The 125,892-nt window shown below is 39.1% G+C and overlaps 2 protein-coding genes across 17 annotated transcripts; one reads left to right on the forward strand and one right to left on the reverse strand.

Moving 5' to 3' along the window:
• The first annotated feature begins 11,214 nt into the window (after positions 1 to 11,214).
• JAK2 (Janus kinase 2) lies at positions 11,215 to 102,951 on the forward strand. 16 transcript variants are annotated; one of them, XR_008730254.1, is made up of 28 exons: positions 11,216 to 11,375; positions 12,099 to 12,165; positions 23,664 to 23,746; positions 46,626 to 46,770; positions 51,484 to 51,734; positions 60,930 to 61,053; positions 61,829 to 61,946; positions 62,516 to 62,661; positions 64,007 to 64,328; positions 66,647 to 66,766; positions 70,189 to 70,346; positions 71,727 to 71,838; positions 73,543 to 73,729; positions 75,178 to 75,305; positions 75,851 to 75,985; positions 77,486 to 77,573; positions 79,638 to 79,765; positions 80,577 to 80,715; positions 82,001 to 82,152; positions 83,202 to 83,352; positions 84,037 to 84,173; positions 85,349 to 85,538; positions 86,466 to 86,590; positions 90,980 to 91,152; positions 92,339 to 92,456; positions 94,245 to 94,358; positions 98,800 to 99,015; positions 102,225 to 102,951. XR_008730254.1 is itself a non-coding variant. In XM_055699216.1 (28 exons), the coding sequence occupies exons 6-28, from the start codon at positions 51,515 to 51,517 to the stop codon at positions 98,905 to 98,907; spliced, it is 3,393 nt and encodes a 1,130-aa protein (XP_055555191.1). In that variant the 5' UTR covers positions 11,216 to 11,375; positions 12,099 to 12,165; positions 17,257 to 19,303; positions 23,664 to 23,746; positions 46,626 to 46,770; positions 51,484 to 51,514; the 3' UTR covers positions 98,908 to 102,951. The 16 variants fall into 16 exon arrangements, 15 of the variants coding, with proteins under 15 accessions (XP_055555201.1, XP_055555202.1, XP_055555191.1 ...); XM_055699216.1 differs by adding an exon at positions 17,257 to 19,303 and having other exon boundaries at positions 98,800 to 102,951; XM_055699226.1 differs by having other exon boundaries at positions 11,215 to 11,375; positions 46,626 to 46,674; positions 98,800 to 102,951.
• A 14,540-nt stretch (positions 102,952 to 117,491) lies between these two features.
• LOC129734724 (relaxin-3-like) lies at positions 117,492 to 120,465 on the reverse strand. The gene is made up of 2 exons (XM_055699242.1): positions 120,199 to 120,465; positions 117,492 to 118,031 (listed from the first exon to the last, which is right to left on the reverse strand). The coding sequence occupies exons 1-2, from the start codon at positions 120,428 to 120,430 to the stop codon at positions 117,664 to 117,666; spliced, it is 600 nt and encodes a 199-aa protein (XP_055555217.1). The 5' UTR covers positions 120,431 to 120,465; the 3' UTR covers positions 117,492 to 117,663.
• Positions 120,466 to 125,892: the final 5,427 nt, after the last annotated feature.

Here is a 125,892-nt window from a genome sequence, read left to right on the forward strand (position 1 = left end):
CATTTCTCCACAGATGAAGGGCTGAGCCTTGAGGCAGAGGAAAATTAGCCCAGGTGTTGTCCTCAGCTTTCTGTGGTGGTCCCTCTTGTACCACAGACTTGGGAGACTGAGTTCTGAGAAGCGTCCTGCTCAGAAGGAGATGCTGCTTGCACTCTGCTGTGGTCCAGGAGAGCTCAAAAGGCCTCACTGAGGGCCTCTTTATAGGGTTGGAGATGATTTGCTTTAGTCATCAGTAAACTTCTATCCTGACCATGATCTGACGTAATTAATGGCGTTTTCCCCAAAATTCCATTGACTGTGGTATCATACCACTTGGAGTCATAATAAAGAGTGTTCCCAGGCTTGTTAGGGATGTTATAGTCCAGATAAGGAATGCTCTAAGGATGTCAGGTGGTGGTGGTGTTCAGATAAGGGATGTTTCTAGTACAGCCAGTGCTGTTTCCCACTTCGGTCCTGCAAGAGTTGCCAGTACGGTCAAGGGACTCTTAAACAACTGCCGAGCTCATGACACAGAGGCTAAGGCCTAATGGATTCCAGAGTTTGTGGAGCAGCCCAGGGGAGGGAGGGAGATGTACCACCACAAAGCCTAAATCTCCCTGGCTTATTTCTGCTCTTTTTTTCTGTTTTTGTTTGTTTGTTTGTCTGTTTTGTTCATAGGAGTTGTTTGGGTTATTTTGTCTACAGTCAGTTCTTGCAAAGACCAGATCCTGCCATTTTTACTTAATAAAGATTTCTTTTGTGATACGTCCCTTTCTCTGCTGATCTGTTCTCCAGCCTCCTGTTAGCTCCATAGCTTTTCCTATGTTGTACAAGCTGCTGTGGGGTTCTGAGTTGCTGGATCATTTCCCTGCTCTGTCCCCTGGTATGTACATGGATTTCTCTGCGAGCGAGCTCTCTGGCCACTCACCCGGACAGCTTCCCTCTCTTTTGTCCAGCTGTCACTCCTGTGACTCACTGCAGGGACTTTCATCCAGGGTTTATAAAACAGAGAAGTGAATAGATAACGTTGGAGTTCTTCTAATGTGCCCTAGTAGTCCCTAGCTGTGGAAACAAAGCATTGCCCTTGTCTCTTCCATCTCAGATGTCCCCTTGAAGGCTTGCCATCTTGAAGTCGGAGAGTTTAGGACCAAGAGGGGTTGCTAATTACACCAAGTCTGACCTGTGTGTTAGTACAGTCTTCCTCCTTCGAGGGAAATGACAGTTTTCAGAAGGGCCTCCACTCTTCACCAGGAAAACTGAGGCATGGTATTTCCATTACACAGTTCTGTGAATTTGTTCTAGCATTTAATCACTTGCTGTTTAAAAACAAGTACTTATTTTACCTGGTCAGCTTTCAGGTCCTGGTTCTTAGAGTACTCAAGAGCCTTGTGTGATCCAATATGTTTTCACCCCATGAAAGACCTCAAAGGACAAAAATTTTTGCTTTGGGATCAGAAAGCCTTATCTGACACACAGACAAAAGGTCTTCTGGCTGAATCCCCTGAGTTTTGAGGTGAAGCAAGAAAGCAAACTACTTACTAACACTCCAAGTTTCTTGCTGATTAGCATTAAAAGATATGGGCTGCTTTAAAACCAGTGGCACATCATGTTACTAGACAACAGGCTCATTCTTACAAAGTCCTGGGCCTAAGGGTTGCACAAGAGAAAATCTTGACATTCAGCTCCACTCTTATGAAGCTAAAAGACTGTACTCTTTCAGGACCCTCTGTTAAGTAAGCAGACCTAGAGTTGCATTTACTTAGCAATATTGTGGGGGTTTCTCCCTTTAACTTCCACTGGTGAAAGTCCTGACTGTATTTCACTATATAAGGTGTCTACCACTGCTACTACAAAGACTATTTCTGACACAAAGACAGCATTGGCTGAAGAGTTGGAGATCTGGGGACTTGATACTACTTTTTATCTCCTTGCTTTTCACAGAAGCAGGGCAGGGAATACAAATTACCTCCTTACATTTAAAATATTATAAAATATTGTTCTTTATGCCACTAACATTTTATAGGGAATAAAAAAATATATTCACAACCCTTGTGTACATGCCAGAATATTTTTGCAGCACTAGCTCACATAACAAATCAAGAAATGCAGATGCTAAGGATTTCAGTAACTGTGTGTCAGCTACCACTCTCATGACAATCCACTCCTGCCGGTGTTCCTGCAGCTGCCAGCCAAATATTAAACTCTGCAAGCTGTGTGTGGCATGATATGTTAGTTTCACTTTTGGGGGGAAGCAGAAAAGTGGCGATTCCAAGTAAAATTAGCCTCCTTTGCAATCTTTTCAGCTTGCTTCCTCTACCATTTACTGAATGGTAGCCCATTCATAGATCAGTAGAGTATTTATTTAAGTTGCCTGCTGCAGCATCTCTTCTACACAAACTAGCTGCCATTTTCACAATTTCTGCTGACCAAAAATATCTCCAGCTGCGTTTGCTGGTAGTTGTAGGCTTTTCACCTATGGCTGACTCAATTGCATAGCAGCAGAGCAGGCAGAAGAGAAGACATTAAAAAAAAAAACTGGAGGGATGGATTCAGGTGGCTCACCTCAGGGGACCAGGTTTGCCCCCCTGGTCTAGTTGTGCCAAAGGTGGTTCCAGGGCTGCAGGGCATTTTTGTGGCTTCTCTGGCCCCAGGAATGCCAGGTTCAACTGTGCTCGACACTGGATATGGCATTTAGCAAAAATAATGAAAAACAGCTTTCCTTCATTTCTGTGGATGAGAACTAGTTGTACTCATTCAAGCAGTTAGGTAAACACTTCTAATTTTTTTTTTTGGTCCTCCACATGAAATTTAGCTTGGAAATTACATATTTTGAAGCTACTCTCTGTGAGGGCCAAACTGAGTTAATTACTGTTTCTGCCTCACATACAACTACCTCAGCAACATCTGTTATATCAACACAGAAGGCAGGCTAGGAAGCTTGATAGCTAGCGATGTATTTCCCTTTAATTAAGGGAGAACTTTCAGGCCTTGTTTTTCATGTTTGCCTACGTGTGAGGAACACTTGCTGGAACTGCTTATCGAAAAATCTTCCTCCTCCAAGAAGAGGAGTTTGTGGAAGCTATTTCTGGGTCCTATGATGTTCTCTCTGAAAGCTCAAACATTTCCATTACGCTACAAAGAGTGGAATGGGGAACCAATGTTTTTAAACATAATAGTTGCTGGGTGCATTTTTTTTTAAATAGGAAATGAAAACAGTTGAATTTAATTTACTGTTTTAATTACAAAGAAAAGACCTAATCAACGTGACTGGAGTTCAAAAGCAAAGGAGAAAAATAAGAGCGACTGACACAGGTTTGATGTTATTTGTGCCGATGTAATTCCAGAGCAGCACTGACAGTTACTAGTTAATTAAAATTATGTACAGTCTGACCCCACAATTAACTAATTAAAGCAGTGTTACCAAAGTGGTGTCCTGTGGGACAGACCTCTCTCTTTACAAGTGCTTCTTAGCTGGTTTGCACAGATATTTAGCAGGGTACCTTTCTGAATCCAGACAGGGAAATTTACTTCTCTGTGAAAACCCTGTGCTTCTGCTAGTTTTAACTGGAATTGGTCAAAAGGTTCAAAAGCAAAACAGCTATGCTGAAGATACTTAATAATTTATTTTTAACCTAAAATGTTTTGATGTTACAGTTTTGCCAGTGTGCATATTTGATATCAACATTGATATCTAGATGCTTCCTGGAGTAAATTACTTTTTCAGAAATACTGATAAAGCAAAGCATCTCATACTGACTCTCACTTCAGCAATAATTACTTAGGACTTCTGAAAAATCAGCACAATGCATATTTTTATAATTTCATTTCAAACTGAAATGTGTTTCTGATTTTAAATTAAACTCTGCTCATTCTTTTTGAGGACTGACTGTGAACGGTAACACAACTTGTTACTACTTTGTACTATCAACCCAACCAGAAATAAAACTGAGTAGAAGCAAAAGTGAAACTCAGTGTCTTTGCTTCACTCTCTAGTACTAAGATGAGAATACCAAAGTGGAAAAAATTACTACAAACAACTGAAATGTTTCACTTTGAATTTACAGTATGCAATTTAAAGAGTTTTAGAATCTTCATAAAAGGTTCTTGCTTGTATATTTATGTGTGTACCAAAGATCTTGCTCTTCAAGGTCTCTGGTGATAGATGTGAATATAGTAGGCAGTTTGGAAAATGTCCAAGATAAACTTGGTTCAGTGTTACAACATTAAATTCCATACTGCATTAAAGTAGCCTTGTAATTGTATCTTAATCATACACAAAAATGCAAAAAAAATTTTCAGAAATATCATTACGGTTGAGATCTCTAGAGGAAGATCCCAGAATTTCAACAGCAGACCTTGAAGGGATTTAGTTCTCTGTTCTGTTGTCTTCTGTTCTTTTAGTTTCTAGCTGTATCACACTCACATCCTGTCACACTGGCTAAAGTGGATTAAATTACATTAACAGATTAAATAATAATTAAAAAAACCAACAGGATAAGAAATTACTGACCAAAATGAATTTATATAAACATTAACTTTTGAAGCTTCCTGACTTTCACAGATAGTTGGTGCTGCTAAACAAGTTCAGGAAGGGTAACTTTCTGTAACAATGCAAAGCAAAAGCACCTTGACAGAGCTGCAGTCCCTTGCACTTAAAATCAGATATCAATAATTAGTACATCTTTAACTTCTAGAAACCTTAATTTGAAAAATCCTTAAGAGAGGGTTCCACCTCAATGTCCACAGTTATCTTGAAACATAAAAAATTCCAATATATGTGCACATGTGAAAATATCTGTTTCAAATAACAAACGTACTTTCCACAGACAGATGCCCGGTCATTATACAGTCCTGAACACTGCACAGGGTGAAGCTATTTACATGAACCTGGGCTGGAAACTTTTAATCTTGCATTTCTCAGATTAATCTCAATTTCTGAGTCCTCTAAGGGTTTGGAAACTCCAAGGCTGAAAGAAGAAATACTAGTTTGTTTAGTATGAGGGAATTGGGCTGCTTCCCATGTTTGACTAATGTAAGAAAGGCTGAGGTGATTCTGCTTAGATTTTTCAAAAGAAAAAAAAAAATAAGCCCGGTCCCTTCAAAATATGTTACAAGAGGTTTTCAATTTAGTAGACTTCCTGACTCCCAAGGGATTTTCAAATACATTTTTTGTGTGAGTTATGAACTATTTTCCTGGTGTTAGACAGACTCAGGAAGGCACAACTTTAGCTCCTTTTTATTATTGAATATAAATACATTTGATTTGCATAACAGTGTAACCAAAACCCATATGAAATCACATATCATTGTGTTTAGGAGCCATTTAAACATAGAGGATATACTGCTCTAAAGATGAAATAGTCTTGGGGGAAAACACAACAAAATGAAACAAAATTGAAGGAGAACCTTGAAGTGGAGACAATCCAGATTTGGTTAGGAAATAAAGCGCAACTCAGTGGAGACTTATACTGATAGCCTCCAGAAGCATCTGTATTGCAATCACTTAGTTTTGACTGCAGAGCTGCAAACAAAGACTGCAAGACTAGCAAACACTGGAAGCAGAGGCTTGCTTTGTCTACACTTCCAGGTTCTCCTTCAACTGAGATTGCAGTTTTATTAATTTTGATTTGTTTCATACTGTTAGCAGGTTTTGTTGAGGAAGGACAACCTCAGCCAAACTTTTCTTACTGGCTCTTTTCCTCACTGGATGGTGCTAGCATATGTATGTATCTGTTTACTCCAACACTAAGCAAAAATCTCTGAAAGTCACAAAGTGACAATAAATTTGTGGTTCCCTGTAATGCCATTCATACCTAGACATTTCCCATCAGTGGACTGCATTTCAAACTTCGTTTTCAAGAAGTTCTACAGTTAAGACAATCACTTCCACTTACTTGCCTGCCTGCTTTTTCCAGCTACATAACTTGGCTGCACACTGGTTTTTAGCCTATAATAGGAGGAAGGCACATGTTCCTTAAAAGGAAATCCCATGCCGCTGCTGCTCAGTTGTGACCCAGCTAACTTGGCAAGAAATTAATGTCTCCATCTCCAAATCAGATCCACACCAACACATGGATGAGCGTTCAAAGGCTTGGAACACTCAATAGAACCATGGGCAGTGTGGAGACCAGTGCAGGCATTGCTGTTCACATGAGACAACTGTCTTCATTAAAGAGCAAATTAAAAAATTACTTGCTCTTTCTCTATTTGCAGAAACCATACCAGAAACTAGTGAAACCAACAAAACAAGAATAACTCAATTTGAAAGACACAGATTAAAATCTTATTCGCTACATGTGGTTGATCTGTGTATATGCTACCAGTATAGGTAAGAAATATAGCAATACCATCTTTTTTTCATCCAAGTTTTATTGCCCCTGCACATCCAGCGCACACACACACACACATCACACAAACCAAGAATCTGTAACATAGAGCACTATTCCTGTTCACTGCAGGCTGTAAAGTGGACTTCTTCACTGTCTTCTCCTTGGACCGCTTGGAGGGAATGCCAGAGAGCTGTTGGAAAGGGGCAGCTCCTGGAGGATGTTAGGGAAGGGAGACAGGGCAGTTACAGACACAGAGGAGGGGGGAGCATTACCTGATTTTATTCCTGTTTTCTAGAAGTCCTTATACAGCAGTTAGTCACTGTAGCATCTGAGTGCTTTTCAGTTGCTTAGCAATTGAACTGATGCCTGTTCTTCGGGTGGGTGTGGGTGTGGGGGTGTGGGGGTGTGTCTGTGTTGGTTTGTTTGGTTGTTTGGGTTTTTTTTCCCTCAAAGACTGTTGTATGATACAGCATTTTGTACCTCATCAAGAACACAGGAGGCTGTTAGAGAAGGTAGTGGCAAAGAAATGCATCTTCCACAGGAGCAGTGTTCCAGGGTAGAATTAGTGTCTGGGGAAGTACCTTCTGCATTCTTTGGTATATGCTCCAAAAATCAGTCTCTGCAGAAATATATTGCAATGTTTTTTCAGGTGCTCTCTACTGTCTCTCAGAGGAACAGTTATCACATGAATGCCTAGAGTAGGACAAACCATAGGAAACCTCAATGCCAAGAGATGGCTTTTTTTCCCTAGGTTTTTTTTCCCCCAAATGGATGAATTAGAAGTGTGTCCTTTCAGGAGCTGAATCATATGCAAACCTATATTTACAGGTATTGGTTCCTCTTTTCTCCTCCAGGAAGAAGGTATTCACTCCTATTGCTCAAGGAAGTAGGTTTCAGAGAATGACTCTAAATAGTGACAAAGTTTCCTTCAAGGGTGTTCCTTATTACATGTATTCAACGAAAAAGCATGGGTTTTCAACCAAAATACATTTTCCTCTAAGGCTGGGTGTACACAGAGAAGGAGAAAACCCACCACAACATATGTACTTAAGCATTAAGTATTTTACGCCCAAAAGTAGAAAGGAAAGTGAAATACATGCAGACAGTCAGATTTCACTGATTTTACTTAAAATAAGTAACTTCCTTAGCCTAATTTATGAAGGTTTTACAGATAACTCCCCCATCCTGAATACAGAATGTGCTTTGATTTTAATTTCAGCTGAAAATGATAGATCTAAATCCAACTATGAGAATTCTTCAAGCAACTACAACAAAACTGCTTCTATCTTTTTAGCTGTTTGAATATGGAAATAAAACAAAATCTATTTCCTGGTTTGTAAGCAAATCTCAAAGTTGGAACACAGGAGTACTCAAGAAACAAAACTAAGCCTTTTGCACATGTGGCAAGTTTTAAAATTTGCCTTGAAAAGCAAACCAACTCTGAAAGGAAGTTATTTCAACAGTTGTAAAAATCACATTTTGTGTATAATTAGTAGTATTTCTGTCCATTATTTGGGGATATGTTTACTAAATTTAGTGTTTTACACTATGTTTACAATGTTGTTTAATTTAGGATTCTGTGGGTATGCCTGTGTTAACTACATTGTTCACATATCTGTGTTTCACCTGACATGAATATGTGAAATGAAATGTGCAAACAGGATGACATTTCAATCCCTTTAATTTCCCACCTCACAGGCTGACAGTTCTACATAAGTGCATTGACATTCAAACGTATGGAGACTGTGTATGGTCATTTAGCAAAGAAAAAGGAAAGTGGGATGCTTAAATGGTAATAAAATGCAAATCTGAGACACTGACAGTTTTTGGGTGCAAGCTGCCTTTGAAAGGACTTGTCAAAAAAATAACAGAGTAGCAGGAACACTGCTGAAAGTAATGAACAACCCTGAACAGACTAAGGGTATTTCGTAGGACGATAATGTTCCTTGCTATACTATGCTAAAATGTGTTTAATTATTACAGAAGACAAACAAAAGTAAAAATGCCTGGTATCAGTAGATAAGCTGTAATGTTTGGAGTCCCAACACAGATAGGTCTTTTACAGCCTTGCCAACTGATAGCGTCCTTTACCAGTTAAGATTTTAGGAAGTTTTGTGAGTACAAGTAAACCTGAACCTATCAAAACATTGAAACTTAATCATATAAGGATTTCCCATCAATTTCAGCAGAATTCTTTGCATTTGCAGGGTTCTGTCCACAGAGATCTTTATGAGCAGAGTCTTAGATATGCAGTGAGCACAACCAACCTAGTACACTGCTCTTCTAGTCTTTTAAGTGGTCTGGATAGTGGTGGTATAGTAAGTGATCCTATTTCGGAAGATTCAGGACACTTTTATTTTGCAGTTTATTTCCTTTCCCTGTTTGCAAGTTTTCAGTGTCACTGCAGTACATGCTTGTGTAAGTTTTCCACATTGCAGCCTGGAGAGACATTAGAAACTAAAATCAAATCATTAGAGGATGTAATACTATGGAAAATGTTCAGTGAGATCAGGGTCTAGATATCCTAGAAGAAAACATGCTGTAATTGACTTTATTTCAAAATCACCAGGTGTCCTTTTGTAGTGGGTTTTCATGGCAGGGCTTCGGTAGCAGCAGGGCTTTCCAGGTGGCTTCTGTGAGAAGCTGTCAGGAGCGTCCCCTATGACCGATAAAGCCAACGCCAGCCAGCTCCAAGATGGACCCACCGCTGGCCAAGGCCAAGTCCATCAGCGACAGTGGTGGTGCCTCCGGGATAATGTATTTAAGAAGGGGGAAAAAAACCTGCTGCGCAACAGCAGCCAGAACAGAGAAGTGAGGCTGTATAACAGAGAAGTGAGGCTGTATGAGAGCAACAGCTCTGCAGACCCCAAGGTCAGTGAAGAAGGAGGGGGAGGAGGTGCTCCAGGCACCCGAGCAGAGATTCCCCTGCAGCCTGTGGTGAAGACCATGGTGAGGCAGGCTGTGCCCTGCAGCCCATGGAGGAATTCACACAGGACCAGGTGGATGCCTGAAGGAGGCTGTGACCCTGTGTAGAGTCTGCTTCTGGCAGGATCTGTGACCCTGCTGGGGACCCACGCTGGCGCAGTCTGTTCCTGAAGGACTGCATCCCATGGAAGGGACCCCATACTGGAACAAGGCCAGAGCATGAGGAAGGAAGTGCAGTAAAAACAATGTGTTATAAACCAACTGTTAACTCCCCTTCCCTGTCCCCCTGCTCCACTTAGGGGGAGGAGACAGAGAAGTTGGGACTGAAGTTGAGCCCTGGAAGAAGGGAGGGGTGGCGGGAAGGGAAGGTATTTTAAGTTTTTGGTTCTCATTATCCTACTCTGATTAGAATGGTAATAAATTAAACTGATTTCCCTAAGTGGAGTCTGTTTTGCCCATGACAGTAATTGCTGAGTGATCTCCCTGTCCTCATCTCGACCCAAGAGCTGTTTGTTAGATTTTTCTCTCCCCTGTTCAGGAGTTCAGGAGGGGAGTGATAAGAGCAGCTTGGTGGGCAGCTGACATCCAGCTGGGGTCGAAAACCACCACACCTTTAAACTGCATGTTCAAGAAAACCAAATATGCAAAGCAGTGTATGCACTGCATTAAATTCTAGTTTTGAATTGGCATAGATTTTGTTTTCTGTAAGATGATGTTATGGAACACAGATATACTCTTTTTGTGTGTAAAAAACCCGCATGTTAAGACTGCAGAGATGACAGTGATTAGCTTGTCCTTGAAGAATGATATGACAGCACCAATTTGTTAGCTGACAGCAGCTTGCTTTTGCATGACTTAAAGTTACAAGCCTGAGTCTGTTGGTAGTTTTGAGACTCATCTATCAAACTTTTACATGACCTTTTAGTTCTTCCCTGTCCCACCTTCTGTTCTTCCTTTGTCTCTGGATAAAGACTTCACAGTATGTATTTGTAGCTCAAGTCCTCTGACTCTGGCGTTCTTTCCTTAACCCTCATTTCTTCACGTCAGCAGTCAAGCTGTTTTCTCTTTTTGTTTGTAACAGACAGCCTAGGTCCAGAGCCTTCAGATGAAGCATGTTTATTTGGCATGGACAAGAAGATAAGGAACAAACTCATCCCGTAGGAAGTTACCAGAAAAGTGGGTATCTGCAAGGTTAATACTGTGCAATACATCCTAGGAGCTGGGTCAGAACTAGCACACATATGCGTTGTTTCAAAAGAAAAAAACAAAACCAGAACAAAACAAAAAACCCCCCAAACCCTGTGCATTTTTCCTTTGGCCCAGATAACACACGCACTACTGTAAACGCAGACCACAGCAAAGATGCGCTGCTTTTGTTTAGCACAGCTGAACAAGGCAAGGTCTGTCCCTCAAACTTGCGCTTGCTGGTCCAAGGCCCTCTGCCTCACTGCAGCTCGGGTTTTACCTCACAGCGGCTCCTACCGGTGAGGACAGACCGCAACTCGGGAGAGAGAGGGCGCCCTTGCTCCCCACAGGGCGGGGGGGCGGCAGGCAGCAACCGCCCGCGGGGAGATCCCCCCTCCCGCACCGCCCAGCCCCGCTGCCCCTCCAGCGCCCGCGAGGGAGGCCGCCGCCTGCGCGGGCCAGCTGCTCTCGGCTTGACCTGTGGTGGCGGCGCTGCCGGCAGCCGGCGGGGCTGACAACCGGCCCCAGGTCGGTTTTCCCCGGGGCGAGTGACACCGCGCCGATGGCCGGCGGGGCGCGGCGGCCGCAGTAGGCGAGACTCGTCGTGCCCCCCCCCCCCCCCCGGCGCCGCCGCGCCTTTCCGGCAGGGGCGGGCAGCGCCGCCCCCAGCCCCGCCCCGCCCAGGCCCCGCGCCGCGCCGCGCGCCGCCCTGCCCCTGCGTGCTGACGGAGCGGCGGGAGCGCGGCGCCCCGCCCAGCGGGAGGGCGGATGCCCCGCCCATCCCTCCCCGTCCGCTCCCCGGCGCGGCAGGGCGGGGCGGGGGGGCCGCGCGGAGGCAGCGGGCAGAGCGCGGCGCGGTTCGGCTGGGCTGGGCGCCGCCGCCGCCGCGCATGGAGAGCGAGCGGGCGCCGACGGGGGAGCTGCCTGCGCGCGCCGGTCTGCCCAGCCGCCGCCGGGGTGAGTGGGGCCAGCGCCGCCCGGCGGCCGTTGCCCGCTACCCGCGGGCGGCCGGCGAGGGGGGCGAGTAGGCGGGGGGCCGGGGCGGCGGTTACGGCTCGTCGCCCTCCGCGCCCCGTCCCGCTGCTGGGCGGCCCCGGCGCCGCGTGTGGCGGCTGCCGCTGCCCGTACTGCGCGGCGCCCGGGGGCGGGGGCCCGGGGGGGCGGGGGCGCGCGGCGGGGCCGGCGCTAGGCAACGCGGCGGCGGGGCCCCGCGGGGGGCGGCACCTGGGGAGGCGGCGGGGCGGGGGGTCGCGGCCGGCGCGGAAGGCCCTGCGTGCCTGGCGGCGCGGGCGCGGGGCGCCGCCGCGTGCCCCCTGCCCCACGTCAGCACGGCCGCTCCCGGCTGACCCGGCCCGTGTGCGGGACCTGGAAGCCGCCCCCTCGCCGCTGGGCGCCGCACCTCCGCCAAGGTGCCGTGCTTGGCTGGCGAGCCTCCTCCGGAACCCGTACCGGTGCCGTTGGTGGGGGGTGGTCGTCCTTGCAAACAGTCACAGAAGCATCTGTGGTTTGTCTTTATATGTCTGTATTGAATTTGCTTCTGGGTGGGGAGGTGTTCTGTTAGCTGTGGGTTATGAATTAATGAATTTCACTTATTTTTGCAAGAGATTTTTTCTTTTTTTTTTTTTTTTAGAAGAGAATTGCAGATAAAACTTCTTCAGTTTAGTGTTTTTTGTTCTGCAGCTGAAGTCTAATTAGAACCTGATTGGCTCTGTCTTGAAGTTTTCCCTTCTAACCTCTGCTGTGACAGGTGAGAAAGTAACACTTTGCTTCAGTTATTCGTAGATTATTTGTCACCAGAGGGACACAGACTGTATTCTTTTTCATTGTTGGGCAGAGGGAAATATAACTAGGATGACTGTGATGGCTACTTACAGTTTCAAGTGTGATTTTTGCACTTGAGATTTGCTTAATGATCAATGTTTCTGACATCTTAGCCCTGTACAGCTTTCCAGTTTATCATGTACTAATCCATTGGTTATATTGTTAGTCAAATTTAATATATATGTAGTTTAGGTTAGAGAGAAATATTTCTAAATTTTGTGTTTTGTGAAAAATCAATACTGACTGGAGATTGTGGAGAGGTTATGTGCACTGTTGAAAAGGGTAGTTTGGATCAGTTGCATGGATTGACTTTTTTTGTCTCCTCCCTGCCCAATCTTCTTAGTAATTGCTATGGGAGTAACATTGTAGTGATGTTCCTTGGGCATGCACATTTATCGTGCCTTCTTAGGGTTGGTGCCTGAGGATTCAGTAGGAACACAGTAGCTTCACTGTCTTCTGCTTGATGACAATAAGTCCCAAGTGACTTAAGTGGTGTAAATGGAGAATTTTGTAGTAAACAGCTTCACTATTATAGTGTGAAACGATAGAGATCTTAAGCAGTGGTGCACTTTCCAGAGAAGCCTTATAACTGAGCTATTTACAGAGTCTTTCATTTTCATAAGTGCCTACAACAGCAACATAAGGAAGTAGTATTTGCTGCTGGGAGGGGAAGTTTAATGAGCAAGGAGTTCACAGAATGCAAAAAATGGTTTGACATTCTTGTTGATCAAATCAGATTGACTGGAACTGCAGAATGGAAAACGAAAGGAGGCTGCTGCTGCTTCTCACATGTAGCTGTTAAGAGTGGTGATTGGGCTAATAAAACCCAAAGTTCCTATCTCTTTAGAATAACCATTTCTAGACTATGTTGAGTTAATGTTGTGCATGACCACATAGTACTACTAAAGCGAATGTCACTGTCATCTTGTACTAGCAGTAGCGTGTTCTTCCTGAAGTTGTAAGAAAAGCAGTTGCTGAACAACAGGGTTGTCATTTTTGCTATTGGTCTTTTATCTCAGCCCTGGGGCACTTTTACAATATGACCTTAGGTGAACAAAAGCTAAGTGATGATGTTTGCAGTTACAGGAAATAACCTAGCATCTTGGCTGAAAGAACCTTTAGAGGGAAATAAACAAGATTCGGAAATACAGTAATATTAAACAGATACATGAATTAAATGCTGTTAGTTATGTATAAAAGGAAACTACTATCAAAAGTCACAAAACTTTCATTAAAAAGCAGATTAACATAATTAAACATGCAATATGTTTTTATATATAACATGCAATATAAAAAATATTTGTTTTAATACGGTGTTTTGAAAAAACAACCAATGTGGAAGAAGGCAGCCAAAACCTCGTGGCTTTTTAATAAAAATTAACTGGAGCTTTGAGTAGGAGGTTGAAGTAGATGACCTCCTGAGGTGCCTTTCATCCCAAATTATGCTATCCTAGTGCTACTATGCTATTATAGGCTAACATTTCTGTTGCAACACACACGCCACACACCAGACCCCCCTTCTTTTTACCTAGGCTTATATGCAAAACAACATTTTTAGGCAATGCACAGTTACATGTTTTCCATTTAACTTCATAGAGCTGCTTTTTGAAAGCCTCTGACCCTGTCTGTGCACTGATTTCAGTAGGTTCCCTATGAATTCATATGTCCACCCACAGGGTTCTCAGCATGAGCACAGCAGGATGACTGATATGAGTAAGAGTAGCATGATCTGAGTCAACATTTGAGCTCATGCTTGCATTTGTGTTTCTCTTAACTTGTTTCAGATGTGATTTCTTTATCAGAAGGTAAATGAGGAACTTTATGAATTTCTGGATAGAAGGTTTTGGAGATTATTCCATAAGGTAGATACGTTTTTATGGAGGCTTGAAAAAGAAAACCAAAAATGTGTATATACAATGAATTTTTTTCACAGCAGTTCCCCTGGAAGAACTGTAATCAGTTCTATTTGACACATACAAGTAGGTGCTTTTTGCTGCATGCTGTATTGGTTAGGGTGTACATTGTATCTCTCACTTGAATGGGCTGTAGGCCTTGCAATAATATAAATAAAGTGAGAGCTACAAGGTGCAAGTATAAGGTGTCTTGTGTAAGAAACCTGTGAGATGCTGGGAGAAAAAAAGTGATGCTTCAGTCCAGTATTAAGCTCTCTGGGTTATGCATTACTGAATGCAGAGAGGTCTGATGCATGTTGACAATGATAGAATCCCCTTGAGTTTTTGTGGGTATTGAGGTACAGCTGATTTGATCTTTTAAAAGTAATTCCTAGCTTTTGTTCTGCCCTGTTGGCCTGTACTAGAAAGCAGTTTTCTATGGAGGAAAATCTTAAGTACTTCCTGAGTAGACAAGGAGAATGACTTGCCTGGAAGATAATTGTCAATATTAGTTATGCAGTCACTGTATCACTCAGTCAAACATGAATATTTAAATCTGATTTGTAAAAAAAAATATTCTAATGTAATGCAGCCAGCTATTGTTAAATCAATACAAGCATTGTCCTTTTGTGGTGTCAGTTGTCTCTGCATCTGTGTCTTTGACAGTCACTTCCAGATTAGTATTATGCAGTTCCTTTTGTTGTTAGTAGGTTGCTTTTTAGTCATGGTCAAACATTTCCTTGTATTGGGAGGAGAGGCATCAGCTGTTGATATTTCAATTTTCTGTACCTCTGTCCTTTCTTCTGGGCTTTCTTCTGGTTTTTGTTGGTTTGCTGGTTTGTTTTTGTGTTTTTTTCCCCACTAGTATCTTTAGTATTTGTCCATGGTTTTCAGTTTTTTCCTGTGATGTCACAAAAGACAATATTCCAGCTGAAATGAGACTGGTTTTGATCCTATTCTTTGCTCATTGGAACACTTTTTGTTTCTTATCTTCTGTATGCCTGTATTAAGCCAGAGATTCTTTTGACCTGCACAACCTGTGCATGGTTATTTTGTTTATCTGCTTACATTAGTCTTAAAATTCAATCCTGTGTGGGAATAGGTGCAAGTTATTCTTCCAGTAGTTTATTATTTTTATTTATTGATGCCAAATGTTATCTGTCTTCTGTTTTTTTTTTCCTTGGCTAGCTCTCCATTTTGATCCTGCTCAAGTCTCATGTTAACCAGTTATCACCAAAATTGGTTTTGGATTGTTTTTCAATACTCACTAGAAAGCTGAAACACATTTTCAATGCCAAGCCTAGGAAATAGAGCTGGAGCATTTTACAGACTTACCAAACTGAAGATTGGTTACTTACGCTGGGACTTTAAAATTGCTTATATGCTTGCATAAGTATGTATAGTGTAGTATTTCTTGCTCTGTGTGCACACCCATGGAGGAACTTTTCTAGTATTTACTTCAGTTCTTGAGCTCTGTGTTGTTCATAATGTAAAATTTTCTATTGACAGTCTAGTGAAGGTATCTTAGCTGATATTCCTGTTATCAGTTTGCTTATGTGCTCAGGCAGTTGCAGTAGATTTCAAAGTTTAAGTCTTTTACAGGCATTTTAAATAAATGTGTTCAAAGTGATGTGATTAAAACGATTTGTGTGCATAATTAAGAATTTTAAAATGTTTCTTCATGTGACTATTGGTCTTAATGATTTCTTTTTTTTAGCCTTTAATAAGAATAATTATTGAATCAGTTGAAATCAGTTTGTGAGACGTTTTCCTGCAAATACAAAGTCATCCTGTTTCCCAAAAACAGAGTATGAGGACAAGAACTTTGAGGGGGTTTTTTTGGTTTAATATATTAGAGGAATAGTGTTAACATTTCTTTGTCTAGCATTGACACTTTGTGTATATAAAATGAATCTTTAAGAACATGTCTAGTATGCCTTACATGAGTATTTTCAGTCTTTGTTCTACATTAGTCTTGGTTGACTACTAGGATTTTGTAGGTATGAGCAAGATGTTTGTCATTCTTTAATGTGTTGTCCTACAGCCTGGGTTTCCAGCACTGTGAGGTATTTTTAAAGTAGGAAGAACATTGACTTCTAAATGTGTAACATTTTTGATGTCTAAAACTCTTGATACGTATAGCTATACAGTAAATTTGGTACCTGTATTTCTTAGTTTTTAGAGGCCTCAGTTGTTCAAGTGCATTTAGATTGCTAGCCCTGTTAACTTCAACATAAGATGATGGGATTGCTTGCATGGATTCAGTTACAGAGATAGGGCCACAGGTGGTGTCTGAGTTGTACTGAACCTATTAGGTAAAACTTGTCTAGGAGGCTAATGCAAGGGCACCTGAGGACAAAGACTGTTGGAAAACAACCATTAAGTCTTAGTAAAAGAGAGGGTTTTGTGCCTTGAAAAGGTGCTTTGGAAACCTATTAAGATAGTCAAATAACATAGGAGGCTCTGAGGTTATAGAGACAAAAGCCTCTTAAAAATGCAGCTTTCAAGTGAGGGTTAATGTTGGAGCATGATGTTCAGAAAAAAAATGTAAGGTCTGTTATATGTGGTATAGTTGGTATACTGCATACTACAGTAGGCAGTGTAAGCCAGCAAAATTTTTCTCTTCGTAGTGTTTCCCATTTGTGAGGGATTCTGACATTCTGTAATGTCTGGTACTGGTTCTGCAAAATGTAACAATGTTGTGTTATGTTTGTTCATAATTTAACTACAATATGGTTGCAAGGGACAGCAATACCCAGCTTGCTCTATACTTCTTTCTGAAGCAAAGGAGCAAAAGGTTGCAAAAAATGCAGAGGGGGGGAAAAAAGGCTGCTTACATGATTGTTGCCTCCCATCTGTATGAAGGAGTACTCCCATGGTGCTCAGAAATGAGGAGCTGGAGCCAAATAGTGACTGGTCTGTATGAAGGGGCATCCCCTCAGGGACAAGCAAAATCAAAACCATTCTTCCAGTCCTGTAATCTACAAAGGTAAAGAAGGCAAAATGTTATCCTCAGAAAATGGAGGGAGTAAAAGGAGTTGAATTAAGTGAAACCTTTAAAACCCTTTCCTTGTTGTCGAAGGACTCAAATTTGGACACAAAGCCAAACTATTTCCATTTTATAGGTTATGTGAAGACTGCCAAGAGGATTGGTGAACCTGAAAGCTTGCATGTTTTTCAGCTTTATCATCAAACTACTAAAGACACTTCCTCACTATGAAATGTATCTCACATGGAGAAAATTGCTTCTTGTACAGACTGGTTTTGGAAACTTTAGCTGGCATTTCTGATCTTATTACTGACACTAGTTTGCCATACTTTGCAGCACTGGCACTACAGGTTCTCGGGATTCTTTTTTGAACGACTAGAAGTTTCATTTTAATATAGACTATTTTATAGTCATATAACAATATGTACATAGAAATGCCTTCAGTTTTTACTGTCTTGTAAAACCAGATTTAAGCCAGTTCTACAAGGTTTTACTATTTAGAGTCTCAGATTAGTTGTGAGATTGGAATGTCTGCTTCTGTGTGTTAAGGATAGTGTTAATATGCAGCTTTTAAGCAACAGATTTATTTTCATTATATTGACAAATTATCTGCTATGCATAGTTTTCAGATTTCTGCACTGAGTAGACCGGAGACATGCTTTTGGGTTTTACTATATTTTGATGCCTTGAGGTTTTGCTCTTGGGAGCAGTAGAAAGCAGGCTCTACCTACTTAGCGACCGATGGCTGAGGGACAGAATTCCTAAAGCTGGGGAAAATGAGTAGCAATCGAAGCAGAGAAAGAGTTTTGGCCTTTCTGTCAGGGTTTATAAACCATGAAGTTGCTGTACTGTAAACTGTGTCACAACTGTGACCCAAATTAAAATCATTTTTTTTTCTCTCTCTTGGAACAAGTGGCAGGAGGGAAGGGGAGCGGACAGGATAGCTTCTTAAGCTGGCCTGCAGTGCCAGAGAAAATGTTGTGTAACCACATCCTGGATAACCCCAAAGATGGACTGAGCTACAAAAGAAATTTTGGGTTCCCAGTGGGATCTGAGGACATGGGATTGCACAAGACCCAGATCCTCAGCTGTGGGCAATAAAGCATGTGTCAAGCCAACAGCTGGCTCCCAAAAGGTTGAGACTTTGGAACTGTTCTAACAACTGTGTAAATAGGTGCATGGTTATCTTTTAATTGCTCTATACCTGGGTCTTCATAAACCTTTGTAACTGTGCTGTCTATGAGGGATTTTGTGAACATGAACTATTTTGTGAACAAATACTTCTGGTTGCTTTTATCTTAACCTGGCTTCAGTTAAAGGTGGTTTCAAGGTAGCTGGCTAACATTAGGACATTCTGTTCTTGTGAGTCTTTTGACCCTTAGAACTGGAGCCTAGCACACTAAAGTGGTGGTTTGGGCATGGAAAGGATGATGGAGCTGCAATGAGTTCCAATGAGTATTTTGGAAGCATGCTTGCAGAAGCTGGGGAGAAGCATGTTAGGCTTAAGTATGTGGTAATGAGAATGCTAAATTGTTAGGACTTAAGAGCCCTGTGCAAGGTGGGTGTAAAAAATGAGCTGGAATTTTCACTTCTCATTGTTACACCCTGGCAGACTTAAAAGCAGTGTGATGAAATAGATGCAGGTCAAAGTGGCGAATAAATAAACCAGGACATTTTGGTTAAGGTTAATGAGATTACAGAGTCGGAACCAAATCAGTTTGAAGCTGTGTCTGCAATGTAGTTGCATGTAGGATTGTAACACACATGGATGTACCTGAATGAGCTTGTATTTCAGCAACTGGAACCCACAGCAGTTTAAATTGCATTGGACACCAAAAATGTCATGTTGCTTTTGCTACTCAAGCTAGCTGAGGTATATTAACAGTGTTTAGAAGGATATCTTTAGGTTGCAGCAGACTAAAGCCATACCATAATTTTCTTGGGCTTTGGTACTTTTCCAAGTCTGTTTTCTAAGAGCTCTGCCACTTGCTCAGACTGATAGCTTATCAATATTTTTGCCTGTAAACTCTCAAAACTGAGTTTCAAATTAACTTTGCTAAATGTTTAAATGTTTTTACTTTGTTTTGTAAAAAAAGATTGTAATACTTGACAATTTCGTGGTGGTTCTCCTAAGTTTTGACACAATTTTTTTGGACTCTTGAACCTGAGATAAAAATTTTTGGGTAAGTTGATAATACGTGATGTCTGTTTTTATCATTGAAGATATTATGCCGTGATTAGAATACTGTGCAAGGTGGTGAAATAACATTTTTTACAGTCAGACTTTTTAGAAGGAAGTTTGAAGTTTGCCATTACCAGATATTACAGCAAGTTTGCTACGTGCCATAATATGGTAGAAGGTATTGTCTGTCTGGTTTCTCATTCCTGCAGTAGCCTTGTGGACTGCTGTGACTTCTATGAATTGTCTTTGAGCAGCTTTATATTTAGATTACTTGAAGCCGTTTCTGGAAATGCAGAAAAGCTTTACTTTTAAACAGCATGTAGGGCTTTGTGTTAATGTGTCAAACTACTTTTCTCCTTCCACATCTGAAGTCTGTCTTGGCTAAGAAACCTGGTATTGTTTTGACTTGCCACAGTGTAGCTGAAGTATTTCTGGCTGACTGTGCCTAAGCGGAAGTGACCTCAAATGCCCTTCATCATACTGTTAAAACAATAGGTTAAATACATGTGAATCGTGGAAAAGTGGTGGTCTCTTTTCACGCTAAGGGGACCTGCTGATGGAAAACAAGAAAATACCATCCCTGATCTTGGGTGGACAGGCAGTTAATTTAGATAAACAGTAATTTCAGAAATCCTTTCGTTTTTGAGAAAACAGTTGGCAGTTATTATACAATTCTGCTAAGGCCTAAATTTAGTCAAATAATGTAATTTTTCATTAAACAGAGATACTGTGTTCATAGAATCACAGAATAATTTAGTGTGGAGAGAACCTCTGTAGGTTTCTGGTCCAAACTCCTGCCAAAAGCAGGGTCAGTAGTGGTGTCAGAATGGATATCGAAGCTGTATCCAGTCAGGTCACAAAAACCTCCAGAGACAGCACATCCAGTACTGGGCTGTCCTCAGGATGACAGTCTTTCTCCGTATATCCTCTCTGAACCTCTTGAGTTTCAATTTATGCCTGTTGTCTCCCACCCTGTAGAGAGCCTGGCTCTGTCTTCTGAATAGCCTCCTTGTTGGTACTGGGGGCTGCTGTTAGGTTGCCCCAGAGTCTTCTCTTCTCCAGGTGGGACAGGCCACACTCTCCAGTCTGTCCTCACAGGGTCTGTGTGACAGTCCCCAGCTACGCTGGTGGCCTTTGCTGTGAACTTGTTCCTGCTTGTCAGTGTTTTTTATGTACTGGAGGGAGGAGATGGGGTAGGCCTGGACACGGAAGTTTAAATTCAAGTAAGATCTGAATACTGGCAGAGTTCTGCAGAAAAGCCAGGACAGTAGGTGGTCAGAGACTTTTTAACAACAAAACTGGGAACATTTTCCTCTCCCAGTTTATGTACAGAAATAACCATAAGATGATGAGACACCTTGGTTTTAAACCCTTGAAGGACATTGTGACCAGAAAAGATCTGTTCAATTCAGATAATTATAGTGCTTCCCTTCGTTAATGAACTGCTCACTGTAATGAACTGTAAAATGTGTTCTGATAAATTTATTTGGTTATGTAGCGTTTCTTCACAAGTGTTGTATTTAATAATGTGAACTGTAGATTTTTTCTTTAGTTTTGTACATGATTTTGTTACATTTCAATTTTCTAAATGCAGCATGCCAGAAATAAGTTTAAAATTACTGTCTTGAAAACCATAACCAATGTGCTTGTTAGCATAATTTAATTAATTAAAACTCAAAGTCTAGATAGAACACATTAAGTTCTGTTGCTTCTTACATAAAAAGGCAACATAATATATCTTGTTTAATTAAAAAAAATAGTACAAAGAACTATTTGGCTGCTTCAGTGATTAAATATGCAGAACAACAGCTTAAAAAATAAACGTGCAAAAAGTGATTTATATTAAATGTTCTCTTAAATCTCAATTATAACTTAAAGAAGCTATTTTAAATTTATTTGAATAAATCAATTTGTCTTCCCCTCTGATTTCTGAGTACTTAATTATACATAGCTTATATGCATGTGATACTTCCCCCTGCCCCTGCTTTGGTTCTGTAAGATTCATGGACGGTTAAACTAGCTGGAACTTTTGGAGTCATTAAACTTCAACCAGTTGAGACCAATGCATTCTGTTGTGCTGAAATGTCTTCTAGAGCTAGTTGCTAGGGTATGCTGACGGTATTTGGTTCCTTTATCAAGCCTGGCTTCTTGAGTACAAGTTCACAAGTCAAGTTAGTTTTAATGTTTGCCTTTCTTAAAGTTGCTCTGTAAACCTTTTTGCTTACAAATAAAGTTAATTGTGGAATGTAAGTTTCTTCTGTTGGGGAACATCAATGGATGAAAAATCAGTATGCCATCTTTTGCATCATGTAATGATATCTAAAGTTGTTTAATAAAAGCTTGTACTATTGATATTATTTATTCCTAAAATTATTTGATTTCTTACTGATATTTACTCTTGTGCTTGAGAAGCTAGTTATATCTGTAATGTTAGTACACTTGCCCTCTGTTTCCACTTTTTTATATTGCTTTTTAAATTTCATTTTGCTGCCTCTGTCATCAAATTAAGTTGAGCTAAAATATTGAGCTGTTTGCTTGATTATTTAAGATTAGTTTAAAAGGCAAAAGAAGAATTTTTAAGAAATCCCTAATTAAGCAAAATATCTTTGTCTTAATTATTTTCCTCTCTCTGAGAAATATATATGTTCAGAAGCAGTAAGTATGCATGTATTACCTCCACAGTGTTATTAGTTGAAGCTGTCTTTTTTTTTTTTTTCCCCTCTGGCTCAAAATCAAATAGAGAGTCTCATCTAATAGTTAATTTGTTACAATCCATTACAATGAATTTAGCATACTTGTCTATTGTTTGGTGCAGTCTCTGTCTCATCTTGACATAACATCTAGTTACTCACTGAGCCTTTGAAGAAGGAAACAAAGCAAACAGAACTGATGGACATCCGTTTGCCATCAAAGAAATAAGAGAGGAAATCATCCTCCCTGATAACACCTTAAGGAGAAGAAAGAGAGAATAGGGGAACAAGAACAATATAAAAGCCTCCCTGGCAAAAATATACACCATGCAGCAACAGAGTTAAATGAATTTGTAGAGTCATTTCATAAGTTTACACAGAAGATGATAGAAAAAAATAAAAGTTTTTAAAAATTGTAAAAGTGGCCTTTTTAATGTGAATGATAGAACACCACACACAAGATAACTCTTTTGAATCTGCAAATAGAAAAAGATGGTCTCAGTCAAAGGCACTGTCGGGAGAGCATAATATGTCCTTAATGCTTCTGAACGGTTGTTTCCTGTGCTGTAAGAAAAGGAATTGTCTTTTCCCACCATGGCAGAAATGGTGTTGGTTTCCTTCCTGAAAGTAGTAAAGCAAGAGATGAGTTTACAGGCAGAAGCTGGAACTCAATAGGATTCTGGAAATAAAATGGCTTAAAGTAAGGAGGGAACAAGTATGTAAACAGCTTTGTCTCTTCATCCCTCCAGATGCCTCTCTTGTTTACCTTCTTACCATCTCTTGACTCTTTTTGGTTTTTTTTTTCTTCCCCTCCAGAACTTTTCTGTCATGTTCCATCACAAGTCTCCTATTGTGGGTTTGTTGCTTTCTTACATTGCTTTCTTCAGTCCCATTAATAAAAGAGTCAAGTAGGTTTTAAGATCACTTCCTGATCTTGACAGTAGTCAAGGTCTGACCTACTTGGAACCAAACTTGAGGGCCCAGATCCAGCTAAGTATTTGGTCTTTCAGTTTACACTGGTGAAACAACCTTTTGTCTTTCTGGATCCATTGTCATCCTTAGAGTTGCTAGAGCAAGCTCCCCAGTCAAGTTTTTAGCATCTCTGGATGGGAAAATGGGAAGAAAATAAAATAACCAAAAAGCACATGACATAAAAGAAATACTAAGGTCAGAAACTATATGGTGGATACATTTGCAAGCTGGGATAAACTATATTAATATTGTCTGGGAGGTTGGGAAATTGATTTTCAATTGAAGGAGAGCTGTTGCTGGTTTTGAAGAGGAAATTAGTTTTGATTTGTTAGTGGAAGAAACAAATCACTTGTGAAAAATTGTGAGAAGAGTCAGTTCTGTTCACCTCAGTGGGCAAGGGCGTGGTGGTGTGATTAGAATTTATTTTGAAATGTAGGGAGTGAGAAGAATCTGTTGTCTGGAAGGAAGAGAGACTGGCTTGGCAGTAGACTGGATGAGAACTGATGTGTAGTCTGAAGTACAGGGATAATGGGAAGAAGTTGAAATGTATTATAAATGAGGGGGGAAAAAATCCCGGAGGGCAAATGGGTAAAAAGGTGCAAGAAAATGTGTGGTTCTCTACTGGAGGTGCAGACAGTGCAAGTCCTTGTATGTGTCTTTTTAACCTTAACTGCTAATGTATATGTTCCATTATTCCAGCAGGTACAGCTTTTGGAAACTACTGTGTAATTTCAAATCTCAGTGAGGCTGATGTGTTGAGAACACAGAAGTCCTTTCTTGTGGTAAGACTTTGGAAATCTTTTGTAACCTCGGTATAGACAACTGATGTATGAAAATATCTTCGTAGGCTTTTAGGCCTGCTGTTCATGCTGTGTTCAGAGTGTCTTGCTCACTTGATTCACCATGGTTGAGGGCCAGACACTCTGTTCTATATGCGAGCATTAAAAATTCATAACTTGAACTAAAATTATCTCTAAAATAAACTAGTATTAATTTCCCCAGCAAATTATGTATCTAACACATGTGTGCACACATTCATTAAACATTTTTCACCAATAGCTTTTTAGTTTCTTAATGGTGGAATGAGCAGAAATACCTATTTCAGATTGTGGTCCTTTCCTTATTTAGACTGTGTGGTGGAATAAAGTAGCAGTTTTAAGAAACCTTTTTGTTTATCACATTTCTGTTTTATTCTCACAGGTGGTGTACAGGATTAGTTTGCAATCATAATTTGTGATCTCTCCTTTCTTGTTTGTTCCTACATACTTTTATTTCCTTTTATTTTATCTGTGTAATGGGTCACGTCCTTTTGAAGGCATAATTATAATATCAGATTAATAACAGTACTAACAATGGGTAGTGAATTGTTACATAAGGCTAGGACTGTTTTAAGTTACTGAAACAGTTTTATATTTATAGATACCTAATTGTACATGCATTTTTTACAGTAAAATGTTATAAAATTATGATGTTTTATATGAGACGGAATCTTTAGTAGAGTATCATTGCATGCATTTATTAGTAGTTAGAATTGTAACATGGCTCTTGGTTATAGAATGTGAGAGTTAATCTAGGTCATGATTAGAATATTTCATATGCTTTCAAAATTGAATTAGAGCGTTGCAAATTTATTATTACTAATGTGACTGTTTCTGCTGGTTTCAAAACATCTGAAAAGTATTGAAACAGGCTGCCCAGGGAGGTGGTGGAAATACCATCCTTGGAGGTGTTTAAAAAACTCATAGATGCAGTACTTAGGGACATGGTTTAGTGATGAACTTGGCAGTCGTGGGTTAATGGTTGGACTTGATGATCTTAAAGGTCTTTTCCAACTTAAATGATTCTATGATTCTATTCTTGGTGTTTAGCAAGTAGATCATCAAAATGCTACTGTTGGACTAGTTCATGCAAAGTCTGGCTTTAGCAAATCTCATTATATGATTACAGCCATACTTAAAGTGTTAAATGGTGTGTACAAGTAATGAAAGAAATGGAAGGTCAGCTGTGGATTACACAGACTGTATGTAGGAGTGTCAGTTTGTTAATTTTTCTGGTTTTTCGGTTTTGCCCTTGTAACCTGTAACCTGTAAACCTGTAACACTGATGAGTAAAGAACATCATACTTACTGTCAAAACTACTGTGATAGACTATTTATTTGGAACATGCATGGTATCTAGACTCAGTATCAGTAACATCATTTGACATGTGCAGTTGTGTGTTTCTTTCACACAAAACAGAAGATGAAAGAACTTACGTGATTTTTAGCTTACTAATAGTGCTGGAAGTAATGAAAGTAACACTGTAATCTGAACTTGATCATGGTTTGGTAGAAATGAAATAATTTGCAGCATAGGAACATGAAAATTTTGGCAATGCTACCCCTTGATAGCATTAAAATGAGTTTTCTGGAACCTCTTTCTAGATATGTTTTCTATATATATATTTCTAGGCTTTGCATAAATTTCTGTGATAACTTATTTTCCCACTGGAAGTCAGTCTCTGAGAGCAGCCTGTTGGCAGATAATCCTGTCTTGTGAAGTACAGTGGTCACATGAATAGCCTGATCAATAATTTATACTTTTAATGGATTATTTCTAGTTACTGACTTGACAGCCGTTACACAAGAAGACATTGCAGATTATCAACTCCAAAAGCAACTTGTATGCTCTTGAGTGATAAGAAAATTAAATACTAGGGAGAGCTGGCTTCTTTTGTCTTCTGCAGAAAGACAAAAAAATCCAAAAAACCTCAAACCTCTCAAAGGGGCAAAATGATCTCCTTTGAGGAGTCCCGCTGCTAGGGGAGGAGGGAGGGAACGGAGAATGCCCAAAATAAACAAAGGAAAAGAAAGTTAAAGTGGGGAACTTTTACAAAATATAGAGTAGAGCAGGTGTATAGATTAAAGTGGAAAGAACAGAAGAGGGTGTGGGGTTTCTCCCTGCTGCACAACCCCCACCCCCCCCATTCCCCTCGTTTTTTCCTTTTGTCTTTTTGAGGGTGCGGACAGGTTTATGATGTATGAAAGAGAAGGGAAGAACATAAAACCAGCAGAAAAAGTTAAAGGGGTTTAGCTGCCAGCATGGTTATAGTACTGCTGGACTGGAGGATCAGCTTGAGAAGCATTTTGAGCCTTGCAGGCCCAGTGTAGGCAGTATATATGCATTTGTCTGGTAAAGGGAGAAATATTTAGTCACTTGTCATGCTAACACACTGGAAAAGCTTGTGAAATGATGGGCCAGTAAAGGGGGGTCCTCAGCAGCTGAGGAAAGGTAATATGGGAAGGACTGATTTGAGAGCAACTGCAGCTCTTGGAAGATAGTTCAACTACATATGGGACAGCTTTGGGTTTGTAAAAGGAAGAAGATGTAATGACATTTCAGCTGTTTCAGCCATAGTGGAAAATACACTTGTTTCAATGAGTGTATTGTCCATTCACCAGTCTCTGGGCACTGGCATTGAAGCTTTTGACTGTCTAGCTCATCTAGTGGTGAGGCAGAAGTTGCCCTTCCAATATGTCAGCTACTCACAAACACATAAAGGCAAAGTGTAAACAGCCACAGGTGTTTACTGGTGGGTTTTTTTTGTTTGCTTATAGAGTAGAATTGCTAATAAGGTGAGGTAGGCAGTGTTGGGGGGGAAGGGTTTTGACAAAGCCAGGATGAGAAGGTAGGTCACCATTGTCACCACAAGCCTGATAAACAAGAGGAGTGACATCCTTCAGCAGAAAGCACTGAGATGAGAGGGGAAAAAAAAGAGAAAGGGTTAAATGTTTTGAGTGCTGACGCTTCCTTCCATGTCGGGCCTAGCAGACAGGTAAGGCTGTGCTGCTTCAGCTGTGCCTGAAGAGCTCCACAAGATGGGGGGTTCAGTGCTGCAAGGATCCTCTATTGATTGAGTGAAAGGACAACTGAATTAACTAGCGTTGAGTAGCATAGATGGAGAAGGCTAGTGGGTTTGTATTTAGTCATTGTTTTGTTTCTACTACTGCTACAGTGATGAAGGGTAGGCATTAAGCTGACAAAATCCTTGCACCTATTTTAGAAATATATTAGAAAGCACTAAATACTACAGTATTGTAGTATTTAAAAGAACTCAAAGAAATACCATTTTAGAGTTGCATATAGGATTTCATTAAAGCACTGATTCTGTTATTTGATTGCATTCAGTATAAAATAAGGTCCATAAAATGTTAAGAACAAAAGAACAGTCATAACTGCATATCTGATTACAGCCTTTGAAGCAGAATTTTAACTGCCTTTAAAGAGGGTCTGCAGCCAGATTGTATTTTTTTGCTCCTATGTATTTAAAAATAACCAAACACCTCTATTCAAAAGGTTCTGTATTATCACTAGAAACCTAGCTTCTGATGTTTGCCTAGTTTAAACTATGCAGCTCTTGGGACTCAAACTGAAAAATGCATTAGTTTAATATGCAAAAAACAAGTCACCAGACAAATGTTAGGCTCCTTAATCTGACTATACTGCTGCTTGTTTAATTTGATTTCTAATTTTTTTGCTGTCATGATTCAAGTATTGTTTCATTGCTTGGGCTTTCAGTCAAAGCCTTATGAAATCAAAATGAATTTGAATGCTTCTCCATTTTCTTTTCAAGCTATGTGGACATAAAGTATTTGAGTAAGATGTGACTCAGCTAGTAGCCAAATAAATCTAAGCAAGTTTTATGTAGCAAGAGTTTCATTTTTAATTAAGATTGGCTTCTGAGTAACTGCTGAGGTGATTAAAAGATGATGGCTCTAGACAGAAGGTACAGCCTTCTGGAGGCAATGACCAGTACATTTAGCACCCACAGGACTTGTTACTGTGGGAACATTTCTGTGTATCAGCTCTTGTTTATTATTAAAGCCTTGAAGTTCTTGGTGTAAGTTTTAACAAGCGTCCAGGTCCCAGATCTTTCTTGCGGTGTAAGCTGAGTGTTGTGAGGAGGTGTGGGAGAACTCTCATACCGATTTCCACTTGACTTGAACCTTTCAAAGGTAACAGAGGGCTAGGGGCAGGAGGGCACAGAATAGACAGCATGAAGCAGGTGATAGTCTTTGCTTGTATTTACTGAGAGACTAGATTGCAGAGACAGACGAATACTTTGTTGTAGTTGCAAAGGGAAGAGAAGAATTTAATCTCCAAGCATTTTACAATTGGGAATGTCTCTCACTAAAATGAATTTTCTATGAGATGATTTCATTTTATTGAGAGTACTTACTTGCTGGCTGATGTAACCATCACATGACCTGTCCTGGTGAAAACAGTGTTTTTGAATCCTCTTCTACCTTTATGTAGAATCCAAAATGGTACTGTGCATTTTCAGGGGTCAGTCTGTTGCTATGTTAACTTTTTTGCCATGTACAGATTGAATTTGCTGGCCATTGGTGTTACATGGAACAAAATACAGGTTTCTGTCATGTAGTCTAGCTAAGCGTATTGTAGAGTACTATGAAACATCCTTTGCATTTGAAGAAAGGGATTGTCTCATTATAAAGTTTGGTCTGCCCTGCTTAAAAAAAATAATTATTAAATCATATGAGCCCAAAGACAGTTTTAAAAGTGAACCAGCCATTTGGTGTTTGTTTTTGTTGCATAGCAATGTTCCTGTGTAAGAGCAGAATTACGGGTTACTGTTCCTTCCTTCTCATGCAGGTCTTGCAATTGTTTTGCAGACTTCTGTGAGTCAGAAGCTCCTCCACCAAGTTCAGTGATTGTCAAGTGTGTACTTCAGCAGTAACAACAAATGTTTATGAACTAGTTTTATTCTTTGATGTAGTCTTGAATTTTTGCAAGTGTTAAGCATTTTAATATTTGTAACTTATTGTCTAATCTTCAAATTAGAATAATCTTAAACAAAATGTCTCTCCTGCAGGGACTATAGAACTGTATTTCTGTTTTGGATTTCAGCCAGGCAAAAATTGTCTTGATGTGTGATGACTAAGCCCCTTGGTTTAGATATATACTTTTTTATATATGAAGTATATAAGTAAAATTGAGTGTGCAGAATATTATACATGTTTGTGTATAAAGAAGACATAATTTGATCCATATGTATGGGTGGTGCTTATAAAATGTTTAGTGCTGAATTATATAGAAAATTTGTATTGAATTCATTCTGACTATATCAGTAGTTATTATAACTACTACTTTTCAGGGCATACTCAGTTATTTCTTAGGTGTAGCCTGCATTTTTCTTGGGTATCTAACTTTTCATTTGTGTCATTAAAATAAATCTATTTTGAAAGAACATTTTGTTTGAAAGGGCAGTTATTTTGTCTAATTGTGCTATTCCAGACCAGAGCTTCGTAGTACTAGGTCAATACTGGCATGCTGGAATGAGTCTAGTGAAGGAACTCCCAGAGATTAATAGGGATGGAGTACATGATGTATGAGGGGCTGAGAGAACTGTGTGCTTCCATTTAGAGGAGTCTGAGGGGACATCTATCTGTTGTCTTCAGCTACCTGATGGGAGGCTATAAAGAATATGGAGCTGGACTTTGTGTCAGGATGAGAGAAAACAGACACAAGTGAAAACATTGGAAATTTTTGTTAGGTATTAAGGAAATTTTTTTCAGTAAGAGGGTGGTCAAACACTGGAAGAAGCTGTTCAGAGGGGTTCTGAAATATCCAGCTTTGAAGATGGTAAAAATTTCAGGCTGCATTAACCTTCATATTTGAGACACTTTTTAAGTAAATTTGGTCCTAGAGTTAGTTAATAGTTAAATAATTAGAGTAATCTTAAGTTTTGGTGATGATAAAAAAGGAGTGTGGTTGGTTTTGCAGGCTTTCAAAATCACTTGAGCTGCTGGTTCAACCTAAAAGGTAGCTGTCTCTTGCAGGTAAATTTGCCTGTAAATGCATTTGGTTCAGTGGATTTTTATTTCTGTGGCATGTTTATACAACAGGTATCTCAAAGGAGGGTGTAGCTTATTAAACCCTTTAGAGTAGGAGAAAAAGCAGGCTAGTATGGATGTTGCTGCCATTTGTAGTTTTGTGTTGGTCTGTGATTAATGTCTGCTCTTGGCTCCTGCAGTTCTAAATAGTTCCGTAATTTGCGATTGAAATCGTGAATATCTGCAGTCAACATACACAATTCTTTTAGTGATAAATCCTTATATTTGAGTATATGCTTGCTTCTATTAATTTAAAGTTTCTTTGCTTTTTCATGGGGTTTAAAAGGTTAAATGGATCTGTTTATGTACTGAAAAGCTACCATATAGAAGAGTTAATCAGGGACACATCCTGAAAGATAGAGATTCCTTTGAACTTCATAAATTACATGTTGTTCCCCCATGTCTTCAAAAGATTTCATTTGAAGTTACGATAATGGTAACACTCGCCTCCCCTGCTTCCACAGCTTTGCCAACAGCTCACTTATGTCAGTACTGTAAATTGTGTTGCTGACTTTGAGAACACCATTTTATGTAAGAACTTCTTCAGAACTCTGACTCTTCAGAACTGTCTGCATCTTCTCACATGTCAGCAAGATGTGTAGCATTTGTATATGTGTTTTTGTGGGTTCAGTTTTGTTCTGGTCTATTTGTGTGTGTACCACATATGCATACCTAATATCCTTAAGTGCTGTCCCTACTGCTGTTCCTGTAAGTGCGCGTTGACTAGTGCCCTATTTGAGATGCAGACTTTCCAGTTCATGCAGCTCTCTCTGCTGGTCAACCTGTATAATCAGATGTGCTTTAGTAAAAGCACAACCAGGATTTTTCCTTTAGTATATGCCTGTCTTTTCCTGCTTAAGGGTCAGGAGGCCTTATTGGAGATCAGGTGCCTTCCTCTTCAAGTTCTTTCAAGATCTCTGAATACTTAAGTTGTATAATTCTGCCTCACCTCATGTTGTGTTTCACGGTGAGTCATTGTTCTTGCCAAATGGATTTGCAGTCCTGTCTAATCTCGCTGCCATGTTCTGTGCCTTCCTTTGAGAGGGAGGTGGCCTGCTTGCTTTCTTTTCCTTTCTTGCCCTACTTACCTAGTTATTTTAGAATGGAGTTGTTATTTTATAATGGCTTGCCTTACAAGATGCAAAGACTGCTCATGGTAGGTATTTTCTTGATGTCTGAAAGCATCTGTCAGATGTGCCACTTTGAGTTTGATTTCATGACTTGGAAGTGGACTTTTTGCGTGGCTGATAATGATTATGTGTTTTCTAAGTAGGATAAGTTACTATGATTCTCTTTGCCTTTTGGGTCACACAAAAAGCAGATTGCCTACCCAATAGGGTGCAAGAATAACATGCAGAAAGTTTTTTTCCCTCAGAGAAGATATGAGGGAGGTAACAGTAGAAGAGAAAGAGAAAATTATATGGGAATTGGGAACAATGTGGGATCTTAAGGTTAATCGTTTTGGGGGGGAAAGATAGCTCTAACTTAATGCTAGAGCTCAAATATGTTCCTGTCTGATGATTTCAATGTTTGAAGGCCAGAGGGATTTTCAGAACTGTCAGACATGCTTAACACCCATTGAAATAAATTAATCTTTGAGTGATTTTTATATTTTAATTCAGCTAAGTGCATGCTTGTAAACTTCTGCAAACATGGCAGAAGTTGGCCAGAACATTAAGCAGCCCAAATCTGTACTACACAATTTACAAGATAGATTAATATCTACCTGGAACATTAATCTAGCATAACAATGCCTGTCTGCATATTCCTGCAAAACATATTACTGAGATTTTTTTGTTCCCATCAACGTACCTTAGTGATTATTTCAATACAGAGTCATCTTTATCCTGAGTCTAATACTAGCCTTGTGTGAGAAATAAACACGGAATTGATCTGACAGCGTCGACAGAGGCCTGGAATCTTGCAGGTATAAAACCCCCTACAATACAGTTTTTCTCTTTTAGCATAGTACCACATAGGATTTCTAAAAGTGTAACCTTTTGTATGTCGTCATTATTATAAAAGCAGATGATCAAAATCAGTCCCATTCCATGTACTTCACTGTGCATGTTTTGTTTATTTTAGTTTACTTCTATTTGAATTGTATGCTTAGTTTGCCAAATGCTGTAATTCTCTTGTATCGGGAAAATGGATGAAAAAGTTGAATCTACTTTGCAGATTTTAAGTATCCCAATAGGAGTGTATTAGCTCTTGTTTTCTCCCTGTCTTCATTCTTCGTAGGCAGGGAAAACACATTTGTGGAAACTTAGTAGTGCTTAGATTTGTATTACTGGTCTCAAAAGGCCAGTGATTATCATCTGCCTTAGAAATTAGAACTGAATGTTTCATGCAGTTAGTTTTGTTTCAACTTGCATGAGAGAGAAAAAAAAAAAAAGAACGTGGTTGGTAGGAAATTGAAATATTGTCAGGGTGCTGTAGAAGTAAATGACATGTGGCAATTCATACATGTTTGGAACAAAAGTAAGAGTCATTTTAAATGTTCATATAAAAATGTCCAGTTCATCTTGGTGTTAGCATTTATCACTTAGCAGGGAAGCATATTTTTAAAGTTAAATAATTAAGGGAATGGGTTGATATATATGTGATTCATCCACCAATCTGTTGTGACAAATGAATCTAAGACTTAACAAATGTACTTACCTAGGAGAAAGCAGTAACTCTCATTTTGCTGCTCTCAAGCAGTTATATCTGTCCTACAAGAATTCCCTGAGCTTATTAGGTAGCTTTAATTCTGCAGTATTTTCCTTATAATGTATTTTTCTGGGTATAATCTGGTTTTGTCCAACTTCTCAAAAGCTCTAAACTTGGCTGAGGACTCTGCTGCATAGGTGATACACAAATCCAGAACAGGAAAATTGACCTAGACTCTACACACAAAACAGTATACAGCAAATATAGCTAGATGAGGAGGAAGGGCAAGGGGTCAGTAATGGTCAAGTTGGCAGGCAGCATTTAACATCTTTTTAGGTTTTTGGTGGTTTTGGTTTTGTGGTTTTTTTGGTTTCACAAGTGTTTGGAGACACAAGTTCGTGGAGATGCTGAAGTGAGGTGAGAGAAAGGTAAGAGTGAGAGCAGATGCTCATAATCATTCGTAGTTTGGCTGATTGTATGTTCCAGGTGATAGCAACACCGCTACTTTCCTGTCTCTCTGTTCCGCTTGAGAATGGCAGATCACAGAGTACCTGGCTGGAACCACAGGCATTAGAGCTGCTTTGCAGTTCTGGAGGAGCATGTTGCTACAAGTATTAACTATTCTTGTTTCTTTCATTAAGACTCTTTGGCCCTGGAACAGGTAACGTTTGTCAGTAGTTGAGACTCTAAATGCTCTTTATTTTGTCATTGGGAATATGCATAGCATATCCTCTTGTGCCGTGCTGGCTCAAGTTTATTGAGGAATAATAGTCACTTTTACTGGTAGTTTTACGAATGGCACAAACAGAAGGTTCAAAAGGTAATTTGGACATCTGTGTTAACTTGGTCTTTCTCAGGTGCTCTACTGAAAGACTCCTTAAGCCTCCTTTTTCCTCTCATGAGTCACCCCAATGGTCCATAATTTCCCGTAAAGATCTTTTCTTCCAATTCTTCTCATTTTCTGTCTGTTTAACATATGATTTTTAAAATGTTTCCTTTATTCTACCTTCGTAAGAAAAAAGTCTGCAAATGTCAGCAACAGGAGGGCAGCACTTGTAATTTCAATGCTCAAAGGCATTAGCTGCCTTTGAGGTGTCTCCTGTTTACTCCCCATGCTTAAAGAGCAAGAAATGACTGAAATCCTTGGCTTAAAGATCCTACTCGCCACCCCTGAGGCTCAGCAATGTGAGCAAATCCTTTTCCATCAGCTTTTTCCAGCACCCTTAAGGGATTAAGTAGATGTTGCTTGGAGAATGATGGAAGAACTAAAGAAATATTTGATAAGGATTCAAATAATAATTTCTCATTCCCTCCAGAAAGGAGAGGGGGGAAAACCCTACCCAACCACCTGTGGTATTGTTAACAGCAGCTATTCCTGGTTCTTATTTCTGCTTACATGTAGTTGTGATTTGGATACCATGGGAATGGAAAATTAATGAATTTTTTACCCTGTGGTGTGGGATATGATCCTTACTTTATGCTCTGCAGTATGCGATTTGGTAGCCTGGGGATGCTGGGCAGACTCAGAGAACCTAAGGGAACTGGGAGAGTCCTTGGTGGGGAGTCAACATAGGATTCGTTTACTTGAGTGAGTTTGGGACCTGACTGAGGGGACCATATCAGTCAGAGATGGGAGGGGAATGAAAGAGTAATATATACTTGTTCTTACAAGTATGTAGATGCGCAGGAGATAAAGTACGACAAATACCTACCCTTTTCCTAGTTTTCTTGATTTCTGTCCCACATATGACTCAATGTGCAATCTCTATCTTCCACTTGAACTGAGGCTCCTGCTTTTACTTGACTCCTTTCCCATCATAGAGTATGTCATCCCTCTGGTGTCTGTTCCTGCCTCCTAGCAAATAATTGCTATGAGAAGGTATTTTCTTTCAGTAGTAGTTTAAACTTCTTACCAAGTTTTCATTTGTGTTCAATTACATTTCCAAAGGTTAAAACAGAATGCTTTGGCAGAAGTCGATTGTGGCAGGATGCCTTCATTTCCTTCCTCTTTTTTGATTTTTCTAAGAATCAAATGGAGTCCAGAGTTTTGGTCATTTTCAGTAGTTACTATGTATTTTCCTGTACTTTCTAAGATCAAGCAGGTCCCAGCCTGCTAGTTTTTTTTCATTTGCCTGTATAGAATCATCTGTTTCACCTTGCATGTATTAAGATTATGCCTGTCTAGCAGTCTGCTAACTTCTAGTAGTTTTAAACAAGTTTCATTAGTTTTTAATTAGTTTTAAACAAGGTGGATTAAATGCTAAGTGACTGAGGTTATTTCAGTTAAAATTCAAACATAGTCCTGTACCCAGTTATGCGATGGTTTGGGAGAGTTTCTATTAAAGAAGCTTGGCAGAGAGGAGGAATTGGAATGGGGAAAGAGGAGAAGCAGCTGTACTTTGAGATGTTTGGGCTCAGACTTGGCATACTAATCTATGCTTTTGACCTAATAATGCATTCCAAACTTGAGGACGTTCAAGCAACGTTCAGGTTTTAGAGTCTCAAGTCTTTGTAGAAGATTTCATGTTCTGCTGTAACTGTCAGTTTCTGATACCTGTCATCCTGTCCTCTTTTCTCTCTTGATTTCCCACCCCCTGCCAAGGATTTGCTTGTTTTTCTTGTTGCCCACTCTTTTTCTTCTTTCTGGCAGAAACTGTACAACACATAAAATGGGCTGAAGTGTCCAGGTGTGACTCAGCTGCTGTGCTTAACAAGATATAGTCTGAGAGAAGGATAATTTGACTTCAGGAAGTTTCCACATCGTATGTGGTGGAGTCCTTCACCAGGGGAGGAATCCTTCCATCACACTGTCTTGCTGTCCACAGAAGCATGCGGCTGGTAAAAAGAAGTGCAACGGAAGATTGTGTTATGCTTTACCACTTCTTATATTATTTTGGCTTTAGGGGTCTCTAATGTAAGTCTTTGTCAATTATGAGTCATCAAACTACCTTAACTTCTTAAATTCTCAAAAAGAAACCGCTATACCATTTCTTCCAACTCTGACTGTGTCTGACTGTAGTGACTGACAGGATCTGTCTCAGCTTATATACTATCCATACATGTGGTCATGGTGACATATGCTGCTTATGTCAGTGGGTTGATGAGGTCAAGTGTTAAATGGTGATACTGTCTATGAACAGTTTTCAGGGGAGTGGGAGGGGAAGCATCTGCTAAATGAGATAAACTTAACTTCTTTTAGAAACCATCAGTCCTGAATGGGGGTGGAAGAATAACAAGAGCCCATTTCTGTGACCTTGTTTTATTTACTGCTTGGAGTAATGCAGAAGCATTAAGTCTACATAGTAATGGCATTTAGACTGGGTCAGTACCACAGAGCCACTAAGAATCCTGTTTCTGTTGAAGGCATATCTTGGTCACCTATGCGGTACTGAACAATAAATACACTCATAGGTTTTGATATAGATGTTCATAGTAGTGTCACGTTTGTTACCTAATTCTCTTTTTACTGAACTCTAAAGAGTAAATGGGAATGTAAATCTTAGGCAGGATCATGGTGTTGTGTTACTCTGAGACGTGTTAAATATATTTCATCTGTGTCTTTCAGTCTTAAAGCTTTTTTTTTCCTTGGTGTGTTTTGTTTTTTTCTTACACATGCCCCTTGTATTGAACTCTGTGTTCAGAAGAGTTTCTTTTTCTTTCCCCTGCCTGAGGTTTCCTCTATACACTAAAACTGAAAAATGAAACTGGGACACTGTGTATTGGGGAGAGTTCAGTAAGGGTTGAGTTTTAAAATGGATTTTCTTTTGCAGTGTTTAAGCAGTTTGGAGATTTCAACAGCACTTCCTTTATGGTGTTGCTTAATATTTCAACTATTTACCTTCCTTGAAAGGAATTATGAGGCAGTTCTTTCTTACAATGAAATTTGTTCTATTTATTATTTTGTGAAACAAAGAATTGTGTGTATATCTGATCTACCAGCAGCTCACAGCATGGACTTGGGCAAATAGTTTAGGCCCTTGTCTTACGTCTGGAAAACAAGAAAGGTGACAAATGTCTTATATAAAGCACCATAGTACTGAAGTACAATGCAAACTGAAAATATGAAGATTACTATGCATTTGTTATGGGATTGTGCAAATAGGTAAAGATTACCTAGAATAGTGGAAGTGATCTGATGGCACTGAGGCTAAGTTTGTTGCTGACAGAAGTATGCTCTGCCTTCTGCAGCCAAAAGCTGCATTGTAGGGTTTTGTTTTTAAACGAATTTGATACCAAAGAATGCTATCAGTGATCTAACAAATTAAGGCTATGGTCTGGTTTCTCCTGTTATTTGGCTGGGGTTTTTTTACATTTTCTTTATGTCTGTGTGCCAGTCAGAGGGGTGTAATTGCTCTGTGACCTTATTTGCTTTAACAAAATGAAACTCAATTCAGTTAATTGATGAGTTGGCAGACAAATATCTTGATGTTTAGTTTGGATGTAGGTGTGGGTGGACTATTTCTTGCATGTACTAGTGGTCAAAGTCCTTGCTATGTACCAATTAAGAAAAAAAACCCCATCTATTTAAAAGGTTGTTTATTGGTAGGTGAGCAGATGTGGCAAGTGCTTAAGGGCAGCAGAGTGTAGAGGGATATCCATTTATAGGTACTGGAATGCTTTGTCAGAAGTGGTCTGTTCAGGCATTTTTAATTCCTGCTTAGAATTTTAAACTGGATTTAGTTTGCTAATTGGAATATACATTTAATAAATCCAATAACTAGTAGTATTTATAGTAATCTGTAGTTGGTTAGGGTTTATCTTCAGGAGCTGAAAGCACACATAAAGAGAAGAAAGACCATTGTCAATTTTAAACTTCTAGTTGGTTTTAGCAGATCTCAGCAATTTATCTTACACCTGAAAATGTATGCACAAAAATCTCTTTTAGAGTGGCTAGTTCAGCTGGAGACATCTTATTCATTGTAGTTTGCAAGTTACAAAAAACCATGGCTGTCATACATTGTATTTCAATTCTATTCTAGACTTAGTTCCAGTTTATCTGATTAAAAGTGATTTTATTCAGTAAAATAATATCAGTGAGCCTGCAGTATCTTTACAGGCCTTTTGGGAGAGGCTAGCTGTGGTTTTTATTGCATCAGGGTCATAGCTTGGTTTTGTCATCTCTTCGTTAGCCACATGTTAAGTAGTGTGGCATACACTAATATTTTTCTGCTTTGCCTTAGAAGTGGTTCTTGAGGTCCATGAAAATCTACTCCTTTGCAGCAGCTTATATCAAGCCCTGGCAGAGAGGTCTGAAATTCTTAGTTTGGCAGAGCTGAGGTGAAGCTGCAAATAAGTATGTGTAATAAGCTGAAAAGTTCTGTAGGAAACTGAAGTGGTTTGTGAGTTTGAGATTGATCTAGGAAAAAGCCCGTCTTGTTCTGTTATTTAGAAAATAGCATATCCTAAATTTTGAATAGATGACCTTAGGTAGCTTTGAATTTTCCATCCAAAAGTGGGTGGGAAAATACCACCTTTAGGCAAGACTGAAACAGTATGATTTCAGACTTGGAGTGGCATCTAGCAGGGAGAATTAATGTGTCTTGGTTTGCGTTACTGAGTTGATATATCTGCAGAACTTGCTGTAGAGTCTGGGAACTCATCAGAGATTGAAATGTACATGAAAGCCCTAGACATAAGGGCTCAGAAGCAAAGCTTATGTTGGAATTTGATTTATGTACTGAGAGACTTGAGTGTTCTAAAGTTTTTTCTGGTTTTCTGTCATCAGATAGACTTTTAAAACTAGTTGAGTAATTGTTCAGTAGGCATTTTGTAATGAAACTTTTTATAAACAACTTATCAATGTAAAAATACTGTCATTCTATAAATGTGTCATCTTTATTTTATAATGCCTTCTCATAGAGGAACTGATACTAGCGCAATCTATAGCAGCAGATTCTGAAATCCAAAAGAGAACACAGTCGTCATCTTCTCTGATCTTCTGTGTATCATAGACCAGTTACATTTCAGCTTTCTTCTGCCACCAAGTTCAGTAACATGAGTTTATCTAAAGGCTCTTTTGTAATAGTGCATCTAACCATGACGTTTTAAAATCAAGAAATACAGAATTTACTGCTTTCTTGACTGTTTGTTCTGGTAGTTTGATATTCTTGTTTCTGAGAGAGAGGGAAAAAATGTTTGTTTCAAATTTGTATTTATTCTACAACCATTATATCCCCTATTTAAATCATTATTTGATTTTCCATTATGTTTTTTTCTTGAATCCATGTCAGATAGTGTGTTGGAGACTTTTGATCTATTGGGTCACAATTCTCATGTTCTTGCTTTCTGCAATTTCCATGTGCTTTTTTCAGATAAAATATCAAGAATAATGAAAAAAGTTTTGTGTCATTCTTATTTCAGAACTTGGGGAAATATGCAATATGAGTATAGGGAGCTCTTTCTAAGTGTGTCTTAATTGGGAATATTTCCTTTCTCATTAAAAGTAAAGCATACAATTGAACTGCATAATCCTACTTAAAACAGTTCTGTAACTACTGGACACATGACAATATGACTTCTCTTTAGGGAGGGGAAGCACCAGTCTATTTACTTTCTTTTTTTCTTCCTCCCCCCCCCCCCCCTCCCCCCTTTTTTTTTTTATTTCCCCCCCCAAAAATGACAAGAAACCACACAATATTTGAAATATTACATTGTGAAGATATGGTTGTCTTAACTGAACTTTTCTTTTTCCCTGTGATTTTCATTAGCGTTTTGCAGAATCTCTGCTAATGGTACATTTTATGATGAACTTTTGTTTACTTTCAGAGCCCTGGGGTTTTTTGCTTTCATTTTTTTCTGACAGTCTGTGTTTATGGAGATAACGTGATCTTGGCACAGCATGTAGTGCTATATCTTTGCAAAAGCTGGCTGGTATTTCAGATAGGGAACAAGTGGAGAGCTCTCACGCCATTGATGATTAAGGAAGCATTAAGTAAGCTATCAGGCAAGTACATTTTCCTGAATTAAAAAGATAAAATGTCAACATTGCTATCATAAATTATTCGACAATATGAAACATTAAAATAGGGTTTAAAAAAAGAATGTATTCCTTTTTTGAAAATACTTCAACCCTTCTATCAAAGAATAGCATGAACTGCAATATTTATATATATGGTAATTGAATTCTAAATCATTATTTGATAGGCTTGTTAATGCCTTTGTGTAGTTTTGGGTTTTAGAGTATTAGTATTTAAACTTCCATTAACAGAAATCGGTTGATTCCAAATATTTCTGTGGCACTGTCTCACAAGATTATTGCTTGGATGTCTCAGAGGGTCTTTTTTATGTTTTGTTGTATCATGTTATGCGACCAGGCCATTGTTCTGTAAGGGTTTGTAAGTGTGGTTCAGTTCGTGCACAATGCCCTTTTGTAGCTAGCTGTGTTGAATCTGTATGGGATCTAAGTTGGGGGGCAAGGAGGGAGGTGTTGTGGTTTTGGTGGGTTTTGGTGGTTTGGTTTTTTCTTGGTTTCTGGGGGTTTTTTAAGGCAGTTTTTTTATTAGCTGTTTAAGAGCTTCAGGCTCTAATCTGGCCTAGGTTTTGAGCTGCTTCTGCAATACTTAAATAAAGAAAACTTTAAAAGTGCAAGACTTTATATATAGATTACATTGTATGGAATTATGTTTTCTACAAAGGAACATTATTTAAGGTTAAACTCTTATAAATAGTATTAGTGTTCCAGGTTTTTGTAACTGGTGTGACATTGTGAAGAGCTAGCTTTGCTTCCTCTTCACAGCTTCAAGCACTTTTCCAAACTGAGCAGGCGGGGAGGGGAAACCATACCAAAACCCCCTAGAAACCCTACACCTTGAGGAGGGAATTTGTATGTTAAATTAGCATCAGGTCTGACATATTGATACACAGTTTCTAAACTGGAAGCTGAAAATGAAGAGAGTCTTTCTGGAGAGTCCAAAGGAGACACTGGCACCTACTGCCCTTGGCTGTTCAGTAGAGATTGCTGGTTAACCCTGACTTAAAGGTTATCCTGTTTGCATGCTGACAGTTATTTCAGCAAAGGGCTAATTTGCTGTGTTTTCGGATTCGCTTCAGATAGTGTAAAAGCTGGGACAGAAGGAAGGGAATAACTTCATTTATCCAGATGTTTTCACATTTTTGATGACTCACATATACTAGCCTTGCCTTCCCCCACATTTTTCACTGGAAAATGTTAGAGGAAGCAGGGTCGTGCGTGTTTTATCATGCAGCATATTATGCAGTGTTCTTTTCCAAGACCACTTTACCCTTTGCTTTTGTCAGGTGGTGAAAACTGAGAGAGGAAAGAAAACAAAGAACACAGAGAACAGCAGGGTGGACATCACAAATATTGTGAGGAACGTAGTGGATCTTTTTTTGTTTTCTCTTTTTGGAGGCAGAAAAGGTAGTTGGGGTTGTGATTATAATCTCCATGGTACTTTAGCCTGTATGGTAAATTGTAAAGTGTACTTTTAATCTCTAAAGGTAGATGTTTGGAAGTTTGACAGAGAGGAGTAGTCTCTGTCAGATGTTCTGGTTGCTGAAACTGGAGACACCTTTTTATGTAGAGTAATATGGCAAAGAGACATAGAGATACTGTTCTGTGCAATTATTTCTCACTATACATAAGGTGACTGCAAATTTCTTTAATCCATCTTTGAGGTTTGGGTAACAGGGTTTTTTTAAGCTCTTCTGATACTCGGCCAGTAATCAGGATCTTTCTATATTTAATTCATTCCTGTTTCGCACCCCCCATCCCCCACCCCCCCTTTTTTTTTTTCCTGATGATATTAAATTCAAGCTGTGTTGGAAGAGAATGAGCCACAAAAGTGGCTTAACCCATGGAGGGGAAAGGTGGTTTTTAAGTGTTGTTTTGACACTTTGTCTTGTCTTTGGTTCTTCATCCTCCTGTGCACCTCCTCCTTGCCTGCAGGAGACTAGTAGTGTCACTGCCCTTCCTTCTGCCACATAATTACTCCTGGTTTTGGGGAAGAAAATTCTAGCTCTTCAGCCCTCGTGAGTTTCTGCAAACAGTGTAAACACCACATGACAGTTACTGTAGGGGCAGTAGTTTTATTAACCTCTGAGGAGGGAAGTTGCCAGACTGGGGAAGTGAGATAAGAGGGCAAGAAAACAGAGATGACAGAATTCAGAGGGAAAGTCCAAATGGGTTTAACTTTTTAAAATCCACGTCTCAGGAAAACTTCCTGAACAACCACAAACTGGGCAATTTATCCTAATAGCCAATGGCAACTGGAAAGAGTTATGTTTGTTTTCCCTCACAGAAACATTTGCTGTGAGAAACCCTTTATCTTCTGCAAAGGAAGAGAACCTTGTATTTTCTACCAGGATATAACTCCACTTGATTAAACTGTTGCGTTGTTATTTGCCTGGAAGATACCTTTTTTTATAGACTCGGCTCTAGCGCACTCCCATAGCTGAAGAGGATAAAGAACTTAATTGAAGGTCTGACACCCTTCAGAAGTACCAAACTATGGCAAGTGGTGGGTCTTGGCTGTTCTCTTTCTTCCACAGTTAAAGCTGTTGAGAGCAGACATTTACCTGAGAGATCCCTGCCTGCCACAAGAAAAATGACAGGTCTTTGGAGGCTGAGAGACAAGTAACAGTTTTGAAGCCTTTTCCATTGTGATACAGCTGGTGTCTGCTGTGCTGCTGTTCAGCGCTCTGACTGCAACATGGAGCGTGTATGACTTCTGATAGCTTCGTGTAGCCTGCTTGACAGCATCTACTAAACTGGCATCTGTTTTGCATCTGTTGGGCGCTATTTGTTGGCCGTGCAGTACTGTAGCAACAACTGTTGGTTCATGTTTTGGTTGTGGTACTGGGAATTGCATTTGGAAAAGGATACCTTGCTTTTTCAAAAGTGTCTTTTAGCATGGCGTCCCCACTATCTCAGTCTTGCAATGTTTAAGAAAGCCAAGCAATTTGACAGACTGCTTTGCTGACGTTGCTGTTGTACTTTTGCTTTTGTTTACACTTTCGATATTTATTTTAACTTAATGGAGTATAGCTATAACTGTCATACATATTCTCTAGAGTTCATTGAAGAGGTTTTTGCCTAGATGGTGTTTTCAACAAAAATGCCTTTTAATAGAATTTTTTTTTCTGTTTCAGTGGTGAGTTAGAATATATTTTATATTTCAAAATGTGATTTTTTTAACCCATTTTTATTGTCTTTTAATGTCTTGTCAATTCACTGGTAGTTGTTTTTAAATAGAAACCAGTGCTTGGATTGTTCAATGTAGGGCAGTGGTTCTGCGTTTTCTGTAACCAAAAGCCAAAGGCAGAATGAGACAAGTAATGAGCAATCCTCAGAAACACTTTTTACGTTGACTTAATTCATTCCATGCACACATGAGCATTGGAAACTCCTTTTTTAGGTCTTTTTGAAAGAAATCAAATAATCAATTTAGGAAGACCTATGTGCTACTAATTAACCCTTATTTATGGTCTGAGTTATAAAGCAGAATTCAGTTTTCACTACAGTTCACAAAACAAAGTCTAGTATGATGTGGCATATTTGTGAAAATATCGCTTAGTCCTAATTTTGCTGTTGTCGTCTTTTATTACATCACTTTACAAGAATTTGAGATATACCAGTAAAGGAATCATGGAAAATCGGTGACATTTTTCATGCTTTATACAAAAGGTCTTTCTAACCCATAGTGGCTACTTTTCCTATGTCCTCTGTGCATACAAGGCTGTGCAGAATAATAGTGGCCCTGAATGGACTGAGGATCCTCACATGCCACTGTCTTGGGAGATAATCTTTGCCAAAACAATTGGGCAACCATTTGAATTGCTTGGAAATTTTCTGATGAAATAGTCTTTTGCTGAAATTTATCAGCATGGTGAAATTGAAATGTTTTGCAGATATGGACCAACTTGTCAAAGTTCTGATGGAACCTAAGCAGAGCTGTTGCTTGTAGGCAGGTCTTTCATTTTATTGCTTTTCTGGCAACTTACCTACTTGGCAGGTTACTGTGGTTCTGCGGCTTCTACGATACATTGTCCTTTCCCAACAGCACCCCCAATTAGTGTTCTTCCTGCGATAAGCTAGAGCAAGGGCTTCATTCTGTTATGAAGAAGTAAGAAATCATACTATTTTTTTTATTTCTAATCAGAATGAAGAGATTACAATCCTTATATTAACAGCTTCTATCCACTTAGTCCCTGTGTATTGTGCAAGTGGATCAAGCCAGGATCATTACTCTTTCCTTGTGCAGAAGTTTATGGACTCTTGCTGAACTGCTGATACACGCAGTGGTTTGCCAAGTGAAAACTGTAAGCAAACGTTATCTTTACCTCTCCAGGTTTTTTAGCATATGTTTTGTCATTGATATGTTAGTCTGTCATCTTGCTATTGTATCTGCTTGCTACCATGTGCATTCAAATTTTGATATATTAAAAATCCTTGTGTGATACTAATGTATGGTTGATAAAATGGGAAAATTCTTTTGGAGTCTTTTTGCAGTTTTTTGTTTTTTGTCTCTGTAGAACTTGGTGATATTCTCCCATGACTACTGACTACTGTAAGACCTGTTAGCACTTTTTGTGAGTCTTTACTAGACTCTTACCTACAATCTTAACCATCTACCTACCATTACTTACGAAGGCTTTTGTAATTGATCTTTACAACGTTGATTCAAATTCCTTGAAAGAAGGATGGAAGCAGATGGCAAGTGCACATTTTTGTCACCTTCAATTTACTCAAGATGTCCTAGTCTACTGGCAACAAACATGTTGAGTTGTTGGGAGACAACCTATATCTTCAGGGCCTTACTTGTCAACAGAAAATGCTTTTATGGTCTTTCTCCTCTCGCTAGTAAATAGAGTATTCAAGATAGTGACACAGGCACAATAAACACTCACTGTATAGGAATTCTGAAGGCTTGCTGAGATGTGACTGTTTCGGGTTTTAGAGCCTCCTCTGCGTAACATTCTGTATTGTGTATTTTGCAGATAATGGCAACTTGGAGAAGACTGACTAATTTATTTTGACAGAGTTTCATTAGACTTAGTTCATTTTGAAATTGGTCATTTAAATGCTTGCAGCTGCCAGAAACGTAAGCTGGTGTAGACTTGAACAAATAGGAGGGAAAGAGGTAGTGGGGGAGCTAGGTTGCTGGCAAGATAGTGCACTGTCAGGTTGGTACAGCTAGGAATGTAGGTAATGGTTTGTATATGAACTGAATGGTTTTATAAGGTATTGATCCAGATCCTATAAATACATATGTCTATAAATGTGTGCAGAAGAAAAAGTGGTTGACTCTCAAAAAAACCCCAACCAACCAACCAAAAAAAAAAAGTAGGGAGATGTTACTATAACCACTGTGAGCCTGTTCAGCTTGGAGTTTTTAATATCCAAATTGCCTTGCTTTTTGTCCAGAGCTATAAGCTGCTCTTTCATAAGCAAGTGATCATTGATCCATTTGTCATGTGAAGAAGAATAGACTTGATACTAGACTGCTTTATCCACTTTTTGCATTTGAAATGCAAGCTGTAGTGTCACTGAGCTTATTCAAAATATCGTGACCCTTATTCCACTGGGCTCTGCTAAGCAGAGAATAGAAGTGATTTGCGTCCTTAGCTTAACCTGCTTTGTCTCATAAGTTCAGTAGCAGCTGTCTCATATAGCTAATGATGCTACACAGTTGATCTGGGGTTTATGGAAAAACTACATAATTAACTACAGTCAGGTAAATCTTCATGCAGTTTTGTTCAAAGTCAGGAGCCTGACTGGCAATGATGAATGCAAGGCAGTTCTGAGCATGGAACAGTATGTTTAAAATAGAAGATAATTTGATTTAGAATACCCAGCAATGCCTCTTAATCTAAAACCTGCATGTGCAGGTGGTTGGTTCTGTGCTTCGTTTGAAGCTGGTGCTCTCGGATCAGTGTGCATACGATGTGTGCTCATAGGTCAGCAATGGACTGCTCTGCCCCAAACAAACCCCTCTCCGGCCCTCCAGTGCTTGAATACAGGTCTGGAAAACTTGCATTGATTGTACTGGGCTTTGGATCAGATCTTAATTAGCTGGCTAGACAGCATTTGAAGGAGAATCCCTGGAGGTGCATACAAAACACACAGCTGTCCAAACAAGGCAAACCTGATTACTCTAAAGCCAGTATTGCAAGGGGAGAAACACTAATCATTGCTGTAACAGTCAGACTTCTGTGGGAAGAGAAGCTGAATTTAGTGCTCATTGAGATGGGTCGCTTTTTCTTGGGGAATTGATGATATGCTCAGTAGACACAGCACATGGTGCTGAGGAAACTGTTGATTTCCTTCTCTCCTACCCAGGGAGGTTTCTGTCCAATACAAAACTCGCAGAGCTCTCCCTGTCTGAATTCTGCCTCCTTTGAACTTCCATTTTATTTTTTTTCAACTCTGTTGACTTTTAAGGTTCATTTTTGCTTCTCTAGTGGGCCCTTTTCAATGTTGAGAGGGTCAAAACATAGAATTTATCATTTTTTTTGCTGGTACAGGAAGCTGCTGTTGTGTTATAAGTGCTTTCAAATGGTGTTTCTTGCAACCACGGAAATATTGTGCAAAGTGAGCAGGGGTGGGCGTGCCCTTGTTGTTCCTGCTATCAGACAGTTGCTGTTAACTTCCACATGAATTGTAGTGGGTGCCTGTTGTCAGTTTTCAAATAGAGTAATTGTTCTGCCTAAAGGGAGTGTTCCTACATGAAGTAAACATACCATGTCTCTTTTTGTAAATACTTTTTCTTTTTTGTTTCTCTTTTCTTCATGTAATGCCATCAGCAGTTTTCTTAAACTGATACTGTATTTACAGAAAAGAAAAACATGGTGAGTGCAAAACAGTATTGGTAATTATATTTCAAGTCAGGTGTCTGTTTCATACACCAGCTTCTTGCCAGAACTGAAGAGCAGTGTCAGTACCAAAAAAATGTGTGGGTTTTTTTTTTTTTTAATGAACTTTGTATTTAAAAAAAATAATTCAAAAAGTTATTGGCAAAGACGATGGGAATTTGTTCAAATCAGGAGTGGATCATTCTGTCTGTACTTAAACACAGATTTGAATTCTTCAGTAATGATGCATTATGTATTGGTCACAGCCTTTAACTTTTTTTTAATGTTAAGTATGTTTTTATTACAGGTACACTATGTTCCACCACTGCTTGTGTGCCTGCTTTGTCTGACCTCCTGTGAGTACCAGCAGCAAGTGGGTGACTTGTGATGTGCTTATTTAAAGGGCTTCATCACACTCATGTTTCATACAGAGATTTCTCAAGTGATAAAAGGTAATTAACAGTTGGGGATTTATCTGTAGTGAGACAATGCTCTGATGTTTGAACCTCCAAAGTTGCATGTTTGAAGTGGTATGGGTTAAAAACAAAAACAAAAACAAAAACCAAACCCCAACTAAAGGTGGTGGAGGATTATTTTCAAGAAGAGAGTTTAGATTTTACAAAACTGGTAGACACCATAGCTCAAATTGTCTGCAAGAACAACAACAAAAAAATTGTTCTGAATGGGGCTGTGAATGCTGTGTATTATTAAATCATCAGGATTTTGTATGTCCTTCACATTTTAATGAAATTTCTTGCATAAGTGGTAGGTTTCAGTCTCATTAATTTCTTCCTGGTTGACTTGAAAAGAACCATATGAACTAGTACAGTCTGATGTGGCTGGTAAAATTAGTCCTCAGATGCATTGGAGGTACAGACAGTGACAATACAAACATGTTGCGTTGTAGGTGCTGGTGATTGTGCTTAGAGCAATACGGGGAATGATTAATCTCATCCTTTAGAAGCTGTAACTTGAAATATTATCCAGATTAGGGACATTAAAATAATCCTATTGGATCAAATACTCTGTTCATTAGCATCAGAATCAGAGCTTTTATAGTTAATAGCTTTGATCTCTAGATCAAGATGTTTATGTTCCAGATTTTATTACACATTCTTGTTAATGTGGATAAATGGACAGGCCATTTTTCACTTTCACTGAGTCTTGATTATGTCAAACATTGACCTTCAGATTTGTGTAGGCCTAGCTCCTTTTTGGCAGACAATACCTCTGCGGTACTGTGGGTAACTTGCTATTCTGGATGTATTAAATTCATTTATACAACTATGGGAATTCTTTACATGAATGTTTACATTGTTTACACAAACAGAAATTCTTTTGAATTACAGTATGATGACAAATATGTTCTGTATACCCCAGAAAATGATAGTCAAATATGTTCTGGGAACAGGTAGATTAATGTCTTCCCGGTATATTTAGTCTCAAATTGCTCAACTTTTACAATGGTCAAAAGAATAGGTCATATTTTAAATACTCTGGATGAGCAGAAATTACGGTTTTTTTGCCACGTGTAATGTTTCTGTTGTGCTGGGGCAATGGTCTCTGGATGGAGCAAAGAAAGGAATACACAGCGTATCCAGCTGAAGGCTTGTCTGCTAAGAAGTACAGGTGAAGGCAGTTTTGTTGATGGTGAGCTCTTTCACACCGCTGCCGAGTGGTGATTGTGTGTTGCAGTTATTGCACATGTGAAGCTATACTTGGATGTATAGGGCAAAGGCCAAGAAAATATGTTTTCTGGTTTTCAGTCAAGCAACTGATTTAGGGGATATTTCTTGCTCTCACCTATCGATTTCATCAGCACTTTGACATAAAAGATGAACTTGAAACTTGAAAATTATTTAGATTGAGGTGGTAATACAATTATATAAATAGTGTCTCTGGAGATTATTCTCATTGTCTCATGGAACCTTTGAAATTAGTGCAACAAAAAGAGTTGAGTATTCTGTTGCAGTATTTACTTTGCTTTTTTTACTGCACTTTGTTGATACTTCACATTCTTAGGTATGATAAAGTAAGGTTCCCTGCTTGGTTTATGGAGTTTTTTATATAGCAACAAGGTGGGAATGGTGAGGGTTTTCTGATACGGCAAATGTATTTGGAAGTACACAAGCTTTATGAAGGAGAGCTAGGCACAAGCATGTCTGTTGAGTTCGCTTTTGAAGTTGGCCAGGTTTTCACTTAGGTTCTGTAAGCAGTATTTCTGCTTGGATAAGACATAATACCAAGTGACCAAGATGAAAGGTGTGTTGGGTCTGTCTGAGATGGAGTTAATTTTCCCACAGCAGTATGAGGGCTGCTGTGCTTTGTATTGGTAGCCAGAAAGGTGGTGATAACACACCAATGGTTTGGCTGTCCCTGAGCAGTGCTCACACAGCATCAGGGATGTCTAACATTCCCCACCTCACCAGGAGGCTGGGGGTTGGCAAGGTCTTGAGAGGGGATGTAGCTAGGACAGCTGACCCAAACTGGCCAAAGGGGTATTCCATACCATATGGTGTCTGCTCAGCAATAAAGCTAAAAGAAAGGAGGAGAAAGGGGGGCATTTGTTATTTGTGACATTTGCCTTCCAAAGCAACTGTTATGCTTACTGAAGCCCTGCTTCCTGGGAGGTGGCTGAACATTGCTGATGGGAAGCATTATCTTGGCCCACAAGTTTTTTCATCTTATTTTCTCCCCCACTCCCTATCCTGCGGAGGAGGGTAGCGATAGAGCAGCTTGGTCAAACCACCACAAAGGATCTGTCGGTTCAGGTGAAGGTTGTATTCTACAAAGGGTTAATGTTAGAGTATTTTAGAAAAATTACTGTGGTAATTAAAGAAGCCTTCCTCTGGGCATTAGAGCTGTGAATGTTTTGTATAAGTAAGTGGTAAAGCACAAACATTACATCTTGCATATTGTTGAGGTAGTGAGAAATCTTTTAAATACAGTGTCTCTAGGGAGGTAGTGGTTATTTTATTTGAAGAAAATACTTGTTACCTGTGTGTTGCTTTTTGCAGCTGAAAGCACAGATTTTCTCATTTAAAGGTGGCTGGCTGTATAAACGAGTCATAGGGAATCCATATACCCCCCTAGATCAGAGCCCAGGGAATCGTGTGAGTGACGCTTGCACCTCGAAATTCAGATTTGTAGGTCTGTGATACACTGGCTCTTTGTGTTGCTTAGTTTGGAAAATAACATGATGCGCCTTTCTCATGGTGATGGTAGTTGGTTTTTTTCTTTCTCCCAGAATTACCGTCATGGTAGCATAGTTTTATACTCATGTATGTGTAATTGATTATTTTTGTCTATCATGTAGCTCATTAAGTTAATGTTTTCCTCCTTTAAGGCGTTTAGCCTTTGCTGACTTAACTGTTGTGATCCATTTCTTTAGCACAAATCATCTTTAGCCCACAGAAATGTGTAGTCACACACTTACCCCTTCCTCAGTAATTGTAGTTAGGAGCAGAAAAACAACTCAAGTTCTGAACAGCTCTTTCATGATAAAGCGACATAGTTCAATATAAACAAAAGCTGTTGAAAAATGCACTTAGAGACTATAACACCCATCTGCCTATGCAAAACAAACATATTTATGAGTTAAACCATAGTTTGAGTTAAACCATAGCATTTTCATGTTCAGTGTCTTTATTATCTGTTCAATATCTTCATCAACAACACATAGTAGGATTGAGTGCACCCTCAGCAATTTTGAGGATGACACCAAGCTGAGCAGTGCAGCTGATGAGCTTGAGCAAAGGAATGCCATTCAAAGGAACCTTGACAGGCTTGAGAAGTGGGCCCATGTGAACTTTGTGGAGTTTGGCAAGGCTAAGTGCAAAGTCTGCACCTGGGATGGAGTAATCCCCAGTATCAGTAAGACTGGGAGATGAGTGGGTTGAGAGCAGCTCTGCAGAGAAGGACTTGGGAATACTGGTAGATGAAAAATGAGACATGAGCTGGCAATGTGTGCTTGCAGCCCAGAAAGCCAATTGTATCATATAAAAAGAAGTATGGCCAGCAGGTCAAGAGATGTGATTCTGCTCTTGTGAGACTCCACTTGGAGTCCTGCATCCAGCTCTTGGGTCCCCAGCACAAGGAAGGTGCGGACAATTAAAAGCGAGTCCAGAGGTGGGCCACAAAAATGATTCAGTGGGCTGGAACACCTCTCCTCTGAGGAAGGACTGATAGAGTTGAGGTTGTTCAGCCTGGAGAAAATGCAGCCCTGGGGAGACTTTATTGCAGCCCAAAACACTGAATCAAATCAGTGATCAAATCTTTATAACTGATGTCTTGTTTAGACCTGTTCCGCTTTTTTCAAAATATGAAATGCTGAATTCCAAGTAGTAGTTACTTGCTATCAATTTTAGTAAAAGCAAGCCTTATAGACCATGGTCAAAACTTTTATTTTAAGCATGGATTATACTGACTAAAATTATGATGGAGTCACACTAAAGACAGTCTTCAGCTGACATGTGGAATATGCTGTCAGTCTCACTTGTTAAAAAAACCTGGTGGTGTTTTTGCATTATCAAATATATATGGTAATATATTGGGGTTTTAGTCTCTTCTTTTCTTTGATTACATTTATCAGAGAAGAGGTCTTAGAAGTCCTCCCATTTGTAGATACAAAACAAGTCTGCTTACTTAAGAGTCTCACCTCAGCACGTTTTCTTTTAAGTGTCTGCTTAAGACTAAAACTCAGCTGAGAGGTGCTATTCCTACCCTTATTTTCATCGGCACCAGTTTGTGACCTAGGCAGTTCTGTCTTGTATGTTCTTGGTGCAGCTTTTGCTTTTAGACTGGGAATATAATGAGTTACACAGATGTCACTGAAGGGATTATTTTGACTTTCAGTTTTCATTAACATGTTTCAATTGGGCAGGTGAGCACATGGTGTCTAAAATCCAGTTAAAGGTAATAAATCCTCTAGCTGGACTCCCAGTTAGTATCTTCTTTTTCCTGTCTGTAGAGTCTGTTACTTTTCAGACTAGGGCTGTGTAGTAAACAAAAGAAAAACTCAACTTTTAGTAAACATTCTAAGCCATTCTCCTGTTGTCAGCTTACCATTTTTACTGTGTCCGAACAGTACTATCATTAAATAGCAGTATTACAAGCAAACCCAGCAGATACAGTTAGTCAAGAAGTACTCCTTACGTTTCTTCTAGGCAAATGCTCTGAAAAGAACCAAACCAAACAATGGCCTGTCTTACAATGACAAATATGGAAGGTACAGCAACTTCTACTGTCCACCAGAATGGTGACATCCATGGGAATACCAATGCACCCAAGCAGACAGAACCGTTACTTCAAGTGTACCTTTATCATTCTCCTGGGAAGACAGGAGGAGATTACCTTCAGTTTCCTGCTGGAGAATATGTTGCAGAAGAGATTTGTGCTGTTGCCTGTAAAGCCTGTGGTAAGTATGTATGCACCTAATTGTTTTCCTAACGAAGGAGTGAAGTTCAACTTAATGCAAGAAAGTTTTTAATAATTCAGAGCTCATCAAAATGGTGCCATTTTAACTGAAATGCTAACCTGTCCATTCTTTCAGAAGTACAGCACCAGGCTGCAAAACTGTCCCTTGTCAGAATGGTAGTGAAACTGAGATTATAATTGGGTGACTGCCATCTTTTTTCAAATAATTTAAGGGTATACTATCCTTTACCTGGAATTTTTCTTTCATTGAGCTGAGGTATAGTTTGGATAGTTAAATCACAGCAGAAGGAAATAGCTTGAGTTACATTCTGATGTGAGCCTGCAAACACAGATTGATCCTGGAGATTATGCATGTATTGTATATTATACATGCTTAATCATTTTGCACATGGAAACTCTTCTATTAAATACAACATGACTGCTTGTGACTGTGTGGTCAATGCTTTTTGTAATCATTTAAGAAATAAAGTGAGTGACAAGGTAGTATATTTGAAATAGAGAAGCCGTATTTATATGTAACAATGCCTTTGAATTGTTACATTTACTCAAAGTTTAACATGAACAGGTGGTGAAACCCATAGTAAAATAATTCAAATATTCTTTTTGTGAAGGTGTCTTTCTTTCATTGGAAAAGCAAGTTTAATTTGTGCCTTAAAAAAAAAATAAATTCCAATAAATTAAAGCAGTTCTTTTCTTGTTTCTCATGCATATATGCACACAAGCATATGTACACAGAGTCACCCTATATCTTATTTTGAACTGTCAGTGGTACAAAGCTGGATTTGGCTTTTAGCTTTCCAAATGCCGCATTTCAGGTATAAATGAATTTAAAAGAAAGGCTTGTAATTCCAAATCTTTATTTTTCAGTGGATCACAAATATGAAGCTGCTGACTCTGTACATTTTGTTATCTCCGAACATCTTATATCTTAGTGATTTTGTCCTTTGATTGCTATACTGTTACAAAATATGGTTTTAATACTTCTGTGAGCAATCTGTCAGTTTTTTCTGTGCTGTTGAATGTCTTCTACTGACTGAATTGCATTCTGTGAGTTGATAATTTGCTTGTATATGCTAGTTTCACAAAGATTCCTCTGGGTTTAAGCTGTGTTTGTTGGAGTTCTTTAGGCATGGCAGAGTCTAAGATCCAAGTCTTGCAGAGCTGCTTTTCATGTAATATTAGATCTTTATGGAGATAAGCACATACGCATTCAGCAGAAGCACTGCCTGGGATTAATTCTGGGGGACCATGAGGAAGCGGGTATGGTATTCAGAGGTCTGCAAAGTTCCAGCCATGTGAGATTTTGCTGCTGTAATTAACTTGTAGGTCTGAGTTTGACAGATGGACCTGGGAGTGTTCTTCAAGTTAACGTTATCTTTCACTGTGTCCCCAAGGTTCTATAGTGTCTTTTCTCCAGTTGAAGGAAAAAAAAGAGAAGTATTGTCTCTCTGCTTTAGAAAATATGCCCGTACTCATTTCTGTAATAAAGACCGATTTCTTAGCACTGGTGCCCATGATTTTGGGGCTTCAGTTTTGCCTCTGTTAGGTTTGTCTTAGTTCAGACTTTCAGGTACAGCATGTAAAGGTGTATAAGGCTTGGGGCATGGCAGGAAGTGAAGGTTCTTCACTTCCTGAGTGTTAAAGTGGTACTGCATTTTTATGTTAGGTGATAGTTAAATATGTACTTAATGAAAATAAATACTGTTGTAATCACTGAGGATATTGCTGAGGGAGTGAAACCAGAGACCAGTTTTACTAGATAGTAATGGGAAAACTTGCTTCTTTAACTTAGAAGTTCATATACTGACTTGCCAGAATATTAAACTGATGAGAGCTTCAGTATTTTCAAAATAATGGGGTCTTTGAACGAACATACTGTATCGTCAACCATGATCTCATGTGCCTTGCTTCCTTTGCTTCCTATCTGACTAGATTATTTTTTTGTGTGATAGGGCAATAACAAGTCATCTGAACACTAACTGAAAATATTTCAGTTAGTCTTCTAATGAATCAGTTAGTTAAAGCTCACCTTCCAGAAAATCTCCCAATCTAGTCTGAGTTCACTGGAATAGTAACTACCTTGGTAGTTGTATTAGCCGTTTCTACTGTTATTGCTGGTCTGTCCACGTTTTTCCTTCCTTTTTCTCTATTCTAAATATTCCTTACTTCAGTTTTCAGAAGTTTGTTCAATTTATGTTTTTCTTCTCCTTTCCCCATCCCCATCCTTTCCCCATCAACCTTAGGGAGATATTTATATGCTATAATCAAATTACCTTTAGGTTGTCTTTTTGTTAAAACCTGATTAAATAGGTTGATTCCTTTAGCTTGAATGTTGTTAACTGTTTTAATTTTTTGGCTGCCTTCTGCACTATCACCAGTTTCCCAGGAAAATGTGCCGCCTGGATGATACTGTTCTCACCCACATCAGAGACATACAAGATCCAGTCCTTGCTAATGCACAAATCCAGTTAGTCTTGTTTCCTGTGACATAATCTGAAGACTTCATACTCTATTGCTTTTTGTCTGACCTCACCAATCCTTCTCAAGTCTTCTGCCTCTTTAGGGTACCAGTTTCTGTTTTGCTTTTATGGCTAGTACCTAGCTCTTAGATGCATCCTCTTATACTTGACTGTTTTAAAAATAATTTTCTATGAATGGTACTCCTTATCGAGTTCTTATATTTTTCTATTGTTTCAGCATTCTTCACCAGGGTTTCTAAAGTATATCAGTAGTGACTTTGTATATTTGATTATTTGTATAAATAAAATAATTTATGAAGTTGGGCCTTTATCCTTCTAGAGCTGAGGTAGACAAAGTCTGCTGAAGAGTGATTTCTTAGCAGCTACTATGACAGTATTATAAAACCTTTTTTTCAAAGGAATTTTTAACTTCATTTCTTTCTAAGTTGGTGGATAAGGCTGAAATGGCTGCAAGTTTTTGTTCCCTTTTGTGAAAGTTGTTAGTGCTTAAATCATGAAGTATCACTTCTTATTTTCTGGTTTTTCTAGGAGGTTTTGTGGATGTACAGCAGAAATGTAGGTCTGCAAACCTTGTACAGTCAAGTAATGTTTATGTTGGCAAGACTCCTCTTTATGAAGTATTCTTATTCATAGAAAGAGGAGAGTGGTTCAGATAGTAGGCATGTCTGAAATATAACAACTTGGTAATTGTTAATGAACTTTCTCTCTGGTCTGACTGTTGATAGCGAAGCTGGTTGCATTGAATTATGACTGGATGTTACGAGTGGCAAGCAGGACTGGATCTAGGCAATATTGGCAGTCAGAGAGACAGTATTGTTATGATCCTTTTGCACAGTTCAAACGATTGAAGGATTTCCAGTCTGTGCCGACTTGACTTTAGATCTCTTGTATATGGCATGTATTGGCTATATAAATAGTAGTCTGTCTAAATATTATTCTGTAATTGCATGCCAGTTTGAGGTATGCATGCAGAAGCTAAGCAGTTTCTTACTTTATTTAAAAATAACTTTCCGGTTTTGGAAAAATATAATAAATACAAAATTTTTTGTAGGTTCATGTTTTTATATAGAAAACTGTCTGAACATGAAACTGAATATCACGTTTTCTAAACAGAAATGCAAGAATGAAGTGTCTTGAAATTAAGTTTAAATTGACTAGTCACTGTCATTGTTGAGCTCTTGTATGCTAATCAGTATGTTAATTGTCATATAAAAAAATTACAAATGTCACACCAAAACCAGGGGAAGCATTTGTGCTCAGCCAAAGAGAGAAAGTGGTGTTAGAGGAGCTAACTGATGGTGGAAGTGAAATATGATGGAGAAATTGTTCTGGAGGTTACAGAACCATTGTGTTAGATGTGTCTTTTAAACTCAGTATCTGTGACTTATTTTCCTAAATCGTGGTTTTAAACCCTTTTATTTTCTCCACTCTTTCAAATAATCTTAAATGAAATTTTAAGCTGTTTCCTATGTGTTTACAATCTGTCTATAAAACTATCAAGCACTGAAGGCCATTTGAATGCAAGTAGTAGCTCAGGAAAGCCACTAGAGCTGGTGCGAAAGAGTGATAATGAAAGCTTGATGTGGTATTTTAGAGAACTAATAAATGACTATAAACTTTGTTTATAATTTTGGTTTTACTCAGTGTAAGTTATGAAGAAAATGTAGAAATCTGTGTTAAAAAATTAGCAGATGTAATTGAAAATAACATGAGCTGATTTTTGTTGTGGTATAGGTAAATCAGATACAGACCAATGGGAACATCTGAAAACTTTTTAACAATTTTTTGATTTATTCATCAGCTGAATAGTATGAGTAAAAAATATGTGCAACACTTGTCTGTATAATCCAAATTGTTACTGAATTTAAGTTAACAAAGTTAAAAAAGAAGATATTTTTCTATTACATAGATAAGTGATTTGGTAAATGTTTTAACTGTGATTTACATTTATAAGTAAAGCATTGCTTTGGTGTTAGCCAAATAAATTTGTTCCGTGTTCTTGAAAATCTTAATAAATTAGAAAGTATGCAGAGCTGGTGACTTTAAATGAAACTGTAACATTTAAATAGCACACTGAAAAATGTTTTGGCAAAGGCAACCAAGGAGCATAGTTTTGTTTAGCACCTTGCATTTCTGTCATTACTTGTCCCCCTGGTGTATATGAACCCTAAATTTCTGTAGGATGTTTCTGACTTGATTAATCTCCTTCGACAGCTTTGTTTTCTGCTTTCGCCCCTCCCGCTCTGTTAAGACCATTAAACCCTGAACTCATAACTTCTAAGGGAACTGGAATCCCAAAAGGGAACCAGTTTGATAATCGTGACTGGGTTGCTGAGTTACAGGTGGCTACAAGTTAATAAAACACTTGAATCTGTTGGCTTCAGTATGTGTTAGTTCTGTTCGTTGGTTTTTGTTGTTTTTGTTTTTTTTTTTACTGTTGATAACCTGAAACTCTGCTTTGGAACCTTTTCATTCCCACCCATCTGCTTTGCAAATAGATTGAAAGTTCCACGGTACTTTCCTTGAAGACTGTTGGTGCCACCCAGAAAGCCCTAAGACCACAGAGATTTTTAATTATACCGAAGTAAAAACACTGTTTCAAAACACTCAGCGTGACTAACCACTGACAGTGTCTGCAAACATTTTCAAGGGAGCAACTGTGTTGCATAATGTGATGATTGTGGTGATGGTAGTACCTCTTCGCTTGTGTGGTTCAGAGGAGTTTCCTTGTTAGTAGCTGAATGATTTTAAGCAGACTTATACTTAACTTGTGGAATTTCCAGAATACACGTGGCTTAGAGTTATTGTTGATTATAACTGCCCATTGTGGGGGCTTGGTGTGTGTGTGTGTGTTTTGTTTTTTTCTGAAGTGTTGGCTTTCCTGAAAATCTGCACACAACACACTGCTGGCTCCCCTCCCCGCCCCAAGGTGAGGAATTAATTAGTCAGAATTATGGGCAATTCTGCTTTGCCAAGAAAGGAAACACGTGCTTTGATGAACTGCGCAGAAAACACTTTGTTGATAGGATAAATACATTGAATGTGGTGTCAGAGTTCAGTAAGTCTCCAGTTTGTATGAAAGATGAGGGAAAGTAATATTTTTATGTAAAAAACCAAGCAGTTTTCTATCTGGTATGTGCAAGACTTTTTAAGTGTTAGATAGTTTACTTGACAGGTATGTGTGAGTACTGACTAATGTTTGTATTAGACTTTGAAAATTGTTTTTAATCATCAACTCCATGCATCTAATTGCTTTCATATGTATGTGTCTAATGACTTTTTATATGCTTGAACTGACAATTTCATAGGAGTATTTCTACTGCAGACTGTGCATGGCTTCGACATTTCATAATAGCTTTTTGTGATGCACAGTTTCTGGTTGTTTTTTTTCTTTAGAGGGACTTCACATAATGAAAGCATATTGTATAGGTGAGAGGGTACATAATGTCATTCAAGGAAGAAGTACAGAAAAACTTCAACTGCTTCAGGGTGAATGAAGTAGTGCAACTTGTCTGGACGTGGAGCTCTAAAATCACAACGAGGAAAAGAAGAAACTATGCACCTCATTCTTTTTTTAGGCTTGAAGTAGAAGTTTGAGGAATAAACTTCTGTGTTACAGCCTTTCATAATGTTACTTGACTGTCTGTGTAGCATTATGAGGCTCCCTTGTTTAGCCTTACATACTAAATAAAACGATTGCCAATAGATTGTCATGTTTTTGTCTTTTCAGTAGTGCAGGAAATTTATTCACTAGCTCTTGCTTAGAGAAGCAAAATGTAGAACAATTCTGCTTTTATTACGTCTTGAGTCACTCTCCTCTCCTAATTAATTATTGATTGATTGGATAGCATGGTTAATGCAGTGCAGAAATCCAGGGGAGGCTTTTTAGTACCTGTGTGAACAGCTTTTCTGATTTCACTTGTGTGGAAAATACATTTCTCAGAAATTTTCACTATTGTTGACAGGTCAGGGCTTCATCAGAAGACTTTGATTCCTCATCAGTCCCACCCCCAGTCTTGGTTTTCATTGCTTCCAAAGAAAACACTTAAATACTGCAATTATCATTCACTTGAAAAGTCCCTGCAATTAATAGTGCTAGTAAGAATTACATGAAAAGAGACATTTCTGGCCTCTCTGCTTTCATCAGATCTTTGAGGACAATTTTTAAGACTCTTATAAGGGTGTTTGCTCTATATGTATAATTGTTGAACTTTTTGAAATGTAGCAATATTCTGGCACAAATGCATAATTCTTAAGGGGGAGAAAAAAAAGGGTAACTCCTTTTCTTGAAAAACCCTTTATGATTTATATGTCACGGAGCACTGGCAGTGAAAGGTAAAAGCTACCATTTGGAATTACATGTGCTAAAGTATGAGGGATGGATGAGTGCACAGTTTACGTTTCATACATAGGAAGACAGACAGCAAAGAGGATTTTTTCTTTTTTTCCCTTAATGCCAACATTTCTGATTCGTAGGTGTAATTCCAAAGTCATGTTCCTTGCTTAGTTAAAAGTTTCAAAATGGCAATGATATGATTTGCATATGAGTTTTTTGGTTTGTTTTTCTTGAGAGGGGGGTGGTGGGTTGGGGTGGGTCTGTAATGTATTTGGTGAAATATTATAACATTTGGATTTTAAGAATATGACTTGGAAATTTTCTCTTGTTCAGTGTGCTTACATGGGTTTGTTAATACTTAGGGGAAGTGTGTCAGGGAGACTAGGTATTTAAATATTCAGCATTGTCTAGAATGGTGTTTAGCACCTAGTTAGAATCCTGAAATGGGCTGGTGAATTGTGTGCATAACACTGAATTGATCTGAAATTATTTGGGATACAAACACAACAGCCTTAAAACTGCTAAGTCAGTTGCTACTGATTTATAGACAACTGATCTGTAATGTAATCTAGTTGATCCCACTTCACATAGCAAATGAGAACCATGTTTGGTTGCATGGGGTTGGTTTCTTTTTAACTCCATAAAATGGAGTTAATTTGATATTTCTCAAAACCCTGATGGATCAAGTATGTCTTACTGCACCATAAATTTGCAATATCTAGATTTACAGCCAATCCTTCAGTTACTAATCCCTTAAGAGTTACTCATTTGGGGGAGTTTCTCTAGGTTTTGTTTTGCTTTGGTTACTTTATATAATGCTTTCCATTTCTGTAGTCTCCTGTAAATCTATGATTCCTTTCCATAGAAAATCATGTGTCAGCACCTATAGTTCTGGTATATTTTGATGAGCTTAAGTTTAAACAAGTGTCAGATGATAGGCCTATAGATTTCAGCATTTTAATCTGACATATGCACAATAAGCCTCTTATTTTTAGCCCTCTTACTGACTCCTTACAGAGAGAACTCCCATTTTGTAATGAGTTTAAGCTATTTGTTATTTAACACTGCATTACTCTTTGTTCCACAAAATTATGCTGGTTTATATGTGGAGTTGATGGGGGTTTTCTAACTGATTGTCTTACATGCACTTTAGACGTGATGAAACAAATTTGGGTCTGCACCCTTCAGAAGTTACCTAGATGTTGGTCAGAGCAGGAAGAAAGGGTGTGGGTGTTGTCCCCCCACCCCCCTTGGTTTCTTGTGTGTATTTCAGTGATTTCATTCTGACTCTTTTGAGCAGGGTTGTGGGTGCTTTGCATTTTCCCAGAATTCTTTTGTCTCTTAAGGTCATTTAAAGTTATTTTTGTTGTCTTTGTGTTATGTTTTCAGTATTTTTTGCCTTCTTTCCCTAGTATCTTGCATTAATGTGAACATAGTTTTCTTTCATTATGGCCTGCTGTGACTTTAACGCCACCCTTTTCATCCTACTCTCTGACCTCTAGACCTGTTATCTTTTCCTGTCTTCAAAGTATGTTTGTCAGTGGTTGAACTTCATCCTTTTGTGCTGTCAATTCTTGGGCATGTAACCTGTTTTCAAAATAGTAGCACTGGCATTGCATGGATGCGTAACACTACAGAAAATACAATGCTGTGGCATCTGTCTTATGTTAGGCTGTACTGTCAGCTTGGAGCCCAAAAGCCAAGGTAAAAATCTGGTGCTGCTGAAGAGTGGATGCTCAACCAATGTCCATAGTTTGTGATTAAGTGGGATTGCTTGTCAATTCTCATTACAACAATCCTGAATTGGGGGGGGGGGGGGGGGGCGGAATATTTCCCAGTTTTGTTTAAGAATATATGTTTGGGTTTGTTCTCAACTGAGCTATGAAAATGTAAATGGCGGGTCGTTGTCCTAGTCATCATGACAACTTCCTTTGTATTGCTTTACTTCTTAATTTTTCATCTAAAATCTTAAAATCAATGCCCAGATCTGTTTTTTGAAAAAGTAAGGAAAAAGGTTATATAGCTGTTACTAAACTGAGATGCTAAGAATCCATTGTATTAAATGCCATACAGAGAAAATATTGTAGTCTAACAGTGAAGTACAGGATAACAGGTGAACACAGTCTGCAGTCAGAGAACATAAAGGAAGAATGAGAAAATAAAGCAGCAAAAACAGTCTGCAGGTTATGGGATGGTGATTTGCAATGCTGTTGATAGTGATAGAGTAGTGCAATGCATAGTTCGAGAACATATGCCAATCTACTACTTGATCATCTACCATGATATTTTTTTTAAAATAAGGTGGACTCTTTGTGAAAACCATTTCCTATAAACATTTATTTCTCTGTTCTTTGTTTAGGTATCATGCCAGTGTATCATAACATGTTTGCACTTATGAGTGAAACTGAGAGAATGTGGTATCCTCCAAATCACATCTTCCATATAGATGAAGCAACCAGACTCATCCTAATTTACCGGATAAGGTAATCTAAAACAAATATTAAGTACTTTTCATGGTAAAACAATACTATGTGAGGAAACACAACCAACAAGATACTTAGTTGAACTATAGTTTCTCTAAGAAGTTATGGACAGATGTTGGTGATATTGGGTAAGAGATAGATAGAAGTATCAAAATTATTGGAGTAGGTTTGAATGGCATTTTATCAATTGTCTATATACTATGTTTTCAATGTCAGACTGAAGAAACAAAAATGAAAAATACAGCAGAAGTAAAAATAACATTTTTCTTAGTAATGATACCTCTTACCTCCTCTGTGCTTGCCTATTTGAAGTTCGTGGTAGTTCTGAAGTGCAGAGTAATTATCCTGTGTAGCCAGGCAGATGACTGCAGTAGAATCATTTTTCTCTAACCTGATTTTTGAATATGGACATCTAAAGCTACAGTCACAGTTTTGTTCGTTTACCTTGCGTAGTGTGGCCTGAATGTTTCTTTAGGAACTCTCTCAAAGGAAACTGGAAGACAGTAACACAAAATTCTCTATATTCTGATTGAGGAGGATAAGTTTGCAGAGCTCCTCATCCTTACCAGTATAGCTTATCACCCTTCTTAATTGCTGTAGTACTTTTAGACACCAAGAACTGGATCCAAAGCCTTTAGTTGGCTAACTGTGGCTTTATATTGATCCTCCAAACCAGCCAGCATGAATTAGATATCTGTCTATGAAAGCGATAATGTCTGGTGCTGGTAAGCGAAAGAATCTGTTCATTGATGTTTGCTTAAATATTTCCTAACAGGTTTTATTTTCCCCACTGGTATTGCAATGGCAGCAGCAGAGCATATCGGTATGGCGTCCTTCGAGGTGCAGAAAGCCCTGTTCTTGATGATCTTGTCATGTCTTACCTGTTTGCACAGGTATGATTTGCTTGTTTATTTTTTAATGCAGATTGGTAAAGCTTGTTAGTATTTATTCCCTTCCATGTCTTCTGATAGTAGCTGTGTATGCTCTTTGACAGCTTGAAGCCCACTCAAGATGAAAAATAAATTCCATGTCATATTGTGTATTTGGAGAGATGAAGCTTTAATAGCACTTGTGGGGGGGGGGGAGTGTGTTGCTCCTTTCTTGTGCCACTACATTGTGGAAGTCTTTTCAGCGTGACTTGCATTTGGAACTGGCACAGGGTAGAACATCCTCTCCATATTGACCTTTTTGAGATTTAAAACGAAAATGCTTTGAAAACTGTTTCTAAACATGATGGTAGCTGATACCTATTATGAATATGTGCAGCTTTTTGTGGATGAAGGTGTTCATTCAGAAGAATGCTGTCATTACAAAAAAAACCCCAACAAAACAACCAACCACAAAAAAACCAAACCCAAACAAAACAAAAAGCCAAAACAAACAAAAAATGCCACACCACAAAAAAAACCTTTGAGCAGAATGCTGCAGTTTTAATTTGCTTTCTTGCCTTCTTGTTTCACAGTGGCGAGATGATTTTTTGGATGGATGGATACAGATGCCTGTTACTCATGAAACACAGGAAGAATGCCTTGGAATGGCTGTTCTGGATATGATGAGAGTGGCCAAAGAAAAGGACCAAACCCCACTGGCTATTTACAATTCAGTCAGGTGACTCCGTAATTCATAGTTATGACACCTATCTGATATCTAAACCAGTATTTTTGCATGTTAGCATCTAGGAGGAGATGTACAGCTGTTGACAATTGATTTATTCTGGTGCAACGATTCCATAAATTTACCTATAGTGTAAACTATAAATTAGTAGGAAAATTGTATCATGGTTGCCATTCATGTTCTTGGCTACCAGGATTTGATTCTCTTAATGAGAGGTAAGGCAGCAGCTACTCAAGTGGGAAAGGTTGTAAGCAATTGTTTGAGCTGGGAGACAGCTCTGGAAGTTATCAGATCCCACCTGTGTTCAAATCAGGACCTACTTCAAAGTCAGATGAAGTTATTCAAGGCTTGTCCAGTGAAGTTCTGAAGGTGTCCAGAAATGGCGATTCCACCGCATCTCTGGGCAGCTTTATCCTGTGTGTGATCACGCTTGCTGAGGAAGATTTTCTCTCTATCTAATAATCTCTCAGCTATGATATTGATTCTCCTCTTGTTGCCTCTTGTCCTTTCACTGTGCATATGTGAGAAGAGTCTAAGTCTTCTCCATAACCACCTGTTAGTTCAAGACAATTAGTAGAACACCATACTTGAGCCTTCTTTTCTCTGGGCTGAACAAATCAAGCTCCCTTATGCCTCTTCTGTCATGTCGCGTGGCTCTTGACCATCTTGGACCAATGTCTGCTAAACTTGCTTGAGTTTATCAGTTCACTTTGGTTAATCAACCTAATTGGTTTCCTCTCCAGCTGAGTTAATTCTGTCCCTGATTAGTACTTAATGCTTGATGTTTGTCTTTTAATGAAACCTAGCAAAAGTGAAAAACAGAATGAGACAACAACTTGGCCAGCTCATTGAAGGTGACAAAGTACTCTTTTGCCCTCTTCATGTAGAATACAGACTGTGATATAGGAACTTCAGTGAGAACCAACCACAAGTTCCACCTGCTGTATTTTCAGCCAGGAAATTTGTCCTATATCCATGTAGTTGTCTCTATCCATGTGGTATCCTCTTTCCAGCTTCTACATCAAAGCAAGCAACTGTGTAACTTCTGCTGCTTTACCTCAGTACTTCAGCAAAGACTAGAACAGACATGTCTGGATTTATGGAAAATGCATTATGTAATATATATTGAAACTTGAGTGAGGGGGAAAAATGGAAAATGGAAGAAGACAGGGCTGTATTATAAAGAACATACAACAGATTGAATAAAGGATACTTGTTATCCTACAGTTCAAAGAATAAGGTTACATTTAGAGGAAAAGATGTTTTCATATTGACTTGTTTAGAGCAGAACTAATTATCTTTGCTGGATTTAATTTTTTTGCTGATTATGTATTCACAGCTACAAAATGTTTTTGCCTAAATGTGTGCGAGCAAAAATCCAAGACTATCACATTTTGACGCGAAAAAGAATAAGGTACAGGTTCCGCAAATTTATACAGCAGTTTGGCCAATGCAAAGCTACTGCCAGAAACTTGAAACTTAAGTATCTTATAAATCTGGAAACCCTTCAGTCTGCCTTCTATTCAGAGGTTTTTGAAGTAAAAGAACCTGGTGGAGATCCTTCTGGAGAGGAACGTTTTGCAACCATTGTAATAACTGGAAATGGTGGTATTCAGTGCTCAAGAGGAAAACTTAAAGACTGTGAGACACTAGCAGAGCAGGTAATTTCTTTTATTATTTTAATAATGGTGCAGTTTATCATGTAGCAGAGTGATTAGCTTATATTGGAAATTCTGATTTACCCCTGGTAAATTTGGTAGGTAAATTTTACTTCACAGTGATGATCCAATTTGTGTTTGACTGAGGCTCACAGTAATGTACTGACTTAAACAGGGTAGGATTTCGAAATTATTTTTTATTGAAGTATTAGAAGAAAGTCAGTACTTGAACTTGTAATACGTCTGTGCTTGACAAATGAAACAGTGTTGCAACTTTGTTACTGTAAAAAAATGATTGCCAAAAAGTAATGACCATGTCTCCAGGTGTAGGTAAAATGCACAAATTCCTCAAATTCTCTTTGAAAGCAAGGTTTTAAGGACTCCAAAGCCCAGGTAAATTTCCCTATACCTATTTCCTGCTGCAGTTAGACTCCTACCAGTGTCTGAGCTAGCAAATTTAAAGTGACATTTCTGTGACTGCAGAGTCCATGTACTCTTTGTTCAGGAATTAAATGCTAAAATTATTTGAGTAAGTGCCAGTAACGGTGTGCTGATGCATTTTTATTCATCAGTATTACTTCTTTTGTGTGTGATTTACCAGCATAACTATTCATGTTGTTGAATTCACCAGAATCTGATATATGTTGAGAGTGGGAGTTTTCCAAAGGTAAAATTAAAGGCAAAATGGAGCATGTCAGTTTTCCAAAATACTTGTGTCCATTATTTTGGTAGTTTTGATTCATAATATATAGCAGTCAAGACCAAACTACCTGTAACAATTTGTAAAAATACTATTTTTTTTTTTAATACTAAAAATCCAATTACATACCCAGATGCTTTGAGTGTGCTGTTCTTAGAATATTTGTAGATTGACATTAGGTCCACTTACCTCATTCATAGTTGTTATTTATCAGCCCTCTACCTTTCCTAATTTGCATGTAAATGCCGGTTATTCTGGCGGAGCTAACATAAATGTCACATTTTGCAATTTCTAGTTTTATTTGTACAAAATTGATGCATGCAATGCTTTTTGGGCCTGGCAACCAAGCCTGTAGTAAGAGTAGTGTTTAAAATGATCGTATTTCCTATAGAGAATGCCAAATTATTTTTTTCATAATTAAGTGTTATCATCCCACTTACAGAGACGCAGTGTAGGCTGCATTTATTTTCATTGGTGCAGAAACTGTTTATAAAATCGGTTATGAAAATTTAGTAAATTAATAAGGCTGCTTGAAATATGATCATAACTCTTATTTCAACAAACTGTAGTGATGTATCTTCATTAAGATACTGAATTGAAACAAAATTTTCATTTTTTTTGAAGGCAGGAATGACATATGTATGGTAGATTGTGAAGAAATTTGTTTGCCAGTTCACATCTCCAGCAACTAGATGGCCAAATACAGCTTCAGGGTCTTCAGTGCATTTCAGCTGATTTATTCTAACTGATACCCACTGAGTCTTACGACCTTGATTATTACACCTGTTTGTTTTAGGATAGGATATGCTTGCAGCCATATAAATGGGTATTCTGACTTGAATAAAATCTAGTTGCTTTGGAACAGTAGTTTTAGATAGCTAAATCTGCCTTCATTTAAGGATGTTAAGTTCTATTGAAAACAAAACAGTGTACGATTTATAAGATATTGTAATTTGGCTTGTGAATGACTGAAGGAAGTGCTACAGATCATCACAGTATCAAAGACTACCTGAACTTCTTATGAAAAGTAAAACGTGTCACGGATTTCCCATGTAATTAGGATTGATGCTTCAAGCTGCCTAGTCAGTGACAACCATGGCTGGTGGGACAGCCTTCTCTTAGACCCTTTCTCCATTCGTACTACATCCATCTCTTTGGTAGCAGATTCTGCAGCTTGTATCACTCTGATGAAGCTATGACATTTTGGATTGTTAACAAACTTTCTAAGCCTCTTTAATCAGGATGTTAATAACAAGTTCTCAATTTAAAAAAAAAAAAACACCATACAACAAAAAAACCTCCCCAAAGATTAATCATCATGTTCCAATGTTAATCCTCACAGAATACTACAGAACAATGAAGTATCTACAATAAAAAAAACCCTAACCCATAAATGAGTATTTCCATTCATGGTTCCTGATCTTTGTGCATTTTTTAATTGATGCTTCTAGTGATGGTCCCATAAACACAAGACTTTGTAATAGTGTATTTAAGGTTTTATAATCCTCTTTGTTGCTAGTTTATAAATTGAGATTTGTAGGAATTCTGATGCTGCAGATAGGTTGGGGGTCTTTAGTTGCTATTTATGTTATTACTGACATGTAACCAATATTTATTGCAGGATTTACAAACATACTGTGATTTTCCTGATATCATTGATGTCAGCATTAAACAAGCAAGCCAAGAAGGCTCCAGTGAGAGCAGAATTGTCACCATTCACAAACAAGATAGCAAGAATCTGGTCTGTTTACTTTGCTTGCAGTTTTTTCAAATACATTGTTGTTTTGAGCAGACTGTGTGGTTGCTGTGGTATTTATACTGTCGTATAAGCAATTAGCATGTTAATTAACCATGAAGTAAAACTACATGCATTTCATCAGTATAAACAGTGTATTGGAACACCAAGGGTCTTTTGCATTCAAAGCTCTGTGCATGAACTGAAATAAAAATAGATTTTATAGCTGAGGGTAATTTCTGATACACAGATTGCTTCTTCTCTTTCTTGGAGTCTTAAATCTGAGTCTGTGGTTTGATCTATTGAACATACTGTTTCCTTACTGTCATGGTAAGCTGTCTGCCAGTGACCAACACATTGAGAAAGGCTTCAAAATACGCTGAAAGTATGATGATACACAGAAAATGAGTATTGGCGAATTTAATGCCATTCTGATAATGTCATTGGCAAAATTAATGTAGTTGCTTTTACAAAGTATTTTATACATGAATGTAAAAAGTAAAGTTGTTTCAGTTTGAACTCCAGCGTTACACTCGAGTCAGACTTTCCAACAGGTATAATTCACATAGTCATGTGGTGGATTGACTTTGGCTGGGCACCAGGTGCTTGACAAGCTGCTCTATCACTCCCCTCCTCAACTGGGCAGGGGGAGAAAACATGACAAAAGGCTTGGGGGTTGAGATAAGAACAGGGAGAGATCACTCGCCAATTACCATCACAGGCAAACTAGACTTGACTTGGGGAAATTAGTTTAATTTATTGACGTTCAAATCAGAGTAGGATAATGAGAATTAAACCCATATGCTAAAAAACCTTCCCCCCACCCTTCACTTCTTCCTGGGCTCAACTTCACTCCCTAGTTCCTCTGCCTCCCCCACCAGCAGTGCAGGGAGATGGGGAATGAAGATTGCGGTCATTTCATCTCCTGTTGTCTCTACTGCTACTTCTTCCTCACACTCTTCCCCTGCTCCAGCCTGGGGCCCTTCCCATGGGAGACACCCCTCCATGAACTTCTCCAATGTGGGTCCTTCCCATGGGCTGCAGTTCTTCATGAACTGCTCCAGCATGGGTTCCCTATGGGTCCACAGGTCTGTGGGCAAACCTGCTCCAGCGTAGGCTCTCCACAGGGTCACAGCCTCCTTCAGGCATCCACCTGGTCCAGCGTGGGGTCCTCCATGGGCTACAGGTGGAGACCTCCATGGGCTGCAGGGCACAGCCTGCCTCACCATGGTCTTCACCACAGGCTGCAGGGGAATCTCTGCTCGGGTGCCTGGAGCACCTCCTCCCCCTCCTTCTTCACTGACCTTGGGGTCTGCAGAGCTGTTGCTCTCATACAGCCTCACTTCTCTGTTATACAGCCTCACTTCTCTGTTCTGGCTGCTGTTGCGCAGCAGGTTTTTTTCCCCCTTCTTAAATACATTATCCCGGAGGCACCACCACTGTCGCTGATGGACTTGGCCTTGGCCAGCGGTGGGTCCATCTTGGAGCTGGCTGGCGTTGGCTTTATCGGACATAGGGGACGCTCCTAACAGCTTCTCACAGAAGCCACCCATGTTAGCCCTCCAGCTACCAAAACGTTGCCACTCAAACGCAGTACAAGTTGTTGCTTCCTTTATCTCCATGACTGATCTGTGAGCCTTCAGGGCTCCCCAGCTCAGGCATTTGTGTGATAGGAGAGCTTCCTTCTTGTGTGTGTTTGAAAAAACTGTGTAGAGTTTAACTACTACTTTTCTGCAAAAATATTTTTTAAAATTCAAAAAATATTTCAATAAGCCGTTACGTATTATTGTCTAATGGTGCTTTGAAAGAAAAAGGCATATGGTTTACTTTCATTTATATAAGAATTATAATTCACTTTCATTTCCTGCATTAATAGCACAGGCCTGTTAGGAATTTGAATCTTTTTCAAGGCTTTTTACTGAAACATAAGAGTAGCTGGAGTATCTGCGATGCAGGTCGGTGGTGCTGAGAGCGTATTTCAGATTGGTGGAGGAGGCTTCCTTAATCTTGAGCCATTAGAATTCTCTTCAAAAATTTCAAATAGCAGTAGTTAGGTACTTGGCTGCATATTCTTTTGAGGCTAAAAGTGGCTTTCTAGGAGCTTGTCTAAAAACTGCTGAAGAGTATGGCAGACTAGGAAAAAGCACAGTAGCTGCTGGTTTGCTTGTGACTTATTTGTGTGTGGACACTTACATACCAGAAATAGCTGATGTGTTAATTAGAATTTGTGATTTAGTTCAATCTGTTACACAGCAACTAGAACTCATGATAGAAATGTACTTTAAGACTTTTAGGATACATGGATTGATTAAAATGGCTGGATTTTTAGGTCTGTGGTTTGTGTGGGTTTTCTGAATATGTCGAAACAACTGGAAAGAGAGTTGTTTCCAGGTCCTCTTTTAATAAGGAGTTCGAAGACTCCAGACAAATTCTTGGCATGTAATCAAATGCACCAGCTTTTTTATTGCTGTCTAGCAAAGAACTTGCCAAGGAATTGTGTTCAGGTACTAGGCATGTCCCAATTGTCATGAGCAAGCTTGTACAGCATGTACTGAAGCCTGTTCTGTTGTGCTGTGCTACCGAATGAAATCTAGTGTGACTCTGTAGATGGTGAACACTTCTCTGTTGAAGTGGACAGCTTTTTATGTTCTGATGCAACTGTCAAAATACTAAGAAAATATAGATAGCTAGATAAAAATAGACTGTCTTCCTTTATTGGCAGTAATAAGTATGTTATGTAATTTTGTCCTGCTCTTACCTGTTCAGTGTATTCTGCATAGACGTTTTCCACACACCGTTTTCCTTTGACCACATTATTCTTCTCCCCATTTCCATCCATTGCATCTCTCTTCATAGCAGTTAAAGGTTAGCTTCTATCTAGTCCAGCTCAGGATGTCAGGTTCTTCTAACTACTAATTAATTTTTTAGGCAGATCCTTTTCTAGAGACTTTTCTTTGCTACTTGAATGTAGCCCCTTAGATAAGTGAAGGCTTATCTATAGGATATCTATAGATAAACCTTAGATAAGCAAAGGCTTTCCTATCAGAAAAAAATAACACTGTTTCCAGTGCAGTAGGGTCTGCCACAGTGTGTGGTATCTACTCAGTTTGTCCATTCAGATGTTCCCTTTTGTCAGCATTCCTCTGCTGTTTGATGTATTTAGAGTAAGGGGGTTTTATGGAAGATTTGTTTAATTTGGATTTACTTTTGAACACTGAAGATTGCTAACAAGTTTTGGATGACACCAGGAAGGTAGAACTATACAAACAGTAGTTAAAAACTATTTTTATATCTTTACTGTATGTATATATGTTTGTAGCTTTTATACCATTACCATATCCAGGAATTTTGTGTTGCCTGCTAAAAATGGAAATTCTCTCTCTTTCTCTCCCCCCACCCCACACCTTTTTCCCCTGACAATTTAACAGGAGGCTGAATTTCAGTCATTAAGAGAAGCTCTCTCCTTTGTGTCGTTGATTGATGGATATTACAGATTAACTGCGGATGCCCACCATTATCTCTGTAAAGAAGTAGCACCACCATCAGTCCTTGAAAACATCCAAAGCAATTGCCATGGACCAATTTTGTAAGCAATTTTTTAGCAATATAGCAAGGTGATATATTTTTGAAAGATGAACTTTAGTTGACCGTGAACCATGATGGACATCTTGAATTGTGTATTTATTTCATTTACGTAACATAAAATGTTTTACATTTTTCCTCTTCTTTTTCACTTTGCAAAATAAAATACCTTCTCGACATAATTTTAAAAATAAATTAAAAGCTTCTGGTTTTAATTTTCTTCCCTTAGAATTCTTTTTGAGTGAGATGGGCAGCAAAGTCTTGATGCTGTATTTACCGAATTGTAGTTACTACCATGGCAGCAACATACAGTGTCCTAGACAGAGGATCTCATGCTGTCACTGCAGCCCCTCTAGCAGTTTATATTATCTAAGCTGTCAAAGAGAAAAAGGCAAATTCAGACAATACGATACTTGAGCAAGGATTGCGAGCCATATAAATTGGAGAGTTGTTTTGTTTTTAAAGGATGTTGTCTCTTTGTCTGCTTTCTTTGTTACTTGGGGTTTGTTTAAAGGAAGGTTCGTATCTTCACTGAATTTTTAAAAAATCTTTTTAATTGTTCATATGGTATTATTTATTGTTTGCAGATAGAAGTGTTTTTGTTAGGCAGAATAAAAAGGGTATTTGCTTTAGCTACAGAAAGCTCGAAAGCTGATACATGTATGAAACTAGTGTACTCTACTTGGCTACTACAGAATACTTCTGTAAATTTCCCAATGTCTGAAAGAGGGTAGGTGCTATAACCTTCAGGAAAAGGACGACGACGACAGGGATGGAAACCTATACAGTTCTAATCACATTTCTTGCACTAATGACTAATGCTGTACATAAACTGTTTTTTAGGGCTGTTTAGAAGGATGTGCAGTGAGTCTAGATCTTTCCAAGCCATTCTGTTCCTCATTCCCTGAGATAAATAGAAATAGTTATCTAGCAAGACTTGTTTAAAGGGAAATTGGTTCTTATAATAAAAAATGCACCACTTTATCTCAGCACCACTTTCTTATTAGCCCTTTCCCAAGTTAAACCCACCTACACAGATATTTTGTCAATTTTAGCTTCTTTTAAGCTGGTTTATTACGGCTTCTTCCATAATGGATGTTTAAAGTCATATCATAAGCCATGGGGAATGTAGTTCTTTAGGCTGTAGGATTTCTCATTACATAAATAATTGTGGTGTTCTCAGTATTAAGAATTTTTAATATACTGCTGTCTGCATAAGCAGCCACCCTGAACGCTGGAATATAAAAGGGAAAAAATATTAACTTAGCTGTAAAAAGTTGGGAGTTTCAATTGTTGCTGTATTAGAGATTGGCATTATTATCAGATATCTAATGTTCCTGGATGTTGAAATTTTGCAATATTAAATATTTTATTTTTACTATAGCATGGACTTTGCTATCAGTAAACTGAAGAAAGCGGGTAATCAGACTGGTTTCTACGTTCTTCGTTGCAGTCCTAAAGATTTTAAAAAATACTTCCTCACCTTTGCTATAGAGGTTTGTATTCTACCTTAGATAGTACCTGTATAATCCTTATTGCTTTATGATGATGAGCCTGGGAAGTTCAGTAAATTATTCTGAGAATTCTTCAGAATGTTTGTCTGATGTGTATTCTGTTGCTACTTCTGTCAGATTAGCCAGCTTTGAGGGTCTTGCGGGAAACATCAGAATACTTGTATGGTAAAGAATCACTAATGATACATACCGTATGCTTATGAGAACAAGACAAGTAGAGGGAAGAGAGCTTGAGAGTTCTGGGAGTGGTGACATGGCTTTTGGGACTGTAGTAAATGTTTGGGTGGTGGACCAGTTTGGGGTGTTTTTTCTTTTTATTTTTAAGTCTGAGGATTTTTTCACTTGGATTTTTTTCCTGGGATTTCTGCCTACCTCCCCGCTCTGGAGCGGGGCTTGGTTAGGCTGAGATTCAGTTCTTGGCTATCTGAGAGTGGCACTCCTTCATAAGTTCTTCTGGGTTTGGGTTCTGTCCACATCCCCTGTACTGGGCCAGCCACAGTATTTGGCAGATGTTACATCAGCACAGATAATCAGGTGGATATCTGGTGTTAGATAGAGTGGGAGCCACCCTCAAAATGCCTGCAATTCTCGTGCAGCTAAAGAACCAGATGTACCTCTTCTCTGTGAGATTGCAGTTAGTGATAATACAGTACCTTAATATGGGTGTTAAATCATTGTATGATCTTGTTCTGAGAATGGCCTTCTCTTTAATTAAATTAACACAGCTGCCTTCGGGTTTTTAACTAGGAAAGGTAATACCTGGGTTTTCCTGCTGGTTTGCAGCAAGCTAGTATGTTTGCTAAATAATGTCAGATATATGTGCATCTCTGAAAACAATAAAATAACGTTGATATGTGGATGGAGAAGTAAATGGCCATTTTAAGATCAGTTTCACAAAAAATGTGACATCGGGTCAGTGAAGTACGTCTGATAGGGAATTTTTTAGTCTAAGTCCCTGTCTTAGTCTAAAGTCTAAGAGTCAAGCTTGTCAGTTAAGCCTGCTGTTAAGTGACCTAGCCATATTTGGATGTATTTCTTTCTTTTTCTGAGTCTTTCTGGGCAAGCAACTAAAAGGTGTTTGAGAATCAGAATTTCTTGAAACATTTTCTGTAGTGTTGATGTGAAAGACCATTGAAAGTACTATTAAGAGCTCCTCTGGTTTAAAAATGTTTAATGAGATATTTTCAAGACTCATTGTAAAAATAACTCAGTGTATATTGAAGATCTGCCCTAGGAACTAATTGCTTAGAATTGTACTGTAGACAACAGAAAAATAGAAATACAGATGAGACGTCCAAATGCTTGTCAAAATAACGTGGAGCATGAGCATTTGTGCTATTACTTTCAGCAAAATTTTGTTTTGACGTTGCCCCTTGTAATGGTGAAGAAGCTTTCATAACTAGCTCTGAAGGATTTTTTCCTAGGATCTGTTATCTGTTTTTTGAGCTCCATCTTTGCAGGTTTCATAACATTTGTTTTTCTTAGCATCAACATGCTAATTCCAGTGATCGGGGTAGAATCATGTTTTCTCAGTATCAGTATTACATAGTGAGAACAAAATAACAAATTATGGTAATATTTTGCTGAAGCATTCATTCTTTATTTAGTAGAGTGCTATACATTTAAATAAGCTTTCAAATACTAAATATTGATCAATTTTATTTTTAATGGAAAAAAACTTCACAGCGTGAGAACACCACTGATTATAAGCACTGCTTAATTACGAAGAATGAGAATGGAGAATATAATCTTAGTGGAACCAAGAGGAGTTTTGGTAATCTTAAGGATCTGTTGACATGCTACCAGACAGAAACGGTCCGTTCAGACAGCATAATTTTCCAGTTCGTCAAATGCTGTCCTCCAAAACCAAAAGGTAAGAGAAAGATTATTTCTAAGCAGAGGGGTTTCCAACTTCTAAAGATTTAAAAATAAATTAACACTAAATGACTCTCAGCTAGGTAGAGATATATGTTTATGTGGGATTTTATAAATTTCACTGACCTATTTGTTCATCTTCTTAGTCATAGTTTTCAGCCCTAGTGTCTGCCAAATTTTACTTCTCAGATGGTCTTCCAGAAAGAATCATGGTAGCTGGTTTCCTGATTAGAAGCAAAACTGGTTTCTTAATTGCAATGGATTGTGTGCAGCAGCATTTCTTCTTCAATCAAGTGTTTTCATGTCTTGAAAAGGAAAGAGCTACTAAATGATACATTTCTCTCTGAGGATAGTTCCATGAGCAATGGAACCAGCAATGCCAGTGAATTCTTTCATTGTTTGTTGGCATCTTAGTCAAATTATGCCAAGGCTGCCGTGTGATTTCAGATCCTCTTCAACACTGAAAAATACACAGAGAGTAGAGCTTCTGACTGGGGACTGGATTTTTCTTAAATTTGTGTTAAAGGTCCTAGCTTTGGTATTCATAAAATCTTTCTCTTTTATGAATTCTGATGTCTGCCCTTTTTGCTTATGGTAAGTAGTACTACTTACAGTCAATATTAGTCTTTGTATCCAAGTCCCTCTTTAAACAAAAACTTTAGATGACAGACTGATATCACTTTTACCTCTCTCAAATTTGATTGAAATTAGCCACGGATTCAAAAGCTTAGACAAGATTTGACAACTGAATACATATGCACATTACAGAGAACAATTTTGTAACCTCATTTCCATTGAAACAAAAAATTATACCTGTATCAGAATTATAAATTATTGAATAAATATAATTGCACATGCATACACACAGATATCCACAAATACGTACTGATCAGCTTCAGTTTTACTAACAGACCTTCACTACTTTGTGGAGAGTCTTTTTGCAAAATCACTCTAAGAATTACTCTGGTAAACATAAGGCAATAAGGATCACTAAAGTGTTGGCTAGGGCAAAAATATGTAAAACCTTTTAAGAGACATCAGAAAGATGCATGTCCTTAACAGAATGACTTCGTAATTTAAAAGAAGAAGGTGATTTATGTCCCCTTTTTCCATCCCTGATTGTTATTACAAATACAGCAGAAGTTAAAATATGAAAGGAGGCAGGAGTAGTTTCAGAATGTTTGTCAAAAGCAGGATTACTTCAGAAACTTAAAATAGTAGAGTGAACCCAAATGCTTTTGCTGATTAAAAAAAAAAAAAAAGCAGACATTTGAATTTGTTTAATGAAATTTTGTGTGGGTTTTTGAACAAACTGATCTTGATATGATACCTTCTTGCTGGGTTAACATCTTCTCATTAATAATCCTTCTGAAATAATACTGTTTGAGTTTTATATTTTACAAATTTACTTAGTTTTTCTTTTCCCCACCCTCTTTCTTCTCCCAGATAAATCAAATCTCCTGGTTTTCAGAAGCAATAGTGTTTCTGATGTACCTTCATCACCTGCGCTACAGAGACACAATAATGTCAACCAGATGGTCTTTCACAAAATCCGGAATGAAGATTTGATATTTGTAAGTGCATTGGTTGCTTCTTCCATTGCAGATAGTTGGTTTAATACACACTAAATTTTAAACTCAGTATATGTTTAAAAGAGCTTACCTGAACGAGACTTTGCTGTAATCAACCTTCCCTTAGTTAAAGTTGTGAGAGAGAAGACTTTTTAAAAAAAATTTCCATTAACACAAATAATTGTGGTGTGTTTTTTTTTTTTTAAATAAGAAGCGTCCTTTTGACTGCAATAGGAGTTGTTTTCTTTACTTCTGTACTTCTGGGGATGCTTAAATATATCTTTAATAGCAATTCCTTCCTCTCTGGTTCTTGCAGCAAGTTATTTTCTGAGATCCTTGAGAACTCAATAGAAAATAAGCAAGGATTTAAGCTGTTTCTCATATAGTTGCTTCTTTGTCTGCTCAGTCTGACTCTAGAGGTGTGATAGCTGTCAAGATTTGCATATGTGTTACTTAGGGTGGTTGTTTAAGAAGTCTTTTGCAAAACAGGCAGAGATTTTATTTCACACACACACACACCCCCCATCTGTATCCTTCCTTTCTTTTAGGAGGAAAGTCTTGGACAGGGCACGTTTACTAAGATTTTCAAAGGTGTAAGAAAAGAAGTGGGAGACTATGGCCAGCTCCATCAAACTGAAGTTCTTTTAAAGGTGCTGGATAAAGTGCATAGAAACTACTCAGAGGTTGGTGTGATTGTTGACCGCGGTATGATGCTTGTCCATGCTATATTGAGCCTTGCTTTTCTTACAGTAAACAAGTATTCGTTACATGGTAGAGAGTGGTATATTGAACTGAGCTTATTCTTGGCCTTGTGACACTGAGAGCATGTATTTGGGACAGGTCTACTTCCCAAAGCTGATGTACATTATTTCCCCTCTCCCCACCACCCATCAGAGAATTTGGGGCTACCTACTGAGAGCCAGAGAACAGTTTCTTCATACTAGAACCACAGAATTGCCTTTAGCGGTAAATTATATACAGATGAGTGACCAACATTTATGAGAAATTACTGTTTTGGTGGACTGTCATCAATGTTTTGGAGTCATACTGATTTTCCAGTAGAATCAACAGTTCACATCAAGTCATAAAAAATTCTAAGCGTTTAGGTGTGAGAAACACTTGCCATATGTAGAATCATCCATAGTCATTTAGACTTTCACTGTTTGAGAGAAGCTGCAAGCAAACCTGAAATGTCTTTTTGCAAAACCTAATACAATGGTAATATAATTGAGCCCTGGATTGTATATGTGAGAATTTAATTTTAAAGACTTCAACAAGATGTAGTAGTGGTTAATATATTAATGTAACTTTCTATGGTTGTTTATGTTGTATATATAATTGTATCACATTCCTAATTAATCTAGCTGTATTTATAGCAAGCCAAGAGAATCAGTGCATTGTTCACGGAATTTTTCAGTTACTTAAGACAAATCTGTATGAAAATGTGAGTAAAAAAGGAAAGGACATTTTGAATAGCTAATATTTATAAGCAATGTAGGCATACATGTTCGACAATTGAAAACAATAAAAAACTGAACCTCATATTTTAATTTTAATAAACTGGGTAATATACTTACATTCAGTGTTAAAAGGACTAAGAGTACGGAAACACAAGTATAATCACCTGAAGGAAAATTTGCTATTTTTGACCTTGTTGCATTTGGTGAATAATCAGTACACAAGCAAGCATAGCTGGAGATGCCACTGAAGGGAACAAAATATTGCTATAGAAATAAAAGCATCTGAAACCTTCCTGACAAGGTTGGGTAAGGTCTCATAGTAGTGGATGAGTTATATAATACTTTTAACTTAATGATGTGCTTTGAGGAAAAAGTTGGAAAGAGAATAATTAATTATGAATTCACAGTTTACTTTTATTCCACGTCAGTTAACTTAGTAAAGATTCTTTTTAAAATGTTGAGATACACCTGCCTGCAGAAAAAGGGATTGCTGACCTCTCTGGAGTGTGGATTATCAATTATTTAAATTAAAAAATACAACTCATATCTACAACAACCACAATGTAATATATGTTACACAGAGTCTTTGCAATGAGATAGAAGCTGAGACATTTTTAAAAATACACGTGGTTTTAATGAATTTATTAGAAATTCTGTGTTGGGTGGAGGAGGGCTTGTGTTTTCACTGATACTTACTCTCTCAATCTCTCTTGTTTCTCAAAGTCCTTCTTTGAGGCAGCAAGCATGATGAGCCAGCTTTCTTACAAACATTTGGTGTTAAATTATGGAGTCTGTGTATGTGGAGAGGAGAGTAAGTAGAAATTATATTTTTATACTAATTTTATACAGCTGTCATTAGAGTTTGTCATTGGTACTGGGGAAAAAAGGGGGGAAAAACTAAACAAAACAACTTGTCACACCAGCTGGAGACCCAATATGTGTTCACATTGCAGAGATATTAGTCCTGGCGTCTGAGAACTGGTTAATATGGTCATAACAAAGAAAACAGAAAAACTGTAAATACAGTCAGTGTGAACAGTTACCTCTGTAAATGATTCTGTCATGTCTGTTCAGAAGTGAGATTTTCTGATGTTTTGCTATATTTCTGGAACAAGCTTTTGAAATGCCAGAAAAATTGTACCCTTAACATTGTATCGATGGTGGTTAGCTAGAAAGGGAATTGCTTGGCTACCCAAGAAAATCTTTGTTTACTGTGATCAGGAACACAGAAACTGCCACCCTTTCCCACCCACTTGCTGACTTCGTGAGCACAAATATAGCCTTGGGAAGTTTGGTTTAGAGATCCCATTATTTCAACAAAACCACCACAGAATATTAACAAAGGTGGAATCTTTGCATTGTCTACAGAAGTAGAATGTGTTTTCAGTTTGGGTTACTGCATTGTGGCTATGTATTAATAAGTTTTTTTAAGAATGCCTGAAATACATTTATAACAACTTGTAATGACATCTTAAATTTGGATGGGTATCATATGCTTATGTGTGCTATCTTCGAATATTTGCTGTCTCACTTTGGCAGTTTTTCCTCTTCATTCAGTATTTAGGCAGAAATGTCATTTTGCCCTAAAACATTTTTTTTGTGTATGTTTGTAGCAAAAGGAAGTGTTTTATAATAACAGTAAAAGCATATTAGGTAGATGGTTGCCTGTTTCAGAGTAGGAATTTGCAAAAGGGAGGGTGAAGTCTGTATCAGGAATTGCTTCTTAGGAAGATGGAAAAGGCACAACGCATTTGGCCAAGAACTTGTTATGCCATTAACACATTAGTGTTACTCGTGTTACACCCATGAGTGTTTTTTGCCTAGTTTATTCATTGTACCAAGCTTGGGGACTATATATAAAATTTCAGGTAGATCAGGTATATAATTAAAAAAAAAAAAGTAAAGGTGTGTATGGTTACTTGTTTCTTCTTTAGGTCAGTTACCCTCTATAGACAGTTCTATTTCTGAAGGCAAGAGACTTATTACAGCTTAGTAAGAGGCAGTTACTAAGAAATCAGAAGACAGGCTGTTATTTTTTCTGTGGGTTACATACTTGATGTACAGATTTGATGAAAATAGCTTCGCATAATTGTAAAAAACCAGTTTGCTGTCTATAAAGTAAGTTTGTTATAGAAACCAGTTTATTTGTTATACCCAAATATAATACCAGTAGTTTCCAGTATCTTTACAGTCTAAACGGGATCATTGCAATGTGAGCGAGCATCTTGTAGCTGAAGGCAAGAGTTCAGTCATGCAGTGTGAAATCATTGTATTAAAACTGATGAAGACTGTGCAGTACTACAAAATGGGTCTTGTTTCTTAGGTTATTCACTGAACAACTGCATGGAGTCATATGTATACACAATTTTTTTTTTTTTAGTGGAGATATTAGCCTGTTTTCAAGAAGCCTGTTTCCTTTGTCAGCAAAGCACCATATTTTTCACTGGTAATATAGATTGTAAACTACTATGTAGTGAATGACTTGAATGTTATTTGACTCACTACATTGATATTGCTGTTACATTACTGTATCAGAAGTTAAAGTTACTTATTGTGCCTTTCAAGTGATGGTGGAAAGATGCTCACTGGATTTATTAAGGTGGAAAGCTATTCTGTATAAAAACCTATTAAATCTAGTAATTTTGCATATGAGAAGAAATTAGGTGTGCTTCCACACCATGACAAAGCATAAAGAACATAGAATAGTTGTGGGAATACTGAGATGTCATACAGATTTGAATTTAGTTAGATCACCAGCAAGGTATCAGAAAGATAAAGAAAGAGATGGGTATTACCAGAGTAATGAAGCTGTCCTGAAATTCCTTTATTTGTTGTTGGTTTTTAATTGTTAACTCCTGTTACTACTTTAAATCAGACATCCTTGTACAAGAATATGTAAAATTTGGATCCTTGGACACGTACTTGAAAAAGAACAAAAATGTTATCAATATCTTGTGGAAGCTGGAAGTAGCCAAACAGTTGGCATTAGCCATGCATTTTCTGGTAAGTAGTTTGTTCTTCAGTTTTGTTCATGACTGAATTGAAGTGTTTCAGGCTAATAGATGTAGAATGGCTGAGCTTATTACCCTATTTCCTGAAACTCTGGAGGGTATTTGTAAACAGACTGGTCATATACCAGATAGTGGATATGCAAGGACAGACCTTTGTGTCTTGCACAAAGTGTAATTTAATTCCCAATTCTTTTTTAATGCTTTGTGTTTCAATGTGAAATAAAAACACATTTCCAGTAAAAATTCTTCCCTCCCCACCTCCCCAGGAATCAGTCCTCCTTGATTTTTCCATGTCAGCTCGTGATGCTGAACATAATCTATTTCCTGGTAGTGGTAGTAGTTAACCACTGGGAAAACATTGTACTTTTCAAACTGCTAGTACATTCTTTTTGTGCATTAGGTCCCAACCTTACAGTCTGTTTAATTGTATATAAAGGCCATTATTCAAGACAGGATATGTGATTACATGAATCTTCCCTTTTTTTTTCCCTTTAACAGTTTAAATGTTTTTATATTACGTTTTAAGTGGATCATACTGATGGATCAGTATTCCTCTGAGTTAACATACATCAAATATTTTTTAACTCAAACTTCAGTTAGATGCATAAAATGAACGAAAATTGGCTAGAAACTGTAACTCTTCAGAGGAACTGATGAAATGTCTGAGGTCTGATCAATATAATCTATGATCATTATTTTGTCTTCTTGATGTTTCCATCATGCTGTGTAAAGTTTGTTTTTAAATACCTCTTCAACCATAAGATTTTTTTGTCAGTATGCAAAATATACATTTTTATTCATAGGAGGATAAAGGCCTTGTTCATGGGAATGTCTGTGCAAAAAACATATTGCTTATCAGAGAGGAAGACAGGAAGTCTGGAAACCTTCCATTTATAAAACTAAGTGATCCTGGCATCAGTATTACAGTTTTGCCAAGAGACAGTAAGTCTGTGTATCAGCTTTCTTGTTTAATGCTTCTGACTTGAAAAACAAGTTTGGGTTTGGTTTTTGGTTTTTTTTCTGGCCACTGTCTAAGGTACTTCTGTTACATAAGTTCCTTCATCTGTCTTTCACTTTAGAATAACCTCTGCAGTCCTAGTCAGAAGTTTTATGTATATTTTATATCAGTGAATAGCTACAGAAGAATTCTCTGTTGTGTGAGGGGTTTTTTTCCTGCTGTTCTAATTCTCAACTTTTTTTCATTGGTAGTACATTTAGTATTCTATAATGTACAGCATGTAAGTGCTGCATCTGCAGGTAGCTGCTGGACTTGGCATCGTATGATTGGTCAAGGTTGAATTGTTGTATCTTATGGTTTGGAGAATCTTCAGAGCTGAAAGGAAATGCACTGTTGAAAATGATGCCGAAACAGTTGAAAATCATCTTCACTGCTTTTCTTGGTGAACACCTGAAGCCACTTGTGGCTAAAAATACTGGATTGTCATCTGCCATTGGAGCCATTCTGATGCTTTATAAACAGCAGAATTAATTACATGAAAAGAAATGGAAGTGTAAGATTGTTACACTGATGAAACTGAAGTAACCTTACTATTCTTTATCTAGTCCTTTTAATCATTTTGGAAAAGTGAACACACTCTATGCTTGGTAATTTTATACATGTCAAATAACACATCTAAGAGACATTGCAGTATCATTATTTTCCAATAAACTGTTTCAACTCAATGAGAAGCCTACATTAATCTTACGAGATCTCATTTTAAGGAGCTTTAAATCAAATCACTACAATACTATCTTTTAATTTGTTACTAATCAATATCAAAGGTTTTAAAATAAGGTAGTATGAAATTCCTTGTTATGGCACCTTTTGCTGTGCCACTGTCCCAGAATGTGCCAACCACTAACAAAGTACTTTTTACCCTTTGCCATCTAGTTCCTTTGTGGTAGCTGCTAAATCTTGGTAACACAGAGGGAAATAAAGAAGTTAGAGTGAAAATATGATGTGGGAATGATGTTAAGGCAGTTTTATAACATAAGATTTATTTTACAACATAACTAATGGTCGTCTGGTCTGGCGCATAAATATTATTTTTGTATATATTCTGTAGCTTTTTTTTAGGCAGGAGCAAAACTTGGAAAGGATTTAAAAGCACATTACAGAATGAAATAACCTGTGTATACTGAAGTAATTTTTACTAAATCAAATGTCATAGAATTTTCTTGTTTTATTATTCATCTTAACATGATTCATCTTGGCATGATTGCACAGTTCTTCTTGAGAGAATACCATGGGTTCCACCTGAATGTATTGAGAATCCCAAACAATTAAGCCTGGCCACAGACAAGTGGAGTTTTGGTACTACTTTGTGGGAAATCTGCAGTGGAGGAGACAAACCTCTGAGTGCACTGGATTGTTCAAGGGTAAGTATTGTTTTGCAGTCAAAGTGTCCAAAGAACTGTTACAATGTAAAACATCAGCTGTTGTCACTGTATCAGCATGTAAAGTGGTGTGTCTATGACCACTGTAGGTAAAGGGCACTTTCACTGGAAGATGATGATCAGAAGTGATGATTTGAGGGGTTTTTTTTATCTTGGTTTTGATTTTTATGGGGGCAAGGTAAGTTGCCAGTATTACCTTGTTCATGTTGTTGTTGCTTTGTTGCAACACATTATCATTTTAAGCAAAAAGTATTCCTAACAATGTATATGGATTTTAATTGGCATTATTCTAGCCATTGAACTTCTTAGATGCTGTAAGACTTTGTTGCAGACAGTTCTACTGTTTTAGCTAACCAGAAATGTTAACTTGGTCTCAACTAGGGGCAAGGGAAACACATTCCATAAAAATATTACTTCTTATATACTTGCTTCCTTAGTTGGAAGCAAAAAGATCATCTTCTTTACTGCACTACCAAAAGACTTGTAGTATCATTTTTATAAACAGACTGTTACCTTCTCACAAAACCTGATCTGATTTCTCAGGTGTTTTAATCAGCTCTTACAGTAAGCTACAAGGTCTATCTAGATCTACCTTATAGATACCTGGGTATTTCAGAAGCTGCCCACATCTACTGTACTAATCCGCATTCTTTCATAATATTTATGAAGCTTTTTACAGTCGGAGGCGCTCAGCCAGCGCATAGGTAGATAGAATTTTCTGCTGGGCCAATCCAGTTGAATTTTTATGAAATCATCAGTAAAGGGGAGACAGTCTTTCTCATTCTCTTTCTCTATCTTGTTATCTTCCACCAGTAGCTGACTCTGAATTTCTGAACTGATTACTCTAAATTATGCCAGTCTTGCTACATTGTCACCTTTGGCTTTCAGTATAAATTGGTCAGGTGTACATTCTGTGAGGTAACAAGTCTAGGTTGAGAGCTGTATTTTTTGGCTGCTATGGTGAAAATATTAAGGCTTCTGCAGCTCTTCATGGTTGTATATTAAAATGGCTTTTATCTATTTAATTCCAGAAACTACAGTTTTATGAAGATAGGCACCAACTTCCTGCCCCCAACTGGACAGAACTAGCAAACCTTATAAACAACTGTATGGATTATGAGCCAGATTTCAGGCCTTCATTTAGAGCAATTATACGTGACTTGAATAGCCTGTTCACTCCAGGTGAGTGTGATAGAAGAACTCACTAGACAAAAAGAACTCTGATTCAATTGGTTCATTTTCATCTGGTACCTTCCTTTATGGTATGTTGACCCACAACCACCCTCTACAGCAGCCCCAGAAGTCTTAAGTTCATAAGGACCCTATATTACTGCTTCTTAGCTTGTTCTAAAATAGAGCACATTAAAAGTGAACATTATCATTCAAAGCAGTTTTCAGGTTTGATTGACATCTTTCCCAAACATTCTAGCCTCTTAATCAAGTATGTTAATGTCTTCCTTTCTTTCTTTTTCTTAATAAAATAAAGAGGTATCTATCTTTTTTCCGAGTGGAAGACGCATGTTATCACAAGCATTTGTGAAGTTTACTTTTCTCCCCCCTGCAGTAGTGGAGCTGTTGCACAATAGTTGCTAAATTTGAAGTACAGTAGGTCTGCAAAAAAGAAAATCAGGAAATTAAAGTAAGACTTGCTATGAGTCAAGACAAATAATTTGACTTTTCCGTAGTACTACTTTGTCTTTGCAGATTACTGTATGGAAGTTAAGGTGGTTGTTAATATTCTACTGAATTTGGGGTATGCCAAGCAAAGGTAGACTATGCCATGATTGTAATAAGTTTCTTCATTCTCCTGTTTGCTTCTCTGTGCCTTCTGTTCCCTTTCTCTCTTCCTTTCCTCCTACCTGTCAGATTATGAGCTATTGACAGAAAGTGATATGTTGCCAAATATGAGAATTGGAGCACTTGGATTTTCTGGTGCTTTTGAAGATCGGGACCCAACACAATTTGAAGAAAGACATCTTAAATTTTTACAGCAGCTTGGCAAGGTAGGATGTTTCAAAATTCTCTAATTGCCTAGAAAAATAACTGTCCTTTTTCAGTTATCTTCCCATGACCCCTTATAAATTATTCACTTTGAAACTTCTATTACAGAAACTAATACGTATCTGACCTCAACATGCAGTTCCTTTTAGATCTCTTTCTTAGTTTCACAATGTCATTAGCTGAAAGAAAGCTAGCTGACCTCCACAGTGAATCCAGTAACAACAAAAAGCTAAAATCTTTCTTAGTAATTCAAAGTAATGCAGAGAATGGTATTAATTTTAAAATTTTCCAGAGCAGTCTTGCATAGAACTAGTGGGGTTGGGGTTTTTTTGTGCATGACCATTCTGAGAAGTCTGTATATGCCGTCCCTAAATTCAGTAATGTCTTTTAGAGATATATGTAGGCCTTGAACTTTTTTGGCTTTAGAAATCAGCATTTGGTTACTAGTTTTGCAAGTCATTGCAGCCTGGCTGTGTGAAAGCATGCCTAGACAGAAGACCAAGCGCAGCTGGCAGATCTTAACCAAGTAGCGTTTTTCCAGAGTGGTTCTGTGCGGTGTTATGTTTTTTTATTGTCATGATAGCTATATATTGCTTTGTCTTCAAGTACTAGTGAAAGCAAGCCTGAAAGTGAAGTAGCAGAACTATTTCTATTTGCAGAGGGTTGGTTGTTGACTGTAAATGGTAGCATAGCATAGAGGGAGTGAGGACTGCATAAAGGAAGATAAAGCAAATACAAATAGAGAAAGGGAAGGTAGAACACTGAAACGAGTGGGGGAAGAACTGCCAAGGAACAGAGAATTAAGAGCCAAAAGCAGCCTAAATGAAGGGATCTTAGCAAGTGCAGGCAAAGGAGTATGTCAACTGACAGTTTGCAAGTACGTGTGGAAATATGTGAAGAAGGGAGAGAAAATGAATGGACATTGCCCCTTCTCATTGTCGTCTTTTCCTCTTGTGCTGTTTGCTTTCTTTCATAAAACATGTTTCTTACTCTTTTAGAACTGTTACTTATGATCCCCTGCACTCTTTTTTTTCTTCTCAGGGAGGTTTTGTGGCATTTTACTTAATTGTGGTCACCTTAATGATGCAGTAAGCACCGAGGCGGTATGAACAAGCACTAAGAAAAAGACAATGTTGTGGACTTGTTTTTAATTCAAGTATTTCCATTTGTCATATAGGGAAATTTTGGCAGTGTTGAGATGTGCCGGTATGATCCACTGCAGGATAATACGGGGGAGGTGGTGGCTGTGAAAAAGCTGCAACATAGCACAGAAGAGCACCTTAGGGACTTTGAAAGAGAAATTGAAATCCTTAAATCTCTGCAGCATGATAACATCGTTAAATACAAAGGAGTATGCTACAGCGCAGGTATGTGCTATATTGAATGCACCTTCAGGTGTCCACCTAAGTTTGCACACTTAAGACATTCAGAGAGGTAAGTGTGTTCGCGAACCTCACTGACTTGTCCTAACTTCCCCAGGACTTAGTACAAATCAAAGGAGGGTAGTGTCTGTCATATACTACTTCTCAGTACAAGGTGGACATTTTATTCAGTCAGCTCATCGCATTATCTGATTGATTTAGAGAAAGTACTATTTTGGCCAGTTACCCAGTTTCTTTATCTTAAAGCATAAAAGTCTTCCTAGGGAAAGAATTTAGAGTTCAGCGGGAAAATGCAACCATTTTATAACCCTTGGTTTTTGCTCAGTGTAATGTCTTACAGTGGATATTGCCAATTCTTGTACAGCTTATAGAGTAAAAGACTAGACAGGAGAAGATTTCAGAAATGATGCATTTAAGTGAATTGCTGATGTTATTGAAGTTGAATGAAAGCGTGTGTTCTGCTCAAAATCTTACTGTAAAAAGAAAAAGATTGTGTTCAAAATCGTACTGAGTTTTTATAGTTGGTAAAACTGCTGACCAGTTGATGTCAGTTGCCATTCTGGATTTCATTTCAGCAACAAGGAGGAATTACTTAAACACAGATACACACGTGTGGCACTTCTGCTTTGCTTTAGCAATGGTAGCTAAGTATTGATGAAATCATCTTGATTAGTGATGCTCTGTATGTCAAACATATCCGCGTTATTGTTGTATTTAAATAAATAGCAAGTTAACTAATATATGAAAAATTGTATGGTGATGTACATACAATAAATTAGGGGTTTGGTATTAAGACTATTTTATATAACTGTAATTCATAGACGTTTGTAAATATTTACATTTCAAAACTTGTCATTGGGAAATGACAGAAAAACTAAGTGTGATTTTTTTTTGTTGATGTTGTTGTCAAAGGTCGTAGGAATCTAAGATTAATTATGGAATATTTACCATATGGAAGTTTACGAGATTATCTGCAGAAACACAAGGAGAGGCTGGACCACAAGAAGCTTTTGCTGTATGCGTCTCAGATATGCAAGGTAGGAAATCTCAGGTGATCGGTATTTTTCAGCAAATTTTTGTCTCTTTGGTCTTGTCTCATTTGTCTCAAAACAGCCAATGATGGTTTGGTTTATCTTTTATAATACTGTTGGGCTGCTAGCACCACATAACCCTAAAAAAAGTAGCAATACATATTGATGTGCTCTGAACACACCCAACAAACTTCTGAGTAGCTTTAACAAAGGGTGATGAGATTGGCCTATCTGCTGATGGGGGCAGAATATACGCTATTTATTTTTCTGTATTTTACTGTTTGCTTAGCTTGTAGTTTGTTAAGAAGAATTAAACTCTCTTTTCTCCCTAGGGAAAGCTGAAATAAAATTTTGCAGGAGTTAATACACTCACTCAGGCAAATTGTTTGTGACGTACCATAACTTATTTTTAAGAACATGGATATTCAAATCTAAAATTACTGTAACAGCATCTGTATGTTTAAGAATTTACTTTAAACTGTAAATAATATTAGCTTGTTTAGCAGAAAGAGCAGACAGAGGTAATTTCTCTATGAAGAACTATAGGCCATAGATGTGACCAGAGCTGTAGTAAATGATTTGCTAGTCTCAGTGGCTGGTACTGAACATCCTTCATAAAACTCTGAAAAAAGGGGGCAATCATCTGATCTTTATTGTGATACCCAATTTCCTCAGAAAGAGGTCTTATGCCTACCTTAGTTTTATTTTGTCATTATGCTTTAGATACAAGAAACTACAGACACTTCAGTTTTTGTTGCATGTTTGGTAGTTTGGGGAAAGGGGAAAAAAAACCCAGGGAGGGGTGTAGGAGGAAGAGACAAAAAAACCACCCCCACACACACTCCCCCCCCCCCCCCCTCAAGGCATGTACTGCAAATATTCTTAAATTCCTTTCCCCAGTACCCAAATTCCTTTCCCCAGTACCCACATCAAAGACATGGAAACAATAATTTACTTAAAATTAGTGAGTATACTTTGGAGTATGTAGCCCGCATGTCTGGTAATGTGTGCCCTGCCACATTCGGAGCAGAACCCTTTCCTTCTGCAATACCCACAGAAGAGGCCTGACAAGAGTCAGGCAGGAGAGTCTGTGCCAGAGCCAAGATCTTCTCCAGGCATTCACCTGGTGAATAGAGCTTGATAGTTCCCTGCTTGAAATTTGACTGGCTCAGTAAACCTTTTAGCTACTGAACCTGGGGCAGGTACAGAAGGATGCTGCATGCACCTTTAGCAACTGATCTCACCTACTCATGTGCTTCACTGAAGCAGAGCTAGGTGAGTAGCCTCCAGCAAAAACTCCTTGATGGGCAAGCAGTGTGCACTGAGGTTGGAAAACGGAAAACATTCACAAGTCTGTGGGAAGTGTCAGTCCTTTCACAGAGAGGAATAGTTGAACACGTGACCACCCACTCAAGGAGGGTTAAAAAGCCCTAAAGCCCTCTGAGCTATGTCTCCAGAAAAAGAAGTCATTCTCCATAACAGGCATAAGAAAATATCTCAATCTTATATTATTATTAGTGCTGGTAAGTCCCTAAAAACAATGTTCCTTCAAGCAAAGAGCTGGAAGAGTCTCATGCTCCGCACCACCTCAGAGGACAGTGACAGAGAATCTTGGATGGAATAAAGATGCAACAGGGATTTTTGGAATGCGCAAAGGCTGCAACCACTTAGCTGTTTTATTGTGTGGCCATCTCAGCCTGTTACCTGAAGGATTGTAAGGTACCTGCCCTGTTCACTCTTATAAGCAGCTGCGAAGCTTGCACGTGTAAGTCTTCAGGCCTTATCCAAAGCCTGAAGGAACAACAGTGGCAATGTATCTCACGGTCCTGGTCTGTGAGAGAGGTATCTGGTGGGAGGACTGGAAGGTGAATTTTGGCCTTTGCAGGCAGTGCAAGTATGGCAGGAAGCTTTAGGAAAGGAACTGTATTCAGAAGGTATAAAGAAAAAGGTCCTTAATGTGTGTGTGTGCTTGCACATTTATAAAAGAAGCCTCAAAATATTACAGGTCTTCAGGATGGTGATGAAAAATCAAAATAGCAGATGAAATGACTGCTTCCTAAGTACCAAGAACCACCCAAGAGGAAGGGAGCTAGAATATGTATTCTGCAGATAATTAAGTGGGAAAACATTGCTTTCATGTGACAAAGCCATGGGTACACAAGAGTAGGAGAGTAAGGGAAGTCCACACATAGACTTGCTCTTAAAGAAGTATCTTTTCTTCGCTTCTAAGGGAACCAAAGTGTATGTCTGTTGCTTTGCACTGTTGTTGCTGTGCAACCTGCAAAGCAGAGGTTGTACTGATCATTTTAAGATCTCACTCTAATCTGCAGTATTCTGTTACCTCAAAACAACTTAATTAAAAACATAGTATCTAATAATTATGAAAATGCAATCTGAGTGCTTTTCCTTCCTCTTTCAGCTGATCATGTTTCCCTCTTTCCTTTAGGTGCTTTTGCTTCTCTTGCGATGTTTGCTCTTTCAGCGTCTCACATCTTTCTGCTGTGCATTTTTATCACTGTTACTTTGAGTTTTCAGTCAAAAATCTTTCTCCCTCTGCCTTGCTGCTCTTCTCTCAAATGTGTGAAAGAAATGAAGGCATGCCCATACCTGAGTGTTAAGATAAGTGTGCTTGCTTGCTTGCTTGCTTGCTGTGTTTTGATTCCTTGCTGCTATACTGGGAAAGGGTTCCTGACTTAACCGTGACATTTTTTGTGCATATCTCATGCTGTGAAAAGCAGCATTTTCAGAGATGGCATTTGCTAATGATGTTTCTGTGGATCCAAAGTAGTGCAGCTGGTGCAGCATGGGGCTGATAGTACAGCTTGTCTGGTGGCAAGCAACAGAACTCTGTATTAAACTTTGAAGAATCCTGGCAACAGAATGGCAAATAAGGAAGTTAACATCCCCATGCATCTGATTTTTTGGGATGTTATTTTTTGGCCCTGCATTTTGTTAATGCTGGCTGGTAGGAGAGATGGCTAAGAATAAATTTACTTTTCCATCTCTTAATGCTTAGAGTGCTTCAGGTGTCCTTGCTGGAGAGCCCAACTCGAATGAGAAGAACATTCAAAATGACATAATTAAACTCAGCTCCATTGTTGGAGTAATGCTACAGGATTATGCTTCCCACTTAGAATTTGCGTGATTTCAATTGAGTAGCTCTGTGTTTTCCAGGCTAACAGAAAAATTACTATCATCCGAGAAACTTCAGGACTGTTTTCACTACAGTATGTAGTAGCAGTAAAAAGTTACGGCATTTAGATAGACTGGTTGTAGCAGAAACCCAGGAGTCTTCCTCTGGAAAAGCTATAGGTTTGGTATTTTTCAGGGTTGCAGGGGTAAGTGGAGTGGGCTATGAGCAAACAGCGGTGCCACCTAGCGGTGCTAGGAGGTAACAGGAGGGTGAGAGGAAGGCTTCGGAGTCCACCTATTTCAGGTGTTTCTCAAAAAAACAGAAAGAAAACAGAGAGAGAGAAAAAGAAATCTTCTGGCATTAATAGTATAACATTGGTGTTCAGAACCTTTGAGGTCAAAGATGCCTCTAGCATAATGTATTGCTCTTCGGTTGTGTTGAAGGAGTGAGATGCTTTCTTACGAAACTCAAACTGGTAGCCTGCTTTGTGTTTCCTTTCATGTACAAGTTGGGTGCCTCTTGGTGTTGTGCAGTGTCCACTTATGTCCACCACTTATTGCTGTGTAAGCAAGACTTTCTTTTTTGAGTAATGCCACTACACACACTGGTTTCTTCCACATTTTCTTGTTAGCAAAAAGGTTAATGTGTAAGAATAATTGTGCTGCAGCAGCAGCAAAAGACAAAATGGCTTCAGACCCGTGTTTTTTGTTACAACAGCCAATGGAAATTTAACAATAAGCAGAACTGTGTTGGCGAGTAATGGTCCATACAGAAGAGAAACAAGACACACATGGGAATACAGTCAGAGAACAGCTGTCAGATTCAAGGAATCATAATATAAAGTTTCATAAAGCAATCATGGAAGCAGATGTATGAAGTGAACAAAAGATTAAATGAAATGGGTAAATAGGACAGTCTTTTCATCCACCCGGGATTGTATAGCTTTGCCCAAATTTTGTTTTCCTTCCATCACCAGTAAACTGCATTTGGCCACAGAAAGGAACTGTAGCAGCTATCCAGCTACATAATCAAAAAACATTTGGCTCTGGCACATGTTCAGTCTGTCTCCCTTCAGTTAAGGGGGGTCCCTGCACTTGGAAAAAGTAACTCCTCAGAAAAGAAAAATGTTCAAGAACACTGGTTTTGGCAACAGTCTGTGTTTGATTTTAACTTTGAGATTAATTTCTACCTTTAGGGAAAGTACAGCTGCTTAATGGTAAAAATAACTCTTTTCCTGTTACGTTTGTGAACTTTACACCTAGGGCATGGAGTATCTGGGTACAAAAAGATATGTTCATCGGGATTTAGCAACAAGAAATATCTTAGTGGAGAACGAGAACAGAGTTAAAATTGGAGATTTTGGATTGACAAAAGTCTTGCCACAAGACAAAGAATACTACAAAGTAAAAGAACCTGGTGAAAGCCCTATATTTTGGTAAGTCTGATACTGGATATATGAAATTGTGGCATATTTTCAGTTTTTGCAGCTTCAGCCAATTGTTTTGCATATTGTGGAAATTTTAAGTGTGGACTCCAACTAAGATGCTCAGCATCGTGAAAGTCACATGTATGATGTTTGAATTTACAGAACAGCATGTAGGACTTTTCAACATATTTTCTAGAAAAAGCCTCTAAAAATGACTAAAACATTTAAAAGAAATAGTACACAACAGGAAAGATATTCAAAAATAAAAGAAATCTAGAAGGACTGATTCCCCAGGATGCTTTCAGAGTTTTGAATCTTTTGGTTCCCTAAACACTGGTGGTTCATATCTTCTAGCTGAGATCTGTTGGATGGACCCTCTGTTGACCAAGTGGATTTATGTCCCATAGACTGTAATAAGCAAGGCTAAATGCTGGGTTGAATAGTCGGGTAGATGCCTGTATTCGGGCATTGACCTTCCAGAGAAGGGCAGTTGTTCCAAAATACAGTAATGCTCCAAAGAGCTACACTTTGTTTGGAAAGGAGAACGCTCTGTAGCCTGGGGGAGACTGAAGGATTATGAAATGGAAATTGGTAGACTGTATTCAGAATGCAAAATATATGCTTCAGTTCTGTTCTGTGAAGACGTAGAAGTACCTTAGAAAATATGCTGGCAGATAACTGTGATTAAAAAGCATTTTATGTTTTAACAGCAAAAGAAAATGCTATTCCAGATGTGATTTTAGTCTACACTTTAGGCTGCCTTAGGCACTTGTAAAAATATCATATCTAAAAGATAAATAATACAAGATGGCGTCTTAGTAGATGTTACTGGGACACAGTTTAAGGCTCACTGAAAGTGATGGGAGGATGCTTACTAGCTATAATTGTCTGTCTTGCCAGGTCTTATCAAATTCTTGTTTACTTGCACCACAGATAAAAAATACCTACAACTTCAGGGAAAAAAACAAACTTGGATATAGTTATCACTAACTGCGTTTAAAGTGTTTGTGTTTTCAACATCAATTAACTATTATTCAAAAAACAATTACTAGTGAAGGTAGAGGAAGGAAAAGAGAATGTGCTAATCCCTATGAATAGAAAAGTATCATGAAAAGAATGTCTTATTAAAAGAAGTGTCTTCAAACCGAAAAAGACACATTACACAGAAAAATATTCTCTTTACCATGTGTTGCAGGTATGCTCCAGAATCTCTGACAGAAAGCAAATTTTCTGTGGCCTCAGATGTGTGGAGTTTTGGTGTGGTGTTGTATGAACTCTTCACATATATTGACAAGAACAAAAGCCCACCAGCTGTAAGTATGTAGTTAATGGTTTTCAGAGGGTTTTTGTTTATTTAGATTTTTTTAAAGGTATATGTTGTTCCTATACCTAAATAGGTTGATATTTACTGATCCTTTTCTGGAGATACCATAATGTTTATTGAGTCAGCATCCAATCAGAAGCATTAACATGCTAAAAAGTATTAGTATCAAGCTGTAAGAAGGAAAGGAGATCTGAAAATTACCTGGTAGTCTGTGCAGATCTCATCCATCCTGTAGCTCCTACCTGTTTGAAAAAGGTTTTAAAATTTCTCATCATAGTTTGTCCTTTCTCATCCTTCGTGGACAATAATCCCAAATGCAACTGTTCCATTGCAACACAATGTGTATTTTTAATGTTATTCCACATCTGAGACTGAGCCAAACAAATATGTAAGCATTAAGTTGATTTAAATAAGGTAACTTAAAGGGTTTTTGTTATGTTACCAGAACTCAAGTTATTGAAGTTCAAGAAAGAAAGGGAGAGGCTTTTTGCAGAGTGTTGACAGGCACCTTTAAAGACAGATTTACAGTGGACAGAGAAGAATACTACTTGTATGCTGAATTATAGTTCTCCAGTTGGAAATAAGATTCACAAAGTTACTTATACCTAGCCATCCTCTGCAGACATAACAGGAGAGTTAAACCTTACATATTTACTGGAGCTGTCCGCACCCTTGGCCAGTGTGTCAGTGCTGGCAAATGTAGTTTTGATAGCTGGACAGTGATGCAAAGGCAGAAATGCACTTGACAGTTCTCTGCATTGGCCTCAGTGGATCTCTTAGTAATTTGGTACAATGACTAAGCTGTCAAGGAAGAACTCAAGGCAGTGGCAGTACTTCCTGCATAATAACGAACATTGCAGACACCTGGAGTTCTTCTTCAGAAGGATTATGAAATGGAAAGTGGTAGAGTAAGCCACGGGCTCTGGTGGAACTTACTTAGAATAAATCAAATCTACATGTGCATTCACCACTTAATCAGGTGGTTATCGTATTGGTATGTATAAAAAAAAAATAAATTCTACCAAGTAGCCAAAGTGGTCTGTTTAACTGTCACAGTCTTTATAGCTACACATTGTTTGCCCAACTTTAGCCTTTTGCACATTCTGCCAACATTTTCAAGTTCCACATTTTCAAGTCAAGGATCATTGAAGGAATTTATGTAGCATTGGAGGAAAAATAATTCCCTTGTGTTGCGCTTGGAAATTATTTTCAGTTAGTAGTGCTTCCTCATTTATTTTTTGATCTCTAGCAATCTGAGTGACATTTTAATCTACTTTTTGGATTATGTTTGAGTTTTGGATAACAAGATCTATCCAGTCCATTTTTGCTGGCTTTAATTATGCTACTGTTTCTGGCCTGTAGTTACTGATTAATCTTGTTAATCTTTGGCTTATACATCAGTATGTTATTGTCTGTTTTCTGTTTGACTGGGATTTTTGAAAGCACAAAGATCTTGTTTTAATGTTTCAGGGAGCAATTTAGAATTAGCTGTGAGTTTTATCCCTTTAAAACTAGTTAATCATCAGATAATTGACATTTTTTAAGAAGATTCTTCACTTACTGATTTAAATTGTATATGTATCATCCTATTTTTGTACACATACAAAAAATTATTAGTATATTCTCTGGACTTGTAATTTATAATTTTATCATGGTTACATACTATTCTATTTGTTCTTATTATTTAATCTTCTTACAAAGAATTTTCCCTCAGTAAGAATGTTGCAGCATCTTTTCTTCCTTCAAAATTTATTTGACAGTCAGCCTTCTGTTTCAGGAATTCATGCGCATGATTGGCAATGATAAACAAGGGCAGATGATTGTATTTCATTTGATAGAGCTTTTGAAGAATAACGGACGACTGCCAAGACCAGACGGATGTCCTGATGAGGTGCAGTATTGTATTAATATGTTACTATAGTCTGAAAGGTGCTCTGTCAGGGTGAGTACCTGGTAAATGCAAAACTTGTGTTTCGTTCTGCTTGGATTCCTGAAGTATTTGCACAAGTGGAATGGTTGTGCTGTTACTTTATCAATTGCATGATGAGTATAATCACATTTATTTTCTGATTCTTTAGAGTGGATTCCTTCAGGAGCCTAGAATGTAGTCTTTCTAAATATATGAAGTAGGACTATTATGACTGCTGTACTGGGGCACTCAGGCTTCTATTTCAAAAACATAAATTTATTAAGGCAATGAGGTTAGCATATAGAACTTTTTCCATGGAAGTCTCATATAGATATTTTTGTTCAAAACTGTGAACTGTGGATTCTTCTGAAGTCTGTAACATTTAACAGAAGTATCTTAATATCTACATAAGGTTTTTCACATTTAATTCCAAGATCTAAATAACTCCTTATCTTGATTATTTTCCTTTTTTTGCTTTTCCATCCTTAAGCATGGGAATACCCATGTTTATTATGTGTACAAATCGCTGTCAAGCACTCTCAGCCAAGAGCTACCTGCAGACTGTAGGCACAGTTAAACATGAATCAGATTTTGTATGTTCAGGGCCTTCAGATCTGTATGTATGTTCTTTATAGATACACTGAAGTGTGTATCTATGTAAAGCCACCCTCAGAGCACACAAAGTAATTCAGTGTTCTTTTGGTTTTGCTAATACTCTAGATGTTTTACAAATATACTTTCATACTGCTTCTAAGTCTTGTAGTTCTCTGTTATTCAGAACAGGGTGCACTTGTCAAACTGGTAGGGTTGGGTAGATGAATCAGCAGGGAAAGAATGTAAGTGAAATAGTTACGCTTTTTAACAGGTATAACTTTCAGCTCAGATTAATTGCTGCATCCCTTTAAAATCAAGCATACTTGGCAATAAGCCAAGAAATATTCCATTCAAAACTGGAGACAGATGAGCGATCAGAGTCAAGTGGTCTAGCAGAGAAGAGAAAAAATGGTACAGGTGGGTCAGGGGAGCCACGAGGCAAAGAGATAGTCTATAGAGAATCAAAAGAGAAGTTTATGAAGTAAACTTTCTTGCATTATATGTATGAATACAGCAATTCTTGAATTGCAGAGGTTTGGCTTTTTGTAGATAACCAGAATGTCATATGTATACGATAATACATAATCTGTTTTACTGAAGCTGTATCCAAACTAATGGAAAGATTTCAGTGTCTTTGACATTTCTTCAGATACCAAAGCACAATGGAAATGTCTCTCTCGTCAGAAAATGTGCTCTTCTCATTTTGATCCTGAGACACCAGTCATAACTGATACTAAATCTTCCAGATGTCTGTAGCTTACAAGCTGCTTGAGACTTGGGTCTAAAGCAGCTTGGTCAATGCACACATTTGAACTGCTGAAAAATAAGGAACTGCTGCTGCTTTTCTTCCTGGGAACAGTGCAGATTGTTCTTAAGCAACACGTAAAAAATTCTTGGAAGTATAAAAAGTTGGTAATAATGATCCGGGTTAAATTCTGTGGGGAATGGGAAGGCCAAGGGCAGCCTTGGCTGCAGTGACCATGAAATGGTGGAGTTCAAGATCCTGAGGACAGCAAAAGAGGGCACATGGCAAGACCACTACCCTGGGCTTCAGTCGAGCAGACTCTGGCCTCCTCAGGGGTCTGCTTGGTACAGTACCATGGGATAGAGCCCTGGAAGGAGGAGGGGCCCGAGAAAACTGGTTAATATTCCAGGATCACCTCCTCTGGGCTCAGGGGTAATGCATCTCAACAAAGAGGAAGTCAGGCAGAAATGCCAGGCAGCCTGATGGATGGACACAGAGCTCGTGGACAAACTCAGACACAGAAAGGAAGCCTGCAGAGGACGGAAGCAAGGACAGGTAGCCTGGGTAGAATACAGAGAAATTGTCTGAGCAGCCAGGGTTCAGGTTAGGAAAGCTAAAGCCCTGATAGAATAAAGTCTGGCAAGGGACGTCAAGGGCAACACGAAAAGCTTTTGTAAGTATGTAAGTGATAAAAGGAAGACTAAGGAAAATGTGGGTGCTCTCCGGAAGGAATTGGGATACCTGGTTACCTGGAATATGGAGAAGGCAGAGGTACTCAACAACTTCTTTGTCTCAGTCTTCACTGGCGAGTGCTCCAGCCACACGGTTCAAGGCATATAAGGCAAAGGCAGGGGCTGGGAGAATGAAGAACCAGCTGCTGTAGGGGAATATCAGGTTCAAGACTATCTAAGGAACCTGAAGGTGCAGAAGTCCAGGGGAGCTAATGAGATCTATCTGCATGTCTGAGGGAACTGGCAGATGAAGTGGCGAAGCCACTGTCCATCATATTTGAGAAGTTGTGGCAGTCCAGTGATGTTCCCACTGACTAGAAAAGGGGAAGTGTAACCCCATATTTTAAAGGGGAAATAAAGAAGACCCAGGAAACTGCAGGCTGGTAAGTCTCACTTCTGCCCAGCAAGATTAGTGAGCAGAACCTCCTCGAAACTACGCTAAGGCAAATGGAAAATAAGGTGACTGTTGACAGCCAGCATGGCTTCACTAAGGGTGAATCATGCCTAACAAACTTGGTGGCCTTCTACAACCGGGTTGCAGCACTGATGGGTGAGGGTTGAGCAACTGATGTAATCTGCCTGGACTTGTGTAAAGCTTTTGACACTGTCTCACACAACACCCTTGTCTCTAAACTGGAGACACATAGGATTTGACAGTTGGGCCACTCGGTGGATTGGGTGCACTCAGAGGATTGTGGACAACAGCTCGATGTCCAAGTGGAGACTGGTGATGAGTGACGTTTCTCAAAGATCTATACTGGGACCAGCACTTTTCAACATCTTTATTGGTGAGATGGACTCTGGGATTCAGTGCACCCTCAGGAACTTTGGCAACAGCACCAAGCTGAGTGGTGCGGTTGACGTGCTGGAGGGAAGAGGGGGACATCCAGAGGGACTTTGACAGGCTGGAAAGGCGGGCCCATGTGAACCTCATGACATTCAACAACTGCAAGGTCCTGCATGTGGGTAGGGGCAATCCCAAGCACAAATACAGTCTGGGCAGAGAATGGATTGAGAGCAGCCCTGAGGAAAAGGGCTTGGGGGTGTTGTGGACAAGAAGCTCAACGTGAACCGGCAATGTGCGCTTGCAGCCCAGAAAGCCAACCATATCCTGGGCTGCATGAAAGGAAGCGCGGCCAGCAGGCTGAGGGAGGTGATTCTACCCCTGTACTCTGCTCCTGTGAGAGCCCACCTGGAGTGCCACTTTCGGATCTCGGCCACCCAACATAAGGAGGACATGGACCTGTTGGAGTGAGTCCAGAGGAGGGCCACAAAGATGACCACAAGGCTGGAGCACCTCTGCTATGAAGACAGGCTGGGAGAGTTGGGGTGGTTTAGGCTGGAGAAGAGAAGAGAAGGCTCCAGGGAGACCTTGTAGCAGCCTTCCAGTGCTTGAAGGGGGCCTGCAAGAAAGCTGGAGAGTGACATTTTAGTAGGGCTTGTAGCGATAGGACAAGGGTAACGGTTTGAAGCTGAAAGAGAGGAGGTTTAGATGAAATACTAGGAAGAAATTCTTCTCTATGCGTGTGGTCAGGCAGTGGAACAGGCTGCCCAGAGGAGCGGTGGATGCCCCATCCCTGGAAGTGTTCAAGGCCAGGCTGGACGGGGCTTTGAGCAACCTCTCAGCCAGTGGAACATGTCCCTACTGATAGTCCCTATGAGGTTGGACCTGGATGATCTTTAAGGTCCCTTCCAACACAAACCATTCTATTATAGGATTCTATGATACAAATTAGTGAGAAGAGTACAGGTGAAGAGATTAGTAAATTGGTTTGTGACCAGGTATTGGGTACACGTTTGAAAAAGAGAAAACTGTTGCCAAATGCCTATTGTAGTGAAAATCGTTTAAATTTACTTCTTCTAGAAGTGGGTTCAGTTTGCACAGTAACTTTTCTGGCTTATATGAAGAATAATTAAGAATTTAATATACAAATGTGGAGAAGTATATGTTAGTGTTGCAGGGAAGACTGAATTTAGAATCTGATTTTTGGTCAGACTTGTAAAGCATTTGTCATTTTAAACATTTTTTGAGCTTTCCAAAATGCAAAAGGTAAAAGCCTAGCAAAATAACATGTCTCTTAACAGTTTCAAAAACTAGCTGTGTGAATTTCTATACTAACTTTAAAAAAGAAATCTTTTATTATAAGGGCTTTTGCAGACCTAGCTATCCTCGCTTCTTTCTGTTACTGGGATCAAGCAGGTAAAGTGATTGATATAGAAAGACTAGGTGGTACACTTGTGCCACTGTTGCTTGCAAGCATAAATTTGTTAGGTGTTCTTTGAACCAGTTCAATGTAACTATTAACTATTTGTAACGTCTGTTGACTACCAATTTTCTTTGTTTCTTCTCCAGATTTATGCTATCATGAAAGAGTGCTGGAACAATAATGTTACCCAGCGCCCCACCTTTAGGGATCTGGCTCAACGAGTGGATCATATAAGGGACAACATGGGTGGATGAGAAAACTGTCCCTCCATCAAAGGATGCGTTGGAATGCAGAACAAGATGTACTTGGTCCGCTGTGTATAATTGACATACGTACACATCTGCATCTTACCTTTGCTGAAAGTAAAATCTGTGTGGCAAATTTCCTATCTCACTCTGTATACTGAGGAATCCTGCTGGTTTTCTTTTTCAGGATATATTTGTTACTATTAGAACATGCTGAAATTCTCAATAGGGAGAGAAATTATTTTTCTAAGTAAAATAATCTAATATATGGTCAGTCTACAACACCATTGTTTGCCTTACTTGGCAATGCAAAAAAGAGGTGATTTAAATTGTGGTGAGATTGAGATGAAAAGACAGTGTATTTCCTTGTTGAAATGGAGATGCACAGAAAAGACTTTTAGAAGTCTTTCCACACTGGGTATATAGTGACTTGGCACCCTGTTTTGTGTGTAGCACAAGGACTTGTGTGTGTTAATACAGGTTTATGATTTTTTTGTTGTTGATGCAGAAATGGCTTCTCTGTATAACAAAATATAAGTGGTTATGAAACCCAGAAACTTAATGTGCCTGTCTGAATAAGTTATCAGCCAGCAATACATGCAAAGAGATACAATAGGCTCTGTAATGTACTGTAAGTATTTTTAGGGAAAGGGAGCAAATCGTTCTTAATTTGGAGAGCCAGAAAACCTATTTATCAATATGAAATTTTTAATTTTAAATCAAAAAGCAAACATCCAGTTTTTCCTACCCTTCTTTTCCTTTGTTGAGTATTAGATTCCCCGTATATAATTGAAAACATAATGATAACAAGTAAAAATTAAGCCATTTTGTACAAGGCAGTGTCTTCAGTTTGTTTCTGAATGCGAAAAAGCTAAACATAACTGCTTTTAAATGCTGCTCTTTCATTCTTCCCATCTTTGTAATTATTGTGCAGTCATAACTGTATTTATAAATCGGGAACTTTTGAAAGCAGAATTAAAAATGTAGAAAATGCCTTCCATTTCACAGTTCCTCACTTTGCTGTTAAGATGATCACCTTATACCTTCCTTCCAGTACACAAAAAAGAATGCTTATGGCTCAGCTTCTGATGCAGCCAGTCACAACCACATCAAGTTTATTTTGTAATGAAGTAGCCCAAGTCACCTCTCATTTCTTTCTGTGGTAATACCCAACATAAGACTCTTTGGAAGGAGGAATTACAAGTGCAATTGCTTCACACTCAGTGGGTGGCCAGGACATGATCCCAGTTACTGAGAACTGGAAGGAGATCAGAGCTACCTGAACAGATTATTTATGCTGTATGATTCAGCTTTTGAACTAAGTCTAACAAAAATTTGTGGACAAGACAGCTCTTCGGTTTTGCCGCCAGGCATAAAACTTGGGGATAATCTCATATCTCAATGCAGTAAAGTTGCAGGTTTTGTATATTTTTAGTTCAAATATTTTTTTCTGTTTTGTTTTTACTTATTATTAAGCATTATTGTTTGTGAAGTACAATGCTTGTTCTTCTTGGACTTTTGCTGAGAGGAGTTCAATTAAGGGGATATACAACTTGGCAAACTGACCTGACATCCAGATTTGTTTTTAAAATGAAGTGCTCATTTTTAAAATCTGTGGCAGTGAGTCAGTGAAGCTGAGGAGTTACTTTCACTGTAGGGCCTCCTGAAGTTTTCTGGTTAACTACATCCATCTTAACAGAATTTTAAGTACCTCAGCTTTAAAAAAAAGTAAAAAATAAATCATGATGTAGTGCAACATAGTGCCAGTATAGCAATCTTGTAGCACTATGATGTTTCTCTCCCACAAAATTATGATTTTGTAATATGGGAGACTGCTAACCAGGGAGTGTAGCGTCAGCCCTCTTTCTGCCCATTGCATTTCATAATATTTCTGTTGGTTTTCTTGCCACTGGGCACTTGCATAGATAATTTTTAAAACTAGTTTCACAGTCAGTTTTTAAGCTGCAAAGAACTTTAAAGTGCTTTGTTCAACTTAATGTGTTCTCTCCATTTCTATACATTGCTTTGAAGATTCAAAATTTTGTGCAAAAAAGTCTTTGCATTTGTAGTCTGTTGTGTGTATGTGGTTTTTGTAACAAAAGAAAATAAAGCTTTAATGTATTGAAACAGCATTTTAGCTGGAAAACATGCAGGAGTTATGTAAAATTTGCACTGTATGACACTCAGTAGGTTTCCAGTATATAGTAGACTCAGCATAATTTATCTACAAATCTCAGGGAAGTTTGTGTAATGCAATGAAGAAATCTTCTAGTCTGCTATTTTATCAGTAAATACGAAGTCTTTTTCTTGTTCTACTATGCTATGACTGATTACATAGTCTATTTGATTTGCATAAATATAGTGTTGAACTCAAGGATCTTTTTTAAGTGTCTTGTGGAATTATTTTTTTTTTTTTTTTTGCTTTAATGCTTTATATTTTTAGAGAAAGCCATACCTTTACACTGCAGTATACTTTTGTGCTGTTGGTCAGGAACATACAGTCTTTTGTAACAAGTCTGTCAGTGCAAAGGGCTTATCATTCAGGATGAGTGTTCTCAGCTGGGAGAACAGGACCAAGTAGTGCTTAGGACTCTGGGGCAGATGTGTGATCATCTGCAGTGTCAATGCTTAGGTCCTGGAACAGGCAAAATGGTTTTCTCAAAAAGCTGTTGAGGATGTTAATACAGTGATTTTGCTGAATTTGCTACTGCCAATTGTAGTAACCTACTTAAACAACAAACAGAAAACACTGTGTTTTGAAAGCTCTCAGATCTATAGAAGCGCTGCACAATGCCGTATTTTTATATAGCCTTTGTATTAATGGGTTCAGTTCTTTGTTTTAGAAACTTCCTTAAGTTGGCATTGCATTTGTCATACATTAATGTAATCACTATGCTACCCAAAATGCTGTGATTTTTTTTTTCTTTTTTTTTAAGAAAAAGTGCTGGTTTATGTATACATGACTGCTGCTATGATGTAGAATTAACAACTACTGCTTTGCACTTACCTTTGAAGTGAAAGAATTTTTCTGTAAGTGCACAATATATCTTATAGAATCTCTGCAAACAAGCATTGTCTAGTATAATATTGGTTTGTTGTCTATCAGTATAAATGTGTTAAGTTGCAAAATTCGTTTTTAAATATATTCCATAATCTTGCAACAGTCGTGTAATAAGCCAGAGAGAGAATGAATTTTCAGGAAAAGAAAACCCTATTCTTGTCAAGTCCTAGATTAAAAGCCTCCATAGTTGAGATAATTGTTACTAAATATAGGTGAATATAACTGTAAAAAGATATGTAAAGATCATTTTAACTTTTTTTTCCAGAGATTAAGGTTTTGTTTCATTTAGTTGAGAAGTTGACCAACTGCCTTGAAATGTATGGGAAGAGGTGTTATTGTATGAAGTATGAAGAAGTGTAACTCTTGTGTGAAGAAAGCAAGCTTTTCAGGAATGTATGTTCACAGACACCTGGAGGATAGGATTCTGAGAGCAAAAGCAGAAGCACAGAAGAACAAGACTGATGGGAAAAGGCTGATGTTCAACACTGAAGAAGCTTTCTGAAATGTGAAATTCATAATGATTTATGAAAAACTGATGTCTACTGAAAATGCCATACCATGACAAATATGTGCTAATATATTTCTAAACTGTGTATTGTCTGTCTTAAATCTAAAATACTCACAGAGACCTAACCTGACTGAAAAATGCAAGAATTACTATACCAAAAGAAACTGCTGAAGGTTGTGTCGTATCAGACAGCAATTTTGAAAAGGCGTTTGGCTGAGAAGTTTTTTCTGCGTTACGCTTTTTGAATAAGAGGTTTACAGTACTTTATATTAAAGTAGAAACAGGTCTGGGGGGTGGGAGTGAGGAAGCACAAGACGGAGATGCCTGCTACTTATGGTTGGACTGCAAGCATTTGAACACATGGTTTCTTGGAGAGAACATGAAAGGGATATTTTTTTCGAGAGCTGTGTATTGATACCCGAAACTTAACTGTGCATTTCTTTTGAGTTTGGATAGTGAAAATAAAATAACTAAATACAATGAATGGCACATGCCTGCCAAGGTTTTCTTTTATATGTAATACGTAAAATTAGTTACGGGTGGTTTGAGTTGCTACTGAAGAGAGCTGGTCTGTTTAAAGGGGTAGAATCAGCACATACAACCTTGTGACCTTCCCAGAACAGCCATAAGTAGTGTTTATCTTTTGAAAGGAACTTAAATGTATGAAAGTAGTGGTGATACATTGGGTGCTCCCAAACAATAAGACGGTTTTGTTTGTTGGGGTTTTTTTTAAGTTTTCATTAAGCTAATTATTTTGGGATAAAGAAGCACTTCCCTTTACTCTCAGTATTTAGAGAGAAGCAAGTGTGTAAGACAGGGACCACTAACAGATCGGCTGTTGCCGGACTGCAGTTCTTCAGAATTTCTGACACAAGCTCTTGGGAAACCACTTCTTGAATTGCGTTACTTGTACTCTTTTCGTATGACTTTTCTGTAACTTCACATTAAAATTACCGCCAAATACCTTGAACAGAGTTGAATGCTGCTGCTAATTTTTGAGAAGTACAATGGCAAAATTGAAAATATGCATACAAATACAAGTATGCAAATATATACTTAAGCTACTGTGGTGGAAGTAAAAACTAAGCTAGTTCAAGTTACTCCTTCCCACACATGAAAGGCTTCTTATTCTCAGAGCCTGAAGATTTTATTTTATGTGACAAAATACCATCCCAACGAAGCTTAAAGGATGTTGTAGGTAGTGTTGCTGCTGTTCATCCCAACACCTACTGACATAATTGGGAATCCTTAATTTTTCTAGAGAATAAATTTTTGGGAAAATGAAAAAGTTTAAAGAAGAAAATGCTGTAGGAGAATATATAATGTCATGAAGCATGTTGTCCCCGTGTCATGGTGTGGGACAATACAGCCTTCAATTCATTCTCATGTTATGCAGTGGCGGGTGTTCTGCTTGTACTTTGTGATACATATTCGTAGTGGTTTTAATGAATTCTGAAATTCCAGTTTAGAAACCTTTCAAACTGCAGTCGGACTAAGTGAAACATTCTTTGTGGGTAGTAGTAAGAAAAGAAAGAAGAATGTTTAGTATTTGCAAGGTTTACCCCAAAACATTATGTCATAACTTCAGGAAGGATTCAGGAAGGCATTGAAAAGAAAAATAGAAACTGATTATGTTAATTGTATAACGCAATCAAGGCAGCACATAAGATATTTGTCTGTTACCGAGTACTGACACAGTGAGTCTGCCCTAGAAATGCAGACAAATTAACAGGTATTCTCAACACCAATCACTAGGAACAAGTGCAGAAACATTAAATATGGTTATAGCTAAGTAATACTAATAAAAGCAGAGCAACAAGGTAAGGCTTAAAATGCTTCAAGTTTTATTTGACTGATTATTTTGAGCAATACAGAAACACCCAGGAGTGCAAAGAATTCAAGAACTTTTAGCTAAATTAATCCTGCAGCACAGCAATGAACTGTGTTGGATTTGGGTTTTTTGGTTTTGTTGGGGTTTTTTTTCAGGGTGCAAGAAGTACTGGGTAACATCTAAACTGAATTACCTTAAACTTCTGCAAGACTACAAAAGCTAATTTTATGTGTATCTGGTTTTTTGTGTATTCAGTTGCATTTTACATGTGGAGCTCTGCTATAAAACCTCAGCTCATTGAAGAGTATCAGTCAAAAAACCCAAAGCAACTCATGTATAAAAACAACTGTGCAATCACTTATGTTTAAGTATTTTCCCTTTCACGTTATAAAGATGTGAAACTTCTAGTAAACAATAAAAAAAAGATCACATCCGTGTAAGCTTACTTTAAGAAGTCAAATAGTGGTCTCTGCAACAAAATAAGACCACTTACTGAAAGTCAGGGTAGTAACAGAGCTGTTCTGCCCAAGCCTTACCTGAGACATGATTTTTTGGTCTTTTGTTTTCTTTTTGTTTGTTTTGTTTTGTAAAGCAACTTACTTCTCTGAATTACACCAGTTGTCTAGAGGAAGGTTCAACTTCATAGGATTCTTCAGCCAATGCAACTTTATAGCCTTTGTCAAGTTTGTTCTGAGACTCTGGAAAAGAGGCTGAGCAGCCTGGCAGGCTTGAAACCCTGTAGGGTAGTATGTCCTGTTCTGGAGTTAAACCAGTTAAGGTACTGGTTTGGGGAGGTGCATGCACATGTGAGTTGCCATATATTTTCCAGAGTTTCTCATCTGAAATGTATAAAGGGACTGTGTAGCACAGGAGTTACAAGCTTGGTGCTACAGGAGCAAACACAATTTCTGTTAGCGCCTGTGTTTGTACAGGAGGTGGCTGGTCTCAGAAAGCCATACAGACTTTGTGGCTGCACCGCACATCTGACTGGCACTCATGTGAAGCAGGCCATACGCTACACAGCGTTACCTCTAGAAGGCAAACAGCAGCCTAGAAAGCAAAAATTCTCATAGTAAAGCCAAACAAAATTGGACTGAAAGGTAAAACTTGGGGAAATCCAGGTGTATAATAGGTCCGTGCATGCAGTTCACAGAGCCAGATACTGATGGTGCAAACAGGTTGAAAGAAACAGGACTGGAAGAATGAAATCTGGAAAACATTACAAGCAGTAAGGTCTGAAAGACATGCCCCAGTCATAAACCAGGTCATTTTTTTAACTCCTTCCTTAGGTATCTGTAAAGCTGTAGTGCTGCTGAAACACCTTCAGAAAAGTGCTGGAGCTGCATTTGAAGTAATGGTAACTCAGAAGCTTCACAGCACCCAAGAGACACCAAATGGAAGAAAGGGGATCTGGGCAGCTCGATGCTTGCTGGCGCTGCCGGGTCATACCTGAGTGCTGGTGCCCTGCGTGGTGGGGACCTGCTGCTGTGCAGCACCCACCCACACCACTGCACTGGAGCTGCAGGATGCTCTTGTTGGGGGTGGTCCCTGGGGTGGCAGAAATGCTGGTTGCCACAGCAGGCAAAAGCAAGAGCCGTGTGCTTCAAGGTGGTTTTGAAGGGAGTTCGCATAGCTGGCAGTTCTGGTTTGTAGTTACCGCTGGGTCACTGCATGCACAGATCCCAAGGCATGTACAAATGAGCTCTGGGAGCAAGGCTAGACTGCTCTGTCAGGCACAGCTGGAGGTCTAAGGGGAGGTGGATCCTCCCCTTAGAAGGGGAGGGAGGAGGGGGACATCCAGAGGGACTTTGACAGGCTGGAAAGGCGGGCCCATGTGAACCTCATGACATTCAACAACTACAAGGTCCTGCATGTGGGTAGGGGCAATCCCAAGCACAAATACAGTCTGGGCAGAGAATGGATTGAGAGCAGCCCTGAGGAAAAGGGCTTGGGGGTGTTGTGGACAAGAAGCTCAACGTGAACCGGCAATGTGCGCTTGCAGCCCAGAAAGCCAACCATATCCTGGGCTGCATGAAAGGAAGCGCGGCCAGCAGGCTGAGGGAGGTGATTCTACCCCTGTACTCTGCTCCTGTGAGAGCCCACCTGGAGTGCCGCTTTCGGATCTCGGCCACCCAACATAAGGAGGACATGGACCTGTTGGAGTGAGTCCAGAGGAGGGCCACAAAGATGACCACAAGGCTGGAGCACCTCTGCTATGAAGACAGGCTGGGAGAGTTGGGGTGGTTTAGGCTGGAGAAGAGAAGAGAAGGCTCCAGGGAGACCTTGTAGCAGCCTTCCAGTGCTTGAAGGGGGCCTGCAAGAAAGCTGGAGAGTGACATTTTAGTAGGGCTTGTAGCGATAGGACAAGGGTAACGGTTTGAAGCTGAAAGAGAGGAGGTTTAGATGAAATACTAGGAAGAAATTCTTCTCTATGCGTGTGGTCAGGCAGTGGAACAGGTTTCCCAGAGGAGCGGTGGTTGCCCCATCCCTGGAAGTGTTCAAGGCCAGGCTGGACGGGGCTTTGAGCAACCTCAGCCAGTGGAACATGTCCCTACTGATAGCAGCGAGGTTGGACCTGGATGATCTTTAAGGTCTCTTCTGACGAAACCATTCCATGATTCTGTGATTAAGCTTAGCAGTGTCAAAAGGTTTGATGTTACCTCCATCACCCGAACAGAAGTGTACTGTTGCTTCAGTGTGTGCTTAGCATTACCAACCTCATCCACCAGCCTGAGAGCCTAAGGCAGACCCATCAGGTGCCAGGTAGGAAAACAAACACTTCCCTGGCGTTGAACTGAGCTTTACCATATGAAACAGCCACGAAGCCACTCACTAATAAAAGGCTTTTGGGCATCAACAAAAGCCATGGGAGTGCACAGGAGCTTAAGAAATAGGAATGTCTATGAAACTGAGATTGCTTTAAAACTGAGGCTTACCTAAGAACCAATTTCAAAGATTTTAAGTTTAGAATTAAAGTGTTAACAATCTTTTTAAAGTACCTTTCCCTTAGGCATCTAGGCAGAACTTTTGGATCTCTGCAAAACAACTTTTAATTCAAATTATCAACTTTGCTTTATTTTGTCTCTATTTTCAGATTTTCAAATTGCATGATTGAACAGAGAGGAAGATGTCAAACATACTCTCACAAATGGTGGAACGAAAAACAAAATTTTCAGTCTATCTTGGGTCTTGAGTAGTGCATCTGTGAAGACAAATCTGATTATACAGACAAGAAGTTTCAAATAATTTATTTGTAATAATAAGAATGTAATTATATTAGGTGACTTCAATAAATACACCCACCACCTTGTAAAAGACTTTCAGAACAACCAGAAATGAGGACAACTGAAAGCTGTATTAAGTATGCCAAAAGAAAAAAAGTTGCAGAGTTGTATCAGAATTGCAGCTGTATCAGACTACCTAAACAAAGATAGCAAAAAAATCCTGTTTGAGTTCAAAATCTGTGATCAGTAGATATTTTAGGTACACACAATCAATTTTAGCTGGGTGGTGTGTGAGAAAATTAACATCGTATTTCATTGCCTCTGTAATACAGCTGCTATTATATTACTGATTTCTTAAAGAGAAAAAAATAAATCCTACAAGTGTAATCTATTCGTGTTGCTTTACTGTAATAATCGTCTACTGTTTTACTGAACCTAGGCAACTAATTTTTGTAAAATTTTATTAAGAAGTTAAATATTAACAAATTAAATATTTAACTTAGTTAAATATAAGAGTATATAGCTCAAGTGTATTGCAATTCATTTAAAATTGCAGTAATTTCCCCGCAACAGGAATTCCTGTTAGCAGTCCACCAGTGTGTTACTGAGTATATCTAACCTGAACGATGAAACAACAAAAGCTAAACAACTACATCATGAGGAGTTGAAAAGAACAGCTATTAAATGTGAACGCTTGATGTGTTGCCTGAGCTACAGCTGATTGAGCTCTAATCAGATCAATGGGCTTTTCTAACTATGTTATTAAAAACTCTTGGTCAGGTCACTATTAGAAGTGGCTTCTCCTCAGAAATACTGGTTTATCAATTAAAAAGGTAAATCAAACTTAAAGGTAAATCAAACTTAACATCTTGTCCATGTACAGCAGGTTCTGAATGGGAAGTGTGGAGCTTACAAACAAGCACATGCAGGTTCGTACCTCCGAAAAGGCCTAAAATAAAATTTAAGCTTGCCTTCAGCCTTCAACAGAAGAGCATCTGACATAAAGGCATGAATCCCTCTACTTAGGCAAATATATTGCTATTTAAAGGGATGTTTTGCTAGCAAATGAAAAGAAAAAAAAAAAAAAAAGGTGTCCAAAGGCTAAAAGAACTTTTCCATTAAGGAATTAAGGAACAGGTTGGAATCCTACTGCAAACTGAATTCCTAAACAGGGGAGAGGAGACAAAAGTTTGGCAAATCTTTCAGAAATCACAAGAGAGTTCCCAAGATGAGACAATGCCAAATTCCTTAGATGTGAGGACTGTCAAGTGGATTTTAAAGAAACTAGCATGTGTCTTTTCAGTATACATGTATGGTTTAGACTAGTGACAACGGAGATTAAATCAGGTTGTCATAATTAAGTTCTTTTATTATATCACATACCACTTACTAAGTACCCCAAACTGATAGTTTTCTGCTATTTATAAAGAAGTCATAATTATGAGATCCTGTAAAACAGACTAGGAGGGGTTTATATCTTTGTTGATCTATCTCTCCTGCCATATCTAAGTTATTCTTGATAGATATTTATCCAATATGCAGTGAGGATCCCATAACATCTATGGTAAGTCTATTCCAGTGATTAATTTTCCTTGATCTTGAAAAGTCTTTCTGGATTCTAAAATACATTTTTATAGTCTAAACACATTGCTTTTTGTCCTGCATTGGTTGTGTAAAGATTTCTTTTTTTTCTACATAGCTGAAGAATTCTGAGAGTTCTTACCTCAGTCATTTTTGCTCTGTGTAAAACAACTGCCAGTTCTACATTCTTTCTTTATAAGCTGTATTTTCTAGATCTTTGATAATTCTTGTTATTGTTTTACATAATTCCTCCTTCCTGAATTATGGCGTCCAAAACTGGGCATGGTACCGTGGGCCTTATTTGTTCTCAGCAGCAGAAATATTTCACATATCTTACAAGTAAAATTCTCACTGTATGATGTTTGCCTGTTTGTACGACATTATATTGTTATCTCATTCTGTGATCATCTACAACCCCTAATTCTTCTGTATAGCCAGACATCCCTTGTATGTACACTTTGGATTACCCCTAAATATATGAAATAATTTCCCTCATTTTTGAAGACCAGTCTGAACTCTTCCAAAGTAATTCCAGTCCCTTCCTCCTTAATGCCATCTGCAAATTCCTCTGCATATTTTCTTTAGTTTTTTCTGCATCTTCATTTCCTCTCTACCTTCATGCAAGCAATTAATGAAAATGTGAAATAGTACTAGACCAAAAAGAGGGTGCTCTGAACTCAGTTTGGTCTGTCCTCCTTGACAGCACACCCTGTATAAACGGCTGGAACACCATACTAATAGGCTCTGGCAGTACTCCCCAGTTCTGTTCGTTTTGTGTTACCCTGTATTATTTGCCAGGATTGTCAGTTTTGATGCCAAGATATATAACATCTTACCCAACAAAAAGATCTGAATTATTTTATTTTTATTCCATGAGAGTGTTGTTCATCATCTTCTGAGTACCTGCATATTGTTTGTTTGACTGTTTGCTACATTTCCTCTTGCCCCCTGAGTTACAGTTGGACTGACTGATCTGTAATTCTCTGCCCACTTTTTAAACAGTGTTTATATCTTTTTTTCCTACTGCCTGAAAGCTCTCTGTGCTCTTTGGATTCTCACAAGCAACTGTCAATGGATGATTCTGCAGTCTCAGCCTGGTTGCTGCAAACTCCCAGCTGAACAAGCCCACCCGGGATCACTCTTTCCAGAGCCCTGGCAGAGACACTTCGCCCCTGGCCAAGCTTTGGTTCAGGCTAAAGAGCAATGGTCCTCAGGCCTGTGGTGGACTGGTCAGCTGGAAAGCTCCTGGCTCACATACAAGGGACTGAAGGTGCTGTGGAAAAATATTTTGAAAGGCGGTTTTGAAACCCAAAAATGCAAGATAGCCATTGTATAGAACAAGATAATGAGAGCTGAAATGAAGATATCTATCTTGCCTATGCTATTGACCAGCAGCCAGCTACTTAACCCTATAAATATGACCGTCAGGATGGGCCCAGCTGGAGCCCTCTGTAAACTGCAGCAGGACTGCAGGACAGGTGAGTCTCCCCTTGAGCAGGGATGCGTCTCCAGGTTTGGGATTCCTTACCCGAGACCAAGAGATCCTTCCTTACCCAAGGTGAAGAGATCCCTTACCCATGACAGGTCCTCAGTAAGTAACTAATAGCATGCTGAATTAATACTAATGAAACATTACTAATCCATGTAGCTACCCAACGTTATTATTAAACACTGTATAGATAACCCCATTAGGCATAAACTGTTGTGCAAGCCTGAGACCAAGATCAGACCTAGCAACACCCAGGCTCCATGAGGAGTTTAGAAAGCAAATAGGTACACTCTGAACCGCGTGACTCAACAGGAGGGTCTTCACGCTTTTCATCTCCTGTGTCTGTATGAATTATTCTAACTCGATTCTACTGAATTTTCCTTTTTATGTTCCTTCCATGCAGTAATTAATAAGGTGAACCTTGCCATCAAACTCACTGAACCTTGTCAAACCACTGTTAAACTTTGTTAAATTCCATCAAATTTATTGAACCCTGACAAATTATTATTTTATCTCAGTAAAACATATTGCTGCTTCTCTCTTTTGAGGTGCATTCCACTCATCCCTGACATTAGCCTAGTCTCAATTCTCAGTCCTAGATCACTGGTGCAGCTGTGCTAGTTGATTGCACTTGGTAATTTCAGTAAACACTGGATCATGGAGAGAGACATTAAATACTTTTCCCCCCTTCTCTATGTCATGACTTGTTTTAATGCTCCTTTCTTTTCTAAAAATGATGACTATATCATGATCATTCTTTCTTATGATGCCCGTGATGTTCACATTCTCAGCCACAGCAGCTTTTGTAGCAGTTGTAATGAAATAGCACATTCCCCTCCATTTGTTTTCTCCGCCTTCTACAGAGTGCTTCCACACCTTTCCAGAGTTTTCTGGGTAGTCTGTGTCCTTCTGCATTGCTTTCTCATCAAAATGATAATTTCCCATTGGTATGAAGTTTTTGAAGACGCATCTCCATTATCTTCTTTATTTACAGCCTACAATAATCTCCTATGTGCCAGTAACATTGCTTTTACTGAGAAATATTTAGTCACTCTAGGCTCCAATAAACCTTCTAGATTAAGTGTACGCATCCTTGAAACAGCTTTTTAGTTTTAGATAACTTTCCTGAACAGACCATACATGTCTGCATGAACTATCCAACCAAATCTCTATCGTGCCAGTTAAGACACAAATTTGAATATTATTTAAGACTTCTAGCCATTCCTGTTTCCTATCCTCTTGCATTACTACATAACAAACTATTCAGTGTGTGTGTGTGTGTGTGTGTGTGTGTATGGTAGTTATCTATTAGTATATAATGAGCATATAATAAATATGTATTTGTATATAATGAACTAAGATGTTTCTGCTTACCCCTCTCAGTACCAGATCAGGAAAATACTTCCTTCCACATCTGTGTCTTCATACCAATTGCTGTCTTGTATGGAGCTCCTTGGTTCACATGCTTTAGCTGTTGCCGACTGCAGCCCTGCAGCGGAATCCCAGGGGAGCACAGGCTGGCGGTCAGTGTTCAAGGAACGTTTGGATGACCCGCCTAGTCATATGGCTTAGTTTTAGGTAGTCCTGTGAGGAGCTGGGAGTTGGTCTCAATGGTCCTTATGGGTCCTTTCCAACTCCAACAAGATATTCTGTGGCTCTGTGACCTCAGCAGGGCTCCTGTCCCACACCCTGCCCACAGCAGGCTCAGCTGCAGGCTCTGACCAGGCTCCTCAAGGCATTCCCCAGCCAGGACTTGAAAACTCTCCAAGGCTGGAGGCAGCACAGCTTCCCTGTATCCTGGCCCCACTGCCAGGCTGTTCCTGTGGGCAAAAGGCTGCTTCTTATCTCTGGCCTGATCCTCTGGTGTTTCACTTTATCACTGTTGTCCCTCACCCTTTCACCACATACTGATGTGAAAAGCCTGGCTCTTCGTAGATAGCAGGGGGCTGTGTTATGGGGGTTTTGGGGGTCCTCCAAATACCTACTCAGGTCAGCTAATTTAGTTTACCTGTAATCTAAGTTTATGGTTAAATTTAGGCTCAAAGGAAAAATGGATGCTGCAAGTCTGAAAGAGAGCATAGTTAAGCCAAGTTAGGAATACTAGTGAAAGTCCTCTTACATACACTTCCATGCAAAAGGATTACACTGTGAGTGGGAAGGTGCTTTTCTGAAGCCCAAGCCACTGTGATTTAACAAGGCTTGAATTTAGAACAGGTACACAGCTCTGATCATCACTGGAGTCTATTTCTTAGCAGACTCTCTCCTGATTGATTAATGGCCCTTAGCTTCCAGTGCAGCCTTTCTGTGTGGCCTGGGACCCTATGCAAACTCAAACCCAGCTCGCTGACAAATTTTGAGATGGACAACATTGCCCAAGTAAAGTTTGGACAAGTTTGGAACCACAATAAGAGAAAAAATCTTGTGTGTGCTCGCAGGTGGATTAACAAAGCTGTAATTACTGAGGGTCTGCCAAAAGGGGAGTCTGAGGTAGACAGCAAGAAATTGGAAGGTGTGCTTCCTCATATAAATTTTGGAAAGATTCTCAGGACCACCCCCCGTACACTGTGATCCCTTGCTCAGTTGCAGAACGTGCCTGCTCTACAGCTGATCGCTTCAACGAGTGATTGTTGGTGGTGCTTACACCACGTTGAAATTGTCCCAGTGTTGTGAGATCAAATGAAAAAAGCACAGGAGCAAAAAGCATATCATCACACTGTGCTGCTGTATGGGAAACCCCTCAAGACACTCCATCTCTTGGCACAGGTACAAAAAGACGCAAAACCACAAAGACAGAGAAGCACTTCAACAGTGGCCTTTGGTGCCAAGACCAAAGTCTGAGCTCAATATTGGTGCTGAGCTCAATAACTTCTGCAGCGCCAGAAGCATATAGTCACAGGCAAACTCTTTACATCAGGTTGCTGACATGGGGAACAACATGGTAGCAATGAATAAGCCACTGAAGAATGATACCAGGATTGCTGAGACCATGGTGATACAGTTCTGGTGCAGAGGCAGAAAGTGTGGTCTTACTGCATTTTGCTTTCAGCTTGTCTGGACAAAACAGCTCCTGAAGAGGCACTCCTCAGTGCCAGAAGGGCTGAGATTTCACAGAAACTGCAGGGACCTGGAAAGTCTCTGGTCAAACAGTATAATCCAGAGTGCTGTATCTAATAGCTATCTAACAGTCCCCAAAGTCATAGATAAACATCTGGCTTTCCACACTTTAAAACATGAGCATAGGCTGCAGTTGTGGAACCTTTAGGAACTTCCAGGAAAAATGTACATAGCAGGGAGGGTTACATGGAGGAAAAGGAAAAGAGGCTGATGCACAGACTATCAAATTTGTTTTCCTTCCTATTAGTGCTGGTTCTGTAGAGTATATAGGTAGAAAATAGTACTGGACAAGCACACTGTGATGGTGCGGTAATTGATATCAAGACCTGACCACAAAGCAGGTGGCACAAAGCGGTCAGAGTGACCATCAAGTAACTCTGCTGGAGCTAAAATCAAGGGAAAGGCTCCAACAGCTCAGCTGTTTGTTCCCAACATACAGAAAAGCTGTGCACTGAAAAAATTCATTCCACATGTGATGGCAACACAGCACAAATGAGAAAGGGATCCTCTTGCAGCTACTGGTGGTGACTGCAGAGCAGCAACAGATGGGTTACAAATCCATTCAGGTTCTGTTCTGCTGAGTTGGAAAGGAGTTTGCATTTTCTTTTGAGTCTGCTGCCTGCTGAGGAGGAATGACGTAGCCTCAGAAAGTCTTCAGTGTTAACTCTAGGTCTATCTTTGGCTTTGCCAGAATGTAGAGATAAAGATAACTTTTTCCCTGCCTGTCATCATTGGATAAAAAAAAAGAAAAAAAAAAAGATAACACATCTACCCCAATAATTACAGAATCTTGATTTTTCCTGCATGGTTTAAACAACTGGCAAAGTAAGCAACTGACCAGACAGAACTAGACATAGAAGGCAGCCATGTCCTCTAGGTCTCTGGGACCTAGTTCTGTGCTCTGTAGCATGTCTAGCATTCTATGTATTCATTTGAGGTACTTGGCTCTAGCTATATCACAGGCTTCACGTAGCTTAATGATTCCAGCTCAGAGCTGGAAAATCTGTCATATATACTGCTGTGGATTATGTTCAAGGAGTTCATAGTCAGACCTGAATCAGACTACACCCACAGTGAAAAAAAAAAATCCCCAAACCATCCAGAATAATAAACTCTTGCAGACACAAATAGCAGTTCTAATATGGAAATGTGCTGATGTACCATTTTCTACTCACAAACTCACAGTAACTGTTCAGAAGATGGCTCACACATCTTAACAGATTATCCAGGAATTGGACACTTTCTGTGGGTTAAGGCTGCACCAATGGGACTGCAATTTCTATAAGCAGCAAACTGCGAAAACAATGCTTTTCTTGATAGCTAATTCTCTGTGAATGAAATGAGTGAAAACAAAAGGCTTATTTCTTGGGAAAAAGTATGTTTCTGAAGAGTTGTCATGGTAAGCACAGTGTGTTGCTTTGAACTGCTGCACTCATGTCTATGCTGCTATATACATATGGCAATATGGCCAGAGGAGCTTTCAGCAGAGAAATGTCCTTTTGGTCTGCTATTTGAACCAATATGCCAACTCAGTAATTATTTTACATTTTGAGAGTCTGCTCTAAAACATGTTTGCTTCCCCCGTGTAACTAGTCAGACACCTCATTTTGCATAACAGGTTCGTTTCCAGTCTTAAAAAAAGAATTTGGACACTGAGTCATGTGAACAGGATGGCATCCTCTAGACCTGTTACAACTGAGTGACACATAACTGCCACCTTTGGCTACATTGCAAAGAAACCATTATAAAATATGGCCTACCCACACAGCAAACTTCAGTCTTTGAAAACTCAATTTGCTTTAAAACAAAGAAAACTTTTGCATGCTCTGGTGTATGCACAAATACTTCCCTACTCTAAAATACAGACTGAATTTCTGTCTGTGCCATGGCTTACCTGCTGAAGCTGTTACAGACTACAATGAAGCCTATCAAGAAACCAGCCTGTTAAGAAACCACATGAAACCAGATTTCACCATACCTCTGGGTTATGCATGCTGACGTATCTTGACTCATACCTCTGAAAAAAAGACTGATTTTTCTATTTATAATTCAGTCTCAGTATGAAACAGTTCATCTTGAACTCTAATTTCCACCCAAATTATTTCTAGTTTTACCAGTGGGTTACATCTAACCTGGCAAGTTAAACTCCAGATTTTTCTATTCAAGACCGAAGCTCAGAAATTTAAGGTTTTAACTGCATCTTTGTTTTGCTTAGGATATAAGAAAGCCTGCTCCTTGTATATGAAGCTTTGTACCTTGACAAACCAAGGCTACTGGAGCAAGCAAGCAGAATATACACCATATTTGCCTTTCCCAATATTCCTTTTTAAAAGCTTTGTGGAAAGTTTTCTAGCAAAATGGATCAGGCATACAAGATAATTTTCAGTTTCATCAAGCACTGCATTTTCGTATTTTCCCTTTTCTCAGGGATTCTATGTATCGTTTAGTCTTCTCCTTACTAATGAATCCTAACACCCAAACCTCTGGGTCCTACTCAAAAACAGGGAATACTTCCCCTCAGACTACTCCTGTATTATTCTAGGAAATCCTGATCTAAACTAGGAGTCTCCAAATCCAAAATTATATCTGAGGTGAAGTTTCTGGAAGCTAAGCTGTAGAAGCTCAGCTAGCCTGTTGTAAAGAAAACTGTAGCAGAACTTTACACAGCTCTTCACTGGAGAGTGACGCCTTAACAGTCACTGCAACAACCACGTGGAAGAAGGTAACTCATTTCTTGCCAAACATTGTTACAACAGAAGAGATGGTGCTTTTCAGCTAGAAGGTAACAGTATCCATCTTGAATGCCCATTCTGCCCAGAGTCTACTGAATAAAACTGATATGGCTTAAAAAAAAAATAAAAAAAAAAGATAGATGCCTAATTGACGGAATAATAATATCATTTTAGGAAAAGGAATGCAGAAGTGCTGCAATAATCTCACTAAGCACTAGTTCAATCAAAGAGCACTTTTCAAAACAGAATTTGAAGAATGAAGCCAAAGGTAACAACTGTGCGAAGCCATCAAGTATACTCTGAATAAGCTACTGCTACAAAGCTAAGTTACCGTGAGCATTGTGTCAGGAAAAAAAACCCCAAAACCTCAAGTCATGAACAACGACTTGTTACAGCTAGGAAAAACAGCCAGGGAGGCATAAAGCTTAGAAACTACAAAAATTAAATTAACAATTTATAACTACAGAAGCAATTAGTAATTTAGAAATACAGCTGAAGTAGTGTGGACCAGCATACCATAAGAACACACAGGAAGATGTCTGAGTGTTTGCAGAATTAGTTACTTGAAGCACATCCAACATCAGTTTGCAGTAGCAGGGAAATGGGGCAAGTATGGTAAACAAGGGAAGTATTAATACTTCACCCGCAGACTATTTAAGCCCATACATGAATATAATGAAATATTTAGGCTGCAAGTGTTGTACTGTGGTTAAGTTTCTAGGAAGATGATATCACATAAACCAATTCAGCAATTACAAGGAAAAAGTGCAAAGCAGTCAGCAAGCAGAGTCAGTGTTGAGTGGAGTTTCAACTAGCAAAATATCCTTTCTGTACAGCTTTGTACCATGATTCTCATTTCAAGAACATCACTGGATGTTCTTTCTGTTGACAAGGAACAGTTCGGTAACACTTAGTATAATTACACTTTAATGAAACATTAAAGTTCTTCCTAAAATGTTATAAAGATATAATACATTTGTAATATAATGTAAAGGCTCTACATGAAAATGAAATGTCTTGGTAAAAAATACAGATTAAATGTTACTGCAGCAAAACAAAGTCATTACAATTACATTTGTGGATTTATTTTTTTTTTTAAATAAAACCAGCACTACTGACTGGCACATACAGACAAAATACAGAGAGAGTTTTCTTCCTTGGTACAGTATTCAATCAAGTAGCACTGCAACAAACATTGATTTCATGCATAAGTGCAGACAGGATTTTAAACTCTGCATATAGTACTAATTTCAGCTTTTGTACAGCCCCATTTGCAACACATTCCTGCCAAACCCAGAGATTCTCGTTTTCTTCTGGGATACGTAGCCCAAAGATAACTGTTTGACCCCATGGGGTTTGCAATTCCTGTTCCTCCCCTGTCCTTCTGAACAGCTTCCTCCAGCTGGTGAACAAGTTCTTTGAAGTCATCTGCCGCAGGTACATATTCATTATAGTAATTTAAACTATACAAGTCCTTAAACATCTCCCATCCAAGAAGCAGGCTGCTTCTCTGCAACTGCTCCACTTCAGGACCCAAAATTGATTGCAGCTTTAAGTTTCCCAGTAGTTTGTTACTTGCTGTTTGTGTAGACTCTGTTTAAAGAGAAGACTTTTGTTACTGCAGGACTATCAAGAGGAGCATGGAGCTTTAAGAAATAGCAACAAAACAAAGCACTGTTATCTGGCAGAACTGTCAGTACTGCATAGTCTCCACTCCATGATTTACTTACAGCTTACTTTTAGGGGAATCTGTGTTTTAAAGGCCACACTGCCTGTCAAACATGGAGAGCACATGGCTGCAACTGTACATCCTATCACATCTGCAGTGCGACTGATACAGAAGTGTCAAAAATGCTATAAAAATAAAATTTTGTTGTAAAGACGTACCCAGAAACCACACAGACCTATGTCATGTAGCTCATGAATTGGGTTAGATCACTCCTCTCCCATGCACAATCACACAAGTAGTATCATATGAAGAACAAACATAGGGAGGACTAAATAAGCAAATATTCTATGTAAACTGCTTCTTACAGATTGTATATTTCTATAGCTATATTCAGCTGATACTTTCCACTCATTTCTTTCATTTCTCAAGGTCTCAAGGTATAGACCAGAGGCTTGTAGAATTTACTTAAACACCCTGCACCTTGCTGACTGAAGTGTTCTCAAAAATCCAGCAACTTCCTTTCACCCTATGCGTTTCTCTTGCTTTTACTTATGCAAGGCAATTAGCATTGCTTATTTCAGCTAACGTGAAGAAAAGAAGCTACTTCAAATCCTTAAGTTTAAAAAAATCCAAAGTGTTTGTCTTGTGGTCTTAATGCTGTTAATAAGAGGGGTTTTGTTTCAGAAAGCTGAAAGAACTTGAGAACATCTGGTAAATGTTATATTAATATGGCTAATTAATATACAGAAGCTAACTTTCAGATTGAACAGCTGCCTGAATATGTACAAAAACAGAAGTGGCTGTAGCTACTTTACTAATTAGACAGCAACTGCTACTTAGTAGTCTTTCAGGGCAGGTAAGACTTTTAGTTAGACAGCAAGGCAGCACAGTGGGGGCTCCCCATGACAGTGACTGATGCTCTCAGAAACGACTGTTAACAAAAAGGAAAACAAAGTTGGCTGGGAAAGAACACAATCTCAGCAGCGGCTGTACATACATAATTTCTTGTAAGTACAAAGGTGATTTATTTTCTACTCAACCTGTTGCGAGGAAAAGCAAAAAAAAAACCACTCTCCAAGAAATCCAAAATACCAGCTTCATTAACCGCCTGAGGTTAACAGCCCGTTTGAACAAGAAAAAAAGCAGTTCTTCCATTACGCATTTTACATCTAAATCCAATTTTTGTCCTTGTCAAAAACGTCATTTTCACCATTCAAAATACCGACATAAATCAGAGTCATCACTTAAAATAACTGTTAACATTACTGTAGCTTGACAACAAAGCCCAGAAAACATCAGCTTACACTTTCTTAATATACTGGACTTGGAACACGTGACACTATTATCTGAGAAATATTTCACCAACCAGCCGTTTCACCGAGTAACCCTAAAGCAGTTCTTGCCGTTTCAGCTGTTACTGAAGCACCAGAGCCCCATCCACGCTCCAAGGTGCCAACTCCTGCACGGAGCAGCGCAGGCGAGTAATAAAACAACCCCGAACGACCCCGCACCCTGTAACGGCCCCAGCACAGCCCGCCGAGAGGGGCACAGCTCCCAGCCCCGGGCCCCCCAGCCCGCGCCGCACCTCCCCGCACGGCCACAAAGGCGGCGGGGGCGGGGCGGGGGGAAGGTGTGTTTTTTCGTAGTTTTTTTTTTCAAATAGAGAGTTCAGCGAGCCTCGGGCGCCGCAGGGCTGCTCGGGGCAGAGCAACGTCTCCGAACAGACCGAAAACTTCGCAGGTTGCCCCGGCTAACAACGCCCCACCGACGGCCGCGTCTTTTCCTCCGATTTTGCGGGTCTCCCTTCGCAAGTCGCGGGAGCGCGGCCCGCAGCGACAAGGGGAGGGACGGGGACGCTCCCGCCGCGGCTCGGGGGGGGAGAGGCGGGAAGCGCCGCGGGGCGCTCGCCCTTCCCCGCCGCCCCTCACCGCAGCTGTCCCGGGCGAGGCCAGAGGCGCCCCGAGACCACCTCCGCCCGGGGCTTGGGCGGGCGGCGCCGCGCCCCACGGCCGCCTGGCAGGGCTGAGCCCTCAGGCCCAGCCACCGCCCGCGCCCCGTCCGTCCCCGCCCGCTCCGCGGACACTCACTCACCGGCCGCGGGCGCCGGCTCCATGGCCAGCAGGGAGAGCCGCTTCCAGCGGGACCCGCCGCAGGTGAAGATGACGGCGCGGATGAACTCCCTGCCGCACAGCTTCACCCCGTACCCGTCCCCCTCGCCCGCGGGGAACGCGGCGGCCGCCACGCCCCGGCCGCGGAGCTGCCCCGGGGGCGCCGCGCAGAGCAGCACCGCCGCGGCGCAGAGGAGTCGCAGGCTGGCCCCCATGGCGCGCGCCGCCCGTGCCGTGCCGTGCCCGTGCCGGTGCCCGTGCCCGTCCCGCCCGGCGGCTGCCCGCGCTCACGGCCTCGAGGCCAACCGCCGCCGCCCCGCGTGCCGCGCGCGCTGCCGCGGCCGCCGCCGCCTCCCGCCTTTTATGCGCTGAGGGCGGCGCTGAGTCACCGCCCCCGGCTCGGACGCCCCGCTGCTGGCCCCGGCTCCCTGGCCGGGCAGTCCCTGTGCCTGAAACGGGCGTCGAGGCACCCTCGGGCACAGCTCCCTCCTCTGTCCGCCCGTTGCTGGCTGTCGCGGCTCCTCACGCCCCGGTGAAGATGTACCCACCTTCGGCCGCCCTCCTCGGGCTCCCGGCTACCCACCGACCTGGAGACATACTCCAGCCCCTCCGCCGCACCACTCCCTCTCCATCTTTGCTTTTCCTGGCGGCGGTCATGTACCAGTTGCCAATGCCCTCTCAAATGACCCTTAAAATGTGAAAAACTTTTTTGCTCCTCTGTTACTTTCCCTTGCAGATCCAGAATCTGCATAACTACTGCTATCTCCTAAAAAAGCTGGCTGAAGCAAAAAGACAGAAGCAAGTAAGGTAAAATAAACATGCTTCTGCAGAACACAAGCTGTGGACCCCTGAGGTGGGATTTAATAGCCTGAATTCCTCTCCAGTTTGTTTTTCTCGAAACCCACGTTCAGTGGCAGCCATGGGCACCCAGGCATCAAGAGATGCCCCGGCTGACATGCGTGTCCTGCGGCTGTGGAGCTCCATGCCTGTGTTTCACCAGCAGCCCACAGCAGGCTCTCACTGACACAGGTGGCATTCTTTGCACTCACCAAGCAGAACTATGCACCCTCTGAAAGTAAACTTTGCTTTTGTTTGTTTGTTTGTTTTCCAGAACAATAGCAAGAAGGGGATGCTGTTCCCTTTTATAAACAGTCACACTGTGGAAAAGCAGAAAAGTTAATCTCTAAAACTGCAACAAATCTGTTGTCTATAGATCCTTTTGCATGAGGGCTATGCATTCTATCCCTTGAATACTGTTAGTGTACAGAGAAAAACCCTCAAAAGTCAATTTAGAAGGAGAGCACAAAGCAGACAAGCATCCACAGCCTAGTGTACAAAGGTGAATGATTCACCTGTGCTGGCAGAGAAGACATAAGACTCCAATCACATTTTCAAGGACTTGGGTGTTTTACACTGAACTGGATCTGGAAAGAGGCCGTGGAGAGCTAAAACAGTGAGCAACCTGCAAAGGTATCTACAGTTGGACTTTCTTTTTGGCCCAGTCTTAAATCTTTTAGACTGTAGTACCACTTCAACAGTAGACAGTGTCATCCAGACTGTTACTAGGATGCAATCCACGTAAGTGGAGGCTGCCAGTCCAAAAATCCCGGAGAACAAAACCTTGATCTGTTTCTCCCTCAGTTAAAGTCTTAACTGCTATTCTGTCACAGACAAGTTCTGCAGGATCACAACTTGTACTTTTAAGGAGAGCAACAGCAGCTTGATCTTGTTAACATCGCAGACTTTTTCTGAAAATACCCATCGTATCAGGTGAACTTACTCGTAGACTGTAAGTAGTCTTATAGGCAAGGGAATTGTTTTCAGTGACTGGAGAGCAGTAGTTGTGTGCAATAGCACTACCAGGACTTTCAGGGCAATAAGGAAGGTTCCTCTGCCTCAGGCAGTGACTGACCTGGTGACTTACTTAGCTTGTAAACTAATGTATTTTATACCCCACTTTGATGCCCATACCCAATACTGGATCCAGTCTTTAAAAGCAGCAAAATGTCAGGTATGTCTTTCTCAGAGTTTTTACCAGGGATTTCTGAGAGAGGTCCCCAAACAGCAGGCTGATTTGTCAATCTAGCTGGAAAACTCCTGATCCTCCCCATGCTTTACTTTCCAAGTTATCCGGACCATCAGTTACTGTGGTGCCACATCTAACTCTCCCTAAGCAAAGGCTGGCATTATGGTGGCCTTTAGGTTTTTGGTAAGAACCTCATTTTTACAACCGTCAGAAGTACGTAACCTCTGACTACAGCTGCTACATGGCAAGCCCTCAAGACTGGAAAGCAAATTGTTCAAAACATTTTCTCTGACCTCGTCTGCTTTTTTGTCAGGGCTACTGAATGTGAAAAACAATACTTTCCATGCTTTCCATTGTGCTTGTTGGTAGGTGATAAAGCACAAGTTGCCAAAGAGGCCTTGGAGAGAATGTCTTCTCAAGACATTCATAACTCCTCAGGGGAACCCACACCGCAGCGCCCTCCATCACTCTTCTTGTTGAAAAGCATTGGCTACAAATGCTCTTTTGCTAGGATTAAAGACTGCGACAACAGGCAGCAGGTTAATGAGTTTTATTAAGGATCATATCTGAATGACTTGGCAGTAGTTTGACGTTGCTTAATGTCACTATGCTTAATGCTGTTTCACTAGTAGGATATATTGCTCAGTATTTTATCTTCCAGCCATATTTTAGTAACATTGCCTTTGCATCTAGGTCTTTCGATTACATCTACTATGATTTGAACTTACTATATTAGTCACATAACTTTCAACCATACAGGATTTTATACAAATATACAATCTCTCAGTAATATGTCATGAATTTAAATCAAGTCAGAGGTTAGGTTTATCTGTTCATCATAGCTAGAAAAACTATTTCTATTCAAAACAATGCACGCAGAAGAAAATTAATTTAAATACAACCAATATGAAGTAACTGTCCACATTCTTACTCTTTGTATTATAAAGTAGAACAGACAACAGCAAAGAAAAGCATTTTGATTCATGATTTGTAGGGTCTTGCAGGGTAAGTACATCCAGTGTACTGTCTCAATGCAAGTATTTTGTATTTTTAAGTTTCGTAAAATAAGGTAAAGGTAATTGTACCATTTCTCTCCCTTGCACTAGATTTTGAATCTGCTGGCCAATAGCAATCAAAGTTTGTTAGAGGGTAGAGGATGTTTCATGAGAACAAATGGCTAAATAGAAAAGACACCCTTTAACAATACCTTGATAGCCTTGAATACCTTGAGTGAAAGGCATATTCACATGTTAAATGTCAATCTACACAGATGATCAGAAGTAGGACAGAAATGCACAGACTTCAGTAGTCTTTGTTTTCAGAGACTTTATTTCAAATTCATACAATTCACAGCTGCACAAACTGCTCAGTTTTTGAAAGCTGCCCAAACCTGAATTTAAAATATTTTTTAATATTTTAAGTTTGCTTAGTACCAGACAGAATTCTGCAAGACGTGAAATACAGCTGCATGTATGTGATTGGTGATGAAGTACCCAGCTGTCTTCATTACATGTGAGTTTTAGAAAGCAGTTCACCTTTAATAAAGCTAATAGTTAAAAAACGAAGAAATCCAAGCATTGTTATATGTATGTGTAAGTGCTTTCCCCTTCTACTTTTAAAAGTAGTGATATGCAGTCATAGTCATAAGACAACTTCAAAACATTTAGGAAGGGGCTGTAAGAATCAAATTTCCCCATTGCAAGGAAGGGTTCAGAAAAGTTACATCATTCATCCCAGCAATGAAGGAAGGAGCCCAAACTGGACCCCCAAAGTGACTTTGCTTGTTTCTCAACAATACTCATGTCCTATCAAAACCAGATTAAAAAGTGTGGGGCAGGCAGTTCATGGCTCACAAGTAGTGTGCAGTTTCTTGGATTCTAAATGAGTCATATCCATAATGAGAACATGAAGAGTTTAATTTTGACATCCTAATCAAGACTTAGCTCTTGCTTTCCTGGAAGAATCCTGCTCTGAGTGACATTGATTCAGGATACATGGCTATCAGACATTACAACCAGAAAAACCGACAGGATTAATGTAAGAATAGTGCCCTCAGGTCAGAACAAGCTCCCCCTGCAGTTACTCTTCTCTTCCACAGTGATTCATGAAAACAAAGACTGTTGCGGTTAAGTCTTACAGCTGAAGCCAGGTGAGCACCAATGACAGAAGGCAGCAGGATGTTTTAGGTGTTTTATTTATTTCCATGAGTACAACTGGTATGATGATTACAGACAACTTGTGCTGTAAGCATCTATTTCCCTGAAGCAGACCCTGTCAAAGGTAAGCTTTCCTGCTTTCTTTCATTGTTCTCTGAAGGAAATCACACAGTTCAACCACTCTGCGGCTGGATATCTGTGTGACAGATATGACTGGGCTTGGCACATGCAAGCAGTAGAATAAATACTCTGTAACAAAGAATGACCATCTTCAAATAAAAAACATGTATTTATCAAGAAAAAAGTAAAGCTAACAGTAAAAAATAAAGGCAGTAAATATGACTAACCTTTAATTTGTTGACAACCTTTGGCACATTCTACATAGCCTGTTCAAATCCATTTCTGGGTTTGGCATTAGACTGTCCTGCTTAAAGCCTGTTACTTTTCCCTTATAAATTTGGTAACTTTCACTGATACTTGCTGTGTAACACTGAATTAAATTTGCCCCATTTCCATCACTTTTTAGTGTAGACTCTTGCAATGGTTTAAAACTACTGATCTAAGTTTAACCTTTGGGAGAAAAAAAATCTCAAATTTAGCTAGGATGGAGTCATAAATGGCTATTCTATTATCTCTTAAAACTCCTGTATAGGTCATTATTTTGCTTAAGTCTGCTTGCTTTAACACCGCTTGCCTTTTGATCCAACACCATAGCCAGCAATCTATTGCAAACACACAGATACCAATTCCTAATTCACAGTGAATAGGACTACGGTATTTCTTAATTTTCTAGGACTTGTAAGTAAAACTGCTGTATGGACTTATTACAAATGCTCTCTTGTAAAACTGTCTTTCATAGGATTAAAAGGTAGGTTAAAAGGCACAGGTGGAGACACACAAATACCAAAGCAAACTGGAGATATACAAATACCAAAACAAGCTGGCTTATTGTTTTTCTTTCTTGGAAGAAAGAATATCAATAGATGACAGAGATTGAAACTTAAAAGGCTGTTAAAACTTCTTCAAAATTAAAGCAAGGTGGACTTCAGAACTTGAAGGAAAGGTAGCAGATGATCTGTTGCTCAAAACAAAATAAAAACAAAACAAGTAAGCAGGGATACATATGCCCTAATGGTAGTACGTAATATAGCAGCAAGTGGTGAGGAGTTACACTACAGGACAGGCAGAAAATGTGAGGTGGTCTTGGGCTGCGTTTTGTGAGCTTAAGAACATGTGTAGTACCATAGGCTGAGTTAAGGCATGCCTTCCAAGACAATTAAAATCATTGCCTTAAATCCTAACCAGCCAAATTTTAGACCAAGCTATTGTAACCAAACAAGCTATTACAACCCGTATTTCACTCTGCATGTTAAAATGCATCACATTTGATACAGACTGAACGCATTGTTAACACGCAGAGGACAGAATCAATTACAGCAGTGATTGTATGCAGAAGTGAAAGCACTTTCAGAAATCAATTGTACACAGTTATGGA

This window comes from Falco cherrug, chromosome Z (assembly GCF_023634085.1).
Source record: "Falco cherrug isolate bFalChe1 chromosome Z, bFalChe1.pri, whole genome shotgun sequence".
NCBI lineage: Eukaryota > Metazoa > Chordata > Aves > Falconiformes > Falconidae > Falco > Falco cherrug.

What these genes read in the sequence shown, in the direction of transcription:
- JAK2 (XM_055699226.1), top strand. Translation starts at nt 51,515, where the DNA reads ATGGCCTGTCTTACAATGACAAATATGGAAGGTACAGCAACTTCTACT. An exon ending in GAATAGCCTGTTCACTCCAG is followed by an intron (nt 83,353 to 84,036) that starts GTGAGTGTGATA and finishes CCTACCTGTCAG; the next exon opens with ATTATGAGCTATTGACAGAA. An exon ending in GGTGAAAGCCCTATATTTTG is followed by an intron (nt 91,153 to 92,338) that starts GTAAGTCTGATA and finishes CATGTGTTGCAG; the next exon opens with GTATGCTCCAGAATCTCTGA.
- LOC129734724 (XM_055699242.1), bottom strand. Translation starts at nt 120,430, where the DNA reads ATGGGGGCCAGCCTGCGACTCCTCTGCGCCGCGGCGGTGCTGCTCTGC. An exon ending in GGAGCCGGCGCCCGCGGCCG is followed by an intron (nt 118,032 to 120,198) that starts GTGAGTGAGTGT and finishes CTCTTTAAACAG; the next exon opens with AGTCTACACAAACAGCAAGT.